Source organism: Callionymus lyra, chromosome 8, assembly GCF_982586985.1.
Source record: "Callionymus lyra chromosome 8, fCalLyr1.hap1.1, whole genome shotgun sequence".
Taxonomy (NCBI): domain Eukaryota; kingdom Metazoa; phylum Chordata; class Actinopteri; order Syngnathiformes; family Callionymidae; genus Callionymus; species Callionymus lyra.
In genome coordinates this window covers 15,142,427-15,267,660 of record NC_141825.1, presented here as the reverse complement: position 1 = coordinate 15,267,660, position 125,234 = coordinate 15,142,427, and the positions used below count along the sequence as shown (strand labels likewise).

General features: G+C 38.1%; 2 protein-coding genes across 2 annotated transcripts; both read left to right on the top strand.

The window, feature by feature from the left end:
• The first annotated feature begins 48,485 nt into the window (after positions 1-48,485).
• On the top strand, positions 48,486-76,773 carry sema3ab (sema domain, immunoglobulin domain (Ig), short basic domain, secreted, (semaphorin) 3Ab). The gene is made up of 17 exons (XM_087798226.1): positions 48,486-49,126; positions 57,578-57,738; positions 58,105-58,167; positions 61,125-61,244; positions 62,459-62,549; positions 63,149-63,268; positions 63,880-64,022; positions 68,734-68,848; positions 68,925-68,994; positions 69,069-69,213; positions 69,280-69,499; positions 69,591-69,682; positions 69,762-69,803; positions 70,729-70,886; positions 72,650-72,717; positions 74,010-74,155; positions 75,003-76,773. Exons 1-17 carry the CDS (start codon positions 48,982-48,984, stop codon positions 75,522-75,524), a joined length of 2,421 nt encoding a protein of 806 aa, XP_087654352.1. The 5' UTR covers positions 48,486-48,981; the 3' UTR covers positions 75,525-76,773.
• A 14,792-nt stretch (positions 76,774-91,565) lies between these two features.
• On the top strand, positions 91,566-120,750 carry sema3e (sema domain, immunoglobulin domain (Ig), short basic domain, secreted, (semaphorin) 3E). Its single transcript, XM_087796818.1, has 17 exons — positions 91,566-92,313; positions 108,016-108,176; positions 108,265-108,324; positions 108,540-108,659; positions 111,266-111,359; positions 111,423-111,539; positions 113,014-113,156; positions 113,232-113,346; positions 114,740-114,809; positions 114,867-115,011; positions 115,236-115,461; positions 115,535-115,626; positions 116,861-116,902; positions 117,010-117,176; positions 117,397-117,467; positions 117,638-117,771; positions 119,095-120,750. The coding sequence occupies exons 1-17, from the start codon at positions 92,211-92,213 to the stop codon at positions 119,593-119,595; spliced, it is 2,361 nt and encodes a 786-aa protein (XP_087652944.1). The 5' UTR covers positions 91,566-92,210; the 3' UTR covers positions 119,596-120,750.
• Positions 120,751-125,234: the final 4,484 nt, after the last annotated feature.

Below are 125,234 nucleotides of genomic sequence, written 5' to 3'. Positions count from 1 at the left end.
CTTCTGAACAGGTAAACAATGATTACATTTTATTATTATTTGACTTCCTACATAACAGTTTTAAATGCTATTTTATTTCTGTCATTAACTGAACCTCAGAAAAATATTATATTCTTTATATTCTCTTGATGAGGTGAACCTTGACCCAGAGGCAGAACAAGGGATACCACAAACACATTTGTTTTCGGGCCTCCGGGTCAGCTTGACCCTGAGATAACACTAGGTAATAAACATGTATAAGACATATATTTATCATTCAAATGAGACATTTCATTGTTTAAGAATACATCTTTAAAGTGCAGTCTAAGTCTGTCTATCTTGTGAGACATTAAAGATAATCTAGTTCTGATTTAACAAGACATTTTTCAAATATGAATTTAAAATGTAAAATAAATCATAGATTTAGCACTTAAAATTCCATTTTTTGTTTTAAATAGGTCCTAAACATTTTTTTGTTAAAATTAGATGGTGTGGCTTTTTGATGGCAGGTTGATTTCACTTTCTTGTAACCTCAAAAGTCTTGAAATGAATTCCTAAAGAACAAAATTATGCTTTTGTTTGGGCAGATATGAAGAAAGCTGAAAATTGTTTTTCCACTCGGCAACACATGGTGTACGATTTCAAGAAGTGCCGGTCTCTTCTTCAGCACACAACCGTCTGTGTGCTCCAGGACAAACAATAAAGACAACCATGTGAGAGGACCACATGCCGTCGAGCGTTTTTTAGACTAAATAATCAATGTGGTTTTGAGAGAAACATCATAGAAACCACAGAGCGTACAAGCCAGAAGGCTCGAGGACGACAACAAAGACGATCTCATTCAGAATATCTCACTTAAGCCGATTATTAAGGGTGTGAAACTGCTTTAGCAAATTGCGTCACTTGAATCATGGGAGTAGAAACTGAGGGACGTGTGTTTATATTGTCAATGATCTGAGTCTTCGCCCGAGTTGAGAAGAGGAATTTACCTTGATATGTTTACAAACAGAAAGATTCGCCCTTTATTGAAGGTTTGTAACAAAACGTTAGATAACACGTTAAACATGGGAAGGAAACATCCTGTTTTGTGATACTCTTTAGCCATTTCTGCGTGTCTTGTAACAAAGACGATGAATATTTTAAGAATTTCCTCCACGGCCATAGTTTATTTATCAGTTGTTGCAAAGAAGAACCTACAAATCCCCAAACATGGCAACAGCGAAGAGAAAATGGAACAGTGAGTGTTTAGCTACAGCTAAAGAAGGGACTTCATCTTGTCTTTGTTTCTTCAATCAGCCATTTTACAAGACATACCAATTTTACATTTCAATATTTGATGTTTTTCTCTTGATGGTACATTAAACTTGGAATAAAGACTCATTTTCAATTTCTCAAACCAAACAAATTCAGCAATGGAGCCAACGAGCTCAGAGGAACAAAGGACCTGAACTCGAACCAAGCAAAAACCAAACACTAATCAACGTCAAAAAAATATATATATATACATATATATATATATATATATATATATATATATATATATATATATATATATATATATGAGGACATAGAAGTTCCAAGTTAGATGTTACTTCTGTGGTTAGGTTAGAGAAGAGTGTCCGTGGACCATGATGTTTGCTGATGGTATAGTGATTTGAAGTGAGACTGAATAGGTAGAGGTACGATATTTGAGGGTCTGTTAATAGAAAACTAAATGTGCAATCCATCCATCCATCCATCCATCCATCCATCCATCCATCCATCCATCCATCCATCCATCCATCCATCCATCCATCCATCCATCCATCCATCCATCCATCCATCCATCCATCCATCCATCCATCCATCCATCCATCCATCCATCCATCCATCCATCCATCCATCCCTCCCTCCCTCCCTCCCTCCCTCCCTCCCTTCCTTCCTTCCTTCCTTCCTTCCTTCCTTCCTTCCTTCCTTCCTTCCTTCCTTCCTTCCTTCCTTCCTTCCTTCCTTCCTTCCTTCCTTCCTTCCTTCCTTCCTTCCTTCCTTCCTTCCTTCCTTCCTTCCTTCCTTCCTTCCTTCCGTCCGTCCTTCAGTTCATCCATCCATCCATCCATCCATCCATCCATCCATCCATCCATCCATCCATCCATCCATCCATCCATCCATCATCTCATTAAATAAAACCAACAGTTTTGTGTGAATACGTGTGAAACAGGAGGCAGAGTTAAGATGAAGACAGCAGTTCAAGCAGAGGTTACAGGTACGATATTTGAGGGTCTGTTAATTACAAAACTAAATGTGCAATCCATCCGTCCTTCCTTCCTTCCTTCCTTCCTTCCTTCCTTCCTTCCTTCCTTCCTTCCTTCCTTCCTTCCTTCCTTCCTTCCTTCCTTCCTTCCTTCCTTCCTTAAGACATTTAAGAGACTGTTTTCAGCTCGCGAAGTCATAAAGTGCAGCTGTGGACAACAAAAGTTGTTGTAGCTGATAGCATGTTCCTGCACAGTATAAAGGAGAAGAAAAGTATTTTAAACGTTAAGAATGTGAGCCAAAATGAAGCAGGTGTGGTATGAGTGTGTGGGGCAGCAGTTCCTTAAAAAAAACAGCATTGCTGTGTTTCAATCACAAAATGCAGTTTTTAATAAAAAAAAATTTCAGACAATCGGAGCAAACCTTCAGGATGAGTTCCCTGAAAACCTCTTGGTCTTGTGATTAACTCCTAAAGGAAACAAGGTCGTGCGCCAGCTTCAGTTTGATCTTCACATTTGTCCGGAGTCAAGCTAATGAGCGATGATGATAACTTCCTGCAGCAGTCGAGCGAAGGAGAGCAGCAGGGGTTGAGAGGAAAAGTAAATTCAGGGGGAAACAAAAAGGAAGAAAAAGCCTAATTTGATGTGATTGTTGTAATTGCTGAGTAAGAGTTGAGACCCCGAGGTGACTTAAGACCCAACATCAGATTTACTTTAAATAAATCCAAAAGCTAAACACTTGTTTTTGGTTATAATCAAGAGGAGTTATTTTTGATCTTCATCTTTCTTTTTTTATTGGTTCCCCTGAAGTTTGATTACTTAAAGTATTTTAACTACATTAGTAATTATTGTAAAACTTGTTTTTACATGCACAGGAGTAGTTCGTTGTCTGTGTTCCGTTAAAAAAAAACTTTTTAAACTTTTGACACTTGCACATAAGCAAAATGTATACTGCTGAAGGAAAAGGGTTCAATTCCAGCTTGAGACAGCCCCTGAGGAAAATCTGGGTTTTTTCCTCTTACATTCTCCCAGTTTTCTCCGGTTTACAGATCTAGTTTACGACAACATTTTTGGGAAATTAATGTGTGAATGATCGATGTCCATTGTTTACCTGGCTTTTACCAATGTAGCTGGGCTAAGTTATTTTACCCTGCTGTCACCCTGACACAGAAACACAAAAAATAAAATAAATGAAAGATAACTTCAACACAATATATTGTGAATTCAATTCACAAGTATTACTTTTTGTGAATCACATGAACATCACAACTGTGTTTCCATGACAAAGGAAGCTAGTAGTTATGTTTTTATGAGGCTTCATGAAACAAATGATGACATATCATGATACAGTGTCTTTCTTTTAAAAGGCCACTAGATGGCACACTCATTTTAAAAATAATGCCATGTTTAATTGAATTAGTAGATCAGAGCCGAAGACTATAGCAGAGAGTGACATCTAGTGGTCTTTCAAAGTATCATGATACCTCATCAGCTGTTTTCATGAAGCCTCATCTACCCTTTACTAGAAGCTAGCACAACTTATCCTCCTCACATTTGCATTCAGAGACACATCCTTGTAAGTTTCCTAATCTTAGACATCTTTAAAATAATATTGCAAAGTACCAACATCTCAAAAGACTTGTGTATTTTAACAAGAATGACTTCAAACAGGAGTAATTGAATCACGGTAAAACCTCAAATCCATAACATTTCTATCGCAAACTCAATGAATAATCTCTGAAATGATGTGGCTTTTGAGCGCACAAGAACAAAAACAACATTTCTGCATCAACCTACAAATCCAAACACGACAATTCTGACTCCGGTAGGTCAGTTTTTACAAATGTTCAAAGGTGTTTTTTTCAAAGCTCCTTTCATCACCTGAGCAGGATATAGATGTTAAATGTCAGAATGACTTGGGAGGAAGGGCGGAGGAGAGCGGAATTGAGATGTCTGACCATAATGATTTTGCTCCTATATTACAGGGCATCCACAGCTGTGCAGATGTGTGTGTTTGTCGGCCGTTGACAGAGGTTTTCTGGTTGGAGCGGGAGACAGTAAAGTACCGCATGGAAGCTGTCAGGCCTGAGTGGTATTGATGACTGCCTGGGGCTGGTAGAAGAACGGAGGTATGTGCGCAGCAAACAGTTGTTCGCCCGGAGTAATGACTACCTGTTCGCCTCGTGCCTGATTTACTGACGCACGTCTCACTCCGGGGTCTGTTCTGCGACCGACAGGATGCAATGAATATTCTAAACACGACACATGATAGATGTTGTCAGTCTAGCTTTTAAAATGGTTAAGATGTTGGACCAAAGATGAGATAACCGAAGTTAAACCTTCCTGGTTTAATAGGTGGCAATCTTTAGCAAAATGTTTGAAAAAAGCTGTTTTTTTTTTATGTAATTGTTCACTTGTGTGGCATCAAACTACTGCAGCTCTCTTCAGAATATTCAACAAATTAATTTTTACTTATACCCCCAAACAAGTGGCAAAGTGTGTTTTATTAGATCAGTTAAGGGAGTATAAACCTTGTCAGCCCTCCTCCATAAAATAATAGATTCCTTTAATTATTCATTTTCAACTGCATATTTTCAACCGCATGTTTTCTTATCGTGGTCATGGGGGTATGGAGCCTATCCCAGCTTGTTAGGGTGAGAGGCAAGGGACACCTAGCTTGTTGGCTAAGGTTAAACATAGACAAACCACAATTCAAACTCAACACATACCGACTGAAAATGTTCTCAAGCAACCTGTGTCTTTTATTTTTAAGGTGGGAGGCCTTAATATAATGAGAAAATAATAAAAATAATATAGAATTATTATATTAAGCGACATTCCTAAAGTATTAAAAATGGTTCCTAAATTGTATTTAGTAAGAAGACAATTATTAGGCAGTTTATCACTTGAGTATATTTTAATAGAGTTTTTTGTTTTTTGTTGCAAATTGCCAGGTTAAGAAATCAAAGTTTACGATTCTGAGAAATATCTCCAGTTATTCAGTTGTATTGTTTGTTAAATGGAGGAGTGAAGGGTGATCTGGTGATCAAGGGATTTATGTACATCCTAAAACACTGGTCTGATAATTGTCTTTAAAGTTGTTGATACCTCAGGCAAGGATGTGACCCCAAGTACCGCTTTAGTTTTTGATCTGATTTATCTAAATAGTATTTTAACTAATCCAACTGAGTCATTTACAAAGATGAAATTAACTGCAGAATGGTCAAGTGCAGCCTTCAGGTATGACACATAATTAAAACTCACTTTGTTATTTAGAGGTCAACTGCTAGAAAAGCCTATAAAAAGGGAAGGACAGAATAAATACCAGAATAGTTGACTTGGTGCTATTGCTTAAATCTCAGATTAGACAAGTATATTTTGTGGGTGAAATTGTTGATATGCTGAATTGTTATTATCTGTATCCAAATGAAAGTTCTCAATTTGCATCCACAATTCTTTAATTATTTAGATCCTCTGTTTCAATATGAAGAAGGTCTTTGAAGCCCCTTCATGAAGATCGGCGGCACTGACACCAGATGGTTATAATACCTTAAATATTTTGACTATTTAATAACGTTGTCACACAGACAAGAGGATTTTGCTGATGGTTTGTTTCCTTTTTGTCAAATAAAGACTTTAATTTTGAGCTTCATTATTCTCCACAAATACAGAACTCGTGCATTTTACTCATGCCTTCTTTATTACATTTTTATCTAGCTGTGAAAAATTCACTTGCAAATTTAAGGTTCATTAAAAAGGTGCTTTGAAGTTGAAAGTGTGAAAGATCTAAACCAATGTCCAGGTTTATGTTTCAATGGTTCCAAATAATCCTGCAGCCTATGACAACCGATCCTTGTTTGTGGAAAGGAGGCCTGGATTTATTTGTGCTGAACATTTCACCCCATTGGCATCCCAGGGTTCTTTGACAGAAGACCGAAGTCGGAATTCAATAAAACTCAAGCGGGTCCAACAGCCTTTGATGACTTCAAATGGCCTTCAGATGCAGGAAATCCCTTCTCAATTTTACAAGACAATTTGGGGTTTTCAGGATCTTTTATAGTTAAACACTGGAAAAGTCGTTGATTGTGTCGTCATGTCAGGGTAACTTGCTTGAGCTTCAGCCTAAGTTTCATTCATATTATCATGTGATTGTCATTATGTCGTCCTTGAAGGCATCGCTAGACAATCTGGACTTTTTGTTTGACTTTAGTAGGATCCTAATTTGGCACTTTAACATTTCAACTACATGCTACATGCCTAATTGTCCAATACATCATATTTATCCACATTTGTTTGGAATTAATTTTGGGATTTATTTACATTATATACAGACAGACAGACAGACAGATGGAAGGACTGCCTGCCGGACGACCGGACAGACAGACAGACATACAGACAGATAGATGAAAGACTGACAAAAGAGATGGACAGGGCGGACTGATAGATAGAAAGGCAGACAGACAGACAGACAGACAGAAGGAAGGACTGCCGGCCGGACAGACAGACAGACAGACAGACAGACAGACAGACAGACAGACAGACAGACAGACAGACAGACAGACAAAAGACAGATAGAAAGACAGACAGACGGACGAACAGATAGATGAAAGACAGACGAAAGAGATAGACAGGGCAGACTGATAGACATACAGACGGACGGACGGACGGACGGACAGACAGACAGACAGACAGATGGGTGTTTGCAAAAACAAACTATTAGGAACTAATCAGGAAAAACAAATGCATCTATTTACAGTTTAGTTTTTCATTATCATTTTTTTCTGACAAGCATGCAGCTCGTCCTCTATAGCTTCATTTGTGTGCCTGCAAATTATAGGTTTGTGTGGGATATCCGGAATTTGTTTTTAGCTCCATGGAAACCCCCAAACACCGAGGTAGTGAGCTTTGTATGGACGACTCGTGAGATAAACAAAATATTTTATTTCTTGTTTCTGAAAGAAAAACTAATTAAAATGCTTTATAGCTTTTCATTAATCTAGTCTTTTAAATAAGAAAATAAAAAAGGATTCATTAATATCCAGCTCCATTAAAGTGAAGATCAGAAGACACAGTAATCCAGACAATTTTCAAACGTATTTTTAACGATTCCGCAATATGATAGTTTTGCACTCCCCCAAAAAGTGTTTATCATTTTATTTATAGATCATTCATAGTTTCAACTGTTCCGCTCTGGCTGCACTTTGTTTTTCACCTCCCTTGATCTCTTTCGCTATCTTTGAAAGTCTTATCTTAAGTACTTGAACGCGGGTATTTATGAGACCAACTTAATGATGCTACATTTTTGTTGAATCACAACACATTTAAATGAATCATTAATTCCCAACAATGCAGCAAACCTTCACTTCAACAGTGGAAACATTGGGAGAATTGAAGGATGAGAAGTTTTCAAGAAAATCTGCAGTGTTTTGGATTCTTGTTTAATCCTTTCTTACAAAACCCCACCACTGAAAATAACCACTTGCAGCTCCACAGAAATTAAACTTCAACACTCGAAACTTTTTTCTCCTGAAGGTGAAGACTTTTGTAAACTGACTGTTCTTAGGTTTAACAACTTTGGCTCGAATGGACTTCATCCAACCAAAACTATTTCACTAAAGCCAAGCGGTGTTTATTATAAAATCTTGAGCCCTGTGTGGACTCACTGAAAGCTTGTATAAAAACAAAAACAGACTGAGGAATTAAAACCAAGCTGATGTTATGTGACCGAGCCCAGATTGTGAATGTTAGCATTGGAATCACTGCAGCTAGCAATGCTATCCACTAGCTAGGTAGCTAAGTAGGTAGCAAGTATTATTTCTTTCTCTAAAGTCAATAAATAAATGCTTGTTTTTACTGGTTTATAGGGTGGAAATGTTTAACAAAAGTCACCGCATGCTGCTACCATAATGTTTATTGGGGGGACTGACCGACTTGAGACCTTGGCTCCTGCAAGATTTGAGTGATTTAATCTGCTTTTTTTGATGTTTAATAAATAAGTATATATTTTAAGAAAATAAAAGAGTTCTATTTAAATAAAAGATGGTATGTGAAACTTCAAAATGAAGTGGAATGACCAATCAAATATCATCGGTCAGAGCGTCAACAAAACAGACTGAGGAATGTGTTATTAAACGTGTAATTACACCTGTGAATTAAGAGACAGATGCAAGTCAGTCTCACGTTACTATTTACAACGGCTAACAAGATCCTCTGCTGGCACCCTCAGTGAAACAGACATGCATAGCTGAAGATGGTGGAGCGTCATGTTGCAGCAGGGGAGGATGAATGAAATTCCCTCGCTCATATTATATTGACCGGGAATTCTTTCAGCGATGCAGAACCATTCATATGTGGCGGTAATGAATGCCGGTCATCACTCGAGGGATGGTCCAACCCGCGTGGCTTATTGTGAGAAGCTGCAAATGAAAAACGACATCGGAGCTTCGCATTGCTTTTGCAAAAAAAAAAAAAAAAGGGTCGAGCTCACAGCGGGTCTGCACACAGCTTCCTCGTGTTCCAGAGCGACTTGTATGACGGATGATTCAGTGAGTTTAAAAAAGAATAACTGCCTGCCTCTCTTTTGACTGCGATAAGCCCACGTCTTCTGCAGCATCTGTCTTAATGAGCTCGTTCGACATTCATTTGCTGCTAATTGCTTTCCTTAATCGACCACAAACACATGCTCGGATTATTATGTGTCGCACTGAAATGGACTTTTTCTCCTTTTTTTTTTTTTCTCCTTGGTTTGTCCTTCGTTCATACTGCTTAGTGGTGCTGGTAACCCCGTCCATATGCCGCAGTCTTTGATGTCTCCCTTTAAATCCTCCAGCATGTTGGTTTTCATGTCGCGTCATGGTGCCGAGTCAAGACGTCTGAAGGCGAACGAGGAGTTTGTAAAAACAGCTTCTGCAATAAAAGGCTTTATAAACGGCGGCTTTAAAAAGTTCAAATTGTACACATAGTTGTCTCTCAATGTACCCCTTAAATTGAATGAAAAGCTGTCCAGGATGTCCTTCACCTCTCGAACAGATCACAGCTGGAATGTACTCCGGCGACCTTTGACCCTGGAATGCTGAGCCTAGAAACCACCTACACTGCAGATGGATTAGTGGTTGTTGCTGGAAACCCATTTACACTGTACACTAAGTCTTTATCTGGAATTAAAATTAAATCAAACATGCACAAGTATGAGTTAATCACAATATTTTTGGGACAAACAAAATTCAATATTCATCAGAAATGTATTAATAAATTCAATAAATAACAACATTCTTACATGGTTCATATTTCAATCACATGTGTATATAATTCAATTATTAAATTTTTTTTCAATCAACGCGCAAATATTTAAAGTGTTTTTTTCATTTCTGTGTTGCAATTAACCTTCCGTACACCAGATGGCATCGGTCATTACTTCCTTCGCAGATGATGGAATGAAAATCCCGCAAGATCCCGGTGATGACTGAGGACGAGAGGATGCAGTTGACCCCAGCTGCTTTTGAAGCTCATTTTTGGTCATGTTTTGGTTAAAAAACAAACAAACGCATTTAGTAGTTGTAAAAAGTAGAAGAAAATTGATTGACAAATCATAATTATGTAAATTATATTTTTTGCAATGCTTTTGCTTATTGTCTTGTAGTCAGTATGTTTTAAATTATTTTCAAAAGTATTTACACGTTTATTATTTGATTATAATGATTATGTTTAAATACTGTACGTTATATCTGTTTTCCTGTTGTGAACTTTCTTCAGTGAAAAAACACACATATCCCCACTGTGGGACGAGTAAAGGAATATCTTATCTTAGTTCCTGAACTCCGCCTCTTCACCAGAGATTAGGAAGTCTGTGTTTCCTAGACGGCCGCGAACACAGATGTGCTTTAAAACCTTGGTTCGGTAACAGATGGTTGATGTCACAGATCTATATTTTATACAGTCTATGGTTGCTAATAATGCCTTACTCAGATTTACTTTGGTCCCTGTTTGCTTGTACATTTTTTAGAAGTTTATACACAAGTGATAAAAATATGTTTTGTTTGTGATTTACGAACAGAGCAAAGACATATTGTAGTGATGCTCTGATAAAACCTCATGAAGCAGTGTCATTATCTTCAGAGCCCACTAGATGGCAGTCGCTGCACTATTTTCCTTTGTTTTGAACAACTGTTCTTATGAAGCATCACATCATTTATAAACTAAAGGCTCCACCTACTGACCTCTAAACAACATGACACTGCTTCATGAAGCTTCATCAACCCATCACCTCTAAACATACCATAAATAATGAAGGCTACAATACAAAATAAACATTTAAAAAAAGATTTAACTAAAGAGCCATGTATTATGTTTATCTATGGTCCTACTCTGGATGCTTCACAGCCTTTCCCATGAGAATTAGGATGAAATAGTTTGGATTATTGTTTCCATTCAACCGCTCAGATGTATTTCAATCACCAATATGTTTACACTTTGTTTTCTTTCAGTGTGCAAAAACGAGTTTGCACATTTGCTACAAACTGTTTAAAACTGTCTTTAAGAAATCATAAGATCCAGTTGACCTTTTACAATTAAATGCAAACTTAAGTTAGAAAAACAGTTTCAGAATAAAAATTAACAATCAAATTAAAAATAAATCCATGAGGAAAAAGTTAAGTTTTTAAGTAGAAGCTTGTAGCAGGCAATTCACTATGTATTATATTTTAAAAATGAGTGCATGAAACTGCTAAACAAGAGGAAGAATGTGAGGTAATTTTTGAGAGAGAGATTTGGCGAGCATGAAGGGCAGCGCCGTCATCAACCCGAGGATGTTGGGTAGCCTTCTGGAGGCGACAGATGACTGCACTCATCGCTGTTTTATAGCAGCTCCAGCCATCCTTAAAGATGAAATACGTGGAGAAGTCGTGGAGGATATATTTCACGGAGACATGGAGGTCACATCAGACCTGGTTTAAATTTTTATGGGCGTGCAGGTTTAAAGCTGATAGATACACGAGTGTGTGAGTCGAGACGGCGCGGAGAGTGTGAAAGATGAAATAAAAGTCACAGTCAACTTGATAAATGGCTCAATATTCTTGTTGTATCGAAGGATTCATGCGTCCCCGGTCGCTCCACTTCTTCAGAAATGATCATTCAAAGTTGTGACTGTCACTGACATCTTGTCTTTGATGATTTAAAACTGCGTTCGAATTCAAATTCGTCATAAATCGGATCATTTTTCGGCGTGTTAGCACATCTGGGCTGTCTGAGGTGAAAGATGAATTATTTCATACACGCCAAAAAAGAAAATGTTTTTCGCCGCCAGCGCTCACATTACAATGATGTATAACCAGATGGCAAACTGTTAAAAGCCAAACAGGATCATTTCCAACGGCTGCCAGTTCGGCTTGATCGTATTTTCCTGGTGAAAACAGGCTCGCGACGTTTCCCTTTGTCTCGCTTTATGCAAATGCCACGTTAATGAACATCCATTCTTGTCTGCTGGAGTGAGCGTGTGTGTGTCGGAGTGAACGTCTGAGTGAGATAAAGAGTGGGAGATTGATCATTGAGAGGTGTATCCCCCGTGTGTCGTGTCGGCTGGTATTATTATGGAAATGAGGAGGGGTGCATTTAAATGGACCCCACCCGGCAGCTCATTACACGTATAATATCGACTGCTGCTCCTCCACGTGTTTTACACCGACGACCATGAAGCCATCAAGCGAATGTAATCACTTGTTTCTTTTTTTTTTTTGGTTACAAAAGTCTTTTCCTCCTCCTTAGCAGAACCATTTTGAGAAACAAAAGTAACATGTGGTCCCCATTTCTACACTTTCAAGTTAGCTCTAACTCCAGTCAACAAAAATTAAATCAAAACTCACATTAAAATGAAGAAATAATTGATTTTATTTGGGTGTACAGAGTCATAAAGCACAAAATAAACATACAAATCACCAGGAACTACTATCAACAGTAATACAACCCAAGGAACTGAGAACAATGAAACGTGCTGAAGCTTATAAGTGAACAATTCTCAGCTGTAATGATCATTTTTCTCTTTTCTTTTTTTTTCTCTACTCTTTTATCACGTGCAACATTTAAAACTAGATCTAGTCTATGACATAATTCAACTCCTATTAAATAAAGCTGTTTGAAAATGTATTTATTTATATTTGACTTCTAAATTGCAGCAGTCATTAAGTTAACTACGCAGCTAAATGAACATTGAAAGTAGAGATCACTGAGGACGAGAGGATACAGTCAATTACAGCGTTTGTTTGACGTTATGTTTGGACATGGTTTGGTTTTAAAACATATGAAAGCATTTCGACTTTGTCGAGAGTGGTCTGTAAATTCTGCGACACCAGAGTCAAGTACTCGACAATACTACAAATAAATACTTGTACCTACAGTATCACAATATATCGTATTGTTTCACCTGTAGCATGATACGTATCGTATGATTCTTGCTAATCCACAGCGTTAATATACATATATTTATAAAAATATATATATATTTAGAAAGCTGTATTTTTTTTCATTTAAGTTTATTAAAACATTTTAGAAATTTGTTACCTTTCCAAAGAGAGATGTTCGATTATTTATACGTCAAAAGCATGTTAAAAAAAACATTTAAGGATCATCTGAAAGTAAAAAGTGATGAGATTTTTGATTCTTGTGTACGGATTTTGAGTGAAAAAAAAGAAAACACATCAAACACGAATCTTTAACCAGTAGACATTGAAATACATCCTCATAATCTTTATTTATTAGCAAGTCCCAAAATCTATTCTCCATTAAATTTTTCCCAAATAACATAATATAGTACTCCATACTAAATATTTTTATATTTCATATTGATATTTCAGGAGTTGTTTTCGCAAAGAAATAACATTTGAAAACGGTCAAAACAACAACAAAAAAAAACATTTAAATAAATTAATGTTTTTTATTTAATATTGATTATGCCTGTTTTATTTCTTAAAATTGTTGTGATCTTTATTGTCCATGTCCTGGTTGGTCTTTCAACAGCTAAAGAGATTTGTAATTTTTGTTCTTCATCAACCATATTTCTCCGGCAGATATAGAAATCCATGGGTGGAATCAGATGAGCGGAGAAACACATTACTCCATTTATCCAATTATCTCAAATGAAGGGTGATTACCAGACATCAGGCGAGCGGTGGTAGCTGTGGGTCAAGAGAGGCTGCCGTGAGTGCAGCTATTCACGTCTACCATTTCATTTTAACACCGACACACAAGCTGTCACACACACACACACACGCCTGCAGCTCGCTGTCATATGTCGATTCTGACGGGTCACTCAGAGCCCTGCGTGTTTTTTTAACTCCACCTTTCAGGGGATGGTGGATGACACCCTGGTATTCTATGTCTGTGGAAACAGAGACATTAGTGAAGGGTCACAACCTCTCTGCTGACATCCGAGTAGAGCACGCTGCTAAGTATCTGCTCTTTATGTCGCGTTTTCAGTCGGTCCGTCCGTCTGTTTCGAATGTCTTCGAGCGAAAAAAAAAAATGATTTTGCAAAAAAAAACGCAGCAACGGAACACAAAGTGGCTCCGTCCTTTAATCAGAGATAATAGCCTCTTCATGATCCCCCAAGACAAGAATGTGCCGATGAGCTCTCGGCAAGTCCTACTTCCTGGTGATTATCCGTCTCCTCCTCCGTGTCCGCCCTCTCTTCCCCCTTCTCCACCTCTTCTTTTCAATCTTCTCCACCTACCACCTACAATTCATGGCCTCACACACCCAGTGTTGAAGGACGTCTTAAGCACAGGCCGGCGGTTTACGCGGACTAAAAATAAGACGTCAGGCTTCCACGTTTGACGTACGGGGTCACGGAAGTTCGACATTCGTGCGTCTGGATCAGGTGTAGGTGGGGTCAAGGCGCGGGGTCACGCAGTGCATCATGGATCTATATGTCAGGTAGACGTGTCTAATGAAGGACTGCAGCTTCTGCATGCTAGTCGTCTTTCATGTGTCACTTGTACCCCCCGCCTTCACCCACACTCTTCCTTCCAAACGACTGCCAACTCTATTCTTAGATTGTGTGTCTCTGGGGAGTCAAGGGGTGTCCTACACACACACACACATACTCACAAAAACACACATAGGTGTCCATTTGATTTAAATTCTGATGAAAACAACCGAGTGTTTACGTCGGCTCCAGCGGGCTAAACTCAACCCCAACAAAATGTGTTGCATTAATATAAAATATTTAAAAAAAATACTGTTTCTAAAGCGAAGGTATGCCAACACGTGTGGTTATTCGATCCACCCTCATATGATGTGGGTTTCAGATACAGATCTCTTCCTCCAGCTGGTCGTGTAATGGAAAAACAGCATGTTTTCACTTTTCTTTTCTCCAAATAAAACATCTTCAAATTAATATTTCTGTCCTAATGTCAGGCATAAACAGCTTTATCCCATCTGTTGTTTAGTCGAATCACAATCCTCTTGATCACGAAACTGTTGAAACTTTGATTGTTTTTTTCTGGTCTCTGTCAGTTGGCAAAAATAAAGAAATTAACAGATCTCAATTATATGTTTAGGATGGATTGATATTGGGACAAGAAACATATGATAACAGATGGTTTTTTTTAAAGTTCTATTTAGATCCAGGAAACTTTTTTGTCTCTGTATTTGGTGGTGAGCTGCAGCACACTAGACAACTCTTCTTCGCCTATTGTTGGTTGTGCAAGTCAATTCCATAACTGCTTTTCATTTAACTGTGTGTAAATGATTTGGACACACATTTTACAACCTAATTAGTTTAAATACCGTCAATTTCGAACACAATAAATAAACGTTAAAATATTTTTTCTTCGGTAAAGTTTCAATCCATCGGCAGCTAATACAAGGTCACATCTTAGGGGCAACAAGGACTTTGAGACTTTCCACTCGACCAACATCCTTTTCGGATTCTTCTCTAGTCCAGAGGAGAATCAACTCCCCCTGAAGAGAACGTGTTACCATCACATTTGTTTTTGCTCTCACTTCTGAAAGTGTTTGACCATTAGTGAGAGAGTTCTGGAGTAATCCGATCAATTCTAACTTTGTCTTTTTGGCCGAAGATAAAGACAACTGAGCTCCAGTTGCTTCATTAAAATGAACTTACATTTTTGCCTAAAACTCTAAAAAGGAACAGATTACTCTGAAAATAAATCCAACTCTAAGTCAACACGAGGGTGAGTAGAAAATAAGTTGAATTTGAATTTTGAGCGAACTATCACTTCCCGAAGGAGACCTCCTGAGGGATCAATAAAGTTCAATAATAAAGTTCTACCTAATGGGACCAGGAACAATTAAATCTGATTTCCTCTCCAAAAAAAAATGAAAAGAATGTAGCAGAAAAATGAAAATAATTAATTATTAAATAGACTAAAATCCTAACTGGTTAAAGGTTCCAAAAGAGTTTGACACAAATCAATGTCTTCACGAGTTCGATGTGACACGTTATTGTTGAAACTGACAGCAGTGACCCTCTTCTCACCTCTGGTAACCAGAGCCCCCCCGTTCCTCTCTGCTCGCCAGCTCACCAGCGGGGAACACAACCCTCTGCTCAGAAGGATCCTGTGTCTTGTATGACAAAATAATTTCTCACCATGCGAACGAGGCCGCGAGCTTGTGGTTTGCAACAGTTCCGGGAGACTCCCAGCACCGAGTGGATCAGGGGGTTAGCTCCTCCAGCACATCGCACTTAATAACAAGGGCATTTCCTCACAGACCACACGTGAGACCCACGACCAGCAGGACTCTGTCAGCGGTTAAACATTCCTGGCGGAGAATATCGAATATGGTCGGAAATAACATGAAGAACTAACATTTACCAGTCTGGAATTATTAATAACAGATGCACGTTAAAAGAATGGTTGGCTCAACACACAAATAATTTACCAGAATGCATCATTATTTTTGAGTCAAGTCAACTACCAGTCAAAATAAAATCAGCAAACAGGAAATACAGTCAACTTTTCTTTTCCAATTGAAGGTATATTTTATGAAACTAATAGAAGTTGCCCCTGTTCAAAGATGTTTAAAGTCACAACCATTAACCTTAACAAATGTAAAAAATAAAGTCTAATAACTGGTTAATGTTGAGATAGATCACTGTGTTCTGATATATCAAAGCAATTCCTCAATAGCAATTTAAAACGTCACTGCAATTATGACCACAAAAGATCCATCTTTTCCTGCAATGCTTCTTGGGAGTTCGGTGTCAGACTCAGTTTCTAATCGAATCAATCCTTTTGTTTTATGTAAGTTCCTAAACTTGATTTTTTAATAGCAAAACGTTAAAAAAGTAGCTAAATTATTTGTTATTAATTAAAAAAAATTGAAAAATAGAATGAGAATGGTGATTGGAGTGACGATTATAATCTGGCGCCTGTTGCTGAAGAAGATGTGGCTTAAAGCTCTGCTGCCGAGGTGGTGATTGTGTGACGGGCTGCAGCTGCTGTTTTAGCAACAGGCGCCAGATTTTAATCCTCACTCCATCGTATGTAAGTTTTATTCTCACTCTTCGTGGATTACATTTTCCGCATTTGTAGTGTTTTTGTTCTTCTCGAGCTTGAGCCTACTATTGTTTTATCCAGCATGTTTTTTCTAATCATCATTCTCATTGTTCTTTAAGTCTCCTTGAGATTGAGTTCTCTGCCTGACATGTGGTGTGCTTTAAATTCCCTGACACTGTGATATTGGCACTTAAAAGTTTTCTTGGAACTATTGTGATTAAAACTTTTTTTTTATTCCTCCCGTTTTTGACTGTTGTTTGCACCTGCACCTGGGTCTGGCTCTAGTCCCAACATCACAATCAGATCCTGATATTTTGTGATATTGGTTGAAAATAACCTCAATCCAAAGGGTCGTTACGGTCTTGGTACGATGGCACTCTTGGCCAAACCACAGTTAAAAACCAAATTGGGCAAATTAAAAAACAAAAGCACAACCACAATTGCAAAAACATTAATTTCAACCAGAAATGTGGCGTGGAGCTGCTGTGACAAGGATGGATTGCATGTTGATGTTTTTTGGGGGGGAGAGTTATGTGGTATAGCGTCCTCATTAAGTACGAGTTCATTAAAGCTGTCAACTTTTTTGAGAGTTTTGAGTTTAATTTTGTGGTTGTTCTTGTAATTGTTAAATGGCCATCTGGGCCACTGTCGTTTTTTTCTTATTATTACTCAACAAAAGAAAAGATTGAAGGGCCTAACTATCCAGACTCACTCACATGTTTCAAATGTTGAAGTCTTCCTCTCCAAGATGCAGTAAGTCCCTCATCATGACCATGTTTTCAAGTTATTATTTGATACAGTTTTCCATATCTGAAATCTTGGCGAATTAGAGCCAGCTGTAATCACGCCCAGCTTTGTTTATACAACGAGTCCCTGGGGGTTGAGACTTCTGGGATTGATTACGTGCGGTGATGTACCTCAATTCTTGAGCAATCATAGCAGAGTGGGTGTGGCTATGGTAAAAAGTGGGTTCTACAAATATAAATAACTTACTTACTTAAAATTGGTATGCTAAAAATCAGTTTTTGAGACTTCAAAAAACAACTTTTTACACATTTGGCCAACATTTATTTGCTTTAATTTGGTCCGTCGGATATCATACTTTAGTTTTCCGACATTATTTTACATTTTCAGAGACGTTGATTTTTGGCCTCTTTTTTCTAGGTAAAAATTGGCTGATTTCTACCTTTTTTTGAGCATACTGATGAGTACAATATCAATTTAAGACACACTTAAATCAACACATTAGTTGCCATTTAAAGTATCTTTGTACGATGCAAAATACATTACCTGCCAACATTTAGACAAACAGAACAGTTCTTCTTAGTTTTGGCTGTGTTGCTTGGCATTTTCGCATGTTCACCTTAGGTTTTTAGACCTTCACTGAAATAAAACAAGCATCTCACGTTCACACAGGGTTTTTTTTCGTCTTCTTTTCTTTATTAATAAGTAAGGTTATAGCTAGCTAAACCTTTTAGAGTGAATTTGACCTTATTACATTCAGCTTCATTTAATGAATAGAGTGATTCAAGTCAAGTTAAATGGACAGAGCTATTGGTTGTGTATTGGATAAATACACTCTTTAAGTAAACAAGTTTTTAATTAAAATGTGGTTCTTTGCCTTGTAAATAGTTGTGCAATTGCTTAATAGTTGAAAAGAAAATTGAAGAAATAGAATTTGCCATTTTTGAAACAGTAAATATCCTTTCTGATTCATCATTAGCTATATCCACCTGCTTGAATCCCAACACGACCCTTAAATGTACTTATAAGAAAGAGAAGAACTGCTTCTTCCTCTCTCTTTAGAATAAATGAGTCTGCAGCCGCTTGTTCTGCAGCAGCTCTAAAGCTGCACTTCTGCTGGATAATGGCCTCCCATGAGCTCCGGTTTTACGGCCCGGCCTGTGGGAGGGAAAGGGGTGATGGCGCCTGGGGGAACCAAATCAAGAAGTCCAGGAAGAAAAGTTAGAAGCCAGGAAAACTAATAGATGCTGGAGATGAATGATTCATTGACACGGGGACTCTGGAGAAAAGCTGACAGAAGTAAGAAAGAACAGAGATAGGGGTTGTGGTGCGAGACTCGGTGTCAGGTGACCCTGAACCCCGGGAGCCAGTCTGACTCCTGCTGATGGATGAGCTGCTCAACGGGAGATGTCACACCAAGGAGCCAGAAGTCATGACATTTATCCCGGCTGGATATGCATCCATGGAATAACTCCTCCGCCACTTCCTCTTGTTAGCATGTTTTCTCACACATGCTATTTATTTCACAGGGTTTTCTGCATGTGTGTGGTTTACTTGCGAGGCACAAAGGTCCACCAACAAGTTCAGGGTCGCGCTCTCTCCATACATCGAAAGAGAACTTCTCTCTCCATCCTCTGGTCTATCGAAGAAATCTCTAAGGGTTTTCTGGGTTGAGAACTTTGCTCAAAAAAAATGGAGCCTGATATCTGGGCAATAATGAAGAGCTGCACTGCAGTTATATATAGATGTTCTTCACCCCGCCCTGAGCGCGGCCCGTTCACATTCATGACCTCTTTTTCTCACCCGACCCCCGAGCTGAGCGAGTTTTAATATCTCTTGGTTTGACACTTGAGGAGCTTCAGCAGAGAATGTGTTTGTTGAGTAAACTTTCTTTTGCACACTTGAATGATTAACATAGAAATAACATTTTTTTTTAAAAAGTTTTGCTCCTCACAGATCTAAGCAAAAGTCAGTGATTTTTTGGTGTTTTAAGAGATGGATTGTGGATTTGTGACAGTCCATCATAGGAGAGAAACATTTAAATCAACATCTCACAAGGAAATACTAAACATTTATTACTTCCGTTTTAAAAAATGAAATATGAGAAACTGTGTTTTTGGTTTGTTAGGATAAAACCTACTCTAGCTCATACAATAAAAAGGGAAAAATCTGTATTTCAAGAAGATACTTTGTTTAACTCTTTTGTTATCTTAGGGTCACCATGCCCCAGAAGCCTGAAATCAATTGGGCTTGTAGTATCCTTTGTCTTGTCCCTGGGTCAACGACCTCCACCACTGCATATTATATATATATATATATATATATATATATATATATATATATGTATATATGTATATATATATATATATATATATATATATATATATCAGGGTGACCCGACCAGGGATAACACAAGAGTTAAACATTTCATCACACAACTACCTACAAATTCTATCATTTTTTGTAAACTACTATTTTGGGATTCAAAATAATAATAACATTTTTTATTTTTAGAATGAGTTTGTTAGGTTTTGAATGCAAATATTTATTTCCTTGAAAAATATTTTCAAACCAACGAAATCTGAAATTTATTAGAATTATCATTTTCTCTCAGAGTCTTTAATCACTTTTCTTTCTCGTTTCAGTCTCCTCTTTAAGTTCATTTTATTCATCATATATCCCTTGCATATTTTCATTTTCTTTTTCATGTGTAAAAGCTATTATTTTCAAGGTTTTTCAAACACTGTCCAACAACAAAACACATGTTGCATTAAAGCAGTAAGCTAGTTTTTAGATGTAAAAAACATGTTAGCTGGAATTATGTGCAGCTGTTACACAAGTGATGACACCGTGTCCATGAAAAAAAGATCTTTTGTTGCAAGAATACACAAGAAAACACAATTTATAATCTCCAGGAAGCCTTGGCAGGAAAAGATCATGGTACAACATCGTGCTTCATGGTAAAATATTTAAAAACTATATTGTAACCATATATTATATATTGAATGTATATATTATAGACCTCAAGACCACATATAATCTCAGTCTCAATGATCTTGTGATGTGATACGTATATCGATACAGGGGCAACAATACAACAAATTGGGATGTATTGTGATACTTTACAAACAACGATATACTGTATTTGTTGTATAGTCCTAGTACTTGACTCAGGTGTTAGAGAATTTACAGACCACATGGCTCTTGATGAAGTCGTAACTGCTTTCAATTGATACAAAACCAAACTATGCCCGAACATCACCTTTAAAAGATGCTTGAGTCGACTGTATCCTCTCGTCCTCAGTCATCATCAGCAGCAGAGTACCTGGAGGTTTAATTGCAGAACAAAAAATGAACAAAGCACTTTGAACATTTGCATGTTAATAGTAAATAAAACATAAAATGATTTTATTTCATAAATACTTTATTGAAATAAGTAAGAGAGTTGCGAATATCGATACATTAACAAAATTAACAAATTAACAAAAATATCGCAATATATCTGTATTTTCTTGCAGCCCGGTTAAAACTTGTTTAGTTTCCTTTAGATATACTTAAATAAAGATAAATAAAGATAAATAAAGATCTATTTTTGGTCTTTAAGGGCTTTAATGGTTTGTCCTGAAACCAGGTCACCTACTAACTTAACCCTTAGACTTTAAGATCTTTAAAACAATAATGCAATTTAATTGGAAATTAAATAAAAATAACATTTCAACAAGGAAAGTCGTGACAAACACCTTGTCCTGGTCGCCCCGCTGTGATTAATACCCAGTGTTGCAGAGTAATTAAAAGTAATATTAGAGGGTGAGAAAGAGGGAGGAGGGTCGGAGGAGGGGGGTGGTCGTGGTGCTGACAGCGACCAGGAACATGGACATCGTCACAGAGACCGACATGCTCTGTAGGTCACCTCCCATGCAGCCATGAGAAGCTGTCAGGGAGTGAGCCGGAGGTCACGGTGGACACAGAGGCTTTTGTCCTGAGTGGTTGACCAGACTGACCAGGTGTTCAGGACTTCCCCAAACCTTTGATTTATTCTTAAGGAAATGTGTCACAGCTTTAACTATCCAATGAAGGACAGAGAGTGGAAGTTCTTGATAGCAGCCTTTATCAACCTTTAACAACCTTTGTTATGTGGTAAATTACATATCAATAACCTAAAAAGTTCAATCTGTCGGAAAAAGTGATGATGTGTATCCTATTTAACTTGTCAATTCAAGTGACTCAAGGCTGCCTTTCCATACCAAAACTGCCAAAAGTCTGTTGTCTCAATCAGCTGCTGCTCAACTGCTTACGCGACAAAAAAAGAAAGACCAGGTGGTTGCAAATCTCTGACTTTTTAAGCCCATGGACCAACATGGGGTCTTTAACTGTCCTTTTCCTTCTACTTTCAAAAAAATATTTTAATTAATGTTATAATTCAATTTATTTATTTATATATATATTCCACATTTTCAGCACATATTTGGATGTTGTCCCTGTTAAATAACGTCTTTTTCCTCATGAAATCACCACCTTATCTTCCAGCGTGAATTCTGACCTGCTCTAGTAGAAGAACTCACATTTCTCTGATCCTTAAAACTCTTCACTGGCTTCCAGTTTCTTTCAGGATCAACTTTAAAATTCTGGTTCTTACTTTCAGATCCATTCATGGTCAGTCTCCTCCTTACATCAGTGATCTGATCCAGCCTTACACTCCAGCTCGGGCTCTGAGGTCTGTGGATCAGAATCTACTAATGGTTCCTGAACACGCTTCCGGACCAGAGGAGAGAAATCCTTCAAGGCTGTTGCTCCTAAGTTTTGGAACAATCTTCCTCTCTCTCTGCGATTGATGGATCTACTGACTCCTTCAAGAAACATCTTAAGACACTTTTATTCATGCAGGTTTTTCCTTGAATCTCTATGATTCCTGTGTTTGTCTCTGTGGTGTTTTAGGCATATATTTTATTGGGTATTGGTTTCATTGTACATATTTTACTTACTTACAACATACAGTAAATATATTTAATTCACATTTCTTGTCTACAGCTCTACTATTATTACATCATACACATCATTCTTATTCATTCAATGTTCATTTACAATTCTAAACACACTTTCCCAAGTAATCCAAAATCGCAAAGATCAAAAATAACAATAAAGAGAAACAGTAAACAGTAAAAGAAGCAGCCAGATAATGCTACAAATAAAATGGTGCTTAGATGTACTTAGGACAGATTTAATGATTCTGTGTGCGATGGTACATCTGCTTTCCAAACATGTTTTGCTGCAAATGGTTTGAGAGAGTTTTCTTTTTTATTCTCCTTCCATCATTACCGACACATCAAGCTGATTATATGAACCTCAATTGTTCTCTTTTCCAACACATTGATAATTGCTAACAGTTCTGCTAAAACATATTGGAAGCTCCTCCGGTCGCTTTTAAAGAGCACTTACAGTCACCGTTCCTGTCAATTCAGCGCCGGTCTGGTTACCAAACATTTCCTCCTCAGGTTGGAATAATAAATAGTGGGGCTGGGCAGGTTAAAAAGGCCGGCGTGTGTTTTTCAAACAGCTGAAAAAGAAGGGCCTCATACCGAAAGTCTAATTCCCCACAGATGGTTCCACTCATCTTGACGAACTTCAGGATGTACACTCGCTCCATCTTTGCCATTTGATACGCTTCAGCGTGTCCAGACTTTCTGATATAACTGGGAGACTTTGTGGGAGGAAAGACTCGCAAGATTCCGTTGAGGATCTGACGGTGGAAGATAATAGTGTCACAGTCTAAGTCTGGTCAGGTTATCACAGCTCTGATAGGAAGTATTGATGTTTTTATCGGACTTTAAAAAGTGTTTTTTTCCGTCGTCGAACGTCACTAGAAACTACTTTCATTCCAGACTGACACCAGACAAGAAAGCCATCCAGAACAAACATCCCCTCACTCGTAATTATGACTTGCACTGTTTTCGTGAAAACCAGCAGCTGCTACGTGTCCGAGCACGTTTCCCTTTTGATGTTCTCACTCGCTACAGGAAAAAAAATAGTGAAATATACGCTGACCAGCTTAAAAAAAAAAAAAAAAAAAGGTCACAAACAATGTCTCTTTCATTTGCTACCAGAGCTTTCTCGTCCTACATGTGAAGTTCCTCGAAGCTCATTCATCATTCTTGGCAATGTGACCCGCTGGAGCCGGAGCAGACATCTGATCACAACTGTGGACATTCTTGCAGAACTTAATGTATACAGTAATTTGTCAGGGATTTACTCTGATAATAATCTGCCCGTCATAGTCAGGAAGAAGAGATCAGAAACCTTCTAAACTTTAACCTCTTGCATACTGTAGCCCAGAGTGTGAGAAACAGAAAAATTATCATAAATATACATTTTAAACTTAAATAAATGGTCAACCTATGTTGCCCATTTCACAGTGGTGGGTAAAATTCCTAGAATTCAAAAGAAACAGAAAAAAAGGACATAAATATAACAAATAATTGTACTAAATGTTGAATTACTAAAGTTAAAACACTTAAACACGAAAGCATCATTTAAAAATCTATTATTTTAAACAAAATTATCTAAAAATCATTGAAACTATAAGTTTTGTATTAAAAAAGTGCAAATAAATAAGGAAACAAGATCAATATAAAGAAAAAGAATATTTTTTATTTAACATTTCAATTCCAATTAACAAAATACTTTTTTTTAAATTTAAAATATATTTATGGAAAACAGAAATAAACTGGATAAACGTAATAAAGGGAATAAAGATTACAGTAAATGTTGATTGAGTAAATAATTATTATTTTCATGGCAAACATTTCAATAACAATAAAAAAAATAGTATTTTAAATTTAAGCATAATTTATCAGTGTTAAAATTGTTAGTCAAGTGTTAAAATAGAAATAAAATCCAAAGAAATAAATCGAAAAAAAGGGGATTAATGAGATTCTAATGGAGGAATAGAAAAAGAGAGGTAACATCTGAATGAAAATCAAACAAATATCATAAACATTTCAATATTAAAAAATAACAAAACAAAATGACGCACTAATTGTTATGGAAATAAAATGATTAAAGTTTGAATTTTAATGTAAATATTAAAGGTATTCTGGTGGTTCTGAGCCTTTAGTTCCTCCATCATTCAGGCGCCGTCGCCCCAAACTTCACCTCTCCTCTAATGTCTGTCACTTTCATTACTCTCTCCATCTTTATTGCAAATCTCTTCTTTCCTATATATCCCTGTTGAGACAAAACGTCTCTTTGTCCCGAACCTCATGTTCAAGTATTTTTCCAGCTTTCCTGCTGCACGCCAGACATTCAGTCTTCCTTTATTTTTAAGCATAGCAGGCTTTTTTAAAAACCTTTTCTTCACTAACTTCCTCCATTCATATGACCTGTGTAGCCATTTCTATACATCAGTATTTCTAGATTCAAACTATAGTCTTTGCTTGAGTTTTATTAGTTTGATAAATCATTCTTAATCAGAATCACATTATGTTCCTGGTCATGGACGTCAGATAGCCTTTTAAATCTAGAAAATGATAGTGACCGTTTCAGAGGAAGTTAAAGAGAATAAAAAAAAGAAAATGTTTTAATTTGTTCCCTCCTTTGCTTTATTTTCCTTGTATATGAATAGAGCAAGATCCAACGAATATTCTGAATAAAAAAAAAAAAAAATTGAAATTAAACTAAACAAAAAAACATCAGATCTTGAGAAATTTTAAATATTAATAAACATATGTTTTGAGATAATATTGCAAAATAAACAGAATAAAAATCTATATAATTCGATATAAATACTAAAAAAAAACATAGAGCAATACAAAAAAATTGCAATTAGGGAAACCTTAAAAATGAATCATCATCATTAAAAGATCATGTTTAAATCTGGAACCTCGAAATCAAAAAGAAAAACTCTGGGGCTGCGATTGCTTAGAAAAGTTCCAAAGACCCAGGATTTTTAATTGAACCATCACTATGAGATAAGATCAGATTGAAATGGTGAGACAAGGATGAGTCGTAAAAACAAAAAAAAAAACTACTCTTGACGTCATCAGAACAATACTCTCGATTCTCCCAAACTACTTCAACCCAGACCAGAGTCATCGGTGTGATGATTTGCAACACTCTACTTGCACCATCGACTGCCTCCAAAGCCTCCGGTTCTGTTCACACAAGTTGAACATCAAGCTTGGAAATGATCAGAGTCGGCCCTGCTGTAAAAAAAAAAAAAAAAAAAAAAAAGCCACTAATCACGCTGGAGCCGAAAAACTGTTGTTTACCGAGTTCACTGAGAGGATGCTAATCTCTACAGACTCATCATTATCTCTGAAGCCGTCAGTCTCTTGGCTCCCCCGGTTCTTGGATTTAATTAGACCCACAATTCTCTTTTGGAGGGAATTATCTTGTCGGTTCTGAGCAATTTGTCTGTAATGAGACTGTGTTGATACCACGGGTCACGGCTCAGTCCGACCATTCATCTGGTGCTTTATTTGATTATTATGAAAAAACTTTCATAGCAGACGCTTATGCGACGTTGTTTGATGTAATTGTATTAGGGGTCCGTCTAGGTCTGGAGACCAGAGTCGGGAGCACTTAGAGATTATGTGGAATGTTTATTTAAAAAAGAATCACACACAGTGAGACGAGATGTATACGTACAGATGTACACACACACACACACACACACACGGCACGTCGTTCCGCTCCATTACACGGAAATTAAACGTTATGCACTTGCGGTTTTTAATTTAGTGTGCTGAGAGCCCGCAGTGCTCGTGCGGTGACAACTTTACAGCCCTGGTGCACAAGTGGGGACACAGACCAGAACCCCTGAATTTACTTAGCATTAACCAACAAAAACACTTTATTTCTACGCTTGTATCACTGACTTAGGAAAACAGAAACACCGCAAAGTGCCGGTGATACATGAGATCCAGAATCGTTATGTTTCTTTTGGGCCGAAAATGAGACATTTTATACTTTTATAAAACAATCGAATGGTTGGAGGAGAGTTTAAATGTGACATGACCCCAGAAGATAATCCGTCAGACATGGAATCCACTGAATCAATCGTGGGTTTCGAGGGCGAGTTGTTTTTTTTATAGAGTCAAGTGTTGATATGTTTAGGCTTAAATCAAAGAGAACACAGGGATTCAATTAAATATTACCCGTCTAATTTTTTGTATTTCCCATCATCCCCAGTCACCTCTGTCATGTCCTGGATCTTCATTGGTTGACTTTTTCTTCCCCTCTTTCCTTGTATCTTCATCTCCAGCATTGCTTTTTCTTGTGACAACTGTATGGAGCAAGACGGGCGTGAACCGTAAGAGACAGACCAGGATGTTGTCTTTCCTCGACTGTCGTTAGTAAAAACAAGAACCTCATTCTCAAGTCCATCTGGTTTCTATGCATGTTCCTCATTTGTCAATCCTCACAGTCACACACCTACACCTGAGCTAACACAACGTAACATTTAAGGGGTTTGGGACCATTGAGGGATTTCTTTTTTCTTTCCGGCTTTTTTTTTAAACATTCCTTAATGAGACTTTTTTCAACAACTTGACTTCAGATTATTAGAAATTATTTGTTGAGTTAAACATATTTTTTTTATTATTATTTATTGATTTGGATTATTTTTCTGGTCACATTTGAATAACATTGGCAGCTGTACAACAGTATTTTTAGGATATTTTTACAGAATTTGTAGGCTGTGCTTAACAAGCAGAATCCATACATTTTTCTAATAGGGACACATTTCATTCTTTTAAACAAGCTCAGATGAAACATGAACTGTTACGACTGTTGGAAAAAAGGCTTCAAAACAAGAAGCTTTTATATCTCAACCCAGTTCAAAACAAAATTAAAAACACAAATATCCTTTTTAAGTAAATTCTCACCTTCATGTCGATGAAGGGTCTATATTCCATTGAGTTATACGCAAAAGTAGATTTCCAGCAACTAGCGCATACTTGTCTTCGTCTTCGTGCAAAAAGAAAAACTTAAAAACATCCAAATACCGCCATGGTACTCGTCTTTACAATCCATTTTTTATTGAAGCCTCAACATTAGGATTTGTTCCCTTAAGTCTAGGTTTTAAGCTAATCATTAGCGGTGGATACCAGGCTAACATACTTGTAGCTAAAGCTTAGAGCTTGTATCTTCCGCTACACAAAAACTTAAAATATACAAACATATTTAGTTTTTTTCAGAACCGCGGAGGTATTTGGATGTTTTTAAGTTTGTCTTTTTGAAAGAAGATGAAGACAAAGAAAAGTGAGTGCTGGTCGCTACGTTAGCATGGAAATACATTTCTGTATATAAATCTAAAAAGAACAGATTACTTTGAAAATAAACCAAAACCATAACCGACATGAGGGTAGAAAGAAAATGAGTTTGAATTCGACTTTAATAAAGTTTAATTTTCACAAAACATATTTTGAATAATGCAGTTTATAAACACAGGAGTTCATACATCGAGGCAACTCCCTCGAAGGGAAACATAACCAGGATTCAAACCAACAACATTAACATGAATCAAGAGTATAAACCCATGTGTGTAACAGTGTTCTGTTTAGAAAGACAACAATAAATTCAAAATCTTCTGATGAACAGATCAAGTCTACAATCTGGTTTTCTTTTAATGTTTTTTAAGTATCTCAATATAAAAAGACAAATGTGGCGTACACACGCTATTATTGTCAAGACATACTTTTTCCCCAACACATTTTATCTGATTTAACAATGGTGCGCAACATGTTTTTCATCCCTTTTCCCTCCATCCCACAATAAATCTGTTTTTTTTTGTTTCCTGATGCGTCAGCCAAAACTGTCTCTTAAACCACAAGTCCTTGACAGGAAGATGCTGATAAATAGAGGAAAATAGAGATATTTAAACGTCAAACTGAAAGAGGTTTAAATAAAAAAGGATATTTAAATAATTACAAAAACATTGCTTTTTTTTATTTTAATTAATAATTTTCATCATCATCTACCACATTAAACTCAGTTGCTAAGGCTAACATTTCTCAACTTATATCCTTCCTAAGAAGGATAGTCTGATCCCTGAAAATTCTGCTATCATGACCCTCTTTATTGATGATGTCATGGAAGATGTTTCTATCTTTTTCTATTTACAGGTGAATTAATATGAATTTCTCAAACCAGGATAACTATACAGCTTTATTTCATGTCTTAAGAGGATCCGAAATTTTCGTTTCTCATATCCTGGAGCTCTGTTTTCACTCCCGTTTCGGACCGGGGAAACGATCACATCTGTGATTCACCGCCTCTCTCAACCATACCTTCCCTTATTCTTTGCCAAATACGCTACCCTCTGGTTCCCCACAGAGCCCGGCAGCAGACGGGCTTGCCCACCGCCAGCTCTGGTCGTCCTCGGAGAGGCTGACGTCACCACTCTTAGTCCCCTGGTGGTTCCTTTCAGACACATCAACACTCCTTTCTTTTATCGTCAAGCGAGTGTATGTTCGAATGTTCCACTTGTGAGCGTGAGAGACAAATAAAAAGCCAGGACAGCTTCCATCTTTCCCATTAAACTGTAAATAAAGGTTGCGTTAAATTTGGCATTGTTGTTTATAGTGTTTTCATCATTTCTGAAATTTGATATTTTACATCCGCTGTGAAAAGTTCAGCTTTTTCTGGGTTTTAGGAAATCAAGTTGCATTCAGTCAATGTTGGTGGGCTGAGGGACAGTTATGGAAGCTGACGAGGACATATGAAACCTTAACTCTTGGTCAGAAATAAGCATTGGCAGTATGGGAAAATAAATTGAGATTTGGGTCACTTAAGTAGCTGCAGAATATTTCATTCTTGTTTTGTCACAAAATAAATTTCTTAATTTAAAATGAATTTCCAATCAAGGGGTTCAACAGCAAATCACTCTGAATCAAAAATCATTGAAGTGCTATTCTATTACACGCTTACTGTAAATCTAATCCAGCAACTTCACCTAGCATGCACTCTCCTTTTCGCCTTCCGTGAAGAAAAACGAATGTGAAAACCCAACTCTCTTGACTCAATCACATGTTTCAAATGTTGAAGTCTTCCTCTTCAAGATGCAGTAAGTCTCTCATCATGACCATGTTTTGAATTTATTACTGAAATCTCAGCAAACAAGAGGTTACGAGAGTGAAGCCCATTATGACATAATAATCGCTTCACTCCTCCTGCAGCCATCTGTAATCACACCCAGCTTTATTTTTATTCAAAGAGTCCCTAGGAGCTGGGGACTTCCAGGATTGATGACTCATGGTGACAAACCTTGACGTTTGTCCAATCACAGCAGAGTGGGTGGGGTTATAGTGCATTTTGTTAACACAGACTCTAAAATATTTTCCATTTTCCAGTTGAATATATTCCACAAAAATACAAGATCTAATTAGGTCATAAAAAAGCATAACATATATAAGCTACTTATTTTTAAAAAAGGAATATAAAATCTAAATATTGAACTTGAAGAATCCTAAAACAAAGCAAAAAAAATGTGTTGTACAAACCTCCAGTGCAGGAAATAATAGTTCCAATGGCACAATTAAAGTAACCATTTAATTGTGATTTTATACTTTGTGTTACTCAATAAACAAAATTAAAAATGAAAACAAAACTTAAAATATTAGTCACCTATAGAACCTACATAATGTAAGTAGGTTGTTTCAAACAATTGTTGAAAGGCTAATATGTCAATTAGACTGAGTCAGGGAAGAATTTTATTAAATAATAACTTCAAAACATCATCATGACGAGGGACTTATTGCATCTTGGAGAGGAAGACTTCAACATTTGAAACATGTGAGTGAGTCAGGAGAGTTTCCACATTAGTTGACACCTTCAAATGTAGATTTAATGCATCATTCCTGTGAGACAACACTCACATTCTAGACAACCACACCTTGCCAATAAATAGCTTCCACATGCTGACGGGGTTAAGTGGGGTCGACTCAGGTTGTCTGCTACTGCTCAACTACATCCTGTAAAGTAAAAGTCGTTTAAAAAAAAAGAAGAAAAAAAGCTGAGAATGTGTAAATCATGAAATATGCAAAAACTGAGGAAACGGTTTCCAACCACAGACAGATGTTATGTTGTGTTTAAGAACTTGTCAGACCACAGTGTAAAGAACTTCAGAATATATAAGAAGAAAAGATACTAAATTGAATCAGACTGTCATCATGTTACTTAATAAATGTAGCCATTAACCAGGAGAATACACACAAACTGAAGCTGAGGGGGAACTTGAAACAGAAACAAACCATTAATTGGCAAAACAATAAAACAAAATAACAGACTTTGCACAAAAAAGCACAAGAATGAAAGTAATGTAGCTTTCAACACACTGTTAAAAACACTTTGGGATTCAAGAACACACTGAAAAATCTATAAAAGTTTAACGCACAAGTGAAATATGGAGGGAAAATGAGGAATCACTGGTGAACTAAATCTTACCATGCAGAGGATGCGATGATCTGACACTGCGGACTGGAACCAGGGAGTAAAAGAAGTGGCTGCAGGAATGTTGATCCCGATCGGTTTCTGATTGTCTGTAGAGGACACACAGGAGAAAATAGACAAATGCAAGTACCATCACAGATCGTGACAGTTTTCTTCCCACATTTACAAAAGTGTTGCACACACCATGTACATATTTAAACTAAGCTTGTTGTCCGTAAATGTTTTGGTTCGAGGTGGCTGGGAAATCATGGCAGAGAATGGGTTTAACGGAAAGAGGGTGGAAGGCGTACTCCAGGGTGGGAAAGTGATTCTGCTGCTGTGTGGAAGCTCAAGTATCTTGATCCCTATTCATGAGTGAAGGACAGCGTCAGGGTTGCCAGCCAAAGCACAGCCACACAAATCGTCCTTCATGAGTCAAGTTTACCCTATTCCTTTCGATTTGATTTAAAAATATATGTTTTTTCCGCTCATCTTTAGAGCACCTTCTGTAGGCTGAACTCGTAACCCTGTAACAACACTTTTGAAATACATTGACAGTACTCTTTTCTGTAGTAATATTTTGAAGAAACTACATAAAGCAACACTTTCCACTGATCTCAGATGTAAGATTATTGAGGCACCTAAAATAATACTTAAAAGGCACCTAATGTGCTGATTTAAGTGTCTCTTTAATTGTTCTAGGACCGCTATTATACTCGTCAGTATGCAAGTATTTAGAACATATGAATAAGTCAGGACATTTAGTTTTCACATTAGGCACCCTTTAAGAAAGCAATTTTGTTTTTGTATTTTTGAGTATTTTCTCTAAAGTTTTTTAAGTCACAGCAACTTAAATATTTTTACTACACTGATTTTGAAGTGATCTGCACTGTGGTTTTATTTGGACTAATATGTCTTGCATAGCGTGTACCTTTCTGAAGTTTTTGTTGTTAAATCGTATTTATTTATTTACTTTTCCACTGAATTCCTATAGAGTTCTTCTCTTAATGACTTGTACTTCTGTCTGTCAGGCACACACCCATCACCAAAGCTCGCAGGTGATGACAAAGGCGTCGGCTTCGCTCTTTTCATATCAGCTGACCCCCCCAACACAGGTGAACCTCGGTGGCCCACCGGACGCCTCCGTTTGTGACAGTGTCGGATTCAACCTTTTCAGTGGGTTCAGAGAGCATGAAGGGAGGGATATGTTCCTCTGTATTAGCTAGCACCTGCCCAAACCCTGACGTGCACACGGTCATTGACACATGACGACAAGCTGGGACACAAATGTTTGTCACACACACACACACACACACACACACACAGTAAAGACGAGCTTCATAAATTAAAAATGATTACTCTGCATATTCCCCCCGATGCCGCTTCAGTCACACACACTTATCTTAAGGAAGTAAATGAGTCATTCATTTCGGGAGATGTTATTAAGACAAAGTTAATGAAGGTAACACCAATTAAGGCGTAATAAATAGACATGTCTAGCAAAGTCATTACCAAATTATCTTCCGCTGCTTCATTATCAGACTCATCTGCCTGTCGTCGAGGAATTCTTCTGACACATTCCCTCAGTGGAGTCACTTCACTTTCAGAGGAAGTCATCTCGTCTCTTAATTATATTTCGCTCGCACGTAATAAAGCACATTTATTGTAGAATGAACGGAGATAGTGTCACGTCGACGGACTCACGGGAACCGAGGATGTTTTAACCTCAACAAGACTAAATTAATTCACTTTATGTGGCAATAATAATTAGTGCAGCCTGGCAGAAGGACTTTTCTTTAATCCTGGTGACCCTCGCAGTCTCATCTGTGGGAGAGCAGCTGCTGCTCATTTATTGGAGATGCTACACGAGCGATTCTAAGAATCTGTCCCTAAACATTCTGAGATTTTCATAGACAACTCTAAATCAAAGTGATCGTTCCAGAGATAAGCCCCCGAGTAGCTGGGATAGGCCTCAGCTATATCACCACTCCTGCCCTCAAACTCAGAAGTAAACAGTCTAATAGCATGAGGAATGAGTCCCTGAGTCTATTAGTGTTGCATATGGTAAGTAATTAAGTAAGTAAGAGCATTCCTGCACTCCATCTGCTTCTCTATCTATATCTCTATCTATATCTCTATCTATATCTATGTCTATATCTATACATATATCTATATCTATATCTATATCTATATCTATATAGATGTATATATATATCAGAGTTGTAACAGGATATATTAAGACAAAAATGTATCTCTGTCTTTGGTGTCAAATGTTGACTATGTTTATATGTTTGTACGACACAAAAGACACAAAAGAGAAAACTGCTTCTGTGGGGATTAAAGCACAATTTGCGACCAATCTTTTACTTCCCCACCTTGTTTTGGGGTCTGACTTGTAGTAAAATGTTTCCATTAGTTTGACATGTTTTGTTGTGAGTTATCCAGTATGAAGTTGTATAGATTTCCTTTTTCAGAAGAGACTCTTTTTCAAGCTCTCAAAGTACACTAACATTACTGGACAGAATTTGTTATAAATATAACTTATATTTGACGTATACTACGGGTAAAACTTGTCCACCCTGAACCATTTATTTTCCTATTTAGTCCAGTTCACTGCCTATATTTCAAGTAGTTCTCTGTAAAATAAAAATCTTAAAACGTATTTTCTTTCCTGCACATTACATGTCTTAATGCATTGCATAGCTCTCAAGAATTATGGTGAATAAGGAGACGCTCAAAATCTTTGTTGCATTTAAGACTTTCGACACAATCTATTGAGGCCAGAGTGGCTGGTCTATCACATCACCATTTTCAAAAGGTTTGGCTGTACAAATAAGGTGAAACCTACATTTCTGGAGTCTATCCTCCTTAGTATCAGGTATCAAAACATGTTCTCCCACAGTTTCCCACAGAGAACTTGTGCTGGTACAAACAACACCCTCTTGCGTGGACAGAGCATAACATCCATAATCCATTTTCAATGTGTTTCATGTGAGATATACCCACAAGTAAATAAGTTATCATAAAAATGTGTGGTTTAAAAAAAAGGCCACATTTTTATGTGTACTTTGGATTCGCTGATATGATTTTTCATCTAGTGTATGAATTGATTTTTGACTTGAAAGATTCTTCTGTTGTAGTTTTATGTTGTCTCAGATCAGATCAAGTTTGATCAACACCACCATCTTTGCTTTAATTATATTTAATCCTATCTTTCCTTGGATCCTGCTATCTTTGTGAGGTCCTGTTTGTTCCTTTTTTTAATTAGATCTTGATAAAAGGTAGAACACGACAGCATTAACACAACTTTTTTTCTAAAGTGATTATCAGACTACAAGATTTAATTTGGGATATAAAAGTCCAACATTGAAACATGTTTATCACCATGAGATGTGATGCTTACTGGAGTTAAACCGTCTTTAAATTAAGTTTAAATTTATATATTTTTAAAGAGTTTAACTAGATTTTAAATGAAATTCAAGTGTTATAATGTGAGGTATCGAGAGTTGCTGGTGTTGTGGACTGCAGCAGAAAGGAAAGATTAGACACACTCATTAACAACTGTTTAAATCCTGTTTACGACATGGAACTGGCTCCTGCTCAATAGAGCTGCCATGATGGTTTAGAAGGAGGGGAACATAAAATGAAGCACAACAGCGTGGATTGATTATGACAGAGCTGGTGATCTCAGTGCGTTTGATCCTCGGCGACAGCTACACAGTATTGAGGCACAAATAGGGGGGCTCGGTCCCGAAAATGAACCATGTTTACCGAGTATTTGTTTGTAGTCGTCGGGGAATGTTTTGTTTGCTGTCACAGAGGCGTCCTTTCTCTTCACTCACCGGGCCATGAGATATCACATCTATACATGCCATGAAGAAGCACCCATGACAACTTTGTATGGTCCATTTTGTCCCACAACATACATGCATTCCACTTTAGCCATAATGCCTCAATTTATACTAAAACATTCAACGTTGTTTATCAATTTAATTTTATCGATAAATATTTATTATTTAAAGAATAATTTATGTTACAGGGGTTGTAATATTACAGTGTTGTTCTCAGCTCACTAAGCTACCATGTATACCTTTCATTTTAAGATTAAATCAACTTAACATTACAGCTGAAAAAAACCTACATTTCAGAGAAAACAGCAAATCAATTATTATAAATAGTGCGCAAACTTGCCTGCTTGAGACCTCGGCTCCTCCATGGGTTTAGTTATTTCATAGGTATTCTGTAAGGCTTTCTCTTAACTAAGCATTTTTATGAATATGAAGTTGTAAAAAATGTGGGGTGTTATGTAACACTTACAAAAATAGTGTTTAATAAAGTCCATGTAATGTTTTACTGCTCTAGTAGAAGAACTCACATTTGATGGAGTCTACTGACTCCTTCAAGAAACAGCTTAAGACATTTTTATTTGTGGAGGCTTTTCCTTGATTCTCTGAGACTCCTGTGTTCGTCTTGTGTGTCTTAATCTTTCAAAGTATATATTTTATTGGGTATTGTTTTGATTGTTTAAGCACTTTGTGACCCTGGTCTGGAAAAGCACTCTACACATATAAATGAATTACTTACTTACTTATGTAATATTAGATCTAATATTATGTTTTATATTTAGGGTGTAGCTTTAAATACATTAATGTATGTATAAAAATACTTAAAACAATGGGATTAAAACATGTTTTATATAATTTACAACTTGTTTTATTTATTTGAAAACCTCTATCCATTTCAAATATTTACACATTTTCACGTTTTTTTGAGGGCTCATGAAATTGACCACCAATAAATGGCAAAAGTAAAAGAACCAAACTTTACGAATGGTCCATCCATAAACAACTGTTAATTTGAAATAAACAAAAAATATAAGATAATTTAATGATGAAGTGTTAAATATAAGAAATCTTTACTCGCCAAAGCAAACGCTTTAAGTCTGTTCTCCATATTGTGGACTCACATTGAGGCACCTTCTACACCAGATACACCGTTTGTCACTCTACCGTGACAGACCCAGAAGTTATTGATACCTGAGGAAAAAAAAAAAGGGGTCATATCATAATACCCCCTTCTGCAGAACGTCAAGAAACTCTTCACTGACTGACGTGTATTAACTTACAGGAATGTCGGCTTTTAGCCTTTTGGATGTGAAACTTAACACACCATCTTTTCAGGAAACGTTGCCCTCCGGCCCATGTTTTTGAAAACTCTGCTCAACAACAAGGTGTATTTTTTTTTCCCACATGTTAAAAGGTGTTGATAATTTGAGGTTTATTGAATGATTTGTTGGGTAATTCTTTTTATGGAGGCGAACCATGGAAGATGTCGTAGTTGAGGGAGAACCGTGTGTACGGAAGAACAAACAAACCTTCCTACTATCACCTTCCGTTTAAAATGATTTTACCGTGCTGAATTTAAAATCAACAGATGGTAAAAAAAAAAAAAGGGGGAGGATGACATGTGTCACATTTTTAAGCAATATGTTGGAATGACGTGCAATTTCCTCTCCACTAATTACTGTGGAATCGCTGCTGTTTTATCAGCTTCCCTCGGGCCCGAGGGGAAGGAGCTTCCCGCTGTAGCAACACAGAGTTGGATGAATTCTGGTTGAGGAGGCAGACGCAGACAAGCCTAGAGAGGTGTGAACAGGACACAGAGTCAACAGCCATGCTGCTGGTGTCTCATGCGGGGCTGAAACACAACCTCGTTCTCATGTCGTCAAAGCGGAAACACAAACTCCAAGTGACCCGGGAAAAGAGTTTTTTTTGGAGAGTTGCAACATCGTTGATCAGATAGAGTTACAGGCCTCCTAATCTCCAAGTGAAGTCATGTGTTTCATGATGTCGTTTCATGTACCGTGGAATATAGCTGAGGGGGGTGTATTATCAAGAATGATAGAATATGTATCACGATGCATGGGCAAAGATACGATATATTGGGATATATTACAATACTGTAGTAACCAAGATTTGTAGTATTGTCAGAATAGTTGACCCTAACGTTTCAGAATTGACAGACTCATGACTCTCCAAAGTCGCAACTTCTTTTTGTTTTGAAACCAAAATTTGCCCAAACATTAGCTTTAAAGGCTGCTGAAATCCCAGGTATCCTCTCATCCTCAGTCATTACTGGATCCTGCAGGATTTCATTGTTTCTATATAGATATTAATAATTGAACTAAAAAAAATTAAATTTTATGTAAATATAATCCCATCCATCTATCTATCCAACCGTCCACCCACCCATCTAATCATCTACCCACCCGTCCACCAATCCACCAATCCATCCATCCATCCATCCATCCATCCATCCATCCATCCATCCATCCATCCATCCATCCATCCATCCATCCATCCATCCATCCATCCATCCATCCATCCATCCATCCATCCATCCATCCATCCATCCATCCATCCATCCATCCATCCATCCATCCATCCATCCATCCATCCATCCATCCATCCATCCATCCATCCATCCATCCATCCATCCATCCATCCATCCATCCATCCATCCATCCATCCATCCATCCATCCATCCATCCATCCATCCATCCATCCATCCATCCATCCATCCATCCATCCATCCATCCATCCATCCATCCACCCACCCATTCATCCATCCATGCATCCATCCAAACATGATTTTGCGTTATATCTGTGTAATGATATTTTCTCTCACCACTAATGTAGTTGTGGTTGAACAGTGTGATAGCATTCCACGTTAAACTTGTATGGCCTCTATGGGAGTGTCTCTATCTGCCTCTGCCCACCATCAACACACTGTCAGTCCAAGGTTGAGCAAAAAGATTATTGGGTTTATGTCGAAGTCAAGGTTCCATTTGAGGCCATAAATCCAGGTGGAAGGATAAAGCTTCTTGAATCCCTTCTGTTTGACCTGAGCTTAATACCACAAGCCTATTAGAAGAGACACCTCGGATCAATTGACCACCCTTTCGTCGACTCATTGGCTATTGACAAGGTCACTTCTTGATCATCAAGATGCAGAATGTTTGTGACGCATGCTGCTGAGGAACCTTTCTGAGGGCCAATAGAAAGTGTTAAAACAAAACATTGTTATTTGAGAGCAGCTTTCGGTCAACAAGGATCTGGTTTAAAACATACAGAATAAATTATAAGAATAAGAATTGTACATTATTATATTACGCTGTAGATACTCAGCTCGAGATGTCTTTTTTTTGCTGAGCAAGACATTTCCTGAAGGTTGAGCTGGCATGATGCATTGCAGCCTACATCCACCCGGGTGTAAGTGTTTCCATGCATTGGTGTTTTAAGCGATGTGGTGGCCAAAAATAGAAAGAAAAGAACCATTAATGCATTCTTTGTGTTTGAACAATTTCTAGGCTGAAGTGAAATTTTGTCTTTTGGGTGACTAATACTAACTTAATATAACTTTAATATTGTTGCTATTACTTAACAGATTGTTTACTTTCTTTAATATTCAGCACAGTAGTATGATTGTGAAGAGGCATTTATACCATCTTGCATCATTTTAATCGTTTTAAGGATGTATTTATCTCGTTATATTTCATTTTAAAACATTCTGGCTTTGTTTTTAGATCAATAGCTATATCAGATTACTTAGGAATACACACAACTGTGATAATTCAGTTACTGTCATCTGTTAAAGTTCCAACTGTAATGACAACTGACATGTGTTTTATTCAATTAGAAAAATTAGTCTATTATTGCGAAAGTGTGTTTTATTTTTTATTTATCTTCTAAATGTATCCTTTAGCATAGCATGTCAATTTGCAATAGGAGATTTGCAGATTGCTCACCATATATTCAGGCACTTTTTTTGAGTGATTGTAATTGTCACCAAAAAACAGACAAAACCAATTATTTAGAGAGTTTATCAATACACAAGTGCCCTTGGTCACAATCTGGACGACAAAATCCTGATCAGGGAACGGCTTTAGTCGAGGACTTGACTTCTTAAAATACTTTCAGTTAAAAGAAAGTGTATCATTAAAATGTTATTAAACATGAGTTGTTGTTGTTTGTAAAAAATCTATTCACTTCCAAGCTGCTTTGTTTTTTGTTTTAGGAATGTAGCTTGGAGCTTTGAGGTCAAACTTAACCCACAGTGACACCCACCTCTGGCCAAAGCCCCCTTTTTTCCCCTGAGAAATGAAAATGGTTGTTATTGGATTTTAATGAGGTATGACCTTTAACTCTGTAGGTCACTCTCAACATGGCTACTACCTTTGAATACCGACACAGTTTATTTGGAACATTCACGCTTATGTGTTAAAATAAATCAGGGTGGTTGGACTGGATGGAGATGAGAAAGAAAAGTGAAGAGATTTCACTAAAGGTCTCCCCAAATTTAGCCCCATCACTCTCATGTTCTTCTCCACGTTGTTGTTATGTCTACTCCAGGTTGGTATTCCATTACATGCTGGGCGATGTTTTATGGTCCAATAGCTTTTATTTTTCACAACCGCCTCCATGACAAAAGGAGTGAAAACACGGTCAAGTCGTTGAGTCTGTGGCTGTAGAGGTGAACAGTGTGAAGTCTATATCACTGTTGATCCGAGCTGAGTCAATAAACAGCATCTGTGATGAGTCGCGGCCTCTTGGCTGACCCCCCACCACAGTGACAAGAGCAATGTTTGCTCTGACGCATCGCAGAGGCTGCTCCGTAATAAGGAGAGTTGAGGACAATTTGATGGCGTATTGAGTAGAGATGAAGCCTCACAGTTATAGGTTCCAATCCAGCTTGTTACTGGGTTTCGTTTATAGTTATCAATTGACCTTAAAATTAAAAAGGGAGAAAATTCTTTTTGCAGACTTGTGAACCTTATAATTTGGCCTTAATGACTATTGTTTTGTTTTAGGATTTTCTTCATTGTAATGAACAAAGGTTTTCTAAACTGTTCTTGTGTCATATATTTAACTCAATATTTTATTACTTAGGAATGTGTCCTTCAATTCTCTAGTTTGTAGCTGAAATTAAATATGCGTAAAATGAACAAATACACGAACGAAAGCACAACGAATGGGCAAAACACCACCAAGGAGCAGGATTTTAAAAACCCAGTATACACACAAAAATAGCTTCCATGATTTAGGAATTATGTTGATTCACAGCAAAGTTCCATGACTAGTTATTTAACAAATGTGAAAATCCAACTTTCCTGACTTACTCACATGTTTCAAATGTTTAAGCCTTCCTCTCTAAGAGGTTTTGAAGTTCTCCCCCCGTCGGAAATCTTGGCGAACAACGGGTTACGAGAGAGGAGTCCATTATGACGTAATTATGGCTTCACTCCTCCTCCAGCCAGCTGTAATCACACCTGCTTTGTTTGAACAACAAGTCCCTTGGAGATGGAGACTTCTTGGATTAATGACTTGCGGTTACAAACCTCGATGCTTGATCAATCACAGCAGATAAAGTTTTTAAAGTTCTTTACAGAGGTAGGTACAAAAGCAGTAGCAGTTAGAAGCTATACAAGTCAATGTAAAGTCCTTTAAAACGATGAAACTACAAACCATTTTAATCATTTGTTTCCTGTACTGTTATCAAGGATCTCCTAAAGATTTTCTGAAATTATTATTTTTCAAGTTAGTTCACGAATCGACATGTACAAAGCGTACCCACATGCTTCAAGTATGTTTCAAAAACAGCATTTTTACCAGAATCTTTTACCCATGAGTCTCCTCACTACTAAAGCTTGGCTGTATGCAGCGTCAAAAATACTGACATTGCATTTCTTTGATGAGGTGATTCCCGAATGATGGTCCAGGATATGGCAACTTCTAAATGACCAAAAACTGTTTCTACCGTAAAGATAAATATATATAAGAGTTCCAAAAACGCTCTCCTTGTAGGATGTGAACCCATAACCTTTTGTTTTTCGGAGTTGACTTATCAACCGCAACATTTTCTGTCATTGTTCTACTCGGAACCTTGAACCAAACCGCATGAGCAAGAATTGTTCGTGTGTATTTTTCTCATTATAGGAGTATTTATATGAGACGTCACAGTGGCCGCAGATAACATCAGTGTGCAATTCCCCGTGGAAATAGTTTATAGTTGTCAAACCTAATTTATACAAAAGTGGTTTTGAAAAGGTTACGCAGGAACCAAAAAAAAACTTTCAGGGGTTTTCCTCAGCGAAAGCATTAAAACAGTTCTCCAACAAATGCATTAGTGGGGAGCAGCACTGTCGTCTGCTTTGTGTCTCAGAGAGTTGAGCTTGATTCACTGTCATATCAGACCCTATAAAGAGGCTGTGAATGAAATGAAATGTGTCTGCCAAGTGGAACTGCAATGCTCGACCTCAGAACTAGAAGTCAAAGAGATTTGATCTTTCACATCTCCCCATCAATCTATTATTGTATCCTAGACCTTTTTTACAGGGAGTAAAGTAAGTAAGTTTTTAAGAAGCGGGTGTTTTCCACATTACGTTCGCTTTTAAAATAACCAATAATAACCAAAAAAAAGTATCTATATACAAAATAGGTTATAATCTATTTCTTAATCTAAATGTGAATTAAAGATTATTTAATAACATAGAGTTACATATTTAATTGGCACATTTAATTGAAGATTTAAAAAATATATTATTAAATACAATTTATATTTAATAGTAAGAAAGTAAGTAAAGGTTATTTGTAAAGCGCCTTTCTAGACCAGGGTCACAAAGCGCCTTAACAAACTAAAAACAATATACAGCTAAAATACATGCTTTAAAAAGCCAAGATACATAAGACAAACACAGGAGTCCCAGAAAATCAGGGAAAAGCCTGCATAAATAAAAATGTCTTTATATGTTTCTTGAAGGAGTCAGTAGATCATCAAACACAGAGGGAGAGGAAGATCGTTCCAAAGTTTAGGAGCAACAGCCTGGAAGGATTTCTCTCCTCTGGTCCTGAACTGTGTTCAGGAACCATCAATAGATCAGTGATGGAAGGAGGAGTCTGACCATGAATAGATCTGAAAGTAAGAACGAGAATTTTAAAATTGATCCTGAAAGAAACTGGCAGCCAGTGAAGGGTTTTGAGGATCAGGGAAATGTGAGTTCTTCTACTAGAGCAGATCAGAATACTCGCTGAAGAGTTTTGTATTAACTGCAGGCGTGACAGCTCCTTCTTGTTTAGAGAAATGAAATTGAAACAAATCACAGTGAATATAAACAGGATTGTCGATTTAAGGTTTGTCATAGGGTGGTTTCCTCTTGGCCTTTTCTTTCCTCACGGACCAAAAACATGACACATCGGTGATGGATTGATACTTACATTTTCCGCAGGAATATAAAGAAACGCCCTTTTTCCGTGGTAAACAGGATGGGTTCAGCCACCCTATCACCCTGGTCCACTGGGATCCAACTTAACTGATTTTGTATTGCAACAGGATATGGTATTGTATTTGCATGATTTATCCATTGATAACACCAGTGGGTCATTGAAGTGTTCTTACCTGTAAGCAGATGATGGCGAGAAAAGAACATAACATGGCAACGGTTGCAAGAATAGACCTTGTGAAATACGTCTCTAGGAAAAACAAATTGTGCGTAGCTTTGTGGCTTAAACTACTTGGATCATCAGAGGAAATGACTCACTATTGAAGTGGTGGACTCACCTGGTTGACGCAGTAAAATGTTTGACATGACTGTACCGAAGACTGAAGCCACTATTAATGGGTAGGAGTGAATGTTACTTATGTTTTTTCTGTCTTTTTTTAAAATCAGTTTTTGAAAAAATGATTTAACTGAGCAAGGCATGTCCTTAAATAGCTGTAAAAACGTCTTTTTATATATAATTTATATAATATTATATAAATGTGTCTGAAAGCTCGTTGATCAAGGGTTTTAATAGTAAATCTATATAAGTTAATATTTTATATATGAGATCGGTAAAGGGCACAGAAAATAAAAGTTATTATTTTTATTATTCTAGTTTTTTACCCTCTGTTTCTTAGCTCTCCGTGTTTATATTTTCAACAATATAAATGGAAATAAATATATTATTTCAGGAATATAAATGTGTTAATACATGGCATTGAAGTATTTAATGAATTTATTTATGTATTAATTCACAAGTAATGGAAACAAGCAACTTAAGTGGATATAATTGTTTATTAAAGAAAGAACAATAAAGAAATATAAAGAAGAATGAAGAAATGAATAATAAGATTGATAAAAAATAATAAAGTAAAAACCAAATCAACTGGTTAATGTGTATCTAAAAATCATTTTAAAAGACTACTTTACTTTTATTTATAGAACTATTTAATTATCTTCATGTTTTACTGTTTATTCACCAGTCTTTTCGTGGTTGATATTATTATTAACTCCACTATAAATTGACAGCATAGCTATAAAAAAAACCACATATAAAATAATGCGTTGGGCTTCTGGCCACTCCCTGTAGTAGATGGAAACTTCATCTAGCTGTAGGCGGACGCTCGAGTGAAGCACGCAGCCCGGTATTGTCGAGTATTCGTGGGCGGCAAATGTGGTTAATTCGCTTGTCTAGCGCTTGTGGTTTCATTCTGCTGAGCCAAATGCTCTCATTTAGGGGATTATGTTCCCAGGCTTGTGGGGATCCACAGGAGAGTAGGTGGAGGTCGGAGGGGATGAAAGAGTAGAGAAGGTGGAAAGGACAGCAGGATGGAGAAAGTGATGTAGGGGGTTTGCGGCAGGGGGGCGTGGAAGTGGACGCAAATGAGTGTTTGGTTTGGGGTTGGGGGGTGTAGGGATCAGCTGCTAGTGTGTGGGGGGGATCACAAGGTTGGGCGGCACTTGTGTGGGCAGGAGGTGTAGTGATGTGAGGAAAATATTGTTAAAGATGGAACACCAACAGAGGCTGAAGTTTTCTAAAGGCATTGACGGATCTTCCCCCTCTGGTTGTCTCCACTCCAAAAACCCTCATCAAGCCCACTTCCACATACCACAGCTCTCCAGATCTTAAAGGAGCCCCCCCTCCCCTGCTGCACTCCATCATGAGTTGATGAACCCTGAGATGGATGGAGGAGAGGAGACCCTTGGTTTTTCATCAGGGGGGATCGTTTAGAGGGCTTGTTGCTTCAGTGTTCTTGAAGTGCTCAACTCTTATTCTGACAGAAACTCACATAGTAAACGACATGTTTCTGTTTGTATTCTTGGCTGAGAGATAACAGACAAAGACGGATTACATTTGATATTCATCCTGTTTAATAAGGCTGAAAACACGATTTTAATCTATGTTGTTACATATTTAATTTATTTAGAGTATTTGTTAATTTATTTTATTAAGATGAATAAACAAAATACATTTTTTTTGAAAGATTGCTTAAAAGTTATTGAAAATATCAAACACCTATATTTTAATTCAGTGTTCATGTAAACTTTCAATAAAAACATCTAAAAAGTTATTTCCACCCACTTGAGTCTGCTTTTCTTAGTTATTATATACATTTATAAACAGCCCGGTCAGCTAGAAAGTAGACTGTCTGCCTGTAGCCTGGTCCTTACAAGGTTTCTGCCTCCTTAAAAAAATGTTTCTTGCCATGATGTATTATCACATTCTCTTGTCAGGGTACTAGACCTGCACTGCTAATAACTGAATAATAATAAATAATAAACCGTTAATCCTGACATTAAATCTTTGTAAATAAAGATTTTAAGAAAAATAAAAACTAGACTTTGCAACTCTAGTTCTATCAGGTCTAAATATTTGACGTACCATAACAAAACTATACTTTAACAATTGATGAAAAATTGTTGCTAGACCACGGATACATCACCACAAGAAAAAAACAATACTGTTATAGCCTTTAATTGTCTTCATTTCCCTCTCTTTGTCACTGGGGAAGGTATGTGAAAATAAAATAATTTAAAACAAATGTTTAATTTTTAAAATGTGTATTTTAAATCCTCTGGTTCAATAATACAGTTTACTATGATCACGCCTGGCAGCATTAAATCTGCTAAAGGACCCGAAAATGGTCGCATGGGCCTTGACTATTTTATTTTTCTTTGAGAATGTTTGCCTTTTTTTGGTCGCCAGTTTTGGTCTTCAAGAGAGTCATTCACTCCTAATTTGCCTTATACAACGGCTCCATCTCACCACAGTTATTTCAGATTGTGTTACATGATTCACGGAGAGAATCAACACTGCCAATCCCACATGCAGAAGAAAAGAATCTGTCTGTTCCAGCACCTAATCCAGTTTGTTTAGGAAGCAGAAACTGTGGCGTGACACTTATTCCCCGCAGTCTCCAGCGTTCTCCTCCTTGGAACCTCGGAGCGCCAGTTAACATTAGCATAACCGAGAGGCCCGTCCACTCAGTGCAGGATTAGTTCTGCTCTCCTCCCACTGTCTGATGGCTATTTATCCAGATGGATTCAGCCTGGTGGAGGTCCTAGAAAACCCATAATGGCTAAAATCATTATCATTCAACACGAGAGGAAACCAGCTCAGTGAGAGGTCTGGTGTTTAGACTTGGATTGACGTCTCATTTGGGACGGTCTTAGAGAAAAGACTGGGAACTCCCCTTTGGACCAAGATAGAGTAGCCAATCTGGCTCAATGCTTTACCGACCATTTAACACTGTTAATCCCTTAATGCGATCTTTTGTGGATAACAGGTCCTTCATTCATCCCTCTATAGTGTCTGCTTTGCGTCAATATTTTTATCATTGCATTTACATGAATAAAAATAATAAAAAAAACTCTTAAAAATCTTTATTTACCAGCTTTAAAGGGAAGTAAAGTCACATTTGTCAACTTATTTATCTGATAACTATCTATATGTAGCCTCTGACCCAACACAGTTCTTAGGTTCAACCCTTACAATGAAAAACAAGCTTTAGGCCAGTGGTCCCCAATCTTTTCCAACTCAGGGCCCACTTTTAATTCCCAAAAACCTTTGCGGCCCACCTCCGACCCCATAAACATGAAGGCATTATAATGCGTTCTCATTTCCTTGTCACATGTATAATACTCAAAGGAAAAACAATATAATGAAAATAATATTTGAAAATGTTTAATATCCTTTTAAACTCAACAAGTTTTTTTTTTAAAGCATTATTATGTGTATTTTTATTTTAATATTATCACATCCACCCTCCCACAAAAAAACTATACCATTTCGGAAAAGGCCTACTTGCAATATCTTCACGGCCCACCAGGGGGCCGTGGCCCACAGGTTGGGAATCACTGCTCTAGAGCACTAACAATTGCAGCACTATCATATTAATTATAATTATAGAAATAAAATATATTTACAATAAATTTCATTTGTTAAAGCCGGACCATGTAATATTGCTCCTCTAGTGTTGGAACTGTGTTAGTGCAATGATGGGAACACTGGCATAACCACATGTTGAAGCGAATAGCCAAGACGCTCAAGAAGATCTTCAATGTTTCTCTAATGTAACAGACATTTTGGGTTCATGGTCATGATTAAAAACACAAAAAAACATTGTTGCCCTTTTTTTTAGATGTTGTTGTGCTGTTTGCTAAATCAGACAAAGCTACATTGACATAGGTTTTTTAGAACCTGTAGAAGTTTGTGTATCTTTGGGTCTTCCAGATTGTAAGAGGATTAGATTCACAGATGGGGTAGATCCGATTTTTGTGCCTCATTTCACTAATTGTGTCATTTTCACTGACCCAACTTTAGTGAGATATACAGACATAATAAAGGCCAATTCTATACTGAAAGAAAATAAGTTACTTATTTATTTTAATATAAAGATATTTTGAAATATCACTTAAGGTTTTCATTCAAATATATATATATATATTTATATATATATATATATATATTTATATATATATACATGTTTCGTTCATGAATTATTGTTCCCGGCACCATTTGAAAACTTCAAAACTGGTTTGTTATCTGCATGGGATGAAACCTGGACTGTTAACATATCTAAGGACAAAAATAAATCACAAATACATCCGAAAAGAATGAAGATCGCTTAGTTATATATAATAAAGTTATGCTTTAGTTAATGTACAGTAGATTCTTTGGATCAAGACTTATGGATAAAAAAAAATCATTTAAATTGTGTCTGTTTCTTAACACCTTAATATTAGGTAGACATCTCTGTAAACATTAATAATTTGTTTAAGTACATACCTACAGTTAGGTACCTAATACACCTAGATTTTTCTCCTCCAAAATTCTGTAAAATATCTTGGATATTCCTTTGAAAACACAGACAACTTTCATGAACATCCTTCAAGAGGGTTATGTCATTCCTCTTATCTGAAGAAAAATCTGAACGCATTTCCAAAAAGTGACTTAACAGCCAAGAAATTAAGTTAAGATTGAGAATCTCCCATTTCTCTGAACTTGTACGTCCACTCATGTGACCAGCAGAACATGAGGCTCGGCGACAGCAGACAGATGGGACTGACAAGAATTGTCAAGGTACTTCCATAAATAGAGTGACAGACAAGAGAGCGATGCAAGTCTCATCACTGCTCCGTGACACATCAGGTGTTTTTTGTCCAACTTTAGTCTCAAATATTTATTAAACAATAAGTATTTATTTACATCATTAATATATGATCTTTTTTTTGTAAATTGTAGACTCAGAATCTTCGCTTTTGAGATGATTGTATTTAAAAAAAAATTCTCGCTAGACCTGGGGGGCCACATGCGGCCCTTTGACTATATTTATGTGGCCCTCATAATGTCAAAGTAGGATCATGTATAAATGGTTCTAATGCATTAACAAATGTATTTTGTATTTATTATTCAATTAGATTTCAACATAACACTTTTTGTGTATAATTTTTCTTGTTTATATTAATCCCTCAAAACATTTTTTATAAGTTAGTTGAAGAAATGTTCCTCATATACACAAGAATAAAATTGCAGCTTATTTAGCTCAATGAATGTCATGGCCCAATGACGCATGTCCTTTTTTTTAGGGATTTTTTCATCTTTCTTTTTGCTTGACGGCCCCTAACAACATTCACATAATTTAATGCGGCCCTTGAAGAATTATAATTGCCCACACCTGCACTAGAGAGTGACTTAGGGAAAAAAAAAACATAGGTTTCCCAGAATGAACTTTGACCCTTTGGATTTTCCAAATTATAGTGACTTTAAGTGGTTCTATTTATGTACAGTTTTATAGGGATCACTGGGGTCATTGGTCACATGACCCCTCGACTTAATAAAGTTATTCTCAGACTACTAAGTGACACAGTTGGGTAAGACTATGGTAGTAAAAAAAATAAATGATGTGGTGATGTCAGGATTGCAGGATGAGTGTCGGTCAGTCTAACGAAGGTTTAGTGTAATTGTGGCATCCCACTTAATAAAAAATAACACTTATGTTCGCTGTTTAAAGCTTCTGCTGTCGCAAGTCATGGAGATGAAGACGGGAGACACCCTGGAACTTCTTGTAAAACATCATTTACTACTAAACAAAGTCTGGCCTCTATTTTAAACAAAAAAAGTGAACTATTATTTTACTTTAAGTCTGACACAATTAAAGCAGTGCAATTGCGTTCTCATTTATTATCTTTACACACAATACTTTCTGTTTCCTCTGTCCTACTCCCACCTCCTCCCTCTTTCCCTCCCTCCCTTCCTCGCTCCCTCCTTCCCTCCCTCTCTCTGACTGAGCCGTCTGCCTCAGCTATTCTCAGTTGCACTGTGATCCTGGTGCCGTGTGGACCGGCTGAGCTGCGCCAAATGGAGCTGAAGTAGTCCGGAGTGCGAAGTAGAAAGCAAGAGAGCCAGACTGTGCATTTTTTTTTGGACTATCATCTCAAGCCAACTGGACAAATCCATCCACTTTGGATTAAGGACTTAACAATAATGTGGATGGGATATATTTCCAGAGAAGGACAGTTAGAGAGTTAGTTATGGCAGTTGAACCAATAACCAAGTCACTGATGCTCTTTATTTTTCACTAGAAGAAAAAACTTCCCCTTGACCCATAACTGAAGGTTTTTTTGTTTTTTTTTGCTGGACTCTGACCCCCGGGTAGAAGGAATGGGTCTCGCAGGGTAGAAGACCTGCCGAGTGTGGAGCAAGCCGGTGGAGAATTCTAGACGTCACAGAAGAGACAACATTCACTGGCCTAATACATCTAGGATTATCAGAGGCATGTATCGTAAAGACTTGTCTTGCCTCAGGACCATGGGCTGCTGCAGTGCTGTGCTCATATGTGCGCTGGTTCTGATCAGGACAGAAGGCACCACGGCTCACGAGACAAAGAACAATGTCCCTCGGCTAAAACTTTCATACAAAGGTAAGATGTTTCTTCTTTGTGGTCGTGGAAGAGTTGATGCAACCGTCACGGAGGTTGACGGAACAGATGAGCATTAATAGCGGCTCCTAAATCAGTTGCACCTGTCAAGAACAGACTTGCAGCCACTTTACTATCCAGGAAAACTGCAATAAAACGTAGAGAGGATAAAACAAAGTGCTGACACTAATTTTAATATGTTTAAAGCTGCTTCTTAAGTTCCTGAATCTTGCATATTTTGCCACCAACAATTCAAAGATACTGGATCAAATTAAATCTCCAATATCTTGTCATCTTTATGTCTCAAATTGTAACTTTAAATGTAAAAGAAAAAGCTCTCATATTCCCCCAAATCACATCAGGTGACACTGGCTGAGCTTTCGCCCTGGTTTTAATCAACCCCTCTTCCATTTTTTAATGTTAAATATTTGGCCTTGCTATGATATAAAATAAAGTTCATATAGTTTCCAAATAAGTTTAGAGATGCTTCTTGCCAAGCTCAACACAGACCGCAAAAAAATAAAATAAAATATAAAATTATTGTTTGATACTAGTGTGACATCAGCAGGGAAGGTCAAGGTGAACTCTTTGAGAAAATGTTTTAAAATGGGACGACCTTAATCACTAAAGATCTCACTTGTAAATGGAAATACTGCCACTTAAATCCACCTGCAGAACTTTAAGTAGTTAATATCAAAAACGTACAGAGAAGTCACGCGTATACAAACCTAAATAGAAAAACAGGTCAAACAGGTTTTATTTTATTCAACTTAAATTGGGTAAACTTTTAGAAAAGATACCACATTAAACACTTCCACTTTTTAAACATTTTCTTTGTTAGTCCTACTTAATCAATTGCAGTTTGGCAGCCACACCAACCCACAAACACACACACACACATACACACACCAACCCTGCACATAATTCCCTCCTTAATTCTTTAGTGTGTGGCAATTACAGTGAGGATGAATGGTACAGGTCTGTTTCAGCAGATGGCTTTCCTAAAGTGAGATGTCTTTACTCGAGCGCTCGGAGATCCATAATTATACACACACACACATACACACACAAAACACACTCTACTCTCTCACTTAAACACAAATACACACACGCAGAACAATCTGGTCCTGGTGAAGGTAATAGTACCTGCGAGCGTGTCGGCCAGAAGCTTGGCAGTTTAGCCAAACTCACCCATGGTGTGATTCCTGTATTAGAACGAAGGGCACACATTTGCACACACCCAGAATGCATCTGGCGGTCTAGCATTCAGGTACAATTATGCTAATATGGTGAACAATCTGCTCGCTTTAATGACCCGGTGTTACTGTGGTACATGCTAATGGGAGGTTGACAAGGGATCACCGAATTACAAATGGGTGATCTTTATGCTAATTATCTTTGAAAATGTGTGATAAGAAGACGTTCTAAAATCCTGGAAAATTGATCGAAAGCCCGGAGGTGAGTAATGCTTTTGTAACCCCAGGAGATTGCGAGTGATCTTCTAATCTAATGGTTTAGGGTTCAACGTTCATTGGAGTAAAGGGGGAAAACAACACTGGTACCCCATGGCTACCTAAACATCAGTTGAGGTCCAACTGTATCAACAATTAATTCACCGGGTGTTGACGAAGAAGCAGCGAAGGTCTGCAAACAAGATTTAATGCAAGGAAAACATAAATTAGAGAAATGTATTCGTCAGTGCGAAGATAATTTTCAGGAAGTTTATGTGCATTCATAAAAGTTGAGAGCTTGTTTCACCTGAATGAGGCTACAGACTATATTTATGGATGGTGTGTTTTCTGCCAGAGGTACTTTCATATGACCCGTTTGACCTCCACTTTATAGAAGCAAAAAGCGAACTCACTCAATTACTGAACTTGCAGGATCACACGGCGTGTTCGATGTATCTGGTGTTCTTAATTTTTCACCCTACAAAGTGCTCTTGAGTTCTATATGGATTTAGGAAGGTTTTAAAGTTGAAGTCTTTCACTTGTATGGCCTCCGGTCACCACTGATCCCAAGCCCTGCAAAAAAAGGAATAAATGAAAGATTTTAATCTCTTTCTTGTCGCTATGGTTTATATGCATTGTTAAATGAATATTATACTGTTTTAGGCTACTTTTTTTAAAATAATAATTAAATATAGGGTCATGCCATAAGGTTGACTGTGATTTAAAATTATTAATTGTCTTACTTAAGATTTTCAGGAATTTATATCGTCCTTAAAATAGATAAATTCTGGGCCGAAGTTAGGCCTTTGGTACCCTGGCTAACTCGTTAGCATCAGCTAAACATTTACACATCAAGTACTCATTAAGCATAAAACACATCTTTACTTTTATTTTAACAACAATAACAATTTCATTTTAAAATTGATTTAAGCCAAAAGAGGTTTTCTGATCGAACACCAAATAATCGCCCAACAAAAAAAGCAACGATAGAAACAAGTTAATGTTAGCAAAAATGTGTTAGCATTCTCATGGACATTAGTGGGTATTAATATTTATAAAGTTACGCTGAAAAATAATACTAACTACATTTCAAAACTTCTCTAGACCCTCAAAATCAACCTCAAACCTTCATGAAGTATGAAAAAAATAGGTTATAAATAAATTTAATAAGGCATCTGGTTAGGTTAGCGTAAAAATTGCATTGTTGTGTTATCTCTGGGTAAAGATGACCCAAAGGCCCAAAAAGTAAATGTGTTTGAGGTATACCTTGTGTTGTCTCTGGGTCAAAGGCACAACCGCCGCAACTGCATAAGTATTTATGGAAGCCAGAGATGTCGTTCACATTGACCTTTTTTATAATGTTTCTAATGATAATTGTAATTAGTTAGAAAATATAAATGTAAGGGTGATTCTGAGTGTAAGATATTTCTGTAAAATTAGTAGCTAATTTAAAGCTCTATTGTATCCATGGAGTTTAAAATCCAATTCAGAATGATTGTTTAAGTAACTAAAAGCCTCTTCTTTATCGACTGTTTCCATCTCAAATTCAAATTTTAAATCATGACTTAATATATTAGACTGAAGTTCATGTTTCAAGGTCTTTATTGAGATGCTGCAAGATATTGTGTTCCAGCAAATAAATTAGAAAAACCTTGTTCAAGCGTTTGCATTTACAGTACAACCACACGTGTGCTATTGTGCTTTGCCAGTGAAGGCACTTAGATAACACTATTCATGCCCTCCAGTAGAGACAGAGAGAGAAAAGTCAGCGAGAATGTAGGGTAAAAGAGTTTATTTTTATCGGTCTCACATGGGACTGTTGATTCTTTGCATCCACTCCATCTGCCCCCTCATCTCTCTTTTACTTTCCACTTTCTTCTCTGACTCTCTCCTCACACATCAAGCACCTCAGTGGTTGGAGGTAAAGTGGCCGCAGGAAAACAATAGATGCTAAAAACAGCGAGTGACAGGTTGCGTGTAAAAACAAAAACGGTCCAAAATACTGCAGCTGCCACCTGTTAGAAAAGAGGGATTGTCGTCGCCACCTGTCGTCATTCTCTTCGCCTGTCCATGGAAATATCTCTTGGGGGTTAAATGACAGCTCACGACAAGCTGTACTAAGAGCTCATTATATCACCGATGTGTTGATCACGAAGCAGTGCGATAATGTCTCTTAGAAACTTTATACAATGATCGGATATCACGGTCCCGAACGTCCCAGATTTAGGCTTTCTTTGGTTGCTAACTGAATCTTATGTCGCTAACTTAAGTTAGCTTAGGTTTTTCAAGTGAAGTGTACTGTAGGTCAATTGTTATAAAATGTGCCATCTAGTGTTCATTTTTAGAAAGACACTGTATCATGATATTTCATCAGCTGTTTCATGACGTCTCATAATTTCCATAATCTTTCAGGAAATAACTTCTGGCTAAAGAACAGTTTGATCCTTTTTTTTTAAAGTTTATTATCTTCAATATATAATCTCTGCTTGAGGGTGAGCTCAGTCAAGAAACCTTGGTTGTAATCCAGAAAAGGGTTTTGTAGCGGACTCTGTTGAGAATGACTTCCTGATCCAGGATGCGGAGTTTAAGGTATAATAATGAAGAGCTCAACCGACTTGTTCAGCGTCATTATTAGTGGAAATGTGTCGCACAGTCTGCTCCGTTGAGAAAAGAGCCTAAGAAAGAAGTTCTTGAACTGTCGACAACAATTAGTTTCTAATGAAAAACAGCAGAAACGTTTTTATTCCCCACATTGTGTCCTTTTTACTAGAAGCTTTGGTCAACCCTGAAAAGCTTTAGGTAGAAGCCTGGACACTTGGGCCCTAGCTTAACTCACTTTTTAGATGTGCAACAGAACCAAGATGACACTTTGGGTGCCTTTTTAAAAAAATGTTTACTTCATGTTTTGACTTGCGACCATTTAATTATACAATTCTAGCCTCAGTTCTGAGATGACCTTGTTGATTTTGAAGAACCAATCCAAGGTCCCTACCAGGTCCTAATACAGTTGGATATGTATGATTGGTTAAGATGATGACCATTTGATGACAATAGGCTTTACTTCAGAATACAAATGAGAAAAAATATGTATTAGTTGTTCTATATAATATTTAAGGAGAAATAGGCCTTCTCGGATGTATTCGAATTCCCTGAGGGTTCCCCACTGGTGGTCACTGTAGTGAAGTCTGGTCTTTTTTCCCCTGTACTAAACAGGTTATTGGATCATAAATTTCTCTCACAGAACCAAAGTGATCCACATAGTTAACTGATTTTAATAACGTGGTACCTTTGTCTTAGTCAAATCCTGCCTGAATACTGTTGCAATGCTTGCATGTTCTGCTTCACACACAACATCCATAGAGAGCCTGTCTCCGGACGATTATCCCTTCATAACTTGGTCCACTGAATGGACTGTTACCATGGACACTATTTCCATAGATCGTTTCCCAAGCATACACCGCTGATGTGTATTTTGGGTGGATGGAGTAAACCTACTGTATATCCTCAGGTGGATTTGTGCTTTAAGCGCTCTGGTCGTGTCACAACACGTTGAGTTGTAGTGTCTTCAACGCTGAGCAAAAGCTTCAAAATAACAAATGAAGAAGCTAAACTATAAGAGAGAGAGTGTTGTTTTACAAGTGGGCGATGAGTGTCTGGCTATAACCATTACTTTTTATTATATCCCCATGATTCAGTAGATCTGCTGAGTGAAAAGAAAAACATGGATAAATCACGTGGCTTTTCTATGATTCTCTTTTCATCCTGCTCTCCCACACATGAGCGTAGCCTTGTTGCGGGTGAAAGAGGGTCAGAGCAGGGTGTTATTGTGCTGTCAACGAAGGACTTACAGTGAATTCACTAATGATTGATCACCATGGCTACAGAGCAAAATAAATCTGGAACAGCGCAAGCCCCAGTAATTCTTCCAGAATAACTTTTTTTTTTTTTACAACCTTGAGCATGTCTCACATCTGTCAGTGTTTCTTTATTGTGTGGATATGAATGTCACATTATCTGGGTTCAAATCTGAAAATCAATTGATTTAATATAAAAAAAATTTTAACGGTTTTTATTCTAAGTTTAAATATACTCCAGATGTTTAAAGAGGGCTTAAAAAGCTGTAGGAAGTCTTATACCTTCTCAAACAAGATCATTTCACATGGCAAAAACACTGTAAAGAACATCCGCAATCCAAGGATAGTGTTGGCTAATCGGGATTCAAACTCACGTGGCTTGAGTGACAGCACCATGTCATAACCACTAAGCCTTCTACCTAGCAACCTTTTCAATGTTCAACAAACAATTGTCTTGCTTTAATGATTTAATTGTGTGCTGTGTTTTCAAAATTTAAAGGGGGTTCAGCCCATTTCTTAACTACCCTATAAAATATATAAATAAATTAACTTTTTTTGGGGTCATGGGTGGTAGACACTACGTACTGATGGGTTTGTTGAGCAGTTTAGAGCCAAGTATTATAAAGCAAAGAGTGCCATCTAGTGGCCGTTGAAGACACTGTATCATGATACCTCATCAGCTGTTTCGTGAAGCCTCATCAACACATCACTAAAAGACCCTTTTTGTAGATACAATAGATGGTTGCTAGACTTTTGATCATGGACAGGTTTGCCATCTCATTGCTGACGAAAAACGTACGAAAAATGGATGGATGGATGATCAAGGAACGTAGGTAGAGAGAAAATATTTTGACTGTAACTGTTATGTAACATTAGTTGTTAAAAATAAGACTTGCCTGAACATTTCTGCCAAATTGTAACCTCAGAAAGGTTTATTCTTTACTCCCATTATTAAATCTAAGATTTTTCATTTACCTCCTTCCACTAGAGACTGTTTTTTTTTTTTTAGTTATTTATTTGATTCATAGTACAATTGATTTAGGACTTCAGTGAAGAAAATTGTTAATCCCAGCACCTGCACATGTTTGGCTGTTAACATCTCTCCTAATCCCCTTCAATCTCGGCTGGATGTCAAGGTTCTGGAAGAAACAAAAAAGACCTTTAAGTCCGAGAAGTCTTCTGGGCCTGAAGTTTATATTTTGGCAGACAGACTAAATCCCTTCCCATCACTTCTGAGGCACAGGAAGCTAACTCAAGCAATAACAATAAAGCAGGACTTCCCCACTCGGCATGTTACCATCCTGTATTCTGATTCATGTCTGCGCAGATGTCAGGGACCTCATTCTTTTGGAAAAACACAAGCGGGTTCCAATGTCACCAAGAATGACTTCACAAATTCTTACTGGGAACTCCCATTGTTGTAGTTTATCGACTCGTTTAAAGGCGCTTTAGTCTAGTTGATATACGACGTCACCGACTCTAAGGTTAATCTAAAACGTACACGTACAACATGTACAACAGATGTGAGTCAAAGTCTGCATTCTCTACAATATTTCCTAGCTCAAACCTTGTTTCTTTCCACTCTCCTGGGCTCTGACACACTTCGAGGGGGGCATGCTTACTGTTGAAACATTCATGAGCAGTTTTGTTATTTACTATAGAAAGATGGTCACAAACAGGAAGAGCCTTCTTGTTGATTTCAATCTTTTGTGAGGTTAAATAGAGATGTAAATACTTAAGGTTTAAGACATCATTGGAAGCCAGTCAAAGAAAGCAATTGTTTCTAGCATGTGTGGAATGGCAGCTTTATCTGTCGTCTTTGTCTTCAGAAGCTAAATGTTTCTTCGCTTCCAGACTTGGCAGACACTTGGATTACACAGCAAAACATGAGCTGTACCCATAGTTACAGGTCCAGTTGCTGTGGTTTGGAGTGGTACCTCGTATTGCAGAATAATGTGGCATTATATATTTCACCTAATTTTCCACTGAGAGTGCACAAAGTTCTACTTGGCTCGGCTCTTGTGTGGTCGAAATCACTTCCCCACAAAAGACAGTCTGATCATTGCCTTCCAGTTCTGGCGTCTTCACCCACCCACCCCCACCCACCGGACCGGTTGAGCTTGGCGGAGCCTGTTCGTGCTTGGCCCGTCACTGATTCTTATACCACACAAACACAGTGGAATTAAAAACGCTGGTTTTGCGTAATTGCAGGGTTTCTGGAATAAAGATGATATTTTACACTAATCAAAAGATATCTGGTGCTGACTTTGAACGATTTGCTGAGAAGAGATTTCCTACAATATGAAGAGATGTTTATACTACTTTTTTTTTTTTTTACAGTATATTAAAGGTTATGCTGGACTAGCTGGACAAGCTATCAACAAAAAGAATATTTACACGCCATCCATTTTTTTACTTTTCATCTTTAAATGATGATACAACGATTAGAAATTATAGGTGGTACCAAATAAAAGTCTGACATACACTTTCATTATCACTGTGTGATCACAAAACAGGCTTTTTTGTGATCACACATTCAGTTAGTTTAAAAAGCCCCTTTAATGTATTACCCATTTAACTGTAAAGTACAAAAAAAATGTGCGATTAAGTGCGAGATGATAAGCAATGTAGAGGATGAGTGCAACAAGAAAATGTGAAAAAAAACAATTGCTTGATAACAGTAAAATACATAACAAAATAAGCTATAGTTAGTGATGGCTTGATGCGGTATCATGATACAGTGTCATGATTTTAAAAGTCCACTAGATGGCTCTCTAAATTTGAAAACCCTGCTAGGTTCCATTGAATTAGTATAAGAAGAATATAAAGTAGAGAGTGCCATCTAGTGGTCTTTAAAAATGAAGACACTGTATCATGATACCTCATCAACTGTTTCATGAAACCTCACCAGCCAATCACGAGCTAAAGTAATAAATGAAATGATTCTTTTAACAATTTAAATTACACATCGTTTTACATTGTTATGGGCTGATGAGGTATTATGCAAGTGTCTACAATTACCACTAGGTGGCACTCTCAACTGGATGAATTAACCATTACATAGAAGTCTGATATCATTTTTCAACCAAGAGCACCACCTAATGTGCTGTACTATTATACTAAAATTAAACAACTTTTTTTTTCAACAGAAATGCAAGAGTCCAATAACCTGGTGACGTTTGAAGGGCTGGTCAACAGCTCGGCCTACCACACCTTCCTGCTGGATGAGGAAAAAGGCCGACTTGTCGTGGGAGCGAAGGATCACATCTTCTCCTTCAACCTCCTCAACATCAGCAAAGATTTTGCGCAGGTAACCACAGCGTGTCATCTTAAGGCGGTCCGCTTTCTTTTTAAAATATTCATGCGTACAGTCTGTATTTAACTGGCTGATTTAATACCTGTCTTGAGTGTGTGCTTCTACGTAGAGTGCCATTCAGTGGCTCAGGTATCTCGGGACCTCCTTTTCTGTTTCTTCAGAAAAGTGCTTCGTGAATATTTCAAGCCATTGCTGTCGCACACAATCACACGCTGTACCAGGCATGTTAGCTGCTCTATGTTCACCTGGATGAATAATGGACAAAACTGAAACAAAGTGGATAACAAATCACACGTGGAACACATTCATGGAAGAGAAGAGTCAACAGAAGGTGAAACTCTGCTCATCGTTTCGTTGCAGATCCCGTGGCTGGCCGCGCCCAACCGACGAGATGAATGCAAGTGGGCAGGAAAAGATCTCTCGGTAAGCGTAAAGCCATTCTTATTTTCGCTTCTCATGATCACTGAAACTCTGTCGCCATGTCGGGATTACAAGGGGTCGCACGCTCCATATGGCATTCTAATCGCAGACAATAATGTTTTTTTTTTCTCTTAATCTTCTTGCTCGCTGTCCAAGTGTGTTGACCCGTACCATCCATCATGCGCAGTTTATCATGGCCAAAGGTCGTCATCTTTTGACCTCAAACATTTATTAAGCTGGAACTATTTGACGTAGAAGATCATGACCCTATCAGCAGAACTGTAAGACGTATGTGTACTAATGCCCTGAAGATACTCATATTTCTGTGAATAACTTTACGTACAATCACGTGAAAAATGTAATAATGTGTGCATTATTATCATCTATGAAAGTGCTCAGTGACAGAGATTCACTGATCAACACTTTCATTTACAAAACTAGTCTTGTGTCTAGAAGTCACGCGATGACAAATATAAACACTAGTCTTAAGTGATAAGTAGATTTTCATATGAGCCGCATCATTAGAAGCCAAGCGTGAACACTTGAATAAGACCACAGAAAAAGCTAGAAGGCAAAAGCTTTCTATTTTCTACTTCATTTTCGACGCTACACGCACACGCTGTGTGTACTCTGAGTCATTTTTGGAAAGCCCACTGAGTGACAGTGATAAGGTTTCTCAGGACAGTGGTTTATTTTAACCTTAGATGAAAACTGTTAAATAAATCCTTCCAAAAAGAATATGGCTGCAGAGAACAATTGATTTAAGTTACCACAGTAGTCTGGAGGAGTTTTATCTTGACATTCTTTATCTTAACTCATGGTCAATGTTGCCAAAACAGTGCACATGATTGGCTAAATGGTCAGCTATGCCTGCCCCGTGACACACTACACTCAACTGATGGGGAAAAATAAAACAAGCTCATCTAACTGAGAAAGCAATTCTTTATTTGGGCTCCTTTTAAAGATTTGAGAAATTTCCCCTGCTGTTAGTCATCTCCCTTAAAATAATTGTAGGAATATATATTTAACTGCTGAATGAGCATATATAATTCGAGTTTATTTTTTATTATCATTAGAGATTAATTCAATATTAAAATGTAGTAAAAAAAATAAATAGTAGCAGCATTAAATGTTATCTTATCAGGGGCATACCTTGAATAATTGAATAATTTTAAACTATTTTGTAGATATTATTTTGTGTTTGGATATTGTGTTCTTGCCAAAAAAAAAAAAAATGTAAATATACATTTGCATTTAGTGAAACTAAATAAAATAATAATCATAAAAGTAATAAGAGTTTTGTACCGAGGTCATATGTGAAGTTTTGTTGATAGCAAACTGACTTCAAAACAAGTAGCAGCACAGACGAAGCTATATTTACCACTTAATAAAAGAAAACCAAAATACTACTGAGAACATCGAATACAATCTCAGTGGGAAATGTCTTCTTATAGGTTTTGTTTTAAACCAAATGCACCAGCACATCCCAATGACTTGCTGAATTAGCTTGAAGATTGCAAACTTCAAAAGCAGACTCAGTTAGAATAGAAAAGAATAAAATAAGAATGTTCTTCTAGATTTAAACGGTTCCTGTGCAGACTGGGACCAACCACACCATTAGTGTGTACAGCAACACATTTATGTCCAAAAAGGGCAAATAAAAAAGGTAAAATTAACCAACTTCCTGAGATCTTGGACCCAAAATAAGTTCATTGTTGTGCTCTATGGACAAAACATTTCCAGCTGTAGTAGGTTCTGTAGCACATAGACACACAATATAACTCAAATTCAATTTTCTTGAAAACAAACTCTGGTCATCACATAAATATGTCAAGACATGTCAGTACTTAGAAAAGGTTTCCCTTTGAAAAAGTATAACTTTGCGGAAATAGCATTAAGTGATGTCAAAGGTTAAAGTGAAAGTACAGGTTAAGATACAGCTAGTAGTAAATCTTTTTCACCAGAGAGGTTTTGTACCCTCGAGCAGAAAGCTGGAGGTCCACAATCTTTACATTCAAGTCCGCAGCCTTTGCTTCAACCGGGACGGACCGAGCTCTCCGTCCTTTTTTACCCATCGTACGACCGACTTATAGGGTCATAACATCTTTTGTGTGGTTTCTGTAAACACTGGAGCAGGGATGAATGCAGAGCCCTGAAGGGTGTTCTTTCTGATAGTGAGGCAAAGGAAAGTGTGAATTAAAAGGAAATGAAGTGTGAACTCCCATGAGAGTAAAGCCAACACACAAATACAGCAGGAAAAATGGCAGCAAAAGGTGGATACACAACGTAAGGATGAAACCACATTCGAAGAGATACCGTCTCACACTATGTATATTCGACGCCAATCTGTAAAGTACTTTTATATTCATTTTTATTTGCACCTTTAAGCAATACAAGCTAAACAATGAATCAAAAGATGTGTATGAAGCAGATAAAGATAGTACAATACAATCAATTAAACTATACATTTCAAGGACTATTTAATTCATTCATCACCAAAAGGAAAGTATCCCAAATATAGATTAAATAAATATAAATGCTGCGTGGATTGATTTACATTTTCACTGCCAACTATTTCACTATTTGTGTACGTGTAACCAATATATTGTGAAAATAATCCAACCCTGTAAGTATGACATGAAAAATATTGCTTGAGGGATCCAGATGGCGTTTTAATGAGAAGGAGAATATTGTTTGTCCACACTATGCCTCGCATCTTTTATGTTGCACCTGAGGTCAGCAGGCTGACACGTGCAGGATAAACACAAGGAACTATAGATGCCATCTGGGCTCCGGAGAAGCACAGACATAAACCCCGCACTGCCCTTTAATCTAAAGCTTCGGATGAAAGTAAATCCACTCACATTTCACATGCGACCACACTATAGAGCGACGTTAAAAGCAACATTAATGATTTTAGCAATATCGTAATGATGTTTGTTTTTTTATCTGTCCAATAGAGGGAGTGCTCCAATTTCGTCAAAGTGTTGGAACCCTTCAACCAAACACATGTGTATGCATGTGGAACCGGGGCTTTCCATCCCGTGTGCACCTACGTGGAGGTTGGGAAGAAACCAGAGGTAATATTATTATATAGAAAGTCCAAGAAACAATAGGTAACAGTATTGAATGGACTTCCAAAATCCGGCCAACGAAAGTGACTCAAGAAAATGTTCTTTTAGATTCAAATGGATGTTTTTAACGTACCTTATAAATTAACCGGAAAATTCACTTGTTGGAGAATAACAGTTGGTACCAAACATCTACCTCAGCACTTGCCAGCTGGACCCACATCCCCTGTTCCAGTCCAGGCAAAGTGCTTGGATAGAATTTTGCGTGCTGAATCCATTTATGAATGAATAAAGCCCAACCAGTTGTTTTTTCTGTTTTGTTTTGTATTGAGTGATTGAATTCAAAATAGCATGCCAGGACTCACAACTGCCCAGACAGGAAATTGAAATATAAAACTGTTTCAATGTTGGGCAAAGTAATAACATAGGTTTGTTGGATGTAATGAAAGTAATAAATTGATTATAATAGGAGGACTTTAAGTTTGTCCATCTGCTGGACTGGCAGTGGTCCCTTTATGCAAATGATAACTCAGATAAAGGAAGTAAAACACTGTTCAGTCCCATCCACACTCATAAATGAAAGTATGACGTAGATTTTAATAAAGTTAAAGATTCTCGAAAACATAAAACAAAGTATAGAAAGTATATTAGAAAAGCAATAATGGCTCAACCCATCTAGGTATGGTTGCCCAGGCAACAATTGACCAAGGCAACCACTAGGTGGAGACAAGCCTGCAGACCACCACCCACCCATAGCCCCTAGGACTTCAATATACATATCCCATAGGAATAGTCATGTACAAGATCCCTATGGTTCCGACTTTAAATAACATTATTTCTTTTTATATTTTGGCCACACTGTTTTCCAATGGGTTTCCAGTAAGGAAGTAAACTCTGAGATTATATTGTATTCCACAAAGTCTGGATGGTAACATGTACATATATAAAAGGAATTATTATGTCTTTAGTATGTCCTACTCATACATGATCTCAATCTTAGAAATTAATTAGAAAATAAGATAGTAGTAATAAGAAATTAAGTAGTAATAAGAAGTAAAACTGAACAGGTTCAAGAATAATAAAAGTGACACAAAAAAACCTGATCATTCAGGATGGTTAAAAGACTTGACTCTCAGTTGGATTATTTAAAAAGGGAACAATTGTTTTAGCATCAACATCTAAGCAGGATAATCATATACTTTTCTCTCGTTGTTCTGTTTCAGGACAGTGTTTTTCGACTCGGCTCCCAGATAGAAAACGGAAGAGGAAAAAGTCCTTACGATCCCAAGCTCACGACTGCATCCATGCTTATTGGTGAGTTCCCAACTGGACGGGGGAATCTTTGGGTGTTGACAAGGGGGTCATATAAAGCCTGGAATTCTGGCAAACACCCTCAGACTTTCTCTTTAATTAAAGTGCAACATTATGAATGTTAAAGGTCGTCCTGTCATCATTTGCACTTTGTAGATAGTACTTAGACAACGTGAACCCCTTATTGGCGGCACAGTAAACTCTATTTTCACCCCACATTAAGTGATGGGTGTGTGTGGCAGATGACTCTCTCGGTTCCCTCAGATTATGTTGGCAAAGAGTGTGTGCGCACATGGCTTCCCCACTTAACCCTAATTATTTATCATATTGTGTTATATCAGGGTGGTTAACCTTACAGATGGCTATTTTCCAGTTCACCGCCGATCATCACCGGTTCCCTTTGTGTGTTTCCTCCTCTGACGCTTCTGTTCTCCCTCCTCTCATCTGTTCTGCCGCCTCCTCCCTCACTCCGATTTCACCACATCCATCTCTCCCCGAAACAATCGTTTATTTCGAGGCGCCTCTTCCACTGGGGACCAGGCTGCTCAGGTGTTACTTCTTAAAATCCCCAATTAAAGATATGTCGGCACCTCTGCTCTCAGATGGGGAACTCTACGCCGGAACCTCCGCCGACTTCATGGGACGGGACTCTGCGATTTTCCGCACTCTTGGAACGCACCATCCAATCAGAACCGAGCAGCATGATTCACGCTGGCTCAACGGTGAGTTGAAAGAATATCTTCTTTAGATGTTCTGGATTTATCCTTCTTTTTTGTGTACTTGTTTTTTTACTTACATTCATTAGATGTTAATATTAAGATTAATATATATAAGGTAATAACTAAATATATTGAATTGATGGTAACTGAAACACAATTATAACATTAAAAGATCAATTAATTTCATAATTTAAATACATGAGAGCAACAACTGTTTCCACTCATGATGGGTTGGTGAGGTTTCATGAAACAGCTGATAAGGTATCATGATACAGTGTCTTACATTTGAAAAGCCACTAGATGGCACTATTTCCTCCATCATTTTTGGCTTTTTTTAAAAAAATGTTTAGCTGTTTACAGTCAATACAATTTGCCAAGGATGTTATGTGATTGTTAGTGTTTATCTGTCTATCTGTTTTTTTACATAAGCAAAATTACTTTTAAATATTCTTTAATAAAACATATAACAAAATTAAATGTTCCTGATATTGGCTGAGAAATACCATCTGGACTGAGGAAGATTTTGAAGGAATCATCCTGATAACAGTTACATAAACAAGCTTGATTTATTGTGACTATATTTTAATATTTATTTCAACCATTTTGTTCGACAGATCCAAAGTTTGTCGGCGTGCATCTGATTCCAGAGAGCGACAACCCCGAGGACGACAAAATCTACTTGTTTTTCCGAGAGAACGCCATAGACGGGGAGCATGCTGGGAAAGCCACCCATGCTCGTATCGGCCAGTTGTGCAAAGTAAGAGTCACGCTGTGGCAAGTTATTTTGCGACTTCCCATCACAGGCACATATAAAACGTGCTGGTACACATCAGTGCATGAGACTAGTTTTACGTCGCTCGACCACAGCAGCGCCCGTTTTATGTCTGCTCACTTTTTAACATCACACAGAAGAACCTCATCCTTCGTTATTAATGATACAATTCTATAAATATCTCAACATTTTAAAGTATTTCAATTTTAATCTCGTAACCTCAGAAACCCGTTGATTCATCCTTTTCCTGACATTCCCTAATGTGTCCAAGACGTCGTTAAAAACAAATGAGTACCTTCTGATAATGAAACGTTTAGAGATTTTGTGACTTTGACATTTGTGCTCAACAATTTCGAAGTGACAGTGAGATTCAAACGTTCAACATGAACAGAGATTCAGCAAAGATGATTGAATAGAAGAAGGGAATTCAGGGAACACCACTAGACAAGTCAGGGAACACAAGATATATCATTCCGTATCAAAAGAAATGAAGGGAACGTATTAGGTGAAGCATGTGGAGTAAGAGCAGGGAACATAAGATAAGAAATCAGGGAGTCGTAAGTGTGCACGTCAGGGAATATAAGGACAAAAACGATGGGAACATTTGAGGTTAAAAGAGGGAGAATAACAATTGTGAGGGAACATGTTGAGAAAGAGTCAAAGAAACATAAGAATATAAGTCAGTGAACATAAGTTGACAAGTCATGGAATTAAATATACTTGTTAGGAGAAAACGATGGATCATGTGAGGTGAGGGAACATAATAAGTGAAGTGAAGAAACATGCAGAGAAAAGTCTAGAGACACAAGTATATACAGTATGTTAAGAAGTAAGTATAAGAAGAATGATATATGGGAGAGAGGAGTGAAGGAAACACTGGGAGAGAAGTTAATCTCTGGGAACAAGAGATGAAAATGGTAGGGAACATGTGAAGAGAAGTGAATGCACTAATGCAAAGAAATAAGGGAACATGAGGATTGGTGTGTAGGAACCTAAAGAGAAAAGTGAGGGAACATATAAAGAGAAGTGAATGCACTAATGCAAATAAATAAGGGAACATGAGGATTGATGTGTAGGAACCTAAAGAGAAAAGTGAGGGAACATATGAAGAGAAGTGAATGCACTAATGCAAAGAAATAAGGGAACATGAGGATTGATGTGTAGGAACCTAAAGAGAGAAGCGAGGGAACATATGAAGAGAAGTGAATGCACTAATGCAAAGAAATAAGGGAACATGAGGATTGGTGTGTAGGAACCTAAAGAGAAAAGTGAGGGAACATATGAAGAGAAGTGAATGCACTAATGCAAAGAAATAAGGGAACATGAGGGTTGATGTGTAGGAACCTAAAGAGAGAAGCGAGGGAACATATGAAGAGAAGTGAATGTACTAATGCAAAGAAATAAGGGAACATGAGGATTGATGTGTAGGAACCTAAAGAGAAAATTGAGGGAACATATGAAGAGAAGTGAATGCACTAATGCAAAGAAATAAGGGAACATGAGGATTGATGTGTAGGAACCTAAAGAGAGAAGCAAGGGAACATATGAAGAGAAGTGAATGCACTAATGCAAAGAAATAAGGGAACATGAGGGTTGATATGTAGGAACCTAAAGAGAGAAGCGAGGGAACATATGAAGAGAAGTGAATGCACTAATGCAAAGAAATAAGGGAACATGAGGATTGGTGTGTAGGAACCTAAAGAGAAAAGTGAGGGAACATATGAAGAGAAGTGAATGCACTAATGCAAAGAAATAAGGGAACATGAGGATTGATGTGTAGGAACCTAAAGAGAAAAGTGAGGGAACATATGAAGAGAAGTGAATGCACTAATGCAAAGAAATAAGGGAACATGAGGATTGGTGTGTAGGAACCTAAAGAGAAAAGTGAGGGAACATATAAAGAGAAGTGAATGCACTATTGCAAATAAATAAGGGAACATGAGGATTGATGTGTAGGAACCTAAAGAGAAAAGTGAGGGAACATATGAAGAGAAGTGAATACACTAATGCAAAGAAATAAGGGAACATGAGGATTGATGTGTAGGAACCTAAAGAGAGAAGCGAGGGAACATATGAAGAGAAGTGAATGCACTAATGCAAAGAAATAAGGGAACATGAGGATTGGTGTGTAGGAACCTAAAGAGAAAAGTGAGGGAACATATGAAGAGAAGTGAATGCACTAATGCAAAGAAATAAGGGAACATGAGGATTGATGTGTAGGAACCTAAAGAGAAAAGTGAGGGAACATATGAAGAGAAGTGAATGCACTAATGCAAAGAAATAAGGGAACATGAGGGTTGATGTGTAGGAACCTAAAGAGAGAAGCGAGGGAACATATGAAGAGAAGTGAATGTACTAATGCAAAGAAATAAGGGAACATGAGGATTGATGTGTAGGAACCTAAAGAGAAAAGTGAGGGAACATATGAAGAGAAGTGAATGCACTAATGCAAAGAAATAAGGGAACATGAGGATTGATGTGTAGGAACCTAAAGAGAGAAGCGAGGGAACATATGAAGAGAAGTGAATGCACTAATGCAAAGAAATAAGGGAACATGGGGATTGATGTGTAGGAACCTAAAGAGAGATGCGAGGGAACATATAAAGAGAAGTAAATGCACTAATGCAAAAAAATAAGGGAACATGAGGGTTGATATGTAGGAACCTAAAGAGAGAAGCGAGGGAACATATGAAGAGAAGTGAATGCACTAATGCAAAGAAATAAGGGAACATGAGGATTGGTGTGTAGGAACCTAAAGAGAAAAGTGAGGGAACATATGAAGAGAAGTGAATGCACTAATGCAAAGAAATAAGGGAACATGAGGATTGATGTGTAGGAACCTAAAGAGAAAAGTGAGGGAACATATGAAGAGAAGTGAATGCACTAATGCAAAGAAATAAGGGTACATGAGGGTTGATGTGTAGAAACCTAAAGAGAGAAGCGAGGGAACATATGAAGAGAAGTGAATGCACTAATGCAAAGAAATAAGGGAACATGAGGATTGATGTGTAGGAACCTAAAGAGAGAAGCGAGGAACATATGAAGAGAAGTGAATGCACTAATGCAAAGAAATAAGGGAACATGAGGATTGGTGTGTAGGAACCTAAAGAGAAAAGTGAGGGAACATATGAAGAGAAGTGAATGCACTAATGCAAAGAAATAAGGGAACATGAGGATTGATGTGTAGGAACCTAAGAGAAAAGTGAGGGAACATATGAAGAGAAGTGAATGCACTAATGCAAAGAAATAAGGGAACATGAGGATTGATGTGTAGGAACCTAAAGAGAAAAGTGAGGGAACATATGAAGAGAAGTGAATGCACTAATGCAAAGAAATAAGGGAACATGAGGGTTGATGTGTAGGAACCTAAAGAGAGAAGCGAGGGAACATGTAAAATGAAGTGAGGAACATGAAGACAGGTGATGGAAATAGAATGAAAGGGTGGGAACAGCAGGGTGGTAAAGAGTAAGGAGCAGGAAAGTATAATTGAACGGAGCTAAAATGCGATGGATAGTTAGGGAACACAATTAGATGAGTTTAAGGGGCATAACAAGACAAATTAGAAGAGAGGAAACAGGATGAATGAGAGTGAAGGGAATGTTATGAGAGAAGGAGCATAAAGAGGGATGTTTTGGATGAGAGAAGTGAGAGAAAAAAATATGAAAAATGAGGGAACACATGGAGAAACATGCGGGAATGCGAGGATAAAAGTGAGGGAATGTCAGGAGAAAGGTTAGGGAACATAACTAATGTCAATTTGGGAAAATCTGAACTAAGAAAGTTGAGGAAGATGAAAATGAGGGAACTTTAGTTTCATTGTAGAGAGAAGCGAGAGAAAACAAGAAGTGAGGAGAGAAGTAAGGGAACATAAGGTTCAGCTAAAATTCAGAGTTGTGTGTCTTTTGTTGAGGAGGGATGGGTTGCATAAATCGAAGACCCACCGGCAAAAACTTTAATGCGAGCCTATTCAGACGTGCACACTACATCTACATTTGCATGGCATCTGTGTCACGAAAAAAAAACACCTGATGGGAGCATAAGTGGCTTTAGAAAAACGGCAGCTTTCAGAAGCTTTTTGTCTGAGATTATATTTAGCTCTCTTTAGAGACGAGGCTTTGTTGTGCTCGGTCCAATCTGGCCCCGAAGAGAGTAACCTGAGAGAATTGTTGAATGTCATCAGAAGCTCAGACGCACAGGGAAGCGTCAACAACCGAAATGCTATCCTGATGCTAAACTTTAGAGCTGATCTAGCTGGTAACACCCTCCAGATTCAGGGTGATAAAACCACCTCATGAATCAGATGTCATTAGGCAGGAATCTACCAGGCGGACTGCCCACCGCCCAGGGTCCGACCACAAGCTCACGTAGACTCCGGATCGTGATTTCCCAGAATTACTGGTTGATTCTGTGAAAACAAAACAAACCAAATAGTATGCGGGAAGATGTTTTTGGATGTTTGGAAACATTTTAATTGACCATCACGTTGGAGTTTATGAGCCGCGACAACTTAAGTTTGGAGCCTTTTTTCATACCAAATATAGTTTTATGAGCGTTTCAAGTCTTACTCAAGTCTCAAACAGATTTAGGGGAGAAAAAACGATTCATTGTAGAAGTGTTGGTTCTTTGTTGCTGCTGCTGCTAGTCTCACATCCAAAGTAAGTATGAGAGTAACTTTTGTTTTTGTGTGTTCTGGCAGAATGACCTTGGGGGTCACAGGAGTCTAGTGAACAAGTGGACGACCTTCCTGAAGGCACGACTCGTCTGCTCGGTCCCTGGAAGTAACGGAATCGACACACATTTTGATGAGCTCCGTGAGTGACTGGAGCCTCTTCCCTCACCTATAGTTACAAACCTTTTTTTTCATATTTCCTGCTCTTTTCCTTTCAGAGGATGTTTTTCTTATGAGCACAAAAGATCCCAAGAGTCCAATCATCTACGCAGTATTTACTACTTCCAGGTACTGTTGTTGACACTGAGACAGTTCTTTCAACCGAGCGCACATTCTAACGTTATTCTTCTTCTGCTCATTAGCAACATTTTCAAAGGCTCAGCTGTGTGTATGTACAGCATGACCGACATCAGACGGGTGTTTTTGGGGCCTTACGCCCATAGAGACGGACCGAACTATCAGTGGGTGCCGTTCCAAGGTCGCGTTCCTTACCCACGACCCGGCACAGTGAGTAACGACACGATCGTAACTTTAAACTATGTTATCCGGAGTGTGACTAAGTTTCCTCTGCAGTGTCCGAGCCAAACGTTCGGAGGGTTCGATACGACCAAAGACCTTCCCGATGAGGTGGTGACCTTCGCCAGAAGCCACCCAGCCATGTTCAACCCGGTCTACCCCATGAACCACGGACCGATCATCGTCAAAACTGACGTCGATTATCAGTTCACTCAAATTGTGGTGGACAAAGTGGAAGCTGAGGACGGACAGTATGACGTCATGTTCATCGGCACCGGTATACATCTAAATAAACTTACTATTAATATTAACAATGTAAATATGGTTCGGTTATAACAATGTCTTTTTTCTTTTTTTTTTTGGTCCAGACATGGGGACAATACTCAAAGTGGTATCCATCCCCAGAGGCTCCTGGCACGACCTAGAGGAAGTCCTGCTGGAGGAAATGACAGTTTTCAGAGTCAGTCATTTTTTTTCGTAGCATTTCTGCGAAAAGTAAAAACTTCATGTGTTTAACATTTCTTTTCAAATCTGTGAAGGAACCGACAGCCATCACCGCGATGGAACTATCGACTAAACAGGTATGTTTAACAGCAAACGACAAAAATGAACTATGAATGATAAAAAACATGGAGAAAAGTGTCTTTTAAGCACATGTAGTTTTCTGAATGATGATATTATTATAAATATGCATAAGAATGTGTCTTATTCATTATACTTGGTATTGATTATTCAATGTTACATTTATTTTTTATCAATACAATATAAATACTAATCCAACAAGTAATGTCATCAGCCAAATAATTTACCTCTTGAGTTATAAAACCAATAATGTTTTCTTAGCTAAAATACCAGTAGACCTTAACTTTTGTTTGATTGAAATGTGTCTTACAATTTATGCAACCAGAGTAAAACATTTTCTTGTTTTATGGGGGTCACATTCCCATTTTGGGAGCGTTTTCTTGTTCCTAAGAAAAACAATGAAAAAAAGTTCTTCCTTTTCTAGGCGTGTTCGTCCCTTTAAAATGTCATAAAATATCTTAAGCCACGCCTGGTCATAAACATCTAAGTTTGTCATAACAATAAACAATAATTTTATGATTCTTTTCGTGTCAATTTATGCGCGATGAAAGGTCTCTGAAGTCGGTGGCTGGTGACAAGTTTTCGTTCTGCTTAAGGCAGGACAAAAAAACTTGAAAACAAAGTCTCTCTTGTCTTCGAGTTGTTTGGTTAAGTGACACATCATCACACAAAGATCCTCATTGTTACAAGCTTGACGCCAGAAGAAAAGAACAGGAAACCAAAAAAAAAGAAAGACAGCCAATTGACAGGACCTCAGCACCTGCAGGAAAAGAGGGCCGTCCACATTCCACACCTGAATTTACTGACAAACAGACGCTGAGCTGAAAGATTGCCAAAAGTGCCAGAAAGCTACGCATGAATTGCGACTCATAAGACTTTAATTGCTGGAGAGTTAACACTTATTTTCTCTCTCGCTCTCGGCAGCAACAACTGTACCTGGGCTCAGACATCGGAGTGTCGCAGATGCCTCTGCACCGCTGCGAGGTTTATGGGAAAGCCTGCGCTGAATGCTGCCTGGCCCGGGATCCGTACTGTGCCTGGGATGGAACCGAGTGCTCCAGATACTTTCCCATGGCCAAGAGGTATTAAAACCGCACTCTAGACGCTGCCATCCTGCCAATGTGTTTAACAAGCTGTGAGACACTTTACATCGCTCTTTAATTCACACTCTGTCATTAGAGGCCTAAAAATACTCAGGGGGGGTTAGAATAGACCTGGTAGAGTTTCTGAAATGGTCTAAATATCACAAGCTCAATCACAAGAAGGGGCCCATATCCTGAAGCCTTTTAGATCATGGGCCAAACAAAATAAATATGTACCAAATTGTATTTCACTTTTAGACTCCCTTTTAACACTGTGGCTCTACTCTGAGGCTCTCCTGGATGATGCTTCTCACCCTGTATTTAAGGGAGAGTCCAGGAGAAGAATATATAGAAATAAACTGAACTGAGCGTAGTGTATTTTGCATGATGGACGTTTATGTGAAGTCGTATATTCTGGTGTCCGTCTAACTCTTTCCATTCATCTTTGTCCAGTAGGTTGCCAGATTTCTACCTAGCCTTTTAGGCAGAAATCTGTGAAAAACTGTAACCAGTTCTTAATGTATTTCATGCATAAAGTTTTTTTTTTTATTTACAATACTGACACAAATGTTGTAGTTATATATGGGCTGTGGCAAGATTTTAGTAAAATAAGAGCTCATAGCAACATGTCGAAAAAAAAGAACTATGAACTAGTTCATTCTTGCAGACGTGAACTTTTTTAAATTTGGGAACTGAAATTTGAGAAAATGATAATGAATATAAATATCAATCTACAATATATATACTTAGAATAACATTGAAACATATAGTATTTAATGCAGTATGTTTCAAATGACAGTTTCCATTATTTTAAATACATTTCAAGACACATATTAAAGTTTCATGAGCACAAGAATAGAACACAAAAGGCACTGGTTTTAAAGAAGGACATGAACCTGAGTAAAAGCAGAAAATGGCCACACGTCTGCCGTAGCTCATCTAGACCTTCTTTAACTCAACTGTGTTTTTAAAGCCATACTAATCAAACTAATGAGCACCATTTAAGCTAATTTCCTTTTAACCTTTCGCTAGGACAGGGTCAAACAGAATCTAAGACGATTAATATGTTGTTACTTTTGAGAAGAAAAAAAAGTAACTTAAGATGAAAATCCTTCTTATTCAACTTTGGTGTTGGGTATAGTGTAACCTAGAGATCACAGCGATGTGTTCATGTGTAAATTGGAGACACATGTAGCCGGCCCCGGGATTCGTGCCTGCCGGTGTTGAACTCCATGAGCTTCTTAAGCGATTGCATGGTATTGCTGCAAGTCCGAAACACAACCCCGGCTCATGTTGTCACTGTACACGAGAAGTCAGAAACGGCCGCGGGCCGAGGCAGATGAAGTGGGTGTTGGAGGCCGAGTTGTAGCACTGATCTCTGCGAGCACCTGCTGGGCTCCCGCCCACTCACCGCTCCATGGGGCCTATTGATTTTAAAGCTCGCTGCAAAGTCCGACATTTGGTCATGAATCTTGCATTGGAAAAAAAAAAGAAAAGAAAATAAAACAAAAGCAAAAGGTTAACATCTCCTTGTTTTTTTTGGCATTTGAATCCATTATTATTTTCTTTTAAAACATTATTAATAGGATCAAATCTTCGACATCTGCGCACCACACAATAACAAGCTCTATTGCTGCAACAAACCCTCTGCTTGCAGCTGACTGTTAATCCAATTGTTTTAAAGACAGAATTTGCTTCCGACCATAAACTCACGAACCAAAGTATCAAATCCTTCTGATGGTTTTAATTGCTGTGGTTTGCAGGAGAACCAGGAGACAAGACATCAGGAATGGAGACCCGATAACCCAGTGTTCTGATCTGCAACACCAAGGTTGGTACAACGGATGCAACTTTCTCTTTTCTTAAAAGAACCTCCATGAGTTTTAAGGAGGAACGGTTGGTGGAGCAGCCACATAGGGGCGGCCAGTTCAGAGTCTTGTTCAGGCTTGTTTACAGATATGTTTGGTCTTCACCAATATGATGCCTTGTCAACAGTTCTCTCTCTGGTTTTCATGGAAGAGTGGAAAAAGCTATTCCTGACCTAGTCTTGAACCCTTTTCCACTTTGGGAAAATCGTGTGCACAGACCACAAAGCCAAAGCGTCCACACACTTCCTATTGCAGGCAGTGCGGGCATTGAAAATAGATGCAACTATATATTTTTTATACAATCTAGAAGATCTGCAACTGTAAAAAAAAAAGTTTTTTCTTCTTATGGATACATTTGAAACTAAACATTATGAATTATTTTCGAAAAATAAATACCTTTGTGCAATATATATCTTTAAGTATTCTTTAATAAAGCCATTCAAATTATTATAAAACCATTTAATGCCAATTTGCAAGACAACTTTGGCTTTTTTCACTAATTTAAGTAAGACTGATTTCTATTGTTGTAGTTCTCGAAATTGGTATCAGTCCCTAGACGTATATCAAGACCATTGTTTCAGGGTTTTAGTCTCGTCTCAGTTTCAAATTCATTTTTACTCACCCTCGGACTGGGCAGAGACTAGTTGAGACGGACAAAGAAGAGTATTTAATACTTAGGCGAAAATAAAAATTTGCAGTTGCATTTATGTTAAAGCATATTTTTTAAATCTATTTAGTTGTTTTTAATGTAACTATATACATACAGTTTTGGTCTCCATATACCTTGGTCCAGTCTTAGTAACGTCCTGGCCTCGGTTGGTGTGGTCAGTGTCTTACGACAAACTAATCATGTCTCACGACTTAATATAGAAAAATATAAACTTTTATCTCCATGGGGTTTGTTCGGCTTTTCAGTAAATTGGTTCCCAGAGGAGAGAATGCAGTTATTTTTAAACAAAATGTGTGTGACTTCACATTTTAAATGATTTGAATAGCCATTTAAAAATCAATTTCTGAATAGGATGTTACAGTTTTTAAACTTATGTTTCGGAACACCCACTTACCAGAGCCACTGCCACTTCTTCCAGTGTGTTGGAGGTTTCATATTCTGAGATTGATTGACTGTGATGTGAGAATAAAAAGACCAAATCATAAAAAAATCAGTCTTTTAAAGAGGCGACAGAAGGAGCTAAGTCAGCAGAATTGTTGGATATGACTTGTGTGACAGATTTATTGACTTTTTTCTTTTCCATAGATGAGCTCAGCGGCGAGAAAACCCTGCAGGATAAGATTGTTTATGGCGTGGAGAACAGCAGCACTTTCCTGGAATGCAGTCCAAAATCTCAGCGAGCCCGGACGTATTGGCAGTTTCAACATTCTGCGAAAGACCGCAAGCAGGAGGTTGGTACCTCATCAGATGATGTAGATCCTGTTCGACGAGGCGACTTGAACATTAAATTTAATAACACGTGACAATATTACCATGTGATGTCAGTGTTTTTAGCACTTATTCTATTTTGTTGCGTCTCTCTGACACTTTATACAACTAAAATTCACTGCTTAAATTTCATGATTTGTTCGTTTGATTGTATTATTTTAATGTTTGCTAGCATGTAAACATCAAATCCAAATAAGAATTAAAAAATTGGTAGACTCAAATATCACAATATTTTTTTCTATATTACCTTTATCGATATAAAAAATGTAATCATAATTCTATTATGGTTTATTTTTCAATGTGCGGTTAAAATAATTTAATTCCATTCTTTTATATACAATTAATGTTCAAATGTTGACGCATTTTTCCACTTTCTTTGTCGCAACTAAACTTCCAGCTGCTAGATGGAAGCAGTTATTACGTCCTCTGCTGCTAAAGGAACAATGAAAATCAGCAATATCCTGGAGATGACTGAGGACGAGAGGATACATTGGACTCCAGCCGCTTAAAACTAATGATTGGAAATATTTTGGTTAAAAAACAATTAAGGCAGTTATGACTTTGTCAACACCACACTCAAGTACTTTGGCAATTCTACAAAAATATCCTTGTTCCTATAGTATCACAATATATTGAAATATATCACAATATATCGCATTGTTGTCACTGTATTGTGATACGTATCGCATCACAAGTGTCTTGTCAATACAGTCCCAGTGACATGCATGAAATTTAACCAAAGATTGTTTATAAAAAACATTCAATTCCGGTGAGATAATACCTAACTCTATCATTTTCTAAACCTCTCAGGTCAAATCAGAGGAGCGCATCATCCACACGGAGCAGGGTCTTCTGATTCGCACCCTGAGCAAGAAGGACTCCGGCATCTACCTGTGTCAGGCCGTGGAGCACGGCTTCATGCAGACGCTTCTGAAGGTCACACTGGAGGTCATCGACACGGAGCGACTCGACGACCTGCTCCACCGCGACGAAGAGGCGGCGCAGACGCCGGACTATTCGTCGCCTCGGGAAAGTCCCAACCAGAAGCTGTGGTACAGGGACTTCCTGTCCCTGGTCAACCACCCGACCCTGAACAGTGTCGACGACTTCTGCGAGCAGATCTGGAAGAGGGAGAAGAAGCACAAGCGCCAGAAGTCCCACCTGGTGCAGCAGGTCCAGATCCAGCACCAGCACCCGCAACAGAAGGTGGTGAACCCTCACAGCCACATACGAGCTCAAGGCATGGCCGCCAAGTGGAAACACCTGCAGGAGCGGCAGCGAGGACGCAACCGTCGAACCCACGAGCTAGAACGAGCCCCCCGCAGCGTCTGACTTTTAAACCACACAACAAAAAAAAACTCATCCTGTGATCACCGTGAAAACCTTTTCTTCTTCGAGTCACCACCAACACAGATTGGACAGAGACTCGTGTGGTCTGCCGGCAGGTGCATTTTTTGTGCGTGGGCATCCGTGTTTTCAAATTCACCAGGACGGCCGACCGGGAGGAAACAGGACGTTGCGGTTGTTTTCTCAGCTGGCCTCGGAACTGCGACGGGTCAGTGTCAAAAATAACAAAAAAAAAGTAAAGCACAAGAACTGGACTCAACCTTACTGACACGACTAACTTCACGTTGAGATGTGGATCACGACTTCTGAGGAAAGAACGGCCTGATCATGATCAGTTAGGAAAAAACACTCACCAACAATTAAAGTCATGTAGCGTAGACACACTGTATCGTCGACATGAAACAGAAAGGGAATTATTTGCCCCATTTTCAGAAAAAAAAGTCCATGATAGCTTGTGTGTCATCGCCACAAATAAGCTGAAATCCTTATCTCCGTCTCTTCACCCGACTTTATTTCACTTCATGTGTATTTATTGATAGATTTATATATGCTATTTCTAAACCGGCTGTTTTAAGACAGACATATCTTTGATTTACGAAGTGTACTTGGACCAACTGCTTAAAGAAACCTGGGTAATACCCATGAATACTGTACGACAATTATTACGTTGTATGTCAATCGCACTGAGCAATAACAACCCCACGACTTGTATTCTTCTTACCAAAATTGCCATCTAGTTTTCATAGACTGTGAATTCATTTTGGGACTGAGCATTTGTCACAAACTCAACCCTGGAATGTAGCTGTGAAAATGATGTAAATATGATCACTCCATGTTTGATGACACTGTGTAATAGTGCATGTGAATATGATGGTAATGTTCCTGTTCTGCTAATGCAACTTGTCCTTTCGTCTGTTCCGTTCGCTTATGCAGTACGCAAAAGTATCTGTTGTACATATCATTTCTATATATGCGTCTTATTGATAAGCTAAAGTAGATATGTATAAATAAAGTCTATCACCAGGTGACACACAAGAGGAAAAAAGTTACAGCGTATCATTCCAAAATTGATTTTACAAGATCCTGTTCTATTGATGCGGCTGAACGACGATATCGTCGCGAGCAGAGAGAGGTTCCCGGGGCGACGCACACACAAAGGAAACAACGGTTTGGCAAGAGGATGATCATGATAATGTATTCTACTGACTCAATAAATGTCTCGATAAAGCTCTCATTGAATCATTGTTTTTATTATCTCGCCCAGCCATCTATTTGTTCTGTGTTCGGCAATCAAACGTAAATCTTTTGATTGACTCTTAAAGCTGCACTAGGTAACATTTGGTTTCATTTTTAACAGTCAATATTACGTAGTCGTGAAGGATAAACAATACTTGCATTACTGCCCATCATGGCTGAAGTGCTCTGAGTACTTTTTTAACCTTCTAAGAAGAAGAAAAAGAAGAACTGTTATAATGAGTCTGGTCCTGCTCGAGGTTTCTGCCTTCTAAAAGGAAGTTTTTCCTCGCCTAGCCACACTGTGCTTTCCTCATCGTTGAGTTTCTGGGATCTGTTTTACCTTTCTCCACTATAGTCTTACTAAAACTGTAGAGTGTCTTGAGATAACTTTGTTATGATAAGACACTTTAATTAAAATTTAATTTAATTTAATTTAATCGTTAATAAAATCACAAGCAGATTCTTGGTAGGACAGCTGGAGACACTTCTGTTTTCACAACATTGAAATTTCACTTTCATTATGGAGGATAAAGCCGTAAAAAAATATGTCTAGTCAATAATACCCTGAGCTATCATCCACTTCCTTTCTAGGGAGAAATTAAGTTCCTGATATCAGAAGTTCAGTCACATAGAAAGGTATATTTTCAATTAAAACATTTTAAAAAAATAAACAGGAGAATTCCCCGAAATATCAGATTTTGGTTATATATTATATAAACTTGATTTGAGAATCTATTTATTGAGCAAAGCTGAGTAAGAACGTTTTTTTTGACTCAGATCTTTCATTTTTAGTTGGTCAAATATTTACCAACATATTATTTAAACCCATTTTTATGTCCTTAACCTAATAAACCAAACTCTCCGATACAGAAATGAACGAATAAATCAGTGTGAATTCGGTTAAAGCTGAATTCAGTCGATCGAGATACATGCAACACTTCTGCCGTCTGGTGGTAAAAAAATAAACTACAGTTCCTCCCGTGGTACATTTGTTTGTGCTGCATTATTATTTAAAAAAAAAATGGATTACAAGTTCAAAGCAAACTCACTGCAGAGGTTCTTCATCCATCACTTGAGCTCCAAGGCCAATCTCTCCGAGCATGGAATGTGACCTTGACCTCTGTTGTCAACTCAACCGCTACTTCTGGCCCTGATGAATTTCACTGTGAAGTGTCTTGTTTGGTGTGTGCGTGTCTCGAAAGAACCATCGGCAAGGGATGAACTGCGTGTGTTCAGTGAAAGAACAAGTTTACGCCGGGAGAATGTTGTTTTTAGACGTCAATGTGTTGAACCTCAGCAGTGGTCAGGGGTCAAAAGGTCATGGACGTCTTGATCCTGTTTCCAGCACGTTGTGTTTCTTGTTTCAGCTTTTTGAAAGGGGCTTTATGAATAATATTTGATAGATCTATTTTTATAGTTCTATTTTTTATCAATTTATTCATTTTAATATTATGTTCCGATTTTTTTTTCTCCCTTTCTTTGTGTGTTTACCACTGTTATGCTTGGGTTACAGGAAAAAGGAGGGGGTTATAATTATCCCAAAAAAACCCAAATGTAACTGAAATGTGTTGTTGACCTCATTAGTGATAAGGTTTTTAAAATGTATACATTACATTCAAAATGATTGACACTTGTGAAATCCAGATGTTTGCAACACAGTACGACACTGCCCCCTAGAGGACGATTAAAAGCACAGATAAGAAAAGCACCGTTTTGTTTGTTTCTTTGGTTAAGTTATTTTTCTCACGTCTTACAATCATATTATTAATCCCTCATGTTTTTATTTTTATTTTGACTTTTATTTATCTATTTATCAGCAGTAGTAGTCATAGTAGTAGAAGTAGATATATTGCTACTTTTATTCTACTGTGTTTTTGTTTTTTTGTTTTTTTTCATAAAAACAAAAATTGAATTTGTAGTTTTTATCATTATCTTGTTTCTCTATTATGTAACCAGACCAAATATACGTCAATAGGTTGAAGAATATTTAATCTAAAACCCTATATGCAGCTGAACACGTTGACATTTCAGAATCATGTTCTTTAGCAACTGTCTGGGTTAATATTTAATGCTTTTTCCAGTTCGTAGTGTGCTGTAGATCCTTGTCTGCCTTTAAATAGCTTCATCCCACCTTCCATAAGGGGTATGAGATGGAAAAAAGTCTGAAAGTCTGAGACATTATTTAGAACCCGTGACCGCGCTGGTGATGCATCACTGGGCACAGAGGGGTTCTGGTGCAGATCACTGCTCCTTCCCTGCTGGAACTGACTGGATTAGCTAAAAAATAAACACATCAATTTGACTGAAGAGGAATGTAAAAAAAAAAAACATAAATCATTAGCTGCATGAACCCGACAGAATCATGAGTGAGTAAGTAAGTATAAAAAGGCCATTTAAAGATTATATTTCCCTTCTTTTAAAAGCGTCTGGGTTTAACAAGCAACATATATTTAGAGTGATGGTTTTTTTTCGGGGTAATGTACTAAAACCTAATAAAGCAGATATAAATGGATCGTTTGTCTTACATAAACACAGTTGGGACGTTGGGGACCACTGACGCCCCCGTTCTTAGCCAATATGTCCAGCTTTTATCCTGCGTAAGACAAGCTGATGACAGAGGGAAAAGAACATTCATATGTCAGACTTTAGCAAATGTATATCCTGTGTGAGTCATCTATTCTCTACCTCCAGCTGTCTCCCATCATACTTCTGGCCGACGGCCATGTTGCAGTCGATGCTGCTGCCAGTGTGGATGTGAGGGGAGTGTTCCTGACAGGGATTTTTCTTCCAACCTAATTCAGCATGCTGGTCAGGGGTCCACTCCGTCGTAATGCTTCGGAGTGGGGTCGGAGTCGTGAGCCGTTAGCCATCTGACGCCGGGGCGCACGGGGGCAGATCCTTTGCCCGGCGGTTGGACGCGTGGACGCTGAATTGCTACGACGTATCAGCTTCAGAGTTGCTCTGGGGGTTATTATTGTTGGCGGGGAGTTGGATCGCTTCCCTCTCAAGAGTGACAGTGCGGCACTAAAGGTTCAGACTGCTGGTACGACGGGACCTTTAGCTCATTTCCGAGGCAGGAAGCACAAGTTCTGCGCTTGTTATGAAAGGATATTGCATCTGAGACTACAAAGTCGTCAACGTGCGTGCACGTAAACATTTACAGGAACATAGGAAATTGAGAAAGTCTGGTTGTTTCTTTCGCATCATTTGATTCATAACTTCAGAAATGCTTTTGATCTACTGTATTCATTACAAACTTGTTGAAAATGTTCACAAATCTGAAGTGAAAAAGTGCAGTAGAATATGTGAAATCCGCAAGAAACGATTATCAAACTGAAATATTGTGTCATCGTCTACTTGCTCAGGTAATTGACAAACATAGCTCTGGGAATATGCAAGTGATCCATCCAACAATCCATCCATCCGTCCATTCATGAGGAGGATACACTGCATAAGACAAACCACAATCCCCTGTAGAGGCCAACAGACATACTGTATATTCAACATCAAAACGTGGACCTACTTCGAAGAAAATGGCATCAAAGCCAAAAAAAACTCTTGTTTTGAGCTCCAAATCCTTATTCCCACTTTGGGATTTCCAAAGTAAAATTGACTACTGGCATACAGAGAGCGAATTTCCTGAATTGTTCCATGACTTTACTGTAATACAAAAATATTTGAATAAATATCCCAGCTGTATCTGTACTTTCACTATTGCTCTAATATTATTTTAGATTGGCCATTTGTTTTGCCAGCAGAAACTGTTTGTTTGTTTAACATTTGTCAGTTGGCCTGCTTGCCATTTCTAGGAAACAACTCCATTCACTTTTGGCCTTGATTACCATGCCATGGACCAACACTTATGGTTTGACCACCGACTTGTGGAGGTTGGTTGTAACCTTTTGACCTGTGAACACACACAGGAACTAGGCCTTATTTACAGTTTAAGGCTCTGGTTTATGTTCAACAAAATGACTTGTGACTTAAGCAAGTTTCTCCAATGTAAACTAAACAAGAAGTTATTTTTAGAGTTTAAACTTTTGTAAACTTTTTTTGCTAGTGCGACCCCCCCCCCCCATCAGATTGACTCATAAAACAGACCAATGGGCCTAATCTAAGGTCATGTCTGACAGTAAAAGGATGAAAGCTTTTGAAAAAGTCCTGATGGGAATCGGTTCAGACAGTGGTTTGACCTCGGCCTGCCTGTCTTGGGGCGCAGGTCACCGCAACAAAGACAAGGGGTCAATTGATACTGAAAAATACGTCTGGGAGACCTGTCGTCACGATGTTTGGCTGTACCCGTCCACACTCTTAATCTGTAACTTATTGAGGAGCTTAGGGCAAGTTTATCTGAAGATCCTGAGGTTCATCAGGCATCGGGCGGCTTAACTCTGTCATTTTTGGGTTCATACCAGGTCATGTTTACAGCACGTGTCGGATGGAGAATATATTTCACTGTAATTATGGTAGTGGCCAAACGTTGGGTCTTTAGAGGCATGGAAGACGGATTTTGTTTGAAGCAAGTATAAAAAAGTAAAATACAATTATTGCATTTTAAAAAGGGGCGTCATCTATATTTTATGACGACTAGTTAAATAGATTTCAAAGTGGTCCTCTGCAGATCCTCTGCTACATCATTGCATCTCGGCAACCTTGGCCCTACCAACATATAATGACTGTGGAAAACATTTCTGCTGATAAGATACTGGCCGATTTAAATGGGTGATGATGGACATAAAGGCCATTCTATGGACTGAGAACAGCTGTTTCAGCTAACCTGGCGGTGTCCACGACATGTTTGTGGGGGAAAAAAAAAGGAAAATTTGATTTTTTCCAAAAGAGCTTAAGAAGATTGCTAGAGGCTTGGCCACGCAAGAACTTATTAAAAAAAAATCCGACACTCCTTTAATGCAGCAGTGTTTCCCTCAAGCTGCAATTAACAACCGTATTGGAGACCAACTGTTTAATTAAAATTGGTAAAAAAAAAAATACAATTTGAAATGAGGTGGTTAAATTGTTTTTTTTAGCTTATTGTTCAGCAAAGAGTGTAATGTTCCATATGCAAATGGGGTTGTGTTGCATCTTATCCTCCTGCAGAAAAAATTACCCTCAAATGTCTTCAATGTTTAACGTATAATAATAATAAAAAATAAAAAAAGATTTCCCCTTTTGTTGGAATACTGTTATTGCAGTGATCCAGCCTTACACCCCAGCTCAGGCTCTGAGGTCTGTGGATCAGAATCTACTTATGGTTCCACGCACACGGCTCAGGACCAGAGGAGAGAAATCTTTTCAGGCTGTTGCTCCTAAGCTTTGGAACGATCTTCCTCTTTCTTTGCGCTTGATGGAGTCTACTGACTCCTTTAAGAAACATATTAAGACGTTTCTATTTGTTCAGGCTTTTCCTTGATTTTCTGGAACTCCTGTGTTGTTCTCAGTATTATCTTGATCTTTAAAGTATATACTTTTTTGAGTATTGTTTTGATCGTTTAATCGCTTTGTGACCCTGGTCTAGAAAAGCGCTATATAAATAAATATTACTTACTTACTTACTTACCTTAGTTTTTCTGTTGCCATTTCCGTGAATGTGAATTTCTTGAGTCAGTTTATCTTTTTCTTAAACTGGTAAATCTAGTGATGGTCTGGTGAAGCTTCATGAAGCACTGTCATTATTTTAGAGAACACTGGATGACGGCCTATGCGCTTTTTTTTAACGAAACATCACATCATTTTTAAACTGATAGGTCCACCTGCTGACCTCAGCAACATGACATTGCTTCATGAAGCATCGTCAGCACATCGCTACTGGTAACTCCATAAAGTATCTTAGTACTTCAGATGAAACACTGTTTCTGACCCACTGCTGTAAAGGAAACCAAATCAACTACCCTCCTTAAGACTTCAATTATTCTCTCTAACTAGCATCATGTATGACATGAAAATATTATTTCTTGCTCCCCCTAGAGTCCAAAAAGTTATTATTTTCAGAGTCCACTAGATGGTGGTCTCTGCTTGTTTTGAACTGTTCTAATGAAACATCACATCATTTTTAGACTGATGGCGCCACCTACTGACCTCTAAACAACATAAAACTGTATCATGATCAGTAATCTTCAGTCATGTGATCATAGACTTGTCGCCGGGTCGTCCAAACAAAGTTAGGTAGTGAAGAACGCCGTTTAAATTTAACAATATGATCAAAGTTCAAAATGTAACCAATCAATATATATTTATTACGTCAAATTATTACATATTGTTGCTTTAACAATCATAATTCTATTAATTCTACATTGATTTATATGAACTAAAAAACATGGACGTGCATCTCCAAACATCATGATTTCCTCTTCAAAAAAGCTACATTAGCGTAAAACCTCCTGAAGCTAGATAAAGGAACCAAATGAATAAATATATAATCAAGCTATTATCCAATTTGTGGTTGGAGAGGAAAAGTGTTGTGAGCCACAGCATGATCCACTTCCACTGTTTGTGTGTCACAGAGAGTGTGAATATATGTGGGTGAGACAACTAGTGGCTTTTAGTTCCAGGAAAAGTAGGCTGGTTGACACGAACGTGTTGATTTCTGTGTTTACAAAAACATCCTTCACGGGTGTGGAGCCGATATTAAGGACATTCATCGAAGCAAACAAGCGTTTTCATTGTGAGAGACGACAATGTTTTCACTGCTGGATGACAGCCCTGGTATTTCTATGTAGATAAGATATGAAGAGTAAGGACTGAGATGGATTAGACACACATAAAAAAGATTATTAGCTGCCATAAGAAACTGTTATGGTCTTCTCAGGCCTGCTGACATTTAAACCAGAAAAAGAAAACACATCTGGAACATGTGTTATCTGGTCCTGAGGTCTCACAATGTGCACTTTCTTAAGAGGATTTCAATGCAAAAAAAACAAAAAAACAATCGGAAAAAAAGAGGTTTTGGGTGATAAAACAACCGAACGTTCCTTGGACCACCCTTCTGTGAAACAACGCTGGAATTGTGAAGTATTCCAAAGAGAAACACCCATGTTTTTGAGTCAGACTTGCAGAAATGTGGCTTCTGCATTTGGTCAGGATTAAAATGTTTCATCTGTTTAATGTAGTCTTACTTACCAATCGCATGTTGTTCTTTGAGGTTTTGAGGGGAAGAGGAATCACAATAGGCCTTTGAGCATAAAACCAAAGGCTGCCCATGGAATCCTTGATTTTGGTTTTCATGGTTACATCACCGTTCATGATGAGGATAAAAAAACATTTAACAGTGTAATGATAGGAATCCCCCTAATTATAGTCATTCTTAGGGTTTTTTAGGGGGAAAAGATGTTTTCTGATCTTTTTTTTCAAGCATTTTTAATATGTTTATGTCCATTTAACTTGGTTATCTTATTCAAATTGTGGTCCAGGTCATTGATAATTAATTGATAATTAATCAAGAAAAGGAGACGACTTGAGAGGCCGCCAAATATTGAAATTGTGATATCTCTATGTACTTTTGTAATACCTTTTTTTTAGCATTTGAAATACCAAAGAGATCAAAGTGTAAGTAGCATTTCAAAACGCACTTCCACGATTTATTAAAAGCAAGGAACAAACCTTCTATGGTTATCCACAATGCTGTGGAAAAAACATGTATCCTTCAAAAGATTCTTGGAGCCAGATGGTAATCTATATCATCATCTCTTCCTTGTGCTATAATAGATAGATAGAACTGTATTGATTAAATTCTTTTAATACATATTTCTTGAAGATACCTTTACAGTCTCTGGATAAATCTTTCAGGTTTACTTTGAGGACAGCCTTTTGGAAGATTATAAAATCTCCTCTGCAGATGTAAGTACGATGTTAAACATTTAAAGTGATTGTTCACCCAAAATTCACTCATTTTCTTCTCACCTTCATTTGCGACTAAGCGTCTGCTAAAAACAAGTTTAAAATACAGACCTATTTATGTGTTTTCTAATTCCTAATGTGAAGACTGCCATACAAAATCGACGGTACAGACAATGACCACGGAGGTATTTAGTTGTTTTTAATCGGAATCAGAATGAAAAAACCTTTGTTGCGATGTTAACACAACACAGAAATTTGTTGCTGTGGCATTACAGAATATAAAATTAAAATATTACAAATGCAATAAAAAGTGATTAGTTAAATAAAATAGAAGAATAAAATGCGCAACATTACCATCAATTGGCATATAAATAAAAACACAATTATATACCGGTATATCATAAAATGCATTATATATTAGTGTGTCTTTTTGGGTGAGGATAAAGACGAAGACCGATGAGCTCCAGTCCCTATATTAAAATGGACATAAATTTTGGCCCAAAACTCCAAAAAGGATAGGATTATACGTAGAATAATCCCAACCCTTAGTTGAATTTTGGGCGAACCATCAATTTAAAAACGGTTGATGAATTTAAAGTTAAAAAACATGACAAAAATATGTGGTTCGGTCGCAACAATAAACCAGGACAGATCAGGTTGATAAACGTTCTCACTTCCTTTTGACAACAACACTTTTTCCTTTTGGAAACTTTTGGAAAAATCAAAAAAGCCACCACTGCAGATTAAACGCTTCTGAGTGGGCATTTAACTGCCTTAACTACGTGTTGAAGAGAAATATTTAGTCTACTCCGCTCACTACTTCTTCCAGGTCCTGTATTTAAGAAGAGAAAAAAAAGTGAAGTTACAGAATGAAATCAGATACAGTCAACTTCTGGTTTCCCAATCACTCAGTGTTCTACATAAATGTGTGTCACTTGGCTTGGAAGGAAGACTTGAGGTGCCCAGGAGAATCATCATGAAGACCGCATCCTCAACCAGTGTGTTTAGAGCTCCACACAGACGACATAATTCACCCGTAAACACAGACACACACGCCACAGCTGGCATGCGAAAACACACACCTGCGGATAATATGACGGTTTCCATGATGATGGAGATGAGGATACACCGGAGGCCAGGTGGTCACTTCCACGTATCCCTCGGAGGAATAAGTCGTTTCTCTTCTTCATCATCTGTGACTGGAAATCTCAAAACTGGATTTCTCATCACGTCGACAGTTCGCTGAGTCGTCAAAATTGAAAGGGCCGTCACGTCGATTTTTGTCAACGGGAGAATGATGTGAACATCATCTCATGTGCCACAGCACTCAAGCACGTCTGCTCCTCACCCGCGGGGTCAGCAGCCTTCTGTCGGAGGACACCTTTGGGAATCGGCCGCTGAATTGAAAACATTCCCCTTTCCTCCCGTGTGCAGACTTGCTAGAGGTGGTGTGGTTCATTACAGTGCAAAAGCAGAAATGCATATGTGTGAAGGTGTTTACAGCCGAGGGGGTGGGGTGGGGGGCGATCAATCTGACATCTGGCTTCTTGTCTCTGCCTCGACTCTTTCCAGCCCATGTTAGTGACTGTGACAACTTTAGCTTGTGTGGTATCACACTCAACACACCAGGAGCTGGACCACTGACTTCATCAACAATAATGGAGGTACTAATCTAAAAAAATGATGTGTTCATTTGAAATGTAGGAGGGTAGAACGATTGGAGAAAAAAAGGTTATTCAGTATTATCGACTGAGTTTTCGACTGTGTAATAACAGTATAAAAAAAAGTAAAGTAAAGTAAAAAAAATGAATGACATTAGTTTATTTTACATATTAACAAAAACAAACTTTCACTCCTGAACTTGTATTATTCAGTTTTACTGCCAGCTATCAACAGCACTATCCAGCAGTTTTAGCTGGTATAGTAGGACTTGGACAAGTTTGGGAATGAAATGTTACTTGAATAATTAACTACTTATCATATACTACTTATTATAACTGTGATTAAAAATGAAACAACACTAGCCTTTTAACTGAACTTAATCACTTTATAACTCAACAAATGCTAAACAAGAACAAGAATTGTGTTAGCACCTGTAAATCTTTACTTGTTTGGAGGTGAATCTGGTCTTCTTTCTGTCTAGATTGAATTAACCTTCCAAGAGCTATAGTAAGCGGTAAACGTGCACAAGCCAAATCCTAATAAATCACTGGATGTAATGTCCAACATGGAAGTCAGAAATGTTAATTCTCTTAAATCCATTTCCTATTAATAAATGCTCATTTCTGTTGTAGGATGTCGAAGCTGGAAGTAATCCCAGCTACACGGGGTAATAAGCGAGGGACAACCTGGACAGGTCACAAGTCCAGGTTGGTGAACTCTAAGATGGACAGATAAATACTACCTACTTACCCACAGACAATTTTGAATCAATGATTAACCACATTTCTTAGAGCAATTCAAATTCCACACAAATCTTTATACCGACCAACCCTTTCCACAAAAAAAGTATTTAAAATTGGGGCATTAAAGTTAAATAAAAGGCTTGAAACATGTTGTTCCTCACAAAGAACTTGAACTTTCTCTGTAAAAATGGCATCAGTTATCTATTTATGTGTCAATTAAGAGGAGACTATTTGTGTTGCTTTGGCAGTGTCTTCTTCACAATTATGCCTTTGTTACATCATCACATCTCGTGTTCTCATGTAGGAAAAATGGAACTTGGTATGGAATTAAACCAAAATGTGTTTTATCCCTTAAAAAAAAACCTCATGAGAAAAAGTTAAATGCTGCCTTAAGAGAAAAACTCTTCATTGTATTTTGCTTAGATGGTTAAATGTTACATTCTTGTCATTGAGTCCTTTTGTTCGGATTTAAATCCAATTAACCACTTCACATAAGTCAATGTTGTGTTTAGTCTACCGATTATACACTGTTCTGGTTGATCCTGGCAAAAGTACTTATTAAATATTGAAAAATATGGATCATTTTGATCGCGTGACCTATTGTGTGATGGATCTAGAATAATTTCCATTATTTTTTGTTGTATGAATTTCTGTTGTTTCCTCTTGTTTGACGGCAGTTGACGAGGAAGGTCCTGCCAAAATCCGCAGCAGCCGGCAGTCTGCAATCAGCCAGCCCTTCATATACACTGGTTTTCATTAGACCTGTGTCAGCTCGTCTTACAGTTCCGCCTGGTAAACCCTGACTATTCCTAGTCTCCTTATTAAGTATTTTGGCATCATGATTTTCCAGGACATTCTGATTTTTTTTCTTTTTGGACCATGTGCCTCTCTGCCACCTTTGTTTGAACCTTGAGTCCAGTTGAGCTACTTCGCCAACAGACACAACCTCCCGTACACTTTGCGTAATACAACAATGAGTCATCAAAGTTTCTTTCCCTTACATCTGAGCCGACATCTATTAACAATGAGTTTAAAACAAATGTATTTGGGGTATTTTTTTTAAAAGTTTGAGCAGCTATACTTGGTACTCAACCTCCGTCAGGCATGTTGGCAATAGCCATGTAGTCTTCCCTTGTAATCCAAAAGCAGGTCAACACCAGTCATATGAAGACCACCTGAATAAACGGCAGCAGGATATGGTAGCCCTGCAGCTGAGTGCGTCTATTGTTGCCGTTGGAGACCACAGACTGATGACTGTTCGTCTGTGCTAGGCGACCACGTTAGATACACATTAAGTCACATATCGTCTTTAAATATCACGCAATTTGAATAATTTCAACAAAGTGGTTCGCCCGTCCCGGGGGGGTGCAGATCGCCATCTGACCGAGGATTCTGTTGCGTCATAAATGTGAGTGAAAATATTTTCTATGTCCAGACGGCATGAAAGGGACACCTCCCGACATTTGGACACGGCTTAGTCAAACAAACACCAGACATCAGCACTCAATCAACTCTAGCTGTTAACACAAGCAGGCTTCCTAAAACAGCGACGTTCAAAGATAGGACGGGGAGGAGGGGTGTTGGCGCTTTAAAAATGTCACACTGCAGATGTATTAGCTTAGCGGCTCAAAGCTGAATTAAAAAAATAGAAAAACCTCAGGTACGAGAGGAATCCTGGAGACACATGGTAGTGGACAGAATTTCAATGTGGTAAACGGCTGCAGAGCTGCTGTGGTTAATATATCAGAGGGGAATGCGAGGGAGGTGGTGGTACATCGGACCAACGCAGCTAGAATCCCGCTAATGGAAAACATCAAATGCGGAAAGTGCAACACAAATCAAGACAAGAGGAAAGTGGCAACGCAGGAGGGTTGGGTTAAAACCTCTGAATTCTTGGCCAAGTTCCTGAGGTGGATTTTCCAACTGATTAGATTAACGTGAAGTGATGAATGTGTAGAAAAAAACCTTTTAAATCAGTGTGTAAATGGACGCTGTGTCCCTTGGACTTTGTGCATTAACCTCTTTCAGAAGCTATTAATCTGAAGTTGCAGCTTAACTGAAACCAAAAAAAAAGAAAAGCTTAAGATCTGCTGCTGGTACAGTTGTCGACAAAGTGACGGATTGACACGTCAGCTGGAGTCAAACGTTCAAAAAAGAGCTTCCAGTTGTCTGGCACATGACAGCTTGTAATTATACCAGAACAACAGGCCGAGTGTGTGTCACAAGGAATGAAAGTCTGTTTTAAAGAACAGGTGCAAAAAGGGAGTCAAGAGTCATTAGATCCTGCTAATCTACTCGAGCTTCTCCAAAAAAAAACCACACTGTGATCATGAACAAGAGTACGACGAATACGTCTGCCCCACATATATATACCCCCTTTAACCTCATTTCCGAAGTTTGCTTCATTAGTTGTGTATGCTGCGCCGCCGAGTCCTCAATATTGAATGACAAATTCCATCGGGGTATGCTCTCATTCCATCTTGGTGTTATAAAACAGGAATGAAAACAGTCATTATCAGAATAATAGAGGTTCTCAAGAGATCGTTTGGTTTCACTTTCAAAGAAAAGACAACGCCAAGATGTCTCCGCGAGGGCAGGTGTTACCGAACACCTGTGGGAAGGGACACAAATGTTTAAAGTCAATAACCAAACCAACAACGGAGACATTTTTTAAATATGCATTTGTAGTCTTATAGTCGTAGAGTTGAGATGAGAGACGATACAACAGCAACACTGCGGCATAATGAGGTCGCAGACAGGAAGGGAGGAGAGGATCTGGTGATAAAAGCAGTTCAGAATGAGACGTAATGTCGAAAATAGAACACATCCAGAATGAAAGATGAATGAAGGGCTCGGAAAGAGAAATGTTTACGTGGCTATAGAGCTGTCTTTGTTGGCTGTGGACTAGATAACCACGCAGAAAAAGTAAAAAATATGACAAATATATTTAGTTTGAACACTTTAGTTTGGGAGTCATTGCTCAGAAGGCCTTAAGAAACTGTGCAAGGTTCCACTTAAATCAATTTATTCTTACAGAAACTGATTAAGTCAACTAAAATGTTTAAAAATGTTTATAAAGATCCAAATCATTCCTATTGTGTTATACAGTTTAACGTCTCTGAGCCAAAGCTTAAACCAACACCTGCTAATACTACAACAATATACAATCATTTCATTTTATTTATTGTTATCTTTTTATTGTCGCAATGTGAAAAAAAGTCAAATTTTCTTTTCTTGAGGTCAGTTGAAGCCGATATTGATCAAATTTCTGCACACAAATCTTCAAGAGAAACAGTTTTTTGTAAAAAACACAATAAAATAGGAAAATTTGTTGTAATAGAACGGCTTCATTTCATGATGAAAAATGTTTAATGTTAAATCTTTGGTCTGTACTATGTTGTTTTCCATTTAAAATAATTTATAAATCTGAATCTTGATCTTCTAATGCAAAGTTTTTTTTGTTTTCAAGAGGCTACAAAAACTTGTTTTGTTTTTTTGTTCCTCCTTTGGCTATTGGCCGCAGATTTGTGTTCAATGTAGAGAGCTGGTATTGTGGGAATCCTGTAGCCTCGTGTGGGTCACACAAGATAACCCTGAGATACATCTGATCTTAAAAACCAAGCACAGAGGTGGTCAGGATCAAAATTAGGAGGCATCTCCAAGTGGTCAATGGAAGTGCCTTCACTCCAGAAGCAACAGCTCGGCAAAAATAATCAGCTGTTTTCAATGAGGGTTCCACGACAACAAGCCAGTGACGAGGGAGACTGAGAGACATTTAACAATATAGTAAAAGGTCTTCAGGGGCCTCTATTGAATGCGATCCAAGTCTTACAGTGCGGTTGTTATTCCTTCTAAGTGCGTCATGAAATCCTTCTGAGGGAAGGATACAGCTTGATGTTCTCTCACCTACAGCCAAGAGCTGTCTGTTAAAGGAAAAAGTCCCTGAGGGTCCTCGCTATAAACTGTGGTTTGAGGCTTCATGAAACAGCTGATGAGGTTTCACGATACAGTGTCTCCATTTTTAAAAGACCACTAGAAGGCAGGTTTGAAAATGTTGGCAGGTTTTTTTTCAATTATTTGATCAGAGAGTGCGCCATCTAGTGGTCTTTCAAAATGAAGACACTGTGTCATGATACATCACCGGCTGTTTCGTGAAGCCTCATCAACACATCACCAGGGTTCATTCTGGACTTCTTGTTTACGGCTTCTGCTCCGCGATAAGCTGGGGAAATGGAAGAGTAATTATAAACATTTCTTGTTACGACATCATGTCAGGGGGGATCTAAACAGAAGGCAGGCTGGCGTCTAGACTACATGGATACAGAAGGACTATTCAAGAGCCATCATCTTTCAGTTATAGTCTCGTAATTGAAACATTTCGGGAGGCACCGACTTAAATATGTCAATACGAGAAGAGTGAAGAGGCAAGTCGTGTCTCCGTCAGATCTCAAAGCCGCTCGACTGTTGGATACATGACAGTTATAAATAATAAACGACAGATTTCCAGCTCTGATACACACCGAGCACAGGGAGACACACGAGCCTGCACACGAGCGAGCAGGTGGTCTCGGCGCAGATCAATATCGCGGGGAGGAATAATGAAGTGCCGCTGAGACTAGTATGGATCCTCCCTTGCAATGGGAGTTGGGAGCTGGTGGGGCTTTTTTACTTTTTCTCCAGCGCTCAGAGAGACCACACGCCAGACACGAGGCTTCCCACTCCTCCCCTCTCATCCTCTGCTGCTCCCCGGGCGCCCTTCCAGAGAGAGCTAACCCGGACCCAGGAGGAGTCACTTCTTCTGTGACACAGAGACTGAATTTTTTTTTTGGTTTTGAAAATCTTCACTTCTCATTGGATTTGTATTTCTCTTAAAGCAGACAAAGAATGTGGACAGACATCCGTGCAGTGAGTGAAGCAACTGGACTCTCCCTGGTAACTAAGAGCAAACAACAATAATCATAATAGCTGGAGCGACATCCAGTTCAGCAGTGGGTGGATGCAGCTCACGGCTGCAGCTATAGGAGGACGAAGACGGCGCATATGAGCCGATCTTGAAGACCAGAGCGTGGACCTTCACTTGGAATCAGCAGAGAGTGCGCACGTCAAGCAAAGACTTGATCTTTTTCTAACTGACTTTGATGCTCGTGCTGAGTTGCGCCTGCAGGTTTTTTTTTTTGTAGATGAAGTGAGGCGAAGAATGAAGATGGAGTGTATCAGGATTGTGTTTCTGTTGTTGGGCTTACTCAGCTCAGGTAATGCAGCTCTCAGCACTTACCCGCGGATACAGCTCTCGCACAAAGGTGAGTGACAATGAGCTCCGTAATCCATGGACTATCAGATCAAAGGAAATGTAGATTATGATGTCTTTTTCTAAATTGAATTAACTTAAAAATAACATTTTGAGGTTATCAAAGCGGATTTCTGCAGCAGTGTTTACAGAATCTCCAAACATTAAACAAAAATGTTTCATAATGTCTTTTGAATATACAAAGAAAAAACAAATATTTAAATGTTAAACATTTGTTTTTGCCTTTGATACCACAGCTATTTCCAATATTTCAGAGGGGAATTTTATCTTGTATTTTCAATGACAGTTTTGAATCAGAGGCTTAAATTGTGGAAACTTGTTCAACATATTAAAAAACCGTTAAGAGAAATTCAAAACCCACTTGTTTGCCAGTTTCAAGTTCATTTTTTTTATCTCATATCATTGTGATTTGCCTCTAAAGTTAGTATATCTGCCTCATTTATCACATTTAAGAGCTATGAAAAATGCGCAAAGTCAACAAGTTGTATTGTTCATTTACTTTTCTTTCATTTTTTTTCTTAGAAAAGACAATTTTCCGTAGTTTTTTTTTCGAAGTAAAGTTTATGGTCAATCTTACATGTCACACATACAGAGGATTTAAACGACTGCACTCACACATTGTGCCACAAAAAAAGTCTAATGACAAAAAGAGATAAGAAAGCAAAAGTATATGCGGCCCCTTTAGCTGTATTTGTGGGGCCCAAGATTATGTACAGAATTAATGTTTTTATTTGTATTTATTTCTTTTATTCATTCCTAGTCGCTTAATATGATTTATACGATGTTTGTTTTAGCACTTTTGTATTTATTGCCCCTTGAAAAGATTCTAGTAAACATAAAAAAAATGTTTAGAGGAGAAAAGTTTTGTTTCATTTTCAATTGACGGCCCCTAACTACAGCCACTCTATAAAACGTGGCCCCAAGGAAATGTAATTGTCGCCACTGATATAGAGAATAAAGTTAGTCTAAATGTAAGGCTATAACAGAAAAGAGAACATTTTTTTTTTTCCGATGTGATATTTTGTAACTTCAATTCGATGCATTTAACAACAAAATCAAATTAGAGAAGTCAAGGACTCAAGGGCCAAGTGTGATGAAAACAGAGATGAAACTGAACCTGGTTCTGTGTATTGGGCCTCATCCATGAAAAAACGAACTTGTTTACAGAAACAATTCACCCTCATAAGAAGGCGTCATACAATGTGTTGGATCAGGAGAACCAAAGAACTGGGTCATACTGGCTTGGACTGGTGTCGTTCCCAACTGTTGTTATGGACGTGTGGGGTCCGAAAGATGTTTCTGCTCAATCGGGCAACACTAATCTCTGTGTTTTCGTGTTCGTGGCTGCTCTTATGAAAGATGGTGGATCACCCGAGACAACTTTAATAAGTTTTAAGTGATTCGAGGCGGTTACAAACCAAACTATTCTCTGCATGACTCAGTCGGACACGCTTGCTAAAGATAGTTTGTGTGAGTTTCTGGGCGTTATGAAGTCATCGTGCGTTGATGTTAAAGTGAACTGGCGTCAAGTTTGTTTTTTTTCGTCCCTTAAGCTGCACTGACGGAAACCCTCGCTCCGTGTCCTCACGCCACAGCGACGCTACGACTCACTTGACCAGTGGCTAACACGCTTTTTAAACAAGTGCACGTAACTATATGAAACCAGTGACGATTCCACATGAGCTTGATAGTCATGCTCATTAGATAAAGGTTCGTCCGTCACCGCCGTCGACGTAATGATGATCACCGTTTATTCTCCTCCATCACGGCTCAGATATTCCTCTGACTTGTTTCCAATACAAACACTATTAATGGAACGTTGTCAGCTTGGCGAACAAGCCGGGAACACGATTTTTGGGAGCGAGCGAATGCATTCGAACAAAGGGGAGCTGATTGTTATCCCTTTTGATCATGTCTTCCATAAAAACACTAATTAGCCGCCGGAGGCTGGAGCGACCGCTGTGATTGACACCCACCTCTCTCCACAGCTCTGCTCGCATGTTCTGGCTGGCAGAGCCGGAGCACGGCGAGCAGAGCTGCAGTTGGATCCTATCATTAAGGAATGGAAAACATCTAAGCTGCTGAAATCTGCCTCACAGGCTGTGCTACTGATTTTTTTTTTTTTTTTTTGCATTTGCCCAGAGGTTCGCACAGAAAGGTCATAAGCACCAGCGATGTCGGTGTAAATTGCTCACAGACGACGACGTGGCTGCTTTTCTCGCTACGCTGCCAGGATATATGAAATATTATTTTGCATCTGGAATGAATGAGGAAATTCGATATCATCAGATAAAGAATATATTGAAGCAAGACGGAATCTTGCATCTCAAATTCCTGAAGTTTAATTAGGTTTTATTAGAGATGAAAGCGGTTCTTACACTTTAACAATTTAGAATTAAACACCAATATGTTTGGAAATAGTCTTTCAGTTCATACTCCGTCCAGACGGGGGCAGCATATGGAGATTTGTGTCAATCGAAGTCATTGCGGTTATTTCGATTAAAGTCATAATAAGTGCTTTGTTTTAGGGGTTTAACGTGTCAAAAGAATGGTCAGTGATTTCCTGAAGTGCACATAGATGGGTCTGGTGAATTGTATAATATTTGTTTTACGGATGTGTTATGTAACTACATGTTACTATGAATAGACCTGGTGTTTATTTTTACTTGTATTTTCTAATTATTTATTGATAAGAAAACAGCAGTATTTACTCCTGTTGGTGGAAACTATAGGTTGCAGGTAATAATTGGGACTAATCTCAAATATGTACATGACTGCATGTCTTTATAAATGATACTATTTTACATTTTATACCAATCTTTATATCTGCCACGACAATTGATTAAATTAGGAAAAGCTCAAGTCAAGGACTTTTCTCGACAATCTTTGGGGTCAGAATTAAAAAGGGATTCATTTCATGTAATCATTTAATTAAATATAAAAATTGATTGATTTCTTACTTGTTTTAATTGGCAGCTCTTACATTGCTGTTAGTGATCCACTAAGACTAAATAAAGAAAAACATGGATTAAAACTCACCATATATCAACTTAATTTCAATTAAAAAGACTAACTTTACTGATCTATCAATCTGTGATATCCTGATATGTTGCGATGGATATTTATTAAAGACCTTTTGCCACAAATATTAAGATCAAATCCACAAGTAAATTTAATTTGTTTTGCCATCTCAGCTTTGGAGTAAAACCAACTTCCACCTGGGCTTCAACAAAAGAGTGAAAGCCCCTAATTTTGTTTCGCAGTCATCGTGAAATTACCCTCACATAAAAAATTGAGTCACTTAATTGAGTATTGAAGTTCTCTGGAGGGTTAAAAGACAATTATGATGAGCAATAGATGTTTGATCAGTGGTTGGAAATTACATTTCTTCTTCTTCTTTTATGTGTTTTGGAATTTCCCATTTAGGGTTACTGAACTTTAACCTATTGTGATCATCCTCCCTAGAGCATAGAAGTTAAGGACAGGGGACAGAACATCTTCATATACATAAATAAATATATGGAAAAATATACTTAAACGCTGCTTAAATATCAAAGGGTTTTTAATAGAATAAGCATTGATGAAAAAAGCAAACACTTTAGGGAAAATGTGTTAAATATTTTGGGTATTTTTTAATTAACACGAACATAACAAAAATAAAACTGTATCTACTTAAAGTTCATGGGGGGATTTTCCAAATGCTTATAAATAATACATAAAACAGGGATTGCAAGACGACAGAGTAAATTAAAACACATTTTTAGGCTGACTCAAATAATGTCAGTCTCACTTGTAGAGCGCCCTCTGGCAACACTTGTTTGTAATTACACTGTCACTATCCAATAACAGAGCTTCAGGAAAACATCTTGATGCATTATATAGAATAGTACGACGTATTCTTTAACCTTGAACTCATCACTGGAAAGACAATAATCCTACAACATCTCTTGCCCATATGACATTCACCAACTGCAGTCAGTAGATCTTCATCCAGGGAAACACTGGGCATGTGGTCAAATAGCAGACTGGCATCGTGGATGTGCAGCCAACAAATCCACCGCAACCATGTGGTCCAAATCAGTTTAGCTGGAACTCAATTAGGAGGACGGCCAAGAAGGATCCAGCGTGAGACAACCCTGGAAACATGAAAAAAAAAAACTCCCGTCTCTCATGCTTGAGTAGTTTTCTTCCAGGCAGTCAATGTGAATCGAATCGACCTCCTGTGTGAGCCAAGATGTTTATCTTCATCTCAAATGGACTGGCCTCCTGTCCAGGGTGTCCCCTGCACCCGGAGACAGTAAAATAGGGAGACATGGTTTTTTTTGTTTGGTACAAATCAAATGAAAAAAAAGTTTGTTTCAAAGTTCGTCTAACACGAACGACCTTCAAATAAAAGGATATTTGATACTTCATACATCACCACCGATATATATGCAGCGCAGGATCGATAAAATCTATCTGATCAACTTTGGCCTGGTTTCTGAGGGAAAACTCTTTGTGATGACTCCCATGTGTTTCCCGGGTGACCTTAATCTGAAGCAGGATGGGTCCGTGCACGCTTTGATGTGCGGCACACGCTCGCGTAAAGATTCTTTCATCCGTCCGCCGCCTCTTTAAATGTGGACCACTGATTTATCTGTGCGCCCACACTTTCATCCCCGGCCCTCGCTTTTTTACTTAATTAATTCCAGCTCCAATCAGCTCCTGCCTAAATCACACCAGGTATTGAGTTGCAGACTCGCTTCTCTTTCTCCGGTCGGAGTAAATCCGACATCAATCTCCGACCGGCGGGGTGATAAATAATAAACCCCTATTGCTTAGTCATTGTTTTCCTTTAACTCTGTATATCATGTTTCAGAACATTTAATCAATTTGTTCTGCTAATGTATTAAGTATTAATGCTGTGGGGTTTGAGGGACGACCTGCCAACTTTAGTCAGAGCATCAACTCTTCCTCGTGACGAAGAGTCTTTTTAATCATCATGCCATGTTGTCTGCGAATCCAGAGATAATTGGCACCTGCTTTGTAGCGCAATCGAAAGTTTCTCCTCCCATGTAATAGCTACCTCTCTGCACCTTCCCTGGCACAGGGGATTTCCACAAGCCATTATCCTTTCAACTGCAAATAGCTATAAAATGAAAAACCCACACTTGTGTTTCCTTTAAAAAAAACAACATAACGTTTCACCCCTGTGGCATTTAACGTGTAGTTTTGATTCACTAATAGGCTCATTTTATATTTGTTTGTTCGACTAGTTTGTTTATATGACTTGTTTTTGAACGTTGAATTTCCTGTTGTGAAGTATTTAAGTGTAACCTTCATTCTAGTGTGTTGGTATCTCTGGAGCTAATGTCATATTAGAATCACATGGAAGATGATGTGGCGCGGAAAAATAAAGTATATATTGAAACTAACAAGTCTTGAATTTCAGCTACAAACTATTGAAGTTAAAAGGCTTGAAACAAACTATTCAACATACATTTACAAACTATTCAAAATAAATTTACAAACTATTCAAAATAGATTTACAAACTATTCAAAATAGATTTAAAAACTATTCAAAATACATTTACAAGCTTTTCAACATGAATTTACAAACTATTCAACATACATTTACAAACTATTCAAAATACATTTACAAACTATTCAAAATAAATTTACAAACTATTCAAAATAGATTTAAAAACTATTCAAAATACATTTACAAGCTTTTCAACATGAATTTACAAACTATTCAACATAAATTTACAAACTATTCAAAATACATTTACAAAATCTTCAAAATATATTTACAAACAATTCAAAATGAATTTACAAACTATTCAACATAAATTTACAAACTATTCAACATAAATTTACAAACTATTGAACATAAAATGACAAACTATTCAACATAAAATGACAAACTAATTCAAATATATTTACAAAGTATTCAACAAGAATTTACAAACTATTCAATATAAATTTACAAAGTATTTCAAATATATTTACAAAGTATTCAACAATAATTTACAAAGTATTCAAAACAAATTTACAAACTATTGAACATAAATTTACAAACTATTGTAAATATATTTACAAACTATTAAACATGAATTTACAAACTTTTCAACATAAATTTACAAAACTATTCAACATAAATGTACAAACTATTCAACATGAATTTACAAACTATTCCAAACAAATTTACAAAATATTCCAAATAAATTTACAAACTATTCAACATGAATTTACAAACTATTCCAAACAAATTTACAAAATATTCCAAACAAATTTACAAACTATTCAACATAAATTTACAAACTATACCAAACAAATTAAAAAAATATTCCAAATAAATGTACAAACTATTCCAATTTTTAAAATATCCAGAATATTCAAAGCAATAACCCTTGTTCAACACTGCATATGTATTTGTGGAAGCCAGGGAGGTCGTTCACCTTGATCCAGAGACAACACAAGGGATTTCCTTCCTTGTACATTGTTGAAGCCTAGAATTGTTGTTGGCTCAGATTGCTTGTGTTTTTTCCATAAATTCCGCCTATCCACGTGTGACAGGGTTTGGATTATTTTGCCTCCTCTCAGAAATTGAAAAGACCTGGAACAACCATCATTTTCAGACTATAAGTAGCACAGCATTAAAAGTTGTGATGGGCTGGTAAAGCTTCATGAAGCAGTGTCATTGTTGTTTAGAGGTCAGTAGGTGGCGCCATCAGTTTAAAGATAATGTGAACATATTAGAACGTATTATTTTGATGTCATAACATCATGAAATGTAGAAGTGTTTCGTTTTGATCATTAGTTATAACACAGAGATCCAGAAATTCAAAATCTTCCTTCAACATTAAAAAAACATCCTTAAGTTTAGATCAACAAAACATTTGAGGTGTACAAAAAAAACATGATAACTCAACTTTCACTGATAAAAGTCATCTCCGCGCTGTAATTTTAAACCAGACGAGATTTCACTTTCGCACTTTAACGAGCGTCTGCAGGTGACTTTCCTCAAGGGTGAGAGGGGGAAATCCAAAGTGCTTCTAGCAGAGAAAATTAAAACCTACAGTCCTTATTAATTACATTTGCCACATATAACTAACGTGCAAATGGAGAAACCACATTAACCTTCTAAATCCCACGTGCGACACCAGATATAATTAAGATTTAGTGTGTGAGGTTTTGGCTGAAGCAGTCACAAGTTAAGTGCTTACAAGGAAACGTGTCCGCAGACACACACACACACACACACACACACTGTTAGAACAATAATTTAAGAAACCTTTCTACAGTCAGGCAGCTGGTGAAGCTCCAGTATTTCTGTGACCTTTTTGAAGTGAACCGACCGGGGAGCGAAGACAGTTTAGGTCTGTGTTAGAGGAGGAGGAGAAGATTGTGAAAACTGTTTCAACCTTTCAGACTAAGCTGCAATAATGTTACTGAGGAGGTTCAAGGAACTGGCAGGCAAAGTGGATATTGCTTTCTCTCTGTTAGGATTGTCAGAGATCCAGGTCATTGTGCGAGGTTAATACGGACGGATGATTTTGTTTTCAACCTCCCTTGAAGTAACCTTTACACATAGCTTTCCTGACAGCCACACTTTATTTGATTTATACATTTATGAACTAAGCAAATTGACCCAGACTTCACCTAAGAATACTGAATACACTTGTGGAATCTTGCTTGCTTGAGACCTTGGCTTCTCCCAAGTGAAGTCATCGTCTTTCTGTGATGTCACTATAATCCACCACTATATTCTGCATAATCCTAAAAGTTTAAAGGGCTTGTTTTAAAGTTATTACTTTATAAAGTTCGCCACCATCAATAATCTCGGAGAACGAGAGGTTACGAGATTGTCCATTATGACGTAATAATGGTCTTAACTCCACCTCCAGCCAGCTGTAATCACGCCCAACCTTGATTATACAACGATTCCCTCGGAGGTGGAGACTTCTTGGATTGATGACGCACATTGACAAACCTCAATGCTTGACAAGTCACAGCAGAGTGGGTGTGGTTATGGTGAACAAGATTTTAGCTCGAGACAAACGAAACGTTTTCGGTGGGCGGGGCTTAAGCACATTTTCTAATGTAAATATTTCAATGAAAAGAGAGTTTTGTACAAACATACTGATGAGTACAATAGAGGTCCAATATCTATTTAAGAGACACTTGAATCAACACACATGTAATCTTATTCAGTTTAAAAATGATTTGATGTTTCATTAAAACTTTCGTTCAAAATAAAGGAAAATATGACACCGCCATCTAGTGGACTCTAAAAATAATGACACTGCTTCATGAAGCTTCAAAAAACCATCACTAAAGTAGCTTTAATGATGGAATCAAATAAAAAGTGGTACAAATTACATTTTTAAAATAAATAAGTTGTGACTTTGACAACTATAAACAGAGTCAAAGTACTTTACTTAACACTTTTGATCCTTTTAAATATATTTTGACAGATTTTTCCTTTTTCTTATTCACATGAAAAGCACCTGAGACAATACATTCATTTGATTTTCTACAGCATTAACCCTTGTTGGGGTCGCGGGGAGACTTGAGCCTATTCTGGTATCATAGGGCGAGAGTTTGTCTTAGGGTACACTAAAAGACAGATAACCATTCACACACACACTCATACCTACGGACAATTTTTCCCAAAGTTCTCAATCAACCTCTGTATGTTTTTGGACTGTGGGAGGAAACCGGAGTGCCCGGAGTAAACCCACGCAACACGGGGAGAACATACAAACTCCACACAGAAAGGTTGGCTCGGCCTGGAATCGAACCAGCAACCTTCTTGCTGTGAGGCGACCACCACCGTGTGCCCTCGGGACAACAACCTAATAAATATTTTTTATAGTTTAAACTTCCATACGTATATGGGTTACTGCGATATTAGCTACACATCTAAAGCCAAATTAACGAAAAAAACATGGCTTCTGTTTTACGACAGTACGTCTGCTTTTCGAATCAACGTCTCCTGCTCAGATCTTTAGAAGTTACACATGTGGGTGGCCTCATGATAAGCGTATACATCAGGAAGGATTCGGGATAGAAGCTGTCAACACAGAAGCAATACAACAAAATCATGGCTATGTTAAAAAAAAAAAACATGCCTCATTTTTGAGCGCGATTATCTTCAGAGTATACAATCAAATCCCTGGAAGGGAAAGTTTACCCAAACTTGGGTGGCCGTGTGACATACAACGCTTTGATTAGAGCAGAACAAATGTTGCTCACAAGTCCGGGCAAATCTGATGTCTGTTCAGATTAATGTGGAGCAACATGGAAGGCATGTCAAGGCTCGGTGTTCAAGAGGTTCGCTTTAGCTGTTTCTCCTTCAACATTTGTCCGTGTGAATTCCATGTGGCTCTCATTTTCACGGTGACATCATCACTCACACTCATGGGGGGGGGGGGTTGTAGTGATAATGGCGTTATCCTACAGACCCCAAGCTTTTGACCCACCGATTTTGAAAAGTAGGGGGAGGTTCTGTAATTACACTCAGTGCTTGAGCAGAAGTACCTTTTTCAGTTCCATTACCCATGAGTTGAACCTTGGCTGGATATATATATATATATATATATATATATATATATATATATATAGCTTATAGTTATTGCATCCTTCATTTATTTTGTAATTTCATCAGCAAGTCATTCTCCTCCACCTGAACCTCCACCTGGTCGCACCTATTCTCAACATGTCCTAGTATTATTGATCCTCACTGGTTGTCTTCCTCCTTTGCCTTCATCTTCTACCTTTCTTTGGCCAACACGTCCAAACCATCTGGCCTGAAGCTTGGCTAAAAAAAATTGCTTCGCTATTATTTTGAGATGGATGGATGGATTGATGGGCCCATAGAATGAAAAAATGGAATTACAGAAGATTGGATAAACAAAAAGACAGAATAATGGAAGTATGGAGAAACAAACAAACTGATAGATGTAAAAATGGATAGATGGAAATGTAGGTAGGTAGGAGGGTAGGAGGGTAGGAGGGTAGGTGGGGAGGTGGGTAGGCAGGTAGGTAGGCAGGTACGTAGGTAGGTAGGTAGGTAGGTAGGTAGGTAGGTAGGTAGGTAGGTAGATATGCAGGTAGGTAGGTAGGTAGGCAGGTACGTAGATAGGTAGGTAGGTAGGTAGGTAGGTAGGTAGGTAGGTAGGTAGGTAGGTAGGTAGGTAGGTAGGTAGGTACGTAGGTACGTAGGTACGTAGGTACGTAGGTAGGTAGGTAGGTAGGTAGGTAGGTAGGCAGGTACGTAGGTAGGTAGGTAGGTAGGCAGGTAGGTAGGTAGGTAGGTAGGTAGGTAGGTAGGTAGGTAGGTAGGCAGGTACGTAGGTAGGTAGGTAGGTAGGTAGGTAGGTAGGTAGGTAGGTAGGTAGGTAGGTAGGTAGGTAGGTAGGTAGGTAGGTAGGCAGGTACGTAGGTAGGTAGGAGGGTAGGCAGGTAGGTAGGAAGGTAGAAAGGTAGGTATGTAGGTAGGTGGGTAGGTGGGTAGGTGGATAGGTGGATAGATAGGTAGGTACGTAGGTAGGTAGGTAGGTAGGTAGGTAGGTAGGTAGGTAGGTAGGTAGGTAGGTAGGTAGGTAGGTAGGTAGGTAGGTAGGTAGGTAGGTAGGTAGGTAGGTAGGTAGGTAGGTGGGTGGGTAGGTAGGTCGGTAGGTCGGTCGGGATAGAAAGGGATAGATAAACAGATATAGCAGTCATATAAACCACATTTGAATTTGACTGCTCTGAGCCACAGCAATAATCTACAGCCGTAGACAAACATGTTTTTCCCCCACATGCCGTTAAGTTCAGGAGTTTTTTGTTTGATATTGCTTCATCAAATCGGCCTGAGCAAACCATCAACATCCCTTCCATGTTGGCCGTGGGAGTGGAGCCTTGTGGGAGCACTTTTCTGTCCACTTTTAGTGTTCTCCATTTGAAGTGAGATCACAGCGGGGCTATTTTCATCTCTCGCTAAATTGCTGTTGAGGAAAACCTCCTTCCCTTCCTCTCACCTCCCTCTTTGATGGCTTCTTCATCTGCAGTCTGTCAATGTCAGTAAAAAAAAATTAAAAACCGGGGGAATTGAGAGAAATCCCCTCATCCCGTCTTCACCTGAAGATAATTACAGACATGACATTTATCGATGAATGAAACGTGGAGTTATGTGTGTAATCAGAAGGTGCAAACTTAAAAAAAAATTGAAAATAAAATAAAATTTAAGAGGACTATTCATTTTAAACATAAAATTAAACCTCATTTCTTCTTAAATAAACTGCAATCAGTTAAAGTAATACGGTTGTATAATCTGTAAAGGATAAACCTGCAAAATGTTAGGGTTTTATAACAGACAAGAGAGAAAATTGTGTATCTTTCAAGCGCTTTAATGTATTTTAAATTACAGTGTTGCACTCCCTTATTAAAACACAGTGTTCTGAAGTGTTGCCAGTGTTACATCTTTCATTTATTGCCATAAATTCTTGATTGTAATGATAGAAAGCTTTTCATCTTTCGCTGGTAAAATATACATTTTGCACTCGAATGATGCATCAGGCAAACAAGCGTATTGATTGTGCTCAACGTTCGTTTAATAAGATTCCATTGGATCTATCAAACAGATGATCTAATTATATGATAGCTACTTTCCTCTTAATATTTCATGACACGTGTCCTTGTCTGTGCGAATAAATCAGGTTTTATTTTCGAGCATTTCGAATAAAGACAAGCGCAATGTAGAGGAAATGGAATTTGGCACAAGCTGTGTTTACACCATCACTTTGAATCTCCGTTCAAGTCTGTCATTCAAATACGAGGAAGCAGCTTTGACTCCATAAAAAGAAAGGAGGCTGAACACTTGGGGGAAAAAAAATTGGAATGGAATTTAAGGGACAAGTCCTTGATCTGAGTTCAGCCTGCAGTTAACAAGGAGATGGACGGGGTGGGTGTGTGTGTATGTGTGTGTATAGTTGAGGTGTGTGTCCATGTGTGTAGATTTGATAATTACAGGAAGTGTGTTGTAGTTCTGGCACAACACCAGTGCCACATCTCGTCTCCCTCTGCTACATCTGAGATCTAATGGTAGTAAAACAAACAGTCGCCCTGTCTTCGCCATAGAAATCCAATAGCAATAAAATACACACAGGCCCCTCTGTAGGCAACTAATCCTATTTCAAACAAATAAAGCCTCCGACGGTGAGTGTGCTGTTGCCGTGAGTAATGTGCTATAAACAATGTTCCCCCTATATCTCCCAGATTGGGTTGCAGTGAAAATATACAAACGCTAGAAACGACAAATGGGAAAATTAGCTTGTGTTAGTTGAACATTCACCAATGGCTGCTGAAGCAAACAAAAAACATTCATCGAATAATATTTAAAACAAAATCTCCCAAATTCAAACATAGGAACAGAAGCTAGATTTCAGAATATATTTTGGTCAAAATGGTTAATTTGCTGCAATAATATTATTAAAAATACATATATTTATTATATAATATATATATAATTGTATATCATACATTTTCATATTTTATTTAAGTATAGCAACGATTTATTTTAAATTATTCTCAATTTAATGCATCTATTTTTTATAAATAATAACATATATTTGCCAAATCAATTGTTAAAATTCATAGTTTTTGAAGTTCAATGGTCATCCTAGAAAGTTAAAAAAGGGTAAAAGAAAAAGTCACTGGGTGGATGAATCCATAAGAATGTGCAAATATTATGTGTCTTTAATAATACATTGCGGACCAGCTATCGAGGACAAGCTGAACCAAAGTTCCAACTACATTAAAGAATGTAATAACACCAGAAGAAATACACAAGGATGCCACACTACCAAAAATGTTGTAATATAATTGCAGTCTCGATTGTGGCACAAATAAATTAATGTTATACAATGTTTTGGCAAAAAAAAAAATCAAACAGAATGCGACTGTTAATCTCTTCAAATAAATTAGATAATTGATACATTATTCAACTTGTATTGATCTCTAAAGGTGTCTCACTGCCATCTAGACGTGGGAGGCTGATATTTAATTCATCTTCTTGTGTAAAGTGTGTTTAAATGATTCTTCCCCAAACTTAAATAGTAGAGTTGCTGTCAATTTACATTCGGTCATTGGTTACTTTTTTTGCCATTTTATGCATTCTCTTTGCAAACTTTTTCTCTGCCTTCCCACCTACAGAGATATTTCCTACCTTCTCAAGTGTCCCTCAGGAGTTGGTAGCAGACTTCTTTTTAACCAACATTGAAAAAAGAAAAGTTCTTATGTGACAAAAAAAATGCTTTGCGGATCAGAACTCTACTCAAGTAAACACCAACACCTCCCTTGACTTCCTAGCAGAAAGCAGCATCCGCAAGTAGGTCAAAGAGCCCAAGAATATATTTTTAAAAACAGCAACTCCTCACCGAACAACCAAAAAATACAATTATTACACATTTTCAATTGTTCTTGAAGATCACAAATGACAGTTTTTAAATAGTAGCAATGTAGCATCATGTTTTGTTTGAGCTAGCACAGGGGTGTGCAAACATTTTTCCATGAGGGACAGATTAGATGAAGGGAAAACAACTTTAAACTCATTCACAAGATCCAAATAAAACGAATCTATTTCTTTAACTTAAAACTCTTGACGTTGAGACAGTATTTTGCGTCAACATCTATTAGCTTCATGATGTCTGTCAAAAAAAGCTTGGGTGACACAATTGTAAAAGAACATTTTCTGGTTGAATTATATTGTTTACAAAGGAGGCTGCGGGAGGTGTAAGTCTGTTATACCGTGTTTGAACGTTAATTATTTGATTACTTTCGCGTAAAGGTTCATTAAAAAAACCTGCCTGGTTGAACTCACCGTGAGACTCACAGGAAACAAACACCTCAGGGGATCGACTATCAAGCTCTTTAAACTCAAGCTGATGTAGAGCAGGTACTGGGAAGGAGGTTGTCAAGTTCAATCCATCTTTACCTTGCTGTGTAGCAAACAACCATACAAACGGAGATCCAACTCCCTCCTGAACTATGCTGCACCTCTGCGCACGTCACTTATGAAACACAAGCAGGACGACATCCTGACGCAGGACACACCACGAGGGGGTCGTAATGAAGGAGACATCTGGGATTGGAAGATTTAATGAAATGATAACCTCGCCCCATTCTTCGGGGGACATGATAAACCTGGAACACATGTTTCAAAGTGCGTCTGCGTTGTGGGAACTCGGCTGTGAGTTACCGAAGCAATGATTTCAAACATGGCCGCGCTCAAAGAGCCGTATCTCACATTGATCAGCAACTGTATTCACACTTTTATTAAATTCCTGGATCAGATTCCTCTCATCATTAACCTTTGTTTTATTATTCGTGTTGTATTTGTTGAGTCTATTCCAATTCTTGGCACAAAGACACCTTCAGGATTTTCTCTCACAACATCACAGGTTATGATAATTAAATTAATATAAATATAGATAAATGATTGCAAAGAAAATATGTGTTGTTTCTATCTGGAGTCTGCAGGTTCACTCCAGGCTTGCTCTGGTTTACTCTAGTCTACTTTCCTCCAACATTCCAAAGACATGAGGTTAATACTGTATTTTAAATTGTCTCTCTACTTCACGCCCAATTTGTTGTTATTCGACCAGAAATAAAAAATCGAATCTACTATAAAAGAAGTTGGTATTTTTTAATGTTGTTGTACGATGATGAATTATGAATTGTGTTTTCCTAAATCATCCTGAATGAAGACATGATTATGGAAGTGTTTTTAGTTTAAATGTATTTGTAAAATCCACCTCATCCACCTTTTTTTTAAATCATTTATCGTCTTTGTGTTTCCACCTTCATTGATGGTCTAATCTCATTCTTTCTCACCACTTCTAATGATGACCTCGGTATCTTTAGCTTTAACTCTACTTTCTGAGACTCAAATGTATGTCTGATATAAATAAAATAACAAAAAATATACAACATTTTAGCAAAACTGAACAAAATAAGCGAATTTATCCAAACACTTGCTATTGAAATCCAAGTCTAGGCAACAATTCCATTAAAAACGGGCCACATAGCTCAATTAAAGGGGTTGTGGCCGGAGAGGTTGCAGGTTCAATCCTAGCTTAAGGTGTGACCGCGCCGTAGCATCCTTGAGCAAGACCATTAACCTAGATTTTTGCTGATGGTTGAGCTGGCAAGCTGCGTCGCAGCCTACTCCCATCAGTCAGGGATAGACTGGAAAAACATATTAAATGTGTGGACGTAGTAAATTGTATGTTGCTCTGTAGAAAAGCGTCTGCTAAATGCCTGAATGTAATGCAATGCAAAAGGCTTTACATTGTTTCACACTCCCCCTGTGTTGGAACAATGAAATTGCAATTCCAAAAGACATGAAGAACAAAGATGAGCCACAAATGTTAAAAATAGAAATATGACATAAAACGTATCAGCCCAAAACTATATAAGTAAATCATGAAACCTTAAAAACAATTCTTCATCCAGTTGAGAATCAAAGACACAACTCAACTCAATTTCTAGCACACATGGAAAAATGTCATAAATACATCATCTCTGATTAAAATAAATTATTTGTAAAAATAGCGGAGGTTATAATTTATTATTTAGTTAATAAGTCATGAAATATTAACTCCCATATAAACAAGATGAATCTATGATTCATTTTCTCATTTATGTGTGTCTTTTTCTGTTTTCACAGAGCTTGTGCAGCTCAACAGAACCTGGGTGTTCCAGGGCCCTGGAGTGTCTCTTCAGCCCCAGACTATGCTGTTGGATGAAGGCCACGAGAGACTCTACGTGGGGGCCAAGAACACTCTGTTCTCCCTCAGTCTGGAACGGGTTAACACACACCACCGACAAGTAGGCCTGGTTCTGACTCTCCATCTTCTTGTTTGTGTACGTGGGTCGATGATATTGACCGAAAACTCCAACATAATAACTCTTTCAGCTTCAGTGGGCGAGTACGGAATCTCAAATCGAGGATTGTTTAATGAAGGGCCGAGAAAAGGTAAGGTTTCATTATTTGGAATATTTATTTTAATTTCCACGCAATATGGCTGGAGAAGATAAGGGAAGATCAAGTTATGACAACGTCACTTATAAATTACACGTTGAACTTTATTCAACCTGTCGTGATAAATGGTACAAATTTTTTCCATTACTTCTTTCCGTGTCCTCAATCCCGATATGTCCCTCCTCTTACTCATCCCTTTATCTCTACAGCCGGAGTGTGCCAACTACATCAAGGTCCTGCAGCGGTATAACCAGACCCACTTACTGGTGTGTGGAACCGGATCTTTTAACCCAGTCTGTGCGATGGTCAGAGTGGGAACACCCGGGCAGGTGAGAGATTCACGTGTCGCATTGAGTTGTGCAGGTGGTCAAACAGGTTAAATGGATCTCAATGGTCTATAAGTGGCTCCTACTTTACATAGTTACCAGAATGCTTGGCTCAAAAAGCTCATTTTCGGATCGGTGTTGGGAGGACCTACAGGACCCAATCACGAGCGAGCACCTGCGCACACCTATTTGCATTCAAACATCATTGACGTCATCGCCGTCACAGGACGAAACAAAGAGACAGCTTTTCCTGTTAACGTTGCACTCATGTACTTTATTTTCAATAACGCAATTCAACCAGCAGCACTACAAAAAATTCTGTCATCTGAGGAAACGAACCATTTTGTATTAAAATTCATCCTAGGGGAAGTCAAGATACATTTGTAGAGATGGTGATGTAATTGCATCAGAAAAAGTAAAATGAGTTGAACATTCTGTAACTATTACTGCTGGAGTCATGACTGTTTGTCTATTAGTGCAGATAGTGTTTGTATCTTGAGTTCATTACACCTGGTTCTCAGGTAAATTTGAAGAGAGTTAAAGGAACATAATTTAGACATGACTAACTTACTTACTTACTTCTTACTAACACTTCTTCATGGAGGAAGGAAGGAAAAAAAGAAATAAATTAATAAATAATGTTGGCAACTAAGCAGGAAAAAGACGAGGGAAGGAAACAGAAACATGTGAAATCCAGGTGGGAAGAAAGACAATGGAATCATGAGAAGTTAGGAAAGAATGAAGGAGGAATTCCTGGTAGAGAAAGGTTGATGGAAGTAAAGAGGTAAAAAGGGAGGATGGAGAACGGCAAAAGGAAAGACAGACAGACATATGGACAGACAAATAGAGAGACAGACACATAGAGAGACAGACAGACAAAAGAGAGACAGACAGACAAACAGACAAAAAAAGAGGCAGGAGGACCAACAGACAGACAAACTGACGGACAGACAAATATAAACAAAGACAAATAGAGGTACAGACAGACAAATAGAGGGACAGATAGACAGACTAATAGATAGACAGATGGACAAATAGAGGGACAGATAGACAGACAAACAGAGAGACAGACAGACAAATAGAGAGACAGACAAACAAATAGAGGGACAGATGGACAAATAGAGGTACAGACAGACAAATAGAGGGACAGATAGACAGACTAATAGATAGACAGACGGACAAATAGAGGGACAGATAGACAGACAAATAGAGAGACAGACAACAGACAAAAAAGAGAGACAGGAAGACAGACAAATAGAGAAAGAGTCAGACAGACAGCAAAATAGAGAGACAGACAAATATAAACAAAGACAAATAGAGGTACAGACAGACAAATAGAGGGACAGATAGACAGACTAATAGATAGACAGATGGACAAATAGAGGGACAGATAGACAGACAAATAGAGAGACAGACTGACAGATAGAGGGACAGATAGAGAGACAAATAGAGAGACAGACAACAGAAAAAAAAGTGAGACAGGAAGATAGACAAATAGAGAAAGAATCAGACAGACAGAAAAATAGAGAGACGGAAAAATAGAGAGACAGACAGGCAAATAAAGAGACATAGAGACAGAAAAATAGATAGACAGTCAACAGACAAAAAAGAGAGACAGGAAGACGGACAAATAGAGAAAGAGTCAGACACACAGACAGACAGACAAATAGAGGGACAGACAACCGACAAATATAGAGAAACAAACAAATAGAGAGACAGACAGACAAAAATGGACAGACAAATAGAGAGACAGACAACAGACAAATAGAGAGAGACAGACAGACAAATAAAGAGACAGTCAGACAGACAAATAGAGAGACAGTCAGACAGACAAATATGTCTCAAAAGAGGCGATTCAAGGACAGACAAGAATAATCACCCGTCTCTGCACTTGCCAAAGAGGAATGTTTCCAAAAAATGTGCTCCTATAATTTCCACATACTGTATCTCCCACACGTCTCAATGCAAACAGCCGTTTAGTGCCGTTTCTGTCAGTTATGGACTTCATCGGAGGTGATGAGGTGACGGTTCCACGCCCAGAGCTGCCTCACCTGTCCCTCGGGGTCGCGAGGCCGCTCACACCTTTTACACAGGAAACATGGTTCCCTCTTCAAAGCTCCTGGAATGCTGTTAGGGAGGAGGGAACTCCATTAGCTGTTCATTAGATAGTTATTGCACGCAGGGGGAGACGCTCCGGGGAATATCGGGAGATCGTAGCAGGATAATAAGAGGTGCAGAGAAACACATTATTTTAATAAAGTCTAAAGTTAAGAAGAGTTAAAGGGACACTCCTTCGTGGACGTAATTAGTTTCTTTAGAAAGATGGATGAGAATTCTTCCCAGACCTTGTGTTGTGACCTGCGGATAATTCTTTTGATCCTGGATTGTCTTCAAGTCTCGGTCAAGTTGTGTTTTGTTGTGAACCAGCAGCTGTTCAACAGAGTTGACACTGATGAAAGAGCACAGGATTACTGCCTTCACCTCCCTCTCGTCATCCGTCACTCCTCCCGTCTCATCCTTCACTCGCATCGCTCACAGTGGTGTTGGTTTGTTTCATTAACTAATGTGTTGTGATGAGTGACTGGCTTTATCTCGCTTGTCTTCACAAGAACCGTGTCTTCGCCCTGGAAGACGAGAGTCCCGCGAGTGGAAGGGGACGATGTCCGTACGACCCCAAGAGCCCGTGCACGTCCACGCTCTCCAGTAAGAGTTGAGACGACGCTTCACGGTGTAGCAGTTTCAAACACGGTGGTCATGTGACTTCAGGGGGAGAGCTGTACATCGGACTCTACACCGACTACTGGGAGAACGACGGCGCCTTGTGTCGACTCAACAACAGGACGTACACTCGCACTGAGAGGGACGACAGACAACAGCTCAATGGTTGGTCACTCGTCCAAAGACAAACCAAATATTGTTTCATTCAATTTTTTTATTTTTCTAATATATGTTTTTTACGTTATTTAAAAAAAAGAAAAAGTTATACTAGTACAGTTAATTTTAAATATAAGTATCATGTGTATTTTCTTAAAAAAAAATGTAATTACTTCATTTGAATATTATTCATTTGTGAAAGATATTTTGAACTTGATTTATTTTCGGCACTGATTATTAAATTACCCATTTAATGGTTACCGCCATTCTTATTTTACTTAGATGACCTGTCTGTCAAACTGAGCCTGAGAAACCTGGGTGTTGTATTTGACAAAGACATGTCTCTAGTTCAACACTGCAGTTCAACTGAGAAAAATCTCAAAATTTAGGAAAATGATGTCAAAACAAGATCTGGAGCTTGTAATCCATGCATTTGTGTCTTCTTGTTTACACTATTTTAACAGTTTATTTTCATGTCTTAACAAGAAGGATCTGTCTCAACTGCAGTTAATACAAAACTCTGCGGCGAGAATTCTGACCAGTTCTAGTAGAAGAACTCACATTTCTCCGATCCTTAAAACACTTCACTGGCTTCCAGTTTCTTTCGCGATCAATTTTACAATTCTGGTTCTTACTTGCTCCTAAGCTTTGGAACGATCTTTCTCTCTCTCTGTGTTTGATGATCTACTGACTCCTTCAATAAACATCATAAGACTTTCTTATTTGTGCAGGCTTTTCCCTGACTTTCTGGGACTCCTGTGTTTGTCTTATGTTGTCTTGACCTTTTAGAGTTTTTTTTAATTTGTAGGTATTTTTAACTATGTATTGTTTTTGATTGTTAAAGCGCTTTGTAACCCTGGTCTAGAAAGGCGGTTTACAAATAACTATTACTTACTTATCCACTTACTAAGATGCCAATATGTTTGTCATTTTTTGTTTTATCTCTTCCTTAGACATGTTATCTTAAAACAAGCATTGCAGAATTGACGGTGATAAAACTGAATTTAATGTATATTTTTAATCTCATTCTTTTTGTACTAGTAGTAAAAAAAAGTCACAGTTTTGCTTTTGTCTTCTTGGAATATTGTGGGTTTATTTGTTAAGTTTTTGTAAATTAGACAATCACTCAAACAGTACATTCCTCTGCCTGATAAAAAATAATTAAAAAAAAGGCAATGTTTATATGAATTGACTAAATTGAACCAGGAGACATTACCCCGTTAGATTTTAAAACCTGAAACATTTTGTCACCACGGACACATGAAGTTTTTCAAGTTCAGAACAGACCTGGTTGCATGAGCAGCAGTAGCTTAAAGACCTTCCTAAAAAAAAAAACACCATCAAAATCTTCTACCTTAAGTTTGCATTGCCATTGTTAACTTTCAAATGTACTTTTATAATTGGCTGATTTTCCGTCATTTTGATAATGTATAACTTTATTTCCATGGTTTACTCTAAGAAGTTGAATTCCTTTACGTCTCAGAACCTAAATTCGTGGGCTCGGCCATCATTCCTGACAACGACGACAGAGACGACGACAAGGTTTACTTCTTCTTCACTGAGCGAGAGGTGGACGCCGAGGGGATCAACAAGGCCGTCTACACTCGAGTCGGAAGAGTCTGCGCGGTGAGAATACACTTTATTTGTATTTATTTTCAAAGTGAAGTCCACAACACCAACTTTCTCCTCTTGGCCTCTCAGAACGACCAGGGAGGACAGAGGATGCTGGTGAACAGATGGAGCTCCTTCCTGAAAGCTCGACTGATCTGCTCAGTGTCTGGAGCGAACGGCATGGACACGCATTTTGACAATCTGGGTGAGAAAACGCTTATGACCGTGTGGATGCTTATCAGGGTTTAAATAGAGGTCACTATAATATTTATATATTTTTAAAGCACATTTCATTTCTTCACTTCCATCTTTATGAGTTTTGTCAAAAATATTTCACTGCAATTTGGTCAAAAGTTAATCTTTCGCGATTCTTAATCAAGGGAGTGTAGGAAGTTGAGACATTTTTAAATGTCTCAGCTTTATTTATTTATTATTTATTTATTTGTGATAAAACACAGACTCGAAGTAGAGCATCTTCAATAGATATTCCAGGATACAAACAAGAGTTTGAGTATAAAATATTGTAATATTGTTCGAGTATAAAAAGTTGTCTTGCTTGGAAATATGTTCAGATTTAGACTAACTTTTATTGCCAGAACAAAACCCACAAATGGGTTGTGGTGGCATTACAGAATAAAAAGGCAATAATATGAATGAAATAAAAAGAGATGAATAAAATACATTTCATTAAAATATAATCAAATACATTACCATACAATGACGTATAGATAAATAAGGAATCAATCATTAAAATGAAATAAGATACATTACATTAAATTAAACAAAACTCATGATCCGTACAGCATTCCAACTGCCTAAGAAGAAGAGGAAACTCATAGTGTGTATCAGCATTTCGAGTAAAGAGGGAAAAAATAAACGCATGTCTTAATAACCATGGATAAGCAGTGTAGGAAAATATCAGGGTGCAGCCCGGCTAACACTTGCTATATGCTAGGACGGCTAAAGAACCACCAAGGCTTGCAATAGAAATCCACTTGACCAGTGATGAAAACAGCTTAAGACAATGACATAGTCACTGGTCACAGCAGGAGGCTGTCAACACTGAGTCTGGTTATGCTCAAGGTTTCTGCCTTCCAAATAGAAGTCTTTCCTCAATGTCACGATGTGATTAACTTATTGTTGATTTGCTGGGATCAGTTTTTCTTTTCTCTAATATAGTCTTACTTAAACTATAAAAATAACTAGTATGTTTTATTTGTAAAGTGCCTTTCAAAAACAATACACAGTTTAAAATACATGCACATTTAAAAGACCAAGACAACACATTGACAAACACCTCAACCCTAAGATAATTATTTCTATATATATATTTTATTCGTGACAAAAAGTAGTAACAAAATGTGTTGAAAATGCCACTGAATTACTTTGTCCATTTTGTTTACTAGTATCGTGTTATTTAAATATTGTTGGGAAATAAGAATAAATGAACATGCTTTTAAATGTTTAGTCTGGATATCCGACTGTACTGTGGTTTTTAAATCACTCTCACCAGTCGTTTTTTACTGCTTAATCAATGTTTGGTGGGCGAGACAAGAAGACTGTGGGCCTCTTCAGAGTAAATTGATTTTGTCTTGCAGAGGATGTTTTCGTGCTCAAAAACAAAGATGGAAAAAACCCGGAGATATTCGGCCTGTTCAGCACCACGAGGTAAACCGACAATTGAAGCGGATTGGACGATGAATACTCAGTTTTCTCTTTCTACAGCGCCGTGTTCGAAGGCTACGCCGTGTGCGTTTACCACATGGATGACATCAGGGCTGCTTTTAACGGCCCGTTCGCCTACCGAGAGAGACCCGAGCACCACTGGACTCCTAATGAGGAGAGAGTCCCCTTCCCACGACCTGGATCTGTGAGTTTCCAAGATGGATGTATGAGCGATGGTCTCCTGATGCATTTGTATTCACAGCACTGGATACTCGTGTCCTTGGCCGAGTGAGAGTGTTTTATGATATAATGTATGCACTGTCTATGCTACATCAGGTCAAGCAGTAAAACACGTGACCTCTGGTGCTCCGGGCGCACTCAACAATGTCGCTTTTTCTCTCTTCTTTTTTTTGGGGATTTACGACACAGTGTGCCAGTAAAGTGAACGGAGGAGGCTTCACCAGCTCCAAGGAGTTCCCGGATGAGGTCCTGCGGTTTGTTCGCTCGCACCCGGTGATGTACCGGCCGGTCGTCCCTCATCATGGACGACCCATCCTGCTGCAGACGGAGCCCAACAAGAGGAAGCTGACTCAGATCGCGGTGGACCGTGTCCAAGCACAAGACGGGCACTACCATGTTCTCTATATCGGCACCGGTATGATAAAAAAAACAGGTTAAAAAAAATGTTTTTGATACATTTAATGTTGATTTTTTTTTTGGTTTGTCAGATGATTCAACCGTGCTGAAAGTTATCACCATTTACAATAAAGATGCCAACACTATGGAGGAAGTGCTGCTGGAGGAGCTGCAGGTTTTTAAGGTGCGTCATATTTGTTATCAGCTCACGGTTTTAACTAAAAATCTCATGAGCTTTTGCGTTAGCCTTGAACTCATACCGGAAGCTTCTTTTATGCATCAAACTTTTTGTTGCATTCGATCCTCAAATAGGTTTGTATGTGTTGGTTGAAAAAAAGTAAGAGGTTATACAACCATCTATTTCCTAAATAAATCCAAGTTTCAGAGGAGAGTCGATGTAAAAATCGTTCCGTTCATCTCCTCAGAAACATCTTCTGGGAAAATTACAGAAGCAGGATCATAAACGTATCCTGTGTTTCCCCCAGAGTCTCATCCGACTACAACAGACCTGATCACTGATCACCTCATCGAGGAAACATCCTGAGTAGATCTCTCTCAATATCCGCGAAGAGCCTCTCCATTTTACTAAGTGAAAGTCCAGCCACTCCACCGAGAAACATCTCCTTGTATCCAAAATCTTTATTTCCCAGTCAATACTGAAGGACTTCGCTGAGATGAGAATGGAAGGGAGTTGGATGCACCATTTTTTCTACTCCAGAAAAAAATCCATTCCGTCTGATTAAAAATAATAACTATTATGCCAAAAACCGTGTCCTAAAAATTAAATAAAAGCAATCATTAACAAAAGTCAAACTCAAAAAGCACTGAGAAAATGCATACCTCCACCAAGGAGCTGGTTTTACATGTTCTTTATTAAAAGTCACTATTTAACTGGAAGAAAACCCAACTTGCTCTTGTAGTCTTAACCACTACATCCCTAGATTACAAGCAATGTTAGTTATAAAGTTTTTCCGAGTTGTAAAAAACATAAAGTAATAAAACCAATATTTGTCTTCACACATAAACCTTTACAGATTTCTTTTATGGGTTGTAATGTTGTGTTTTATTAAGTCAGGTTCACTGGGTTTTTCTCTAGTTTTTCACAGAGCTGGGTTTGTGAAGCTATAAAAGGTTCATAAATTCACATGGAACTCAAGAAGACACCTTCAAATGTCATCATTAGTTCCTTAATCCAAACTTTAGAATCATGAACATTTTATTTAAACATCTTAAACATCAGATATATTCCTAAACCCAACAGCAGACAGATAGACACACGTTAATTATAAAATTATTATTAATAATAATTAAAAAATATATATCCGAAGGGAAATTAATCACAAGTATAAATATATTTGAGTAAAATAAATGACAAGTTCTGACAATAAAAGTGACCGAAAGCTCTGGTGTGTTTGCAGGACCGTGTTGAAATCCAAGAGCTCATCATCTCCCCTAAGAGGGTAAGCCATAATTGCAACTCATCCATTCTACCACCAGAGGCTGCTATTGTAACAAAGTGTGTGATGTCAGTAATGGATGCTACAAAGTCCATGTTACCGTTTCACAGCAACAGTTGTACGTGGGCTCGGACGTGGGCGTGGCCCAGGTCAAACTGCATCAGTGTGACCTGTACGGGTCAGAATGTGCCGACTGCTGCTTGGCCCGGGACCCCTATTGCGCCTGGGACGGTCTCACCTGCTCCAGATACTACCCAGCAGGGGTCTACATGAAGAGGTAACATCATAGAAATGTCTCATTTTCTTGCATTAAATTCAACTTAGACGTTGAAATCCTGAGTGAATGTTGCAGAAAAGAGCTGGCAGGTGTTACACAAGACTCATCAGTATGTACACGATCACCCCTGCTTTCTCCCACACTCTGTTTTTTTTCCTTCTGCTTCTCTTCATGGATCGTTCACACTTTCATTACACAAAATGACTCTCCTCCATCTCAGCCGACGATTCAGGCGACAGGATGTTCGCCATGGCAACGCCGTCCAGCTGTGCAACGGACTGCAAATTGACGGTTAGTGCGTGTAATGTGTCCTCCAGCTTGTGATATTCCATCACAGGTTTTTATCCCTTATAAGTCACGAAGAACCTACATGAGTTCAATCCCCAGCCCTTGCATTTCGAGCACGCTCGCTGAAGTGGCGTGAAAACGATGAACGCGCTCATGTCCTCCTTACCGTGCAGATGAACAATGGCAGCGAGGGGAAGAGAGGCGAGTGTTTGCGGTGGAGAGCAACAGTACTTTACTCAAGTGCGTTCCCAGATCACTTCAGGCCACGGTCCTGTGGTTCCTGCAGAGAGACGGAGAGACGCGAGAGGTGAGACCGACGTTCATATTCACTGTGCATCACAGAAAAGAGGAGGAAAAGCCTACCAGAAAATTCACAAATACTTATACACAAAGTATGACTAAGGTCAGGTGAGGGGGGGGGCAATGTATGACCTTTAAAGTCCTTGTGAAATGTATTATTAGTAAAAAGACAGACTTTTTCCCCTTATGAATAGAGTTTTCACTTTGAAAATGCAGGTTTCACATCTCAGTTAAAACAACCAAACCTCTTTTAAAATGCTGAAGATAAAGCCGTGAAAGTATTTCTCCCTTAAAGTCAACAACGACAATACTTGCACATAAAATTAACAAATAATATCTGTCTTTTCCATTACAATGAGCGGCAAAACACCATTCTGAACAATAAATAAAGCTAATGTACGTACTTGATGAAAACAAAAAGATCACTTGATTATTAATGGGAACCTTTTTACTTACATCTTACAAAATTATACAATTCATGTCGTCAATATATTGAGTGCCATCAAAAATTTTAATGGTGTATATATAAATACATATTTTTATTGTAATGTTGTCGTTTTTTTTAAAACATTGAATACTTTCTTTGGATAATTGTATTCAACATGTATTATATTGAAAGGATTGATCAAATAATTGTAATAATTGCAATCACTTTTAATATTTTAAGCAAGAGTCAAATGAAAATTGGAATAATCCTCAATATTTTTACAGAGATAATTGATTTAAGATATACAATAACTCTTCAATGTCATCTTCAACATAATTCCACCCCAACAAAACTTGCCTTCTTTGAAAAAAAAAAATCAGTACATAAATTATTTTATCAAAACAAAATGTTTAAAAAAAAAAACATTGACCAACCACAGACTTCTGCTCTTACCTCAACCCATGTGTTATCTCAGGGTCAAGGTGACCCCGGAGGCCCGAAAACAAATGTGTTCGAGGTATCCCTTGCATCAAGGAGACCGACCTCCTTGGCCTTCGGGTCACCTTGACCCTGAGATAAGACAAGGGATTAAGAGAATTGACTGAGGAAAGGATGCTGAAGTATATTGAATACGATCAGCCAGTATTTGCTTTGGCCATTTTGGCTGATGATGTAACAAAAAAAAGGGTTATTAAGTGTGTGTTAAGGGGTTAAAATACTTATTAATATTTATTTGTTGACACAGGAGGATATAATATGCAAATACAGATGAGCTCAAAACACATCTCTCTAATTATAAACAGCCTTTTATGCAGTACATTCAGAATCCTACAGAACGTGTTGAATGGTTCAACAATAATTCAATCCACAGAACAATAGATGATTGTTTTCGTTTCTTCTCAGGTGCGTGAAGACGAGCGCGTCACCAAAACCTCCCACGGTCTGCTGCTCTTAGACGTGAGGAGCTCTGACGCCGGCGTGTACGTCTGCCAGACCGTGGAGCACGGCTACGTTCACACCCTGCTACGAATCACTCTGCACGTGCTCGGAGCAGAGAAGGTGGAGTCGGCCATTCGCGTGGCCGCCGCCGCCGTCGGAGAGGGGGCGGCTAGAGCCGGAGCTGCCGCGTGTCATTCCCACGCCGGAACCCTGCCGAGACCCAGCCCGAGATCCTTGCCGCCGTCCTCGCTCCCGGCTCCGAACTCCAGGCTGTGGTACAAGGACTTCATGCAGCTGATCGGCTACGGTGACGCCCAGCGGGTGGAGGAGTACTGCGAGAGGGTGTGGTGCTCCGATAAAAAACGGAAAAAGGCCAAGAAGAAATACGCAGGGCCAGGGGGGGAAAAGAAAGGGAAAAGTGTGGAAAACTCCCATCGAGCTCCACGACACACCACTGATACCTGAGGAGTTTGGAGCTTACATTGTACATACAACTCCCCCCTCTACACACACACATAAAAAACACACTCTTCTATTCATCGTCTAAAGGTCGGACTCTGTTTGCTCACGCTGAAGGTATCTACGGTAAAGGAGGAGAACGCACCGCCAGGAGGGGAACGACCGATTAAGCGACGCAGAGCATTGATCTGCAGAGACAGAACACACAGATCAGCGGCTACACACCGACCCGGGTCAGTCCTGCTGTCACTCCCGACACACACAAGCTGTTCCACCAAAACCACCTCTCATTACGGCGCCATAGAGATAAAAAAAGCCCAGAGCGGCACCGTAACTGACACTGTACGTGTATCAGAAAAATAAAAAAAATAAAAAAAATCAGGCAATGGCGTTTAGAATAGTTTTGCGGTTCAATGTTAAGTTATTTTCCTTTTTTCTACTCTTCTCTGTTGTTGTATAGACGTCTTAAACTGGAAATTTGTATGAAGAATGCTTTAAGTATCGTGGTTGTGTAGTTCTCCATGGACCACGGGTTGCGATGCCACTATCATAATTGTATGACTTTTAAAATCCTATCAAAGAAAGTACTATTTAAGCACTAAAGGTATTAAATATAAGTGGTTTGTTCGTCCATGCTCGTGATCAAATGTACCGTGTGGTGTGTTGCTGAACTACAGTGAGATCAGGCCCAGTGTTTCATCACCTTGTGTATTTTTCAAAATAAAAGTGTTCTGGTCAATGACCCGTGTTACACACCATTACCTCTGATAGTATTGTAAAAAGGAAAAAAAAGACCAATAAATGCTTGATTGACAGAATGTGTTGGAGGCAGTATTTTAAAGACAAATCAAAGGTTATTATTATATCCATTATTGTTGAAGTACATTCGTTTTTAGGTAATGAAATACAGTAGTACATCCAACATTTTTGACTTGAAATTATTTTTTAAGCCGCAGTTGTAAGTATTTCTTTTTAATCGCGGGTTAAACTAGCATTCGTTTCGTAAACTTAGTATTTTGTATTATTTTCTGCGCCTTTTAATTGATGTACAAATCCCTTGTTTTCCCTTGTGATATCACAGGTTGCTTCCTCCACTACAACCTTTCGTGATCACCCTCTCCAGTCACAAATGTCAAATTATAACCTCGTCTTTAAAAATCATTGTTTGTCTTCCTTTTCTTTTCGCTGTTTCTTAAGATTCTTTATCCAATTTAATCCAATTGTTTATCCAGTGAATCCACTTCCAATGAAAACCCAATGATTCTCCTATAATGAATCTTAAAATTAGCTTTTTGACTCATACATCGTGGAATATTGTCCGCTAAAATCCCCCTCTACCCGCCTGCACTCTCCTCCTCGCCTACCATGGTATATCCTTTTTTGCTTTACCCTGGATCAATGTCTGAGTATTGATCAGAAAAGACAGCTTTAATTCCTCGTTCCCTGAACAACCACGAGTGTCATTGTGTCTCCCTCTTACAAAATAATAGTACATGTGGATTAAAAGATGATTATTTGTTTATATTTCATTACCATTTGTTGGTTTCATTTTGAATGGCCACTATACTTCATTTCCTCAATGAGTTAAAGGAAAAGCAAATAATATTTGGCTCTGATCTTCCAATTTATCTTCTAATTTATTTATCCTTATTATTATACTGTTTATTCACACAACAAGTGAGTAGTTTCTGCCTCTGGGCAAAACACCCTATTAATTTTTATTCTGTCCGAGTTCACCTAAGCCAGCGGGAAGCTGAAGGCAATTCAGAACGAAATAGCTGCTGCTGATTTTATCAACACGGCTACCATAGCAACATGCTCTGGACCGATTTTTGCTTTCGTCCCCATCAAAGCTCCCTCCTTCCTCTTTTCAGTTTAACACCAGCAGCTTGTCCTTTAGACCCCGCTGGTCAACGGTCTGTGTCGGACCGGGTCCTCCTGATATTCAGAGTGAAGAAATGAGGGAAATTTGCTATTTAAGGATTGTAAATCTTGACAATTTTTCTGTCATGAAATGCTGTAAATCCTTTGAGTGGTGTACAAGGGGATCTAAAGGTCAAAGGGCACGGCTCTTAATGGACACTGAGGGAAGATGAGAGTTTTATCTTCGAGTCGTTTATTGCCACTGCAATGTGCATCTGTTGTGCCAATGACAGTCATAATAGGCTGAGACAATTGGTCGCTGAGAGCTGAAAAACACATTAGAGAAGAATGTGTTGTCAATGCGTTCGTTTTTGCTTCATGTTAGGGGATCACCATGACTTTATTGTCCTTAAAATCTATTCATAAATACACAAGCTTTCATGCTTAATAAGAACAATTTGTTCTTTCACACATTTATTTCAGTTTATATATATATATATATATGATGTTCCCCTTAGAGAAAATACTAATCCCTAAAAAATGTATTTTCCATCCGATAAATAAAAACGACTTTCATTTTTATCTCTGGTTGTTCAAGGCGCACGGGTTCGTAGAAGTAAAAACAAAATCATATAAACCTTCTCCTCCTGCACAGAAGGTCTGATAAGCAGAGGAGCTATCACAGAGAACATAGACTGTGGTTTCGCTGTCAAGCTCGGTTATGAAAAAACACCGACTGAAGTTAAAATGAAAGGGCAACAAAAACAAGCAGAGCCAGCATTATCCCCAAACAGAGGTTCAAATAAGATAAAGCAGTTTGTTTTCCGTTGCAGGAACAAGTATTATCTCTAGTCTTAAACACCAGGTGTGATAGATCGTGGGTAGGTGACCTTTTAATTATTCTCGTACCATATGCATTAGCTGTGCTTTGGTGATTTATGTCTCCCCCCCGTTTCCTCATGTAATTATTGCATTTATTCATTTTAAAAACAAAATATGTCACAATGACGCCAGAGAGACCATTTTGTGACCAATAAAATATGCATAGAATTGTAGAAGTGGCATTAATAATGAATGTTTCTGTAGATATTTTTTTAACTGCGGAGGTTGCTGGGTAGTTAGCATTGGAAACATCAGACAAAAAAGCAGCAAAAACCTGGACGAATTCCAGGTTATATCAAAACAGAACACCACTCTTCCTTCTAGACAAACTCATTTGCAAAGAAGAATTCTTAACAAGCAGAAGGAAAAAAAGAACACAACAAAAAAAAAGTCAAACTCTACCCTTAAAGCTGTGTACTTCATTCCCTGATAACAGCAATATCACCATTGATTAACCAAGTCACCTATAACTTTTTCGCCCACGACTCGAAATTGATTCACAAGAAGAAGTGTGCTGCAGAAAGAATCGTGAGTTATAACCTCTTAATGCTGGAATTACTGCCCTTATTCTGTCCACTTGCTACAATGGAAAGGATTTTCATCTATTGCTGTTGAACATATGTAGATGTTACAAATATAGTAGTTTAATAAAATTGCTTTTTTAAGATCCAACTGTCCAGTGCAAGAAAATGACACAAAGTCATGCTATTTTTCAGCAAGGTTCCTGAAAAAAATATGCTGCACATGCACAACATTATGTCCACCAATGTAAAATAATAATTCTCACAACATTACCAGTGAAATATAATAACTAGAAAAGCACTATGAGAGGGAACACCTGTGCCAACAGCTCAATAATCAACAATCATTTTATCTACATGATTTAGATGGATGGATGGATGGATGGATGGATGGATGGATGGATGGATGGATGGATGGATGGACGGACGGACGGACGGACGGACGGACGGACTGTGGATAGATCTATATTATTATAGACGGATGGATAGATGGATGGATAAATGACTGGATGGATTACAACAATTCCCCGAACAATTTCCCAAGTAAGAAACAATTTCCTGAAGGAGACCTCCAGAGGATCAATGAAGTTTATCTATCTATCTATGGATAGATGGATGGATGAATGGATGGAAGAATTGTGGATGGACTGTGGATGGATCGTTCAATGGATGGAAACAGCTCAATAATCAACAACTATTTTATCTATATTATTTAGACGGATGGATGGAGGGATTGATAGATGGAGGGATTGATAGATGGATGGATTGATAGATGAATGGATGAATGGATGGATGGATGGATGAATGGATGGATGAATGGATGGATGAATGGATGGATGAATGGATGGATGAATGGATGAATGGATTGATGGATGAATGGAGGGAGGGAGGAAGGGAGGGAGGGAGGGAGGGAGGGAGGGAGGGAGGGAGGGAGGGAGGGAGGGATGGATGGATGGATGGATGGATGGATGGATGGATGGATGGATGGATGGATGGATGGATGGATGGATGGATGGATGGATGGATGGATGGATGGATGGATGGATGGATGGATGGATGGATGGATGGATGGATGGATGGATGGATGGATGGATGGATGGATGGATGGATGGATGGATGGATGGATGGATGGATGGATGATTAAAAGAAACAAAACTTGGATCATCATCTCCCACAGGGGGCAGTAGTATTCCGGGAATAGTTTATGAAAGTCAAACTATACCAGCGACTAAAAAAGGGAACTCAGGCTGCAGGTCTTTCCACTGGAAGCAACACATCCTTCAAAGGACTCCTGGAGTCAGATGTCAATTTAAAACACCACCAACTTTAAATCATATTTTTTCGATTTAATTTAATTTTGATCTGTGTGTGAGATATTTTTGCAAACAATCCCTTTAAAACAGACGACGTCATGAGCTCCTTGTTGTATGTAACATAAACAAACAATGAATGGAAAATCTCATAATAGGATTTGAGTTTATCTACTTTCTCTTCATATGTTGGATTACATTCATATGGTGATATGATCCGTTTATCTATAGTGTTTCTATAGCTTGCTTCACATTCTCTGGAACAGGAAATTGAAAGACCCTCTGATCTTTACCTTAATAAAATGAATAATAAAAAGAAAGCTGCTATGATTTGGCACTTTATCGTGCTCTCTGAAAAGCAGCGCTGGAAAAATCCCATTAAATATGTATTGTGTTGATAGAACAAACAGCACTGTGTCAACATGCACTTGTTATCACAGCAGTCACAGAGTCGCAGTAACACCAGCAGACCAACACGACACATTAACCTGAAACCGTTTTCCATGTGACAACATACATGACGTCTCCTCTATAAATAACAGCCGTTTAAAAGATAACTTTGAATTTGTCCTGACCCACAGGAAGGAGTTCAAACGTGCATCAGGAAGAGTCTGTCATCCATCATCCATGTAAATGTCACCACACACACACAGACACACACACACACACACACACACTGCAGAGGACAGCCAAGGAAACGGTAGGAGAGGGACGCGTAAATCACCCGACTTCTATCTTCTTCTTCTTCTCAGGGTAAAGCAGAGAGGGCAGAGTGATTCAGTGATCAGTGAAGGGGAAAGTGCGAAAGTGAAGGAACTCATGAAATGGAAAAAAAGGAATGAAAGTCAGAGCAGGGTAAAGAGAGAGGGGAGAAAGAGAGAGAGAGAGAGAGAGAGAGAGGTGTACCAGGAAATGCTTCTGATGAAAAGCTCTGCACTGGATGAGAATCTTAGGGTTTGTGCTCCCGAGAGACTGATTCATCTTCAAATAATGCTGCCTCATCTGAGAAACCCTGGATTCTGGATAAGAGTGAGACGAATGAAAAAAACCCAAGAAAAATGATCAGGTG

What these genes read in the sequence shown, in the direction of transcription:
- sema3ab (XM_087798226.1), top strand. Translation starts at nt 48,982, where the DNA reads ATGTATCGTAAAGACTTGTCTTGCCTCAGGACCATGGGCTGCTGCAGT. An exon ending in GCAGTATTTACTACTTCCAG is followed by an intron (nt 68,995 to 69,068) that starts GTACTGTTGTTG and finishes TCTGCTCATTAG; the next exon opens with CAACATTTTCAAAGGCTCAG. An exon ending in CTTACCCACGACCCGGCACA is followed by an intron (nt 69,214 to 69,279) that starts GTGAGTAACGAC and finishes TTTCCTCTGCAG; the next exon opens with TGTCCGAGCCAAACGTTCGG.
- sema3e (XM_087796818.1), top strand. Translation starts at nt 92,211, where the DNA reads ATGAAGATGGAGTGTATCAGGATTGTGTTTCTGTTGTTGGGCTTACTC. An exon ending in GAGTGGGAACACCCGGGCAG is followed by an intron (nt 108,660 to 111,265) that starts GTGAGAGATTCA and finishes TGTCTTCACAAG; the next exon opens with AACCGTGTCTTCGCCCTGGA. An exon ending in GTGCACGTCCACGCTCTCCA is followed by an intron (nt 111,360 to 111,422) that starts GTAAGAGTTGAG and finishes ATGTGACTTCAG; the next exon opens with GGGGAGAGCTGTACATCGGA.